General features: G+C 37.4%; 1 protein-coding gene and 2 pseudogenes across 11 annotated transcripts; 1 reads left to right on the plus strand and 2 right to left on the minus strand.

The window, feature by feature from the left end:
- Positions 1-6207: 6207 nt before the first annotated feature.
- LOC148852050 (putative aspartic proteinase GIP2 pseudogene) lies at positions 6208-7754 on the minus strand (annotated as a pseudogene). Its single transcript, XR_016099694.1, has one exon. The product of XR_016099694.1 is annotated as a putative aspartic proteinase GIP2 pseudogene (transcript).
- An 8800-nt stretch (positions 7755-16554) lies between these two features.
- LOC148852051 (ARM repeat superfamily protein) lies at positions 16555-108513 on the minus strand. Of its 10 annotated transcripts, none has more exons than XM_088946352.1 (32): positions 108163-108513; positions 104012-104209; positions 103724-103905; positions 98303-98423; positions 85997-86218; positions 85348-85564; positions 85108-85253; positions 84865-85022; positions 84380-84529; positions 84254-84302; positions 83625-83813; positions 76538-76717; positions 67648-67790; positions 62034-62160; positions 57232-57381; positions 57069-57137; positions 49664-49800; positions 47533-47650; positions 44120-44254; positions 43812-44017; positions 43581-43728; positions 43319-43459; positions 43142-43225; positions 42543-43046; positions 42383-42450; positions 42212-42263; positions 28191-28277; positions 28092-28120; positions 20260-20301; positions 20043-20176; positions 16916-16995; positions 16555-16823 (listed from the first exon to the last, which is right to left on the minus strand). In XM_088946352.1, exons 1-32 carry the CDS (start codon positions 108253-108255, stop codon positions 16791-16793), a joined length of 4392 nt encoding a protein of 1463 aa, XP_088802478.1. In that variant the 5' UTR covers positions 108256-108513; the 3' UTR covers positions 16555-16790. The 10 variants fall into 10 exon arrangements, 8 of the variants coding, with proteins under 8 accessions (XP_088802478.1, XP_088802479.1, XP_088802482.1 ...); XM_088946353.1 differs by having other exon boundaries at positions 57232-57378; positions 108163-108410; XR_016099548.1 differs by having other exon boundaries at positions 16676-16823; positions 42383-42453.
- Positions 108514-110819: 2306 nt separating this feature from the next.
- LOC148852052 (putative protein phosphatase 2C 52 pseudogene) lies at positions 110820-111755 on the plus strand (annotated as a pseudogene).
- The last annotated feature ends 14801 nt before the right edge of the window (positions 111756-126556 follow it).

The raw sequence follows: 126556 nt of genomic DNA on the forward strand, positions 1-126556 counted from the left end.
TTAACGTTTGTCTTCATTTTGGCATGCTACACCAGACTTAGATCGAATGTTTAACTTATAAAAGAGAGGATCCCTTCTCGTGTGCCGCTTTGCAATTAGTGTCACAACCCCATAGTAATTCAACCCAAGGTTTTTAAAACCGACTCGGAGAATAAATCAGTCAGGGATTCCTGAATTGAATATCGCCTGGGTCAGTGATTTGCTATCTAAAATCAATGGTTTTTGAGAAAAATTCGATTTTGAGGAAAAATGAAAGATCGGTTTTTGGTTTTTCTGATCCAACCATCTGATCTGGTCCAATTTTAAAAACCATGATTCAACCATTTCTCATCCAGTCCACTCCATGATTTATCCACCGCTTTAACCTCCGTTGTTTGGTCCCTGCAAGATATTAACATTAGTCATCATTTTTTGTTGTTTTGGGTAGTTCACCTACCAGATTTCTCAATGGTTGCCATATGTTCGATCAACTATTGCGTTCTTTCCATTGACAAAGGGGCACCCAAACACTTTTGATCTCTGTTACTTTGCAATTAGTGTTTAAAGATTTAACAGACCTTCTGCAAATCCAGTCTCAAATTGCAAAGACACCACGCATGCAGCAGAGTACTACAACTACTACTGTACATAAGGAATAATCCCACTAAATGACATCAACCACCAAAAATCCTAAATAGGTGGACCATATATATGAATAAATGATCCTGACATCACCTCACCTTTGATCATCATTAAAAAGTCAGGGTCTGGTTCTTAGGTCAAACAGTCTATCGTTTAAATCGAATGAATAGCCCGTTCTAACAAAAAATTAAAACAAATGGTCAAAACGGTTAGATGGTTTGAACGATTCAGCTACACAACCAACCACCTGACCGATTCCTAGTTTTTTTATCTGACCGTCTGGTCCAAAACGGTTTTGAAAACCATGATGTGTTCTTTGAACTTTTTGAAGTGACCAACCTCTGCCTATGATTTACTGTGGGTGAATATTGCCTGATTTCTCGAGTTGAAAAATGAAAAAGTTTCAAGAGTGGAAAGTGAAACAAAGAGAGGAGCAATAAAAGGGTAAAGTTATATTGGATTCCACACCTTAGCCGATAGTCTTAAGGGTAAACAAACAAATGAAAAATGTCAGCATTTTCCGTCCCACCAAGTAATGAAAGGGAGGTGACTATCTATTTATTCAAAACTATAAGGGACGTTTTTGTATTAATCAAAATACAGGGGAGATTTTTATTATTCTCAGAAAACCTAGGGGAGTTTTTTATATTTTACCCTAATTTTTATTAATTCTATTAATTAGTTATTAGTCCAAGATATTCAAATGGAGTTAAAATTAATCGAGTAATTTTAAAACTAATAATTTATTTACCATTTTTGTATTAATTTTAATTTTTTTATAATTTATAATTGTTTATCATTTTTAAGTTAAACTTGAATGTATTTTAATTTGTAACTTTTTATTAATAATAAAGTTTGATAGTTATTATAAGATTTGATAATTGATTATAATTATTATAAAATCGTATAATCCATTTTTATTATTTTATAAGTGGTATTTAAATGAATTTGAAATTAATAAAAGTTATTATTGTATTTGTAATTGTTACTTTTATTAATGTTTTTATTTTTACTGATTTAAATTAATTAAATTGTTTTTGTTCAAATATTAATAATTAATTTTATGAATAGACTAATTCTCATTATTTTTATTATTTGATTATTTCTAAATGGAATTTAGATGGATTTTAAGTTAATAAAAATACTTTATTAATTTTATTGTTTTATTATTTTTAAATACAATTTAAATTGGTCTTTTATTGTAACTATTTTTAGATTTAATAATTATAAAACTAATGTTTATTTTAAAATTAATTTTTTGGTTAACTATTTTAAAATTTAATATTAAGCCGGTATTTATCAAACTTAAACGACCCATATGTTATGGTCTTATGGAGGTACCATATATGGGATAAGTGATCAAGTTCTCGCATAGGTAGTACGAGTGATAAAAAATGGGTGGATTAAAATTGAGGTTCTATTCGACCCAAGAATAAGTTAATGATTGGCAAGTACAGAAAACGCAAAACATAGCACACCAAGCCCAGATCGACCCATCTCAAAATTTTATATGGTTGGGCTTGGATTCAAGGCTTTGTTTTTTTACCTTTTGGGCTGGGATTAGGCCTACCCTTTACGTAGCCCGACCATGGCCCAAGCCTAGCATGACCTTATTCAGAAACTGAACCCAATATGATTATACACATTCATACTTACATATATATATATATATATATACATTTGCATATTTCTATACATACATATATTTACATAATGTATACATGCATGTATAATTTTAAATGGGTTCAGTGACTAATCCAAACTTGACCTGGGCCTAAGTGGATAAAATTATAATTTGGCCTAGGATCAGGTTAGGAAAATCAGGTATGTTCTAGTCTTCGGCCTCAGGCTTACATTTTAGAGTTGGGCCTTGGTTGACCATAAAACCGATGCAACCTACCCTAAGAAGCAAATCTTGTAAGTCCTGTGAGATCTCGCTATGAGTCTAGACTTGTGAGATCAGTCTATGATGCCAGTCTACTACGATCTATGAGATCAATTCAATGCAACCTATGATATTAGGCCATTGCACGACCAAGTAACATGTGATTCCACCTAATGTGCATTGCGATGTCCAAGTGGCTTGCAACTCTACGTACTTGCGATGTTGCTTTTCTACAATTGCGATATCCAATCGCAACTAGCTAGCCCAATTGCGATTGTATTAGTGTTAAAAATCTTAAGGGTACACCCTCTGCTATCACCATAAATTGTTGGGGAAGATGGGGTCACTGTAACTTTGGAGAAAAAGTTCTGAGGCGCGTCTGAACACATTGTCTTTAGAACGTTATTTGCACCCACTCAGTTTTACTGAGTTTGTTGTTGGGTTACAGACAAATTCGTTCCCAAGATACAACAGAGCCTTGGGCGAGAATCTGCAACCAGCAAAGTTGAAGAGTCTCTAAAGAAACATTCTATGAGACTGTAGCAGACCGGACTGAGAGAGAGAGAGAGATAGTGAATTTCGAAATTGTGTGTTTTAGAGTTTGATTCATATTCCTTAAATAATTTGTGAAGAGGTATGAGGAAAAGGTAGGTGCTGGTTTAGAGAAGGCACCTTGAACAGTCACAATTTCAAACATTGTGACTGTTTAAAAAGTTTGAATTGTGCCTCTTGATCACACCTGATCGAATGGTGATCAACGCACCAAAACTAGAGTTGCCTCTAAAGCGCCTCATTGCGAGGTGCGTGCGCATTGCACGGTATCAAATCCCCATACTCTCCTCTACTAATTCTAAGGAGTGTAAATCAGCTCCTATTGAAATACTAAAAACATACATTGTAATTATCCAATGTGGGACAAGTTCAAAACTGAGTGTTTTTTTTTTTGTAAGAGAAAAACTGATTTTTCAACCAAGTGTGCAAGTGCAATTTCTCATGTAATTGACCAATCAAACCCATTGGATTTAATCTCTTATGAGATTAAAATCCAACATAAACCATTGAAATTTCGGAGAAGTACGGTTGTCCAATGTAGATTTTTGATTTATACTGCAGAGTTATAAACATTCAAAAGGATCACAACCCACACTTTATGCACCAACGTCATCAATTCCAAACTGGCACCTACCCCGACAGTACTTTGAGCCTACAAATTTTGACCCTAGGCTAATCGGTAATTCTCCCTTAAAATTTTGCCTTTAGTTTTTTTCAACTTTATTTGGATCATGTCAGGGAACAGATCACAATTGGAATTTGCACTATAATTATGGGGGCATTCTTTTTTTGGATATTGAGAAAAGGGAAAATTGGTCAATGGGATTTTGGTTCCCATTGACCAATAATACCATGTTCTTTTTTCATATTAATGTGGGGACAAGAAAAAGTTTATTTTCTTGGGTATCACTTACCCGGGTAAGTAACACCCATCTCCTAGGTGGATAAATAATTTTTCCATTGGGGGGAAAGATTTCAACACTTAAATGGGATAAAAAGCTCCCATTTAATAATAGATTTTTATGGCTAAAATGGTCACTTTCTTTTTTATTTGGAAAATAAAAGAACATGAATAAATACACTTACCTCATTAAGTGTTTCCCAAAAATAAATTACCTTAATAAACTAAATAACTTACCCAAAACCAAACGAGGAATATATGTTAGTAGTAAACCTGATTATGCTAAACCGTTCCCAAGGCTAACCATTCGAATGGGATTTGACCGGATGCTCTTCTCGTTCACTCTACGACCATTTTTTTTTTATTCATCCATAGTTGGTTAAACAACACTCCACCCATGAATCACACAATCATCTGTTTTCTTTTTTCTTTTTTTTTTTCTTTTTTTTCCTTTTTACTTTTTTTTGTTAGTTTTGCACCTTTTTGAGAGAGGACCATTTATGGAGAATAGTAATCGTTGTATGGAAAACTCAGTATTAAACTTCAAAGCGTAAAACTTGAGATGAGATGGTTTCCGCAACTTCAACATACCTGTTTTTTTTTTTTTTTTTTTTTTTCCTTTAAAATTCAAACGTGAAACAATTCCTGTGAGTGAAATGTGTTTTTTTCCTTCTTCAAACCTGTGAGTGAAATGTTTCAATAAACATGGATTCATCCCTTGACTTTTTCCCTTCTGTTGAGGTAAAGAGAGGTTTTTGGAACGGAGGCCGGATCTCCCCACAAAAAACCATTCCAAATTTTAAAAAAGAAAATCATTTTCTTTAAAAGCCATTTTACCCCAACTATCTAGGTCTTGCCGTTTTGGGGAGGGATTCCCCTATCCTTTGGCATTTTGTTACGTGCAAAGTTGCTAAACTCAGATTCCAACCAATGTTTTAATCCTTATCATCCCAGCGATACCAAAGAGCGGTAAGGTCTCTAGCTAATTGTAGCAGAAACCTAGAATCAAGTAGGGGTGGGTTTGAGTCCAGTCAAGCCAAATAGTTAGGTATTCAAGCTTGGTTCGCCAAAAGGTAATACGAGGCTTGAGCTCGAGCTCGGCTTTAGTCAAAAGCTCGTAAGCTCGAGCTCGACTTGAGAAAAACGTTTTATAAAAATAAAAAAAATTATTATAAAAATATTTTTTATTTGATATTTAAAAATTAATAATTATAATAATTAGTTATTATTATTATATATAAAAATAAAAATATAATATATTATACATTATTTTCTATAATTTTAATAATAATAATAATAATAATAATAATAATAATAATAATAATAATATGTATGTATGTATGTATGTATGTATGTATGTAGCTATTCTAATTCGACTCATGAACCTCACAAGCCAGACTGTATTAGACTCGGGCTTGACTCTATTAATAAACAAGCCTGTATATTGGACTCAAACTCAGCTCAAAGCTTGATTAAAACCGAACCGAATCGAACCGAATTTAAATAGCTCGTAAAGAGCTCGGCTAATGGCCACCCTAGAATAAGTCCTACTGCCCTCGTCTAGCTGAGAGCCTATTAAAAAAAGCTTATTAGGCCAAGATTTTACCATTAAACCATGTATTGGTCGTTGGTCATTTTCTCTACTAATATAATTAAAATATCAATGAAAAATCTTTGAAGCTCACCTGAACAATTTAGCTTTATCCCAATCCTTACACATCCCCTTTGGATGAAATATCAAGAATACCCTTATATGTTTGTTTTGATATATGAATCTGGTGTAATGCTAAAAATAATCATACTAAAGCTTATCCTCTAGATATGCCACCTTAAAAATTGGGCCCAGTTAGAGGTTGCCATGTAATCCAAAGTTCGATATCTTCTTTTACAAAATTTCAATGCATAGAAGTTATTGGCTGATATATTTGATTAGAAGGATTAGTTTTACTCATCTTTTAAGCTAAACCTAAGTGATTATTTCTTTTGACTTAAGAAATTTGTTCACAATAAGGGGCATTTTCATCCATTTGATTTAAAGTCAACTGGGATTTTAGAAGAATTTTAGTGTCATATGTAATGAGATGTTGACGGCAACAAACAGACAGGAGTAATAAGTGAAGGGTGGTGGTTTTTGTGTTGCCATGGGAGGTTAGTGACTTGGTGTCTTTTCAGAAAGGTGAGGGGGGGGGGTGCTTTAATAACTATAGGTCATATAATTATATAGGTCATATATAGAACTATAAATTACCAGAGATCTTGGTGTTCCATATCTACTATTGACTCATACAACATTGAATGTAGCTTGGCAAATAACACAAGCTGACTAGAAGAACTAGCTAATCACATACAGCATTTAAAAATGTGGGTTTTGTCCTGTGGAAATTCACATGACCAAGCAATGACACACACCAGAAAACATAAATGAAACATGTCACAGAATATGAGGACTTAAAGTTAATGCCAAGCAGCACTACGTGTGAAGTTCAAGCTAGAACACGTAGCAGCAGAGGAGAGCAATGAGCTAAACCCAAGCTTGGAGCCCCTGAGGTCGAATTGCAGAAGGTTGTCCTCCAACTGGTGCCCGCCGATAACAATGGAAGTTTCAGGCTTCAAACCTCCATCCAACATTCCCAAACACAACACACTCTCTCCAACCGTCACCATTGAGTTCCGTTGTTTGAACCTCCAGTACACACTCTCACTCTGCAGGACAAGATCAAGCTTAGGAACATGGTCATCAGGTCCAATCCCTGGAACATTTGCTCTGATGCACACCTCGAAAGGCGAAACGGGTGCCTCCCTGATGAATCCGGTGGAAGTAGCTTCAGTGAGAAAAGCGTCGGTTACAGCTTCATATATGGAGGTCTCCAGAGTGGTGTAGGGAACAACGGTGCTGATCCTTGTTCCCCCCAAACCCTTTTTGTCGATGGAAAGCAACGATGTGTTCAGAGCCACAGGCTTTCCATTGATTCGGATTGATGTCACTCCAATGTAGTAATCGGAGGATGGTTCCCAGACATTGAAAAAGGGTCCCATTCTGTTCACAGAATTGGTGATCAGAGGAGTGTAAACGAGCTTCGTCCCAGACACATACGGCCCATCACCGAAGATGACGACGCCATTCTCTTCCGTCGACGGCGATAGACAAAGAGCAAATTTTCTGTGGAACCCCAACTGGGATGGCAGAGCTAGAGGAGCCCAGCCAAGGCCTGCGATTCCTTTTGCACCGCCAGCAAGGTTTTTCAAGACGTAGATGTCTCTTGGAGCGCATATGAAAGCAAAGCTGCGGAAAGCTGTGGAGGGTCCAGGGGTGAAGCCATCTGTGGATTGGAGGGTGACGACATCTCTGGCTACCTCTCCAGCTGTTAACACTCCAGAAATTGGGTTGTACAGTATGTGATTGCAACTGTTTTCGTTGCAACCAGGACCAGGGACGCGGGTGCAACTGTAGCAGCGGGTAGTATTAGCAAGCAAGCATTGGGTTGAACCGCAACGAGCTGGGAAGTAGGAGGACGAAACGTAGTTGGACTCACAGTCGACCCATAAGGACGAGCCACCGAGATCGACGACAAGTTTTACGGGAACAGATGGAGTTCTCTGGTGAATGTAGGTGAGGTAGTGTGAGGTCCAGGCATCTTTTCTGACTGGAAGGACTAGTGAACGAGGTTTGGAAGAGCGAAGGGAGTGAGAGGGAGAGATGAGGAGGAGAAGAACAGAAGAAGAGAAGAGACGAAGAAGAGATGAAGCAGCCATTAACCGTTTGCAAAGGAAAGCAGAGTTGGGATTGGGATGATCAGAATGAGATAGATGTTGTGTGCTGATTCCTTTATAAATTGCTCACGGGATGTTTGCCAGATGGCAATGATAAGAATTAATAATTTGGACTTTTAACCGTTTGCATGACGAGATACGTGACCATTAACTACGAAAATAAAAGTGTTGTTTGGAATTTATTTGAAGTAAACAAAATGCATTAAAGCACTCAAACTATATGGAGATTAATTACCAGGGTAAAGATCCTTAATTAAAAAAATACAAGGATGGCTAGAGATCGAAAACCATTTTCATGGTTTCAAGTTGGCCATTGATGCAGTAAAAAATAGATAAAAGGTCGGGTTTCTTAGATGAAGAGATTACACCCCAAACCATTGTTCAAAAGGACAAAAACACCCCCATTATTTGTTTTCTTTTTCATTAGGGAGAAGCCCACAGTTGAGTGGCCAGTTAATCAATAATGGGATTTGCTAATTGCTCCAAACACTCCATGATTCTGAGGTGATGCATCATTTCATCTCTCTGCAAGGAAAATCAGTACATAACTACATACATCAAAGATTCTGAGACGATTTCCTCATTTAGGAATGTTCAGTAAGAAGCTTTGCATTTTATGCTCAGGTTCAATGCGGGTTCTCATTGTGTGAGTGAAGAAAAGCTGATGACAATTGGGGTGCTCATGAAGTGCAAGTGCAAGGCCGGGCCTTTCTGGACCAAAATTTCAAACCTTGTTTGTCCAGAGGTGGATTGGTCAAACCATTTTGTATTTAATTTTAGTGATTACTTTTCTATTGTTGTTGTCCGAATTATAATGATTGAAAGTGAAAATTGTTGCTTAGAAGGCAACAAGAAAAGATTAAAAAAAATGCAGAATGGGTAAAATATTGGATTGATTTAGGGAAAAAAATTCTGTAGTAAGTTGCATCAAGTAACGATGATCCATTTTTTGGTAAGGTGGAAGAAGCATGGGTTTGATTCCTGCTGCAGATAGCATGCAAAACCAAATTATTTTGGATGTCAGCCGGCCAATCGATTGAATAAAATAAAGGTTCGTAAAATATAAAAACCTTCTGTCAAGTTTTTGACAATCATAAAAATCTCTTATATAATTTTATTTTAACAAAAACCTCCACTAATTTTTTTAAAAATTCAACAAAAACCTCCTTTTGTTATTAACTTAGAAAAAAAATGTTAAACGGATGCAATTTTTTTTTTTCAAATACCCATTTTACTCTTTTGTAAAATAAAATGGGTACTAAATTAACGACAGAGGGCAATATATAAATAGGCACATGTTCAATCATATTGATTTGGTGGACCCATCCAACTAGGGCGGGGCCAATACAAATTTCACTTTTCTTCTTACTATGGCTGTTGGTCTCTGCAATACTCCTTGTACTCTGTTATAGGATTCCCAAATTGTTAAAGGAATTTCTTGAGATGACGCTGCTGTTATTATGGAAGACTTTCCCGTTGAAAGCCTCTCTTGCTTCTCCCTTGGCATCTCTTTGCAACTATATCTTGGTCAGAGATCCAGCGCTCAACTACATTTGCCCTGCAATATTTCTCCCATTTCATTATACAGGTCTCTCTCTCTCTCTCTTCTTTCTTTTTCTTGTTTTTGGTGTCACTGTCTTCCCAATGGTTTTAAATCAAGCAAGACCATGTTTGATGATTAAGTGGTTGTTAAAATAGCCACTTAAGGCTTTTTGGTGACCCACTTGTTAAACACTTATTTTGCTTTTAAGCACTTATTGGAGTTGGATGTTTGTTAAGTTATTTTTTCCATAAGTGCTTATATTGACACAAATGACAATTTTAATACTCACTTCACTCATACATATATATAATGCTTTTCATATATTATACTATACATTTCAATGAAAAAATGCCACATCATGACAACTGAGAGCTTACATGAATTGCCATGTGAACCCAATTAATAATAATAATAATAATAATAATAATAATAATAATAATAATAATAATAATAATAATAAAAATAATAATAATAATAACATTTGCCTTGCAATATTTCTGCCATTTCATTATATAGGTCTCTCTCTCTTTTTCTTTTTTTCTTTCTCTCTCTTTTCTTTCTTTTTCTTATTTCTGGTGTCACAAGTCTTCCCAATGGTTTTAAATCAAGCAAGAGGAAATAAAGAAAAAAAAAACAAAGAATGATACCTTGATAATCGAATGAAATAAATAATTCTTGCTGGCGAATTGGAGTTTTCTTTTTGCAATTTTCTTGGGATGAAAATTAAGGGAAAAAAGATGGATCCTGAAAGAAAATTTGGATTGATGTAAGACGAAGATAATGGAAGAGAACCAAGGAATTTTCATTTGGACCAAAGGCCCATGATTCTCTCTAGTGGAAACATGTAGTTAAAATCATAAAACAACTCAAAGCGGAAGTGATCTGGCTGATCAAGGATGGATCAAGTATTGATGCATTGCATGATCCATGGATTCCAACACTACCCGGAGGGATTCCCCAATTGTCAAATAATGGTTTGTAAGATCGAACTCACTTAAGATTTTTTGATTTGCTACTTTCAAATGGATCATGGAATCTACAAGCTCTCCAACAACACTTTATAGCATATTCGATCAACCATATAATTAAAATAAGGGTAAACTCACAACTAGAAGCAAATACCCTTGTTTGGAAAATGAACAACTCAGGTAGATACACTATCAAATCAGCATACATATCCTTCTCACAAGCCTCTCCCTCGTCTTCAAATCAAGTATTTGATTGGAAGCTATTATGGAAATAAAAAATCCCATACAGATCCCAAGTTTTCACGTGGAAGGCAATACGTAGGGGTACCAAAACAAAAGAAAAATGCAAGGCCTGGCTCTAAGAGCAAGACATGCTCTGTGCTATATGTTCACAAGAAATTGAATCTTTTCACCATTTGTTTTTTCACTACCCTCTAGCTAGAGCAATTTGGTGCCATGCTCAAATAGGAGTAAACCTAGAACACACCAGGGATAAACCATTTCATTAGTACCTTACAGAATGGTTCTACTCATTACCAGGACATCTCTCCAAAATGGAAAAAATCTACATGCTCTCCAAATTTTAGGTGATACTATACAAGTTATGGGAAGCATGGAACCAATGGATCTTTCAAAAGAAAAAAAAAATTCACCCCTTGAAAATCATTGAATCAGCTTGCAACATCCTTTAAGAATTCTCAGAAACTGCAAAAAAAGAGAATAAACACCCTGTCACAAGGTCGAATCCAGTCACTCCCTCATTTACCTTATTCATAGACGATTCATTTGAGGAAAAAACAAGTCAGGCCAGAACTGAATATGTAGTCAAGAATTCAGAATAAAAAACAACCCTAGAAGCGCAAGGAATAACATGCAAAGCAAATGGGAGCAATGATGTAGAAGATAGAGCTCTAATTCAAGTTTTGGAATCAGCAATCCGTCACACTTAGATACTAAAGGACTGGTCAAAAAACTCAAGAACCATTCCCTTGATTGCTCATGGGTGGATCAATTTCACTGGGGTACCATTCAAGCCAAGACCCAATACTTTCACACAATAGAATTTATGTATATCCCCCGTACAAAAAACAAATTAGCTCACCTCTTAGCGTACAAAGCTTGTTTTCATGGTGAATAAAAAAAACACCATGTTCTAGATCATTATGATGTAGCTTTGAATTGGTATTAGAACATGAATATTTTCCTACAACAAAAAAGAAAAAAAACTCGCATATTGTTGAAAAGCATATAAACTTTACAGAAAATTTCAGATTAATACTTCCTAGTTTGGGCATAGTGTCACTTTTGTCCTCAATCCATTACTTTAGTACAAAACTGTTAATCGCCATTAAGTAACATGTGAAAGGATAGAAATGCTCTTTTAAGTCTCATCTAATTTTCTTTATCAGCCATTGGAGAATGAACCAAAACTATAGAGAAGGGTTCTTTATCTGCACTAAGATGCCCTCGATCTTCAGTTTTATTCGGAGTTTCAAGCAGGAATAAAAAAGAAAGATGTCTTCGGTGGCAGAAGAAGCAATGTCTTCGATCCCTTCTCTCTGGACGTTTGGGATCCGTTCAAGAACTTCCCCTCAACCAGTGCTCTCTGTTTTCCTCAACTCTCAGACGAGACAGAGTCTTCGTCAATGCCCGTATCCATTGGAAGGAGACCCCGGATGCCCATGTCTTCAAAGTTGAAATACTGGTTGGAAATGAGCTTAAATTGGTGTCTTGATTGCACATTGCAGAGATGGTTTCAATTTCGTAAATTGCATAAAACATGTTTAATCAAATAATAAGTCAATCTTAGAATTGTAGAAAAAAAATTCTTTTTCTGTAAGTACTATGTAATTTTCTGATGAAATCATCTTCAGTGTTTTCCTAAACATAAAACGGAGAACAGAAATGTAATTCCAGTAAGTGGAATAACCAGTTTGATTATCCAGATTAACAGGTAAAGACAAATCATGCCAGAGCTGGTTATGGGTTACTCGGTGTAAATCCTAAGAATTGAATGATAAGTATCTCAGCTTAAGAATTTAGTGTCCACCCCATAGCTCCTGCGGCAACAAGGCTAAACTGATGGGGTGTGTGAACCAGACGGTGGAGTGCAGAAGCGGCGACGGAACAGGGGGTGTGTGAGCGGTACACCATACTGATACGTGGAAAATACAAGTATGGGACTGGTTGACTGTGACGAGATGTGTTGGAGCAACTGTTCTTGTGTTGCTTATGGCACATTGTATGACAACGCAATGGGATGCCGGCTTTGGACCATGGACGCCGGTTTTTGGGAAGACAACAATTGCCCCGGCGAAATCTACATTCCTCGATCCTTCTTTGATTAAAATAAAATCACACATGTCAGTGGGCCCATGTGACGAAATGTGCCATTTTGAATGGCAGTTTTGATATTTTAAAAATTTTAAACTGCACATGTCCTCACTTGATACATATATCTGATGATTGATGAACTACACAGGTGTTAAATTGGCATATTTTGGAAATTTACTAGATTGGCACATTTTAATGTTCGGGGACCAAAGTGACACTAGGCCCAAATTACATGGTATTAATCTATAATTTTTCTTAAGTTTTATGTATTAAGTATTGAATTTAATAATATTTTCAGTTTTATGTGAATGCTAATTAATAGTTAATGTATTTTTTACATATTTTAATTGAAAAATTTGTTGTTTGTTTGTGTTATTTTATTTATTTATTGCCTATATATAAAAAGAAATAATGAGAAATTAGATGTGGGTTCTAAAACCCAACCCACCCCTACCCTTGAATGCAGGGAGAGTAGGATTGGAAAGATTTGGATTCTCAAAATCCAACTTGCTATGGTTTTAGGGTAGGTACAGGTTGGAAGGCTTTTAGAGAGCAATAGGATCTAAAATTTATAAAACTCTCCATGAACCCATCCCATTGTCATCCCTAACTATGCTTGACAAATCAGTTACTCCATACATACTGACATGCCGAGAGATACCTGAAACTGGAGCCTAAGCATGTATTTGTTATCTTAGCCTTGCCCCTATTATATGGGGTCGGTTACATGAATACTGTATCTTCATTTCAATTTACTAAATATTTATTACAAAGAGACACAAATTGTTGTTAGATCAACGAGGTTGATATATCATTGACAGATCCATGTTATAATTTTTTCTTATTATAAAAATCATTAAAAATATATAAAATAAATTATTATTTTTAGAATTTACCTAAATTTAAGAAAAAATTCAATTTGGTGGCATAAATTATTATTTTAGCAATTAGTTTAATAGATTACTGATAGACCCATTGTATACTTATTTCCTACAATGAAAATCATTTAAAACATGTGATTATTTTTATAATTTTCATATTTTTCCAATAAAACATGCAGATTTAACAAGTTTGAACCGCTGGTGTAATTGGATATATGTCAACGATCCAAAACAATGTTGTAAGACTTGGACCGGACAAAAACTAGAATTCTCCATTGGTTACGGTTTTCCCAATTAATCGGGAAGTTAGTCCATTAGCTTGTGAAAACAGTCATTTAACCGAGAATAAAAAAGGGCACCGGTTCATAGTTTGCATGGTCCAACTATCTGGCTTGATCTGAGTATTGGAACACTGGTCCAAACCACCATAACCTATAAAAAACTGTCAAAATATTTGGATGAATATTGGATGGAAGTTCATTAACGTGTGCTGCCAATAAACTACTTTAGCAGGAGTCATGGAATTTATGACCATTGTCATAAGCTCCATTTTGGAAGAGTGAAAATGCCATTTCAGTGCATATATGCAACCTAGTTCAATTTTGCTAGTATTTGGTAAGTTTTTATGGCATGTATGCATCCAAAATGAGAAGGAATTTTACATAAAAAAAATCAATGTACATTTGTTCAATGTTCATCAAATGTTAAAAAAGGCATATTTCTGCTTAGGATTCATGTTTGCATCCCTTACAACTAAAGCTTGTTTGTCAAGAAAGTAGATTTATCACTGCAAAGCTAAAACAACTTTACATTTGTATATACCAGAATATACTCTATTATACTCAATACTTTTACTCTTTTGGCTGCATTTGGAAACGATGCAAATAAGTATTAATGCAAATATGTAGAGTGTAAAACAGTTCATATAAATTGCAAAATTGAATTAGTTTTGCATTGACAAGTTTACCTTATCAAACAGACTTTTAGCTGTAATGGACATATATATATATATATATATATATATATATATATATATATATATATATATATATATATATATATTATATCAAAAGTCCACTTGCATGCAAATTTACTTCTTTTTTATTGATGTACTTTTACATCTTATTAACAATGTAAATATGTATTGGTCTATCATTTGTCAATGTATAAATGCAATGTTGCCAAATACAGGAAAAAGTAAACCTGAGTGCAAATTTACCCTGAACCGGGATTTACACTCTATTTGCATTGTTTTCAAACACAGCCTTTAGAAGGGGAAGAGAAAATAGGTAAAGTGGCGTAAGGTTTGTCTTGAAGGAGACAAGATTGAATTCATTTTAACTTTTTTTTATGTGCAGAAAAGGAAAAAGCCGAAAAGTTCACACGCACGAATGGTTGCATGCTTGATGTCAGTCTGTTGCTAGACTCCATTAGAATTAGTAATTTTTATATGCCAATAGGATTTATAAAGAAAACAATTAAGTGAATAAGTGATAACTTGCACTAATTTAAGCTTGGATTCAATGTAATTGATGTGTTTTTAGGATCTTTTGAGTTTTTGGCTTTACTAGTCTAACACATGGTTTGCAAACCGTTATTGAACCGACTGATTAGACCAGTAAGCCGTTACCCAGCCATGAATCCAGACATGAATTATAACTTGTAACCCGTGACCCGTTGACTGGATCAAGTAGGTCACCTTGGAGGCTTGGATCATGAAAAGCTACCCAAAATGAACCTATGTTGGTTCAAGTGGGTCAGTTGCCAAATCAGTTGCTGATGTAGCAGATGTTTGTTTAGAGAAAAAATCATAAACATTGCCCAACACTCCCTTCGTTGCACAAAAAGCTAAATCTGGTGTCTGAATCATTATGGATAGATGATGCACCAAAAGATAAAGGACAGGTAAGTAATGGAAAGTTTGCTTTGCTCATCAAAATTAATTGTTTTTTTTTTTTTTTTCCAAATCTTAGAACTCCCCTGCTTTTCTGGGATTTTCTTGATTTTTCTACTTTTTCAATATCTCCAGCTCCAGGTAGGGACCGTCCCTAATAGGACCCATTTATCAAAACCCTATAGGGTTTGGGATTTTAGATTAAAACTATAGGGTTTGGGATGAGTTGGAATTTTGATTTTAGGGGTATCTACTACCTGATACTCAGGATGCATAAATATGAATCTATTATATTACATATCATCACAAATTTATAAATTTTAAGTACTAAGATAATTAATCTATTATTAATATTTTATTTGTATAAATTTCTTGGGATTAAAATCATCTTTTGATGTAAATTTGGATATGATAGATTGTTTATTTCATTTAGTTATAAAATGCTAATTTAAATATTATTTCTTTTAATTTTTAGTTGGATTTGTTACTCATACATGTATTGATTGTTTTGATGAACACAAAAGTAAATAAAATCTATTTTACTTTAATAAATAACACAAGGCAAGAGATTTGGCACTACTATTAATCGATCTGGGTTCAAGTCGCACTAAGCATTAAGAAATTGTTTTTTAGTAAAAAAACGTTTGGTCAAGGGGTTTAACGGGTGAAACGGGTTGGAATGGGTTTAATGGGTTTAAGACAAGGCAGGTTTGAGAAATTGAAAGAAAAAGTTAAAAGGATTTAGAATCAGGAATACATAGACAAGTTCAGAAATGGGTAAAGCAATTTGCACGGGTACCCTATCCGTTGCCATTCCTATACCATCCCTTGGGTCACTGTTAATGATCATGACCGAAGTGGTTCACATGCATCATTAATATTTTATTTAATGGCAAAGTTAACCCTGACACCAGTCAACCTTACAAACTAATTTTTCTATGTTAAAATTATGACTCCATTTCCGTTTACCTTCTCATTTGTTCAACAAATGAAATAGAAATAAACTTCAAGCTTTGGTTTTCTAGATCAAAGCAAATGATTATTGAGGACTATCTGGCAAGGGGGAGGGGGGGTGTTTGGAGACAGGAGGTATAACTCGGAGAATCCCAAAAAAGTGGAGAAATTTCGGATGAAAACCCATAAATAAAAGGATATGACAACGCACCATTAAAGAATGTAATTTAATGTAATAGCTAATAAGAACTTTACAGGAACCAGCTTCTATATAAAAAAAAACATTTATTTACAATATCCTCCACCTCAGGAAACTACAGACATACAGCAGATAACATAAAAAAAGAAAAACATATAAAGAAATTTACAGAGGCAGGTCAGAAGGAAAATTGTTCTATTTATGTAAGGGAGCTGTTTCAAAATTCAATACTAGTTGGTCATGGAAAAGAAAAATGAAGCGAAAAAAAAGAAAGACCTAAATATTACTCAAACTTTCCGGCTACGTGTCCTCCGAGCAATCTGCAAGTAGGACCAGATAAGCAAATAGGACTAGAGAAGATAAAATGTTAATAACCAAAATATACGTTAAAAGAGGTAATAGGACAGCTTACAGCATTCTCATTTGCATCAATTACTCTTGATGCCGGTGTATCAGCTGAAACTAGTAGTTTCTGACCCTTCTTTCTTTTCCCTGGCCCAATAATCAAATGGCATAGTTCATATAAACATACTAATAAAGAAAAGCATTGGAACCTCTATCCTATTACATCAGAAATACCAAGTAACTCTGCAAGTTCTGATGCCATGTTGCCTCTCTGATACATGAGTGCTCTATAATACCTATATTGAAAAGATGTTTGGTTTTAATGGAAACACAAATGTGATTGTTTTATTTCATTTTTTCATCAATGTTTTTTAGTGGGGGGATTCAATAGACCATTATTAGTTTGCACCTTAATTTTTTCTCTTAAAAGCAAACAGAAGTTATATTAAATTAATTGAAAACCTGAAGAGTATTTAACCACATCAGGCTCCAGTTTCAATGTTAAATGAGTAGAATTTTTTTTTCAGGTTCAAATATCTCAGCAATACCTTTGCCCCTGTTACAATGAAAAATTTGTTTTTCTTTCCATCGACAAGCCAAATCAAAAGAAATGGGTGTTTGCTATTTTTAGTAATTTTACGTACCTTTACAATAATTTAGCTTTGAAGGATTAATAATGCGTATTTAGTGGATATCAAGGTGTATCGGGTCGACACAGCGGACCGATACACCATGCCTTTTTATTAAAAACTGAAGTTAGACATTGGAGTGATTCGAACCTGAGTCTCCGAACACGCCCAATGCCTATATTTCAAATCAACTCCTAAACCATTAGACTAACTTAATCCTTGTGTTAATAATTGAAATGAAATAACTTTTATTAAATATAGTATCTACATACATGTAATTCAAATAAATAATTCATATTTATATTTAACAATTTCAACTAAAAATTAAAAAGAATAATATTCAAAATTCATATTTTATAAACTAATTGAATAAATTATCTATCAAATCCACATTAAAATGAAAGGATGATTTTAGTCTCAAGAAATTTATGCAACTAAAATATTAGTAATAGAATAATTATTTTAATACTTAATATATATATATATATATATATATATATTGTATGTATGTATATTAATTAATATTTTAATTTACATTACATTAAAAAACATCATATTAAATATTACAAAAATAAAAAATGTTTACAAAATATTTCAGAATGGACCTTCATTTTAATTAGATTGTTTAAAAGAGAAGTGAAAGATGAAATGGACCTTCATTTGAGCAAAATTAGCACGGTTGAATCAAATTTACACGCGAATACCATTTCCTGCACGTAAAAATGACCATGTTGCCCAGACCCCAACCCTTCCCGTTTTAGTATATATAATAGATAGAATCTATCAACTCCACTAATTAACATTTTTACCAAAAATGGTTTTTAATTTTAGAAAAACTATAGAAACAAAAATATTAATAATCTCATAATTATATTAGTAATTAAAAATTTGCGTATATATGTATCTTAGAAATTCTAACAGAATTCATATATTTTGAATTGAATATATATATATTTTAATAAATTATTAATTGATATTTTAATTTACATTTGAGAATTTAATATTTGGTTGAATTTTTTTGTTAATGTAAAAAAGCAAAAAAATAGTAAAATAGAAAATAATTACAATATAATATGTGCATATGTTATGTGTCTTGGACTCTTCATTCATGCATTATCATTAAAATTATATGATATTTATGCATCACACTATATTAATTGTAATATATTTTTTCATATATACCATTAAAATATCCATTTCCTACGTATTTATACATTATTTCAGGCTATTTGATTTTAATTTAGTGTTATTCATATATTTATGGAATTTGTATGTGTTTCCCTAGCGTATCGAAGTGTTTCTATATTTTTCGTCTGTAACCATGCATTTCCAAAGCATATCTTTATCTGTATTCAAGTTGTCCAATACAATACTTGATACCGATAGGGGTGTCGACGATATTCGAAAATCCGATTTCAAATTCAAGATTCAACATAAGCAAATCGAATTTGGATAATTTGAATATCGTAATCGGTCGAATTTGGATGTGACCTGATTTGATTGAGAAATATCCGAATTCGACCAATTATTTAATTCTTATATATAATATATAAAGTATTTAAGTGTTTTATATAATATATATAATATATATAATTAAATTATATAAATAATTTATATATTGATATACTTTATATAAATAAAATATTTATTTATATATTTATTAATTACCAAAAATAATTAATTGGTTGAATTTAAATTAAATCGAATATTTAATCTAATTTGAATTCGAATATTAATTTTCAATATCCATCGGATATCGAATCAAATTTGGATATTGCCTTATTCAATTCAAATTTGATCTGTTTGCACCCCTAGATACCAATACTTTGATCCTTGGTTCCAATGGGTTGGTTCCCTATAGGGTTGCCTAAGTTTTATAGTTAAAATTTGTTTTAGGTTTATTTCCTAATCAAAATTGGAGTCTATACATGAAGATCTAAGCCCTCATGTTTAATATCACGAAAAGTTTATTTGAGGTTGTCTACAGCAAGGTTCGAAATTCTGATACGTATAGGGCCGTATAGGCCGATACATATCATATCAAGGGCTTCCCAATATGCCCCTATAGGGGGTGTTTCAGGGTTCCAACCAGTTCAGGGGGTGGACGGACCTTAAACTGGCCACTCTGAACCAGATTTGGAAAAAAAACTAAAAAAAAAGCTATTGATACTGCCCGATACGCCTCTATCGGCGTATCGATATTTTAAACCTTGGTCTAGAGGTGAGAGTGTATCTTTCTCTACCTTTTCTCTCTCCTAAGAGCACAACTTTTATTCTCTTGCTATTTTCTATTCAAATCTGAATCTTTCTCTTATAATTCAGATCCTTAATTCAACCTCTTCTTCCCACCACATTCACCATAGTGAGACTTTCTCCATGTCCTACATCAATCCATCAATAAGATATTCTTCTTTCTCATGGAAGAACCTATCCTTGATTGGATAACAGTATGTCTCTCTTATGTAAGATGCACAAGGCAAGCTCAAAGTGTAATTTTATTTTTTTTGATAAAAGCTCAAAGTGTAATGTTAAATTACTATAAACAAGTAATGCTAGAAATAATACCTGCAGAAGAAGGAATTTTTCCATTATCAATGCTTTCCTTTCTCTCACTTGGTAAACTTGTCTTCCCAATAGTTTTATCACCAAAAGTATCAACAATTTCCTCAAGACTGATTGAAGAGTCTACTCCAGGATCACTGCAATAAGTCATCCAAAAGTTCATTTTAGAGTAGCATTACAAAAGCCAGAGTAACTGGACCAATCATTTCTAAATTCTAACCAATATGAAGCTTTTGCTTCACTACATCCTTCTAGGCATTTCCTGCAGAACAGAATGACAAGATTGAATTCTTCTGCCCAATGGCTGTCAATGTGAAAGGTAACTAAAATACTTTTCATTAACCTTCAGTAATATCATCTGTAATTTAAGAAATGAAGCTAGTCATCAAAACATCAGATCCTAGGACAAATATATTCAAATCAGTTATTGTACATTATTTATTTCACCTCTAAGTAAATACATTACATTAGGTCTATAAAGCCATGATGCATGAAGCTAGTCAAGTCATCAAAATATTAGATTCTAAGAACCACTGTATTCAACTCAGCTTTTGTACATTATTCCATCACCTCTAAGTAATTTAGTTTACACTTGGATAAATTTTAGGTAAATGTAAAGACATTAGGTTAGATCTATGAAACCATGAGTTATAAATTTAGGATATTAGGGTTAGACATTCAAAAAATTTGGGTTGTGTCAAGTTGACAGCTGGTCCCAAGCACAGATAAAGGAGGGTTGTATCAGGTTGGCAGCTAGCATTGAAAACCCTTATGATCATGGTGATATTAATTTTCTTTTCCATACCATTGATATCTTTTTTTATGAGCAGTCAAATAATTTTATTAATATAAAGAAAGAGGCAACAAAACCTCCAAATATAGACTTCAAATTGCACTACCCCCTTTACCTAAAGAAATAATCCATTTAAACATAAAATCCCTTCTTTTCAAGGTGCTGAATCCTTTCCTAACCATAACCCAATCCATTGAGAAGCCATAAGCATTTGTACAAGCTTCCAAGTCTCTGAATGTTGGAAATTCTATTTACTTGTGCTCATTTAAAACCACTCTCTTGTACCTTGTAAGCTTATCATCTGTGATTAGACTTTTCTATGCGGGGCATTTTTATACCATTATACTTATAATGTGACTGAAAGATCTTTAGGCAGGATTGTAGGGCAATAGATGTTGAGTAGGACTCAGTAAATCTAATGAACATATAATAGGGGATTAGGTCTTCTATTAGGAGTTGTACCCACTGGTCCAATCTAACCATTTGAACATACAATAGTACAATTTGAAACAATGACTGTTTGGGGCCACAACATTGCAGTATGACAGGACAATCAGAGACTTGTTCAAGGAGGATCAAGGAAAGAATGATCCATTTGGGAATGAAAAACAAAGAAAATGGTAGCACAAAATAATAGTTCTCAAGGTGGCAAGGCAAGACCAGGTGACAAGGTAACACTTTGTTACCTAAGCACTTTAAGTGGGTGCTGGTTAGGCAGTGTTTTTTGATAAATAAGCCCTATAATATATTGAATATGATCCATGCTGACATACATCATCATCATATTTCTATTTCATACTATTTTGTATTGAGAAATAGTAAAAGTCTAGTAGTATATATCAAGACAATTATATCAGATTCGGATTAGCTGAACGCAGATAGCTGTGGAGCGGGTTGTGGAACCAATTACAGGATTCCACGTTATATTTACATGTTCATGTCATCTTCCATGTGTGAGTTCTCCTTAATGACAATTGACAGGATATTATTGAAAATCCTTTTTTGTTTTTTTTTTTTTATTTCTAAATTCTTATTTTCTTTCTTTGTAAACCTTATCCCTTCTTCTCCCCTCTTTCCTTTTGCTTTCGTCTCTACCTCTCTGTCCCAGTCACAAGTCACATCAGGAGTCTCCCCCACCAATAACCCTCAATGTCCACCATTATCCTCTTCCCTCCTTTCTTGAGCACACAGTAGCCACACTCTATTAAAAGGTATTTCAAAATATAATGGAGCAACACTTATTAAACATCCATTAATGGCGGCCAAGAGAACATGGTGGAATGAGTCATTCACAGGAAAAAAAAATAACAAAATGAAAGAAATAAAAGAATAAAGAATTTAAAAAGAAAAAAAAATTTGAATACAACATCTCCCATCAGGTGTTTGTCACACTTGGGAACTTGCACACAAGAGATGGCATAGAGTAAATACGACGTGGAGGGCCATAATTGGTTCCACATCACACTCCATGTTAGTGTCGACTGTATAGGGGTAGTTTAGTCCTATTTAAATTTAAGCTGATGTGTAATGTTTATGTTAAGTGATGTGTCCCATACTTAAGTAGGGACATAATAGTCTTCTTGTTTTATTCAAATAGAAACATAAATATAACCTGGCCGACTAGAGAGAGGTATTTTTCTCCCTTGTTCAAACCAGTTTTCTTCACCTTTCTTTTCTTCTCTTCTTCCCTTCTTCTCTTCTTATCTCCTCTATCTCCTCTATTCTTCCTCTAATTTTAATGGAATTCTAGTGCAGGTCTGAACTTTATCATGGTATCAGAGCTACATCTGCCCAGAATTCTGTTCTCTTGCCATTCAGCCTAGGGTTTTACAGTTTTCCTTATTATCAGTTGGAGATAGGAAAAATGGCTGAAAAGGAGTGATCACCCTTTCCTTTTGGAGGTTTTCATGCCTCCTGTCAGTGGTTTAGTGGGTGTTTGTAGGAAACCCTCTAATCGATGGTACAAAGGGGGCTGTTTCAGGTGGTGCAGTGAACAGCTGAGTGTTAGGCTGTTTTTTTGGTGATCAAATAGGTGGGACATATGTGTGTTTCAGTATGGATTGGTGAGTTGCTAGTGCTATGATGTCACGGTCTAACACAGGCTTAGCCTTGCCTACGCTTGGCGGGCTTATGTTAAGGGACATCATTGTCATTTTTTCCAGTAAGATTATTGGGGAAACTCATGTCTTCTTTAGGTAGATCACCAAAAGCTTAACACACTCTTTGAGGAGGGGTGGTCAACCTCCTTGGGTGCCTGACCTTGGCACTCCTAGACCAACATTCCTTGTGGGTCGGCCCTGGTTAATGGCTAGCATGGCTATCAGGGTTCCTCATGGGTGCACACATGCTCATGGGGATAGTGCATAGACTGGCACTACGCCTCCGCTCACTGAAGGGAGGCTTGGTCTGTGGGTCTGGCTTAAGCATGTCCCTACACCTCGCCAGCCCTTGCCCAAGCTGATCGAGCTATCTCATTTCCCTTAACGCACGGGTGTGTTTCAGCCCAGCGGTTGCCTAGAACCATCAGCACATCAGGTGCCTACATCATCAGCATACAGGAGCCCCGACCATGCGAACTGAGGTATGATCCAGTGCTAATGAACTCGGTGGAGCCATCTCATCAGGCAACTCCTAGCCCCAAGCACACATTAGGCTTGTCCTGGCCTGCCTTGGCCTGGCCGCCGCACGGGTTTCTTCCGCTGTAAGACTACCCCCATGACAATGATGTGTATTCAGGTAGTTGTGTGGTAGTTTTGTGGTGCTGAAAGTAAAGAAATCAGCGACAGGCATTGCTGAAAATTGTGACTATAGGTGGTTCCACTAGTGTGCAATGTGTTGTGGTGTTGAAAGTGAAGAAATCAGTGAGTGGTATTGCTGGAAAAAAATGTTGTGAATGTAGGTGGTTCCACTAGTGTGGAGTGTGGTGAAAAGTGGTTTAGAAGCTTGATATACGAAAAAAAGGGGGACGAATTCAGATACGGGAGTTCAGCCTGGCCGTAGTGGTAGTAGTGGATGGATTCATGTATGGTTGTGGTGGTGGTGGACCCATGTATAGTCGTAATGATGGACGTGTTGGAGGCCGGGATTCAGGGGGAGCTCATGGTAGAGGATGCGGTAATGGTCCAAGGAGGTGTACTCATTGTGGTATGAAAAGGCACACCATTAACTTTTGTTATGATTTCCATGGCCCACCTTCAACTTGGGCAAATCATGCAGTGGCCAGTGATGGTAGTTCAAGACAAGATATCCAACAAGCTGATTAGATGCCCTTTACATCTATAGATGTCTCCGGGAAGGAGATGATAAATATCCCAGGTAATGAGTATGAGCGGTTTATCCAGGCCACCTCTCAACAGAATATAGCTACTCTTGCAGATTCAGGTATGGCTTGTCTGGCATCAAAACCCACCTCCTGGATTATCGACTCTGGAGCTTCCGATCATATGACTAGGACTCCGGGTGTGTTTTCTTCCCATTCATAGTGCTCCACATCATAGTCTATTACTCTTGCTAATGGTTCCACATCCTCCATTCGTGGTGTTGGTAATGTTGACATAGACCCTTTTTCTCTGTCCTCAGTTCTGTATGTTCCCAAATTCCATTTTAATTATATGTCTGTTAGTAAGCTAACCAAGTCTCTTAATTTCTCTATCACCTTTTACCCTTCTTCTTGTGTCTTTTAGAATCTCAAGGTGGGGAAGAAGATTGGTGGAGGGCATGAAGTTGGTGGACTATATTATCTTGATGGTGGTGGTGGTGGTTTGACAAAAACCCTTCAGACATCCCTTTCTCCTCTTTAGTGGAACTGTAGACTTGGTCATCCATCACTTAAAGCATTGAAGTCACTTATTCTATCGTTGAGTCATCTTTCTGTTCTAGATTGTGAGTCGTGTCAGTTGGGGAAACATTATCGTGTTCCCGTTAGTCCTAGGGTTGATGATCGTATGTCAAGCCATTTTCTTTAGTGCATTTAGATATTTGGGGTCCAAATAGAATAATGTCGTACAATGGCTACAGATACTTTGTTATTTTTGTTGATGATTATTCAAGAATGACGTAGCCTTACCTAATGAATCCATCTTCCAAAAATTTTATGCTGAAACTCGCAACCAATTTGGTGTACATATTAAGATTCTTCGTTCTGATAATGGTCGAGAGTACTTTTATACACCGTTTCAGGAGTATTTGGAACAACATGGCATTATCCATCAGACTTCATGTACCTACACCCTACAATAGAATGGGGTAGTTGAGACAAAGAACCGTCATCTTTTGGAAACTACCCGGTTCCTTATGCACCATATGAATGTACCTAAACATTTTTGGAGTGATGTTCTTACATCTTGCTTCCTAATTAACTGGATGCCCACACCCATCCTTGAAGGTCATTCTCCTTTCACCACCTTGTTCCCTACCTTGTCTCCATTTTCTCTTACTCCAAGGGTTTTCGGGTGTGTATGTTTTGTTCATAATCTTGGACTTGGAATGGACAAATTAGATGCACGATCCACTAAGTGTATCTTCCTTGGCTATTCCCGAACCCAGAAAGGGTACAAGTGTTATAACCCTAGTTCTCGACGTTCCTTTGTGTGTCCTGATGTTACTTTCTTTGAGTCTACTCCATTTTTTCTCTGGGTCAGGTGGTGTCCCTTCTTCTTCACCTCCTCCTCTTCCAGTTCCTGTTGAGGATTCCATTCCACTTGTTCCAGTTGTAACTAAGTTCTTGCCTCCGGTGCAACTTCCTGTTGAATGGCCGACCACCCATCCGTCAAGTGTATATGCATCAACATGTACCAACTCCTTTAGCTTCGTCATCGTTGAAAGATCCTACAATTGTTACCACAGCAGCCTCTCCTCCTATTTTTGACCATGACCTTCCTATAACCTTGTGGAAAGGAAAACGTGGTTGCACACTTCATCCCATTTCTAATTATGTTTTTGTCTCTCACCTTTCTGCTTCCCATCACTAGTTTGTTTCTCTGTTGCCTTCTATTTCTATCCCTACGGATGTCCAAGAAGCCCTTGCCTCTCTAGGGTGGTGCCATGCAATGAAAGAACTCTCTGCTTTAGCTCATAATCATACGTGGGATCTCACCACGCTTCCTCCTGGTAAGCATGCTGTAGGTTGTAAGTGGGTATACACTGTTAAGTAATTACATGATGGTAGTGTAGAGTAGTTGAAAGCTACATTGGTTGCCAAAGGATACTCTCAAACATATGGTATTGACTATACAAAGACCTTGCCTCCTATTGCTAAAATTGGTTCAATTCGTGTTATGATATCTCTAGCTACTATGTATGATTGGCCTCTATTTCAACTTCACATCGAGATTGCCTTTTTACATGGTGATCTTCTTGAGGAGGTCTGTATGGAACAACCACCAAGGTTTGTTGCTTAGGGGGAGGATGGTAAGGTGTGCAGACTAAAGAAGGCCATTTATGGACTTAAATAGTCCCCCCCATGCGTGGTTTGGTAGATTCATTGAAATGATAAAGAAGTTTGGTATGAAGCAGTGTCAAGCTGATCACTCAATGTTCAGCCATGATTCACATGCTGGGAAGATTTTACTGGTGGTATATGTAGATGACATTGTCATTACTAACAGTGATAGATTGGGGATTGATAGGCTGAAGACCTTTTTGCAATAGCACTTTCAAACAAAAGACCTTGGTAAATTAAAATACTTCTTGGGGATAGAAGTAGCATGGTCTAGGCATGGTATTAACTTATGCCAGAGGAAGTATGTTCTAGATTTGTTAGAAACAAGATTGTTAGGTGCCAAACTGGTTGAAACACCTATGAAACCAAATACCAAGTTGAGTAGTGACATGGGTGAGGAGTTTGAAGATCCTAGAAGGTACGGGCGGTTGGTGGGTAAGCTAAACTACCTAACCATTACTTGACCGGATATTTCATTTGCAGTTAGTGTGGTGAGTCGGTTTAGGTAGAAACCTCAGGTTCCACATTGTGATGCAGTTCTAAGGATTGTAAGGTATTTGAAGGGAGCTCCTAGTTGTGGCTTGATATACAAGAGTGGAGGAAATCTTGAAATAGAGGGATACACCGATGGTGATTGGGTTGGTTCTATATCTGACAGAAGGTCCACTACAGGTTATTGGACCTTTCTTGGGGGTAATTTGGTGACATGGAAAAGTAAGAAACAAGCAATTGTGGCAAGAAGTGCATAAGCTGAATACAAAGCCATGGCACATACCACTTGTGAATCGGTGTGGTTGAAGAGTCTTCTATAGGAGATGGGATATTCCATTGACACTCCAATGAAGCTTTATTGTGACAACCAATCTGCAGTCCACATCTCTTCTTAATCCAGTGTTTCATGAGAGAACAAAGCATATAGAAGTTGATTGTCACCTTGTGAGAGAGAAGGTGCTTAGTGGAGTGATAGATACTACATATGTTAACACAGAAAGTCAATGGGTAGACTTATTCACCAAACGATTAAGTCGGGGAAGAATGAACTACATATGTAACAAGCTGGAACTATATGATATATACTCACCATCTTGAGGGGGAGTGTTAGTGTCGACTGCATAGGGGTAATTTAGTCCTATTTATATTTAAGCTGATGTGTCCCATACTTAAGTAGGGACATAATAGTCTTTTTGTTTTATTCTAATAGAAACATAAATATAACCTGGCCGACTAGAGAGAGGTATTTTTCTCCCTTGTTCGAACCGGTTTTCTTCTTCACCTTCCTTTTCTTCTCTTCTTCTCTCCTCTATCTCCTCTAATCTTCCTCTAATTTTAACAGAAATCTAGTGCAGGTCTGAACTTTATCACTCCACAGCGATCTGCATTCAGCTAATCCACACTCAATTACGTCACAAGTTTCATATGGAAAGTTGGAAACATCACTTATGATCATAATTTTCATTATTCCATACACAATTAACCACTTAGAAATAAGCCAGAAATTTATTCAAGCAGGAGCAGAATTTGTCCATTTAACTTTAGTATGTAAATTCTCTCCTCATTATTTCTCTTTCCTTTGCAAAACACCATGGCCATTATTCAAACAAATGATATGGCACTGAACAGAATGGAACGGTGAAACAGGATTCATGTAGCCAACACATATAGCTTGGACAAGGCTTGGATGATGATGATGATTCAACACCATACAAACAGTAAGCAAATTCCATGAAGAACATCCAGTAGAATAACACGAGGATGGCAAGATATAGTAACATAACAATCAAAAACAACAAAAAAATATTAAGAGTATTAGCTGGCTTACCAATGCCTTAAATGAAACTTGTCCTTTTCCTGTGTTGATAAAATACCCTTGTAAGACAAATGCAAATATTCAAAAACAATCAGATTATCCTAAGCATACCTTCTCATGCAATGGAGAATTGCTTACTATCTCCCAACTCTCATTGGTCAAGTGCAACATTTCAATTTCCCCACTATCATAAGCAATCTTTCAAACACGTCAAAGTCAAAAGACATATTAGGCAAGGAGAACTGAAGCATATACACCAAACTAATAAAATAAAATAAAATAAAACCAACAAAGGATGTAAATCAAAACATCATAGCTAAGACCATAAAATCTCAAAAGAATTCACTTTTTATTAACAAAAAAATCCCAAATGAAGAGAATTATGTTTCTCGATCACAATGACTGGAAGGGGGCAAAATACAAATGACAATGCAAAATTTTGTGGGAAGAATAATTAAACAACAAAAAACTAATACCTCATTCAAAAAATTAAGAAAACTAATTTTTATATATTTTTCTGATGAAGTGCAAGAACAGTAAAGGTAATATATATTCATCATTGGAGGTATCAAAATAAAGGCAGCCATTTCAAGGAACTCTATTACTTTTGAATAAAGGGGTAACTCCTAAATATAGAAAGATGATAATATAGGTTATAATGCAGACCACTTCCTTATCATCACTTAAGTATAATCATGAAAACTGCAGTCTCAGAAAAGGGAGAAAAATTAGCCTCTAAAAGGGTAATAAGATGATAGAATCCAGGTCCAAGGCTTGACTCAGGATCAGTATATGGGCCACAATCAACTTCAGGCCCATGCTCAGGAAGCAGTCCATGAAGCACCTAACTCTTCAGTGCATGCACATCCTCCAGTTAAGTAACATTAGGAAGACCGTCAGCCTCACACCAAGAGCTAAGCATGTATTGTGTGAGCATTAATTCATTTAAACAATATATATAGCACACAGAAGAACTGGCAGGGGCATAAGGGTTTTTTTATCCAATTTCCTCTTCCCTTCTTCTCCTTCCCCCTTTTCATTCCTTCAGGAGGTTGGGTCTACCTTGAAGGGACCCTTGAGGTAAGTAGTATCTCATCAATTGGTATCAAAGCTCATCCACTAGTAATGGAAGCTCCGGTGGTTGAAGATGCTGAACACTTTATTGTCTGGAGTCGAGGGTAATATGGACAAGATCAAGACTGAGATGCATATGGTCCTCAGAAATCTAAAGGAGGTGATCTCAATGATGGCAACCAATTATGAGAAGATTGTCTCTTTCAGTTAAAAGGGAGGTGACTCAGAAGGTTCTAATCAGGGCAGCAATCATGATCTAACTTTGACTTCAGCAAACCACTGAAAGTATATTCCCTATTGTTTTTAAACGATGATCCCAGTTGAAAGATATTTTGAGATTCATGAAGTACCTGGCCACTGTTGTAAGGCTTATTTAATTGTTACTTTATAGCTGCTGTTAGTAGGCTGACTTCTTAGGATACTGTCAATTAGTTGTTTTTTTCTTATTATTTTAGTTCTAAGATGTGCAGCCAGGGGCATACTTGTAATTTCTGTTCCTTTATTAAGTTAATATAAATAGAAGACTGGCGACAGCCAGTAGCATCTTTTTTCTCTCAATCGTACCTCTCTCTCTCTCTCTCTCTCTCTCTCTCTCTCTCTCTCTCTCTCTCTCTCCCACTCTCCATAAATCATTACATGGTATCAGAACAGGTTTTCTGGGCTGTAAAAGACCTACAATCCCTCCTGTTTTGAGCAAGGTCTCCTTTAAAAGTTTTGGACGTGGAAGATAGGGAAACCCTAGTAGATTTCTAGTGGAAACCCTAGCAGTTTCTGGCGGCAGTTTCTGTGGTTTTTTTTTTCCTTGGTTGTAATACCAAGAAAATCCTAGTCGGAGAAGGGTGATGCTGGTACAGACTCCCTTCCTCCTCTGTTCGATGCTGTGAAGTCAAGTTCAGGTTAGCACCTTCATACAAGTGCTGAACAGGTGTGTTTGTTGTTTCAGTCTTCTTTGGCCGATGGTGTGTAGGGCTCATTCCTTGGTTATATAGGTATTTGTTTGGATGTTTGATGGTTAGACTGTATGAACTACAGTCAGACTGATAGTAATGTCTGTCTTGGTGGTGTTGAACTGATTACCGGGCTTGTTTAATGACTGGTTGTGTTGACTGAACCTTCTCGGAGTTGTTTTCAACAGTGTTTTTTGTTCTCTTGCTCACATCCTAGAAGTAAATTCCTTGAGGGTTGGTATTCTGATTGTGGCTGCAGTGTAGTTGGGTGGGGTTTGGATTGTTTTTCAGTAGTATCTAATGGCAAATTATGAATCAGCTTCATCGAGGGATACACCAACCCGCAGCACAGCGGGTATGGGAGGTGAAAACATGGTTTTTCCCATGCCAATTACCCCTTTAAACGGTCTGAACAACCTGGAGTGGGCTAAGAGCGTAAAACTCTATCTAACGGCAAGGGGTAAAGCTGGTTACATTAATTGAAGGGTGAAAGAACCCAAGGGTGAGACGGCTGAACATGATAGGTGGGACCAAGAAAACAGTATGGTGATGTCTTTGCTCCTCGCAGCCATGGAACCTGATGTGAAGAAGAACTTTATGTGGGCAGACACCACTAGTGATATCTGGGAACAAGCCAGAACTACCTATTCTGAGCAGAGGCATTATGCCAAGGTTTACCAGTTACAAGCTGAATCCTCAACATGTAAACAGGGAAACTGTAGTTTGTCTTCATATTATTCAGCCCTTATCTCCATATGGAAAGAATTGGATCATTATCAGGCTATAGAGTGGAAACATGATGATGATGCTAAGGCCTATAGGAAACTGGTCTCTCAGCAACGTGTGTTTGCTTTCTTGTTGGGACTGAACCCTGCATATGAACCGTTGAGGGTACAGATCCTAGGAAGCAAAGAGTTGTGTACAGTTCACGAGGTATACTCCCTTGTTCAATCGGAAGAAAGCATGCGGAATGTAATGGTTACAGCTGAGGGGGAGCAGCAAGTTGCTTTGGCTGCAATGAATAATAACTCCACGGGAAAGAAAAGTGACACTAAGAAGACTGATGATAAAGATAAGTTGTTCTGTACCCACTGTCGGCATTCACGACATACACGTGTGATGAGAATAAAAATTATCATATTTTTATCCCTCAATATTCAGTCTTTTATACTTAATTAGTACCTAATTGGACTCACTATTCTTGTATTTCGATTCAGGGCAAGCAAGAAGGCAACATGAGGGAAACAAGGCTAATCGGATGATTTTGCACAGTTTTGGCACCGTTCAGTAATCTGGGCATAACTCTCACATCTGGACTCCGATTGGGATGATTCAAGATGCACCGGAAAGATAAGGGAGAACTCCACAACTTTCATGTTCTGGGTTTTGACAGATTCGGTCTACATTGAGGTCAAAATCGGGCCCAAAGACGAAGCAAATTCGTAGAGAATCCCAATTCACAGAAAAGCCTTGTAGCAGCCCAATTTATTAAAGAAGCCCAACTCGAATTCAAGAATAAAGAGTCTTATCAAATTTAAATTTCAAATGTAATCCTAGAAAGATAAAGAAGATTGAGATTACTAGATAAGAGATAGGATAGGATTAGATCAAAACTAATTAGGACTTTTTTATTTTTGAGAATGAACTCCTAAAAGGAGTTGGAAACAACCCCTCCTCCTAAAGCTATATAAAGGGAGGGGGGGGGGGGGGGTTAGCTTTATGCATCGATCAATCAATCCATCTTGGAAGCAAAGCAAGAAGGAGAAAAAGAGGAAGGCGGCGGCAAGGAGATGACAACCATGAGTGGCTGAGCTTCTCTTTTCTGATTCAAGGGGAATTTTTGGTTCAATTGTGTCATCGTGAGGTTATGTGCTTAATTTAAATTCTTGCCTTTAATTCAAGTATTCGTTTATTTTTCTGCATATTTTTATGGAAGTTGATGTTGATTAATCTAACAAATTAATTAATATTAATCTTCCTACGGCTATCCATGATTCGGTGATCCGTAATTGTCATGAATAGTGGTACAAGTAGCAATTAGGTCAATATCTTTGTGGGTCAATTGTTCGTGACAGCCTTTGACCAATGTGTTGGCATGTTTTGACCTAAAGGGAATCAACGGAACAAAATTTAATAATTGCAGCTATCTCAATTATTTTTATTTTGTTTTAACTGCTTTCATAAAATGTATTGCTATCATTAATTGATATGGAACGCTATCGTGCCCAGTCGATTAATGATAAGTGTTGATTGAATGCTGGGTTTGGTCAACTAAACTAGGAAGGTATAAGGTTTATTATAGCTATCCTAATAAATCTAAAAGTTAAATGCTTGAATTGTAAGATCGCTATTTTTAGCCTAGGATCGGTGATCAATTGACTCAAATTGAACCCTTGGATTAGAGTTTGGTAAGGCTGAAATTTTCCTTGTTAATTGTTATTTGCTATTTTGTGTTAATTGTTTAGAAATTTAATTATTTGAAATTCCCACTCTTTAAATTGTGCACTTGGCTGAGAAATTAATTACTTGCTCCCTGTGAGATTCGACCTGGTACCACTGTTACTACAACTTTACTCGTAGAGTGGAACTAAAATTAAATCTGAGGGCTTCAACAACCCGTCAACGTGACACTTGTTGGGACATCCATGGTAAACCCAAGTGGGCAGCAAACAATCAAGAATAGGGTAAAGGTTAAGGTAAGAAGAAAATGAACACAACACGTGGCAACCCAAGATACTCAGGTCGCCGGTAGTACCCAGGACCACCCTAATAAGTCTAACCCCAAGGAAGATATAATGAATTCCTTCAGAGAGCACCTAGAATCTTATGGTAGGGCTTTGCGGCAAATGGACAGCTCAGTCACTGGTACTCCCTCTACTTCATTTGCATCTACTTCAGGTAATACGGCTTCTGCATTCCATGTCACTCCCACGGATTCCCCTTGGATCATTGACTCAAGGGCCTCCAACCACATGACCGGTAAGCCAAACTTGTTTCAATCTTATAGCCTTTTGTCAGGAAGGGATAGAGTGAGACTTGCAGATGGTTCTTTTTCCTCCATTGCAGGCCAAGGATCAATATCTCTTCCCAATGGCCTTAACCTGAATTGTGTATTGCATGTCCCTCAACTTCCTATAAATTTGCTTTCAATTAGTAGCATTACAAGCTCCTTGAACTGTAGCGTGACCTTTTTTGCTGACTCATGTGTTTTTCAGGACCTAACTTCTGGGAGGACGATTGGTAGAGGAAGCCTAGTGGATGCTCTACATTCTCGACAAAAAAGCTGGTCTCTCGGTGTCATCCTCAGAGTCACATAGTCAGTCAAATAAGAGTCAAATATTTTTTGTGGCATAGTCGTTTAGGTCTTGCTTCTTTTGAAATAATAAAGTCTTTGTTTCCAGTTTTATTTAAGTCATGTTTAGTGTCAGAGTTCATGTGTCAAACGTGTCAGTTGAGCAAACAGTGTAGAACAACTTTTCACTCAAGTAATAAAAGATCAAATGTTCATTTTCATGTTGTGTATTCTGATGTATGGGGGCCTACCAATGTAATCTCTGAGGACGGATATAAGTACTTTATCACATTGATCGATGATTACTCTCGCTATACATGGGTAATTCCTATGCGTAGTAGAGACGAAGTTCCAAAGATAGTGAAAGACTTCCAGAGGATGGTGTTTACGCAGTTCCATGTTGAAATACAGATCTTCCAATCTGATAATGCAAAGGAATACTTCCATGGGGAGCTCAATGAGTTCTTTGCCTCCCATGGATCTATTCATAGAAGCTCATGCGCCAGAACACCACAACAAAATGGTGTTGCAGAAAGGAAAAACAGACACCTTGAGGTAGGTCGCGGGATGATGTTACAGATGAATGTTCCAAAAAAGTTTTGGGTGGATGCTATATTTACAGCTGCTTATGTCATCAATCGCATGCCCTCCAAGGTGCTGAACTACATGGCCCCTCATTAGTTATTGTACCCTCAGTCTCCTTTATTTCCTTCCCCATGAGAGTCTTTGGTTGTCGTGCCTTTGTCCATGACTTGTCTCCATCCCGAGGTAAGTTAGACCCTCAGTCCATTCCTTGTGTCTTTTTGGGGTATCCCTCCTCTCAAAAAGGGTATCGGTGCTTTGATCCATTCCTTGTGTCTTTGAGTCTGAGCCATTCTTCCATTCTTCTCCTCAAGGGGAGAGTAGTAGTGTGGAAGACGAAAAGCAAGTTCAGGTATCTCTTCCTTCTATTCTGGACCTTACTCCCTTCCGTGTCTTCCAACATACACGACATAGAGATCAACGGTGTGATAGAGATAATGGAACAGCCAAACATTGAGCAACCGATACCATTAGACTCCCAGGAGTTAAGTCCACCCCCTAACCCTGCTCCTACTGTGGACGACCTTGACATTCCCATTGCCCAACGAAAGGGAGTCAGGTCATGCACTACCAAACACCCCATTGCCCATTTTGTCTCTTATGATCACATTTCCCCCTCATACCATGCCTTCCTATCTGCAATTGATTGCATCCCTGTTCCCAGAAATGTTGTAGAAGTCTTAAAATGCCCTGAATGGACAGATGCCATGAAGGAGGAGATTAATGCTCTTCACAAAAATCAGACTTGGGAATTGGTGGATCTTCCAAAGGGGAAAGACCCTGTGGGGTGTAAATGGGTGTTCACGGTTAAGCACAAGGCGGATGGAACAGTTGAAAGGTACAAAGCAAGATTAGTAGCCAAAGGGTACACACAAGTATACGAGGTTGACTATGATGAGACTTTTGCCCCAGTGGCTAAGATGAACTCAATTAGGGTTCTCATGTCCTTAGCTGCTAATCTTGACTGGGAATTGCATCAACTGGACATAAAGAATGCTTTTCTGAATGGTGACTTAGAGGAGGAAGTATACATGGTTCAACCCCCTGGATTCTGTGCTAAGGGGAGTGAAAATAAGGTGTGCAAGCTGCGAAAGTCTCTTTATGGCTTAAAACAGTCTCCCGGAGCATGGTTCAGTAAGTTTCACATGGCAATTCAATAGATGGGCTTCAAACAATGTCAGTCTGATCATACACTCTTTGTGAAGAGATGTTAGGAACAAATTGCTATATTGATAGTATATGTGGACGATATCACCATTATAGGAAGTTGGAGCTCAGAGATACAGAACTTGAAACAATTCCTTGCATCTAAATTTGAAGTGAAAGATCTAGGCCCCCTGAAGTATTTCCTTGGGATTGAAGTTGCTCGCTCAGAAAAGGGTATCTTTGTCTCTCAAAGGAAATACACCCTTGATCTATTACAGGATACATGCAAATTAGGTGCAAGGCCGGCAGATACTCTTATGCATGCAGACCACAAGTTAGGTGACTGTGTTGGTGAACCTCTGAAAGATGTGAAATAGTTCCAAAGGTTAGTGGGAAAGCTGATTTATTTGTCAATGACCCGTCCAGACATTGCCTATTCCGTTGAGGTCCTAAGCCAGTTCATGCACTCTTCTAAGAAACCACACATGGAGGCAGCAGAGAGAGTTCTTAGATACTTGAAGAAATATCCCAGAACAAGCCTACTATTCAGTAAACACAATCACCTAAAGGTGGAAGTCTTTACAGATGCTGATTGGACAGGAATGACAGAAAGTCCACTAGTGGGTATTGCACACTTGTGGGAGGAAATCTGGTGACCTGGAAAAGCAAGAAACAAAGTGTGGTAAGGCTTTGGCTAAAGACCTTTGGCTATGGCACATGGGGTGGCTGAAGTCCTTTGGCTAAAGAATCTTCTAGGGGAGCTTGGAGTTGTTGTTCATAGTCCTATGTCACTTTACTGTGACAACAAGGCTACAATAAACATCGCCAGCAACCCTGTCCTACATGAGAGGACCAAGCACATTGAGGTGGACAAACACTTCATAAGGGAAAAATTGGAGAAAAGGGAAATTTGCATTCCTTATGTCAACTCCAAGGAACAACTTGCTGATGTTCTCACAAAGGGGCTTCCATGCTCGCGGCACAATGAGTTATGTGACAAGCTGGGCATGATAGACATATTCAGCCCAACTTGAGGGGGAGTGTTGTAAGGCTTATTTAATTGTTACTTTATAGCTGCTGTTAGTAGGGTGACTTCTTAGGATACTGTCAGTTAGTTACTTGTTTTTTCTTATTACTTTTAGTTCTAAGATGTGCCGCCAGGGGCACACTTGTAATTTCTGTTCCTTTATTAAGTTAATATAAATAGAAGACTGGCGACAGCCAGTAGCATCTTTTTTCTCTCAATCGTACCTCTCTTTTTCTTCTCTTTCTCTTCTCATTCTCTCTCTCTCTCTCTCTCTCTCTCCCACTCTCCATAAATCATTACAGCCACCAACAAGTGCCACTAGCTTTTGTGTACCTTGAAGGAGAGGCCATTCTATGGTACCAATGTTACTGGGCACTCCCCACCTCAGATCAATTGTTCTGATTTCAACGGAGCTAATATACTCATGGTTTGGGCCATCCAGCTATGAAGACTTTGACAGGGCCTTGGCTAAGCGTAAACAGATGGGGTATGTGAAGGACTAACAAAACAAGTTCAAGAGACTTGCTTCTTGGGGTATGGGTGGCCTGAGAAGGCTCTTGTTGGTTGTTTTGTGGGAGGTTTGGGGGAAGACATTAGAATTGAAGTCACCATAGTCATGGCTGCAGCCAGTATCACTTGTCATGAGAAGAGGCTGAATTGGTTGAGGAGGTTTAACAGGCCAATTGGGCCAGTATTGAACCACCACTCCAAGTTTAGCCGCCCCCCAAATGGATTGGCCCAGGTCACTGCTGCAAAAACCCAAGATTGTATTTGTTGCAATCTAATGAGGCAAATGTTGAAGAAGATACATCTCCTAGAGCTGACGGAGAGGGACTTGATGGTGTTGGGAATGAGATACCAAAAATCTCATTACAAGCTCTAACTGGTTCAGTTCCCCCCCAGACCACAGGAATTTATGGGATGATCAAAGGGAGGTCCATTTCAATGCTAGTAGACAGTTGTAGTTCTTTAAACATTTCCACAAATATTTTGGCAAGCAACTCAGTCTACCAGTTAACCCCTGGAAACCTTCTTAGTCCATGCTACAAGCGGGCACAAATTGGTGTGAAGGGCTGTACAGAGCTGTTGAGCTCCAAGTCCAAGGAATTAAGCTAATGGTGGATCTCCATCCCTTGATTTTAGCAGAGCAGATATGATTTTGGATATACAATGGTTGTGGCAACTTGGGCTAAGTTGACTATGGCCTTTTCGCTAGACAGCCGCAATTACTAGATGAAAGGTTCCCTACAGGGAGCACTCCAACAAGAAGATTGTAAGACTGTACTTAAACTTTGCCAAAACATGGACTGCCCAATATTTGTACATGGGCCTGAAGCTCTCCAGCCCAGAATTACCGTCTAAGCAACTTCCCACCAACACCCCACCTGAGGAAGTAGTGTTACAACAACTTCTCTAGGATTATATAGATGTATTCCAAGAGATAGAAGGTTTACCACCTCCCCAAACCCAAGACCACCGAATATCTATCATGCTAGGTTCAAGCCTAGCCAATGTTAAACCTTATCCGTATATGCTCCTTTAGAAGGCAAAGATCAAAAGAATGGTGACTGATATGCTTGAGAAGGGCCTGATTCAGTCCAGTTCTACCCCATACTTGGCTCCCATTCTTGTCCGGAGAAAAGGATGGTACTTAGAGGTTTTGTATGGACTATAGGGCCCTAAATCAAATCACTATTAAAGAACATTTTCCAATCCTAGTGATAGATGAACTAAGAGCAGCCACTATGTTTTCTAATCTAGACTTATGGGCTAACAACCATAATTTCTGGGTACACCCAGAAGATGTCCATAAAACAGCAGTCGGGACACATGAGGGGCACTATGAGTTCCTAGTCATGCCATTTGGTCTGACCAATGCTCCCTCCACCTTCTAGTCCTTGATGAATGATGTGTTCCATCCTTTTTTTTTGCCATTTATCTTGGTGCTTTTTGATGACATATTGGAACATAGTAGTAATTGGCCTTCTCACTTGCAATATCTTAAGGTGACACCGGGTTTGTTGAGAACCAGGTACACTACTTGGGTCTTTTCAGGAAGACGTGTACACTACTTGGGTCACATTGTGTGTACTGGACAGGTGATGGCCAACCTAGAGAAGATTAAGCATGGTTAAATGGCCCAAGCCCAATTTTGTCAAAAGCCTTAGGGGCTTCTTGGGCTTAACAAGCTATTCATTCCCCATTATGGACCGTCTGCAGACCCTCTAACCCAAGTGCTTAATAAGAACTCCTTGTGGGGGGAGTAGGCTCAAAAGGCCTTTGAATCTCTCAAGAAGGTCATTTCCTCCCCTCACACACTCAGTTTACCAACTTCTCTAAAGAGTTCATCATATAATGTGATGCATTGAAGGACGGGAACAGAATTGTTCTTATGCAATAGGGAAGGCCCATCACCTATTTCAGCAAGGCCTTGGCTCCTCAAGCCTAGATAAAGTCTACTTATGACAGGGAACTTATGGTCATTGCTCTATCTATCATAAATGGTGATCTTACTTGTTGGGCCATCTTTTTGTCATCTGCACCATCCACCAAAGTTTGAAATATCTTCTGGAACAGCAGGCTCATAGTCTAGACCAACAATGTTGGCTATATAAGTTGCTGGATTTCGACTATAAGGTGGAGCATAAACCATGCCCAACAAACGAGTGGCTAATGCCCTCTCCAAGGCCCATGAATTGTCTTTGTTGCTCAAATCTAGGCTCATTTTTTCACTTGCTAAGAAGCTCAAAGAGGAAACCCGGAACCATAGTTCCTTGGCCCACATTAGATTGGAGTTTCAAGCTGACCCACCATTGCTCCAAGGTACACTCTAAAGAGCTCAAATCTGTTCCACAAGTGTTGCTTGGTGTTGGTGGCTGGATCTCTTCTCAAGGAAGTGTTGCACCTATTTTCATGAATCATCACTTAGTAGACATTTAGGGGTTCTGCAAACCTACAAATGCATTATGTAACACAATGTTCTATTTTCCAAAGAAATAAGGCCGACACTTAGGCAACTGCAAGTCTCCTTCAGCCCCTCCCCATCCTTGAACAGGTGTGGGATGAAATAACCATGGATATTACAATAGGCCTGCCGATTATAGCAGTAAAGTCCATTATCATGGTGGTGGTCAATAGACCAACCAAGTATGGTCATTTTGCTATTCTCTCTCATCTTTACTCCACAACTCAAGTAGCAAGAGTTTTTGTGCAAGAGATTACTGTACAGCAAGGCACGCCACCTTCTATTATCACAGATAGAGATTCGACCTTTATGAGCCATTTTTGGATTGAGTAATTCAAGGTTTAAGGTACCAAGATGGGCCACTCTAAGCTATCATCCCCAAACTGATGGGCAATCTAAGGTTGTGAACAGATGCTTGGAAACTTATTTGTGAAGCTTCACAGGAGAAAGACCCAAATGGTGGGTAGATTAGTTGTCATGGGCCAAGCTATGGTACGACATAATGAGCCCATTCAAGGCTTTATATGGATGAGACCCACCATCCATGTTCCCTTATGAAAACAGGTCAGCAATTATTGCTTAGGTGGAAGAGTAGCCTCTTTAGAGAGATGAAATGCTATAGTCCTTAAAGGATCATTTGAAGTGGGCAGATGAAGGTGGAATATGACCAGAAACACAGGTAGTCCTTACCAGGTGGGGACATGGTTTAACTCAAATTACAACTTTATTGTCAAGTCTTGGTAGCAAGGTGCAACAGGCCCAAATTGGCTCTTTGCTTTTTCAGCCCATTTCATATTATAAAGTGCATTGGTCCAGTAACTTACCATTTGGTTCTACCTCCTACTTTTCAACTACACCAGGTCTTCCATGAATCTTTACTGAAGCATAATGTGGGAAACAATACTCCCATCTTGATTACTCTCCCCAATTTCAATGCAAATGGGGATCTACAACCTCAACAACTAGAGATATTGCATTACCATTGGATCTATTGAGGGAGAAGGTTCACTAAAGTCTTGGTGGCTTAGAAGCATTTTCCTAAGGAGGACGCTACTTGGGAGGATTATATGGCCTTTGTTTGGTAGTAACCAACTACCAACTTTGAGGGCAAGGTCATAGTCGAGTCAAGGAGGGACGATTTGATAGAATAGAGGCCCATAGCTTGACTTATGATCAATATATGGGGCCAAAATCAACTTCAAGCCCAGGTTCAGGAAGCGATCCATGAAGCACCTAACTCTTTAGCACATGAACATCTGCCATTTAAGTATATGTACATAAGGAAGCCATGTTAGCCTCCCAAGAAGAGCTAAGCATGTATTGTGTGGATTTATGTAAACAATATAAATAGCATACAAAAGAATAGGTGGGGGCAGAAGAGTTATTTGATTCAATTTCCTCTTCCCCTTCCCCCTTTCACTCTTTTAGAAGGTTGGATCTTGCTTCAAGGGACCCTTGAGGTGAGTAGTATCTCACCAATTGGTATTAGAGCCCATCCACCAGCAATGAAAGCTCTGGTAGTTGAACATGCCTAACACTAGAATGTCCAGATTCAAGGGTCTTATGGACAAGTTGAAATCGAGATGCATAAGGTCCTCAACAATCTAAAGGATGTGATCTCAATGATGACAACTAATTATGAGAAGATCGTCCCGGTCAATTAAAGGAAGGTGACTCAAAAGGTTCCAGTCAAGGCAGTGCTTGCCAATCCAACTCCTGCCCCTTCTCCTTGTCCAAAGTTCCATCATATCTCACTACACAAGTCTCATGATCTCCACATCAATCTCTCCCCTCTTTGTCAAGACCTCTTTATCAGGATTATTGATTCTGATCTTGATAACAAGAAGTCCCAAACAAGCCATCAATACAAAAATCTTTCCTTTTTCTTTCTGCAAAATTTCATGTAGAAAATGAGATTTAAGAAGACATTTTTTTTGAAGAATAAAAATAAAAAATCATTAGAACAAGGAAAATAGAATACAATAGAAAGGTGATAAGACATCACCCGAAGAGGAAGCAAACCCAAGGAACCCAACAAAGATCTCAAGACTCCCATACTAAAACCCAAAACACCAATCTCAAGCAAAGGCCAAGGAAACAACCCAAAAAATATCCCCATGGGAGTGAATACATCCAACCCCACCCCTGAACAGAAACTTAGTCCCTCCTTGCTCCACGAACAAAACCTCAATCTTCCTCCATAAACTCATCCTCCCGGCAAGGTTCAAAAAATCGAAACGTATCGGCCAATACGTATTGTATCGGGAGCACCCCGATACGCCCCTACAGAGGGTGTATCAGGGTTTTGACAGGTTCAGGGGGTGGAGAAACCTTAAACCGGCCCCCCTGAACCGGATTTGAAAAAAAAAGTTAAAAAATAAAAAAGCAGTACCGATACGCCCCTACCGGTGTATCAGGTGTATTGATATTTAGAACCTTGCCTCTCGGCTTGAAACATCTTCATCCCAACACTTGTCACCTTCCCGATGAACTTTTTTGTTCACCTTCTCTTCCCTTTTCCTTCTTTCAACCTCCTCAAAGGCCCTTCTAGCAAACTCCTTACCACCCGAGAAAAACAAACCCAGACTCTTTCCAATCATTGACGTCTCTATCCACCAAATTCTGGAGAGTCCCACACCCTGTCCTGGTGTTAGGATTTTATCTGATAGTTTTATCTGTCAGGATTTAAATAGAACATAGAGAAAGGTAAAATACAGGATTTATCTAGTGTGTACTGCATTAAGGGTTCTGTAGTTGCTAGATACCTTACAAAGTCACAGGGATGTAAAGCTAGCAAGTCATGACAAAAAAGAGGGCAAAACAACTCAAGAAATGGTTTTAATCTATTAACTTTATTCAGATAAAAAGCACCGGAGAACAGAGAATTGAACAAAAGGGTTAAAAATTTTATGTTGGCAGTAAAGCATTGGTCATGAATCAAGAAAAAGAAACTCACTAAAGCAAACAGATTAGTTTTCTATAGCGACCAAATGTATTGTCACCATAGCAATTGAGATATTTCCAATGTTGTGAATGGTAACAAGAATCCAAAGCATTAAAGAACAAATAAAAATATTACCCATTATTGCAGTGAGTTACCTTGTGAGTACTGTTTTGACAATTGAACCCATTGACAGTGCCTAAATAGAAACTAGAAGAAATCCAACACAATAATTATGAGTATAGAAACTAGAATAATTCCAATACAACATTTAGAGTAGATTATTTAACATTAAAACAGAGTTGGCCCCTTCAGTAACTGATCCTCACCATTCATCAACTGGAGACCATATTTTGACTCGCTGTCCAATTAGCATCTCACCTTTACCTCTAATTCCCTACTTATTACATAAATTATTGTCCATTCAGAGATTAAATTATGCAGCAAAGGAACATTTACAATGATACTAAGGGCATGGGATTTGTATACCTTTGATGACAAATACTCCTGACTATTGATTTTTGAAATTTTAGAATGATCAGAAAGTACACCACTATTTTCCATCTCAGCTTCATCCAAAGAGTGGCAGTTTCTTAAACCTTTGTGGGCAGAGGCCTGTGACTCTGATAATGAATGCTCTGTAGCTAATGAGCAAGAAAAAGATGAAACTTGATGTTTCTTCCCCAATTTTTCTTCAGTGATTTCAGACCGTCCCTTCTTATTCTCACTAATAGAACTCTCACTAGTCATTCCCATTGATTTTGATTTATTTGGAGAATGTGCCTGTTTTATCTTTGTTCTAGTACTTTCCTGCCTGACAGTTTTATGGTGTTCTCCTCCTTGCACCTGAGATTTCTCTGTTATTTCTTTGTTCCTTGCCAAAGAATTAGGTTGTTTGTATGATGGCAAATTCATCATATTGCACTTTATCACATCCGCCTGCATGCTGTCGTCTTTAAATTTCCTACCACGTTTAGCAACAGGGCTAGCAGGCTGAAACATAAAAAAGAAACATACTATTAGAACATCAAACCTGTGAGGTATTTGTCTAAGCCATTTGCAAGTCAAAAAGGCCACTAACAAGCTACCCGAGTACGAGGTTCAAACATATGAAGGAGCCTGTCAATGAAATTTTTACCAAAAGAGCATTCACCAAGGCAACTTGACTTAGCCTGCAGATGACAAATAATACTAAGCCTTGGACAAAGACAGATGGCTGTTTTCTTTTTTCATAGAAATCAAATTTAATCTGCTAAATAACTTACATTCCCACATTTAACATTGATGCCAACTTTGTAGAAAGATGATGGCAACAAGACCACTGCTGAAGTTTGAGATGAGAACATGCAATTATGACTCAATGATTTTATAATGAAAAGACCTATGTCTGCCAGGATATGCAGCTTCTGTAATACAAAGAATGCAATTATTAGTAAATAGGAAGCAAAGCTCATGAAACAAAAGTTTTCCTATAGAAGATCTACAAAACATATCTTTCTTTTCAAAACATGGATCTAAAACACGTACAGGAGTCTTATGAATATCAACAGCATCTTCTGCCTTCTTAACAGCATGAAGAATACTTAGTAGGTATGAGACGGTATCGCTAACAACATTCTTACTGCTATCAATGGAGCTAGCATTGATTAATGCTTGCAAGAAGACAAATAAGGGGCTGCCCAAAAAATAGAAAAAAACATTATTATGGTTTAATATTCCTGAATTTATGTGCTGTAACCAGACAAATGCATTTACAACCTGCAAAACTGAGCAAAATTTTCTTCACTTTGATTGTTATCAGAAGGGAAACCATCATCATGAGCAAGAACATGGATAAGGAAGACCACCACGTATTCAGGATAAACTGTCATTGTTCTTCCTTTTAAATCCTGAACTGTAGAAGTTTGGCAGATCCTAGCCTCTTTACTGTAATCCTCGATAAATTCGGCTAGATACTTCAAAGACTAGGACAGGCAAAAAGCATATCAATTTTAGAAAACAGTCGTAACTATGAAGAAAAGCAGAATTAACAAAAGAGTAAATATACATCTAAAAGACAAACATACATCAGCTCGGATATCTTCAAGACAATCTGAAGCACCTAATGCTAAAGCACATGCATATCTGGTAGGAATAGCATGTTCCTTCAAAAGCTTATGTATTTTATCTAGAAATGATCTTCGTACAAGAGATGAGGGATCCTGAAATATCACAGAAGATAACAGGTTACAAAAGTAAGCAAGTTAAAAGTATCATATAAAGAAGTGTAACTTTCGTTTTTGGTAAAAATACAAAGTGTAGCTAGGTAAGGCAGAATGATTTGAAATTCAAACTGAATTAGGAAACAAACAACAACCAAGCAGAAAAACACAAAAATCATGGTTTTAAATGATAATGAATATTGAAAACAATAATCATTGCATACCTTTAATGCAAATTACATGAGAAAAATAATCAGATAATTAATAGATTGGCAATATGTGTATACATTTAGAAAGACACATGACTAAAAATGATGGAAAATATTAGCATACTCATGGAATGGGAAAATTTACTCTCTCCATAAAGCTAATAGACAATATTATTCCAGAGTTTCATTAGAGGGAAATTGAAGGAAAACCTCTACAGAAAGCTAAGTAGCTACCCTAGGATAGATGTTTTTAACTTAAAAAATCCATCACCTAGGCAGGTGCCAAAGTGACAAGGCACCCCCCTGTCACCTAGCCTCGCCTTGGAGCCTTCAAAACTATGCACCAGACAGTGGCACATTGTAAAACATTCATTGGCTAGCAGAGCACCCATGGCTGTGGAATGAACAGAGCCCAATTCTTATGTCATATAGTTAAATTTTAAGGGATATAGTATGGGCAATCTTGGAAACTCCAGTATAGCTAGGGTGTTCAGAAACAATAATCAAGTTTAAAATATTCCTAAATTTCCTAATATTTCCACAACATATTCCCATTTCCATGGGTAGCGAAACAAAATTTTATTGGAATGACATATTCCCCAGTGAATACTACCAACAATATGTGAAGTACAAGAGATTTACTGGAATCAACATGTTCCCCAATAAACACTACCAGCACTATGAGAAATACGAGAGACAGTATTATAAGTTGGTGACGATATTTTAAATATGTGGAGTATCAATGTTATTACTTGCCAAACTTACATGATCACCACTTGAGCCAGCTTGATATCCATTACAAACATGAAATTAAAGATTAATTTTTGTTTGTGTGATAGATTATTTGGTTGACCTATTAGAGCCATTTGCACTTTTTATGAGTTAAAAATTTGCTTTAGCTCATTCTATCACGTAATTTTGAATCTTAAGGTTTACAAGACAACTTCAAAACATATTCTTTGTCTATAACCTAGTTTCTTAGCTTTGTTTAATGATTTGGAATAAGATAATAATTTAAAAAGGTGTGCCTATGCTTCTTTTATCATTTCATAAGATATCATTCTACATTCTTCACATATTTTACAATGTTTCCACCATGTTTATAATTTTTACAATATTTCCAACATGTTTCCTATATTTGGACAACCAATATTTCCACCGAAACCAACATTTTAAACCTTGGCAGCAATGTCGATATACTAGTATTACTTGAGCAATATGGTGGTGGAATGTGACTCTAGGGTGGTTATGAGCTTGTTTAAGGGTAACAACCATGGTTCATGGCAGAACCAACATGCTTCAAGGAAGATAAGAGAGCTGTCAAGGGAAATGGGGCAGTTTTAATGTGGACTAAGCATGTCTTCCAATGGGTGGGATGATGCACTAGCAAAACAAGTAATGGCCAGCAATCAGCTATTTTGGGGAGTTACCTCCTACTGATTGTATGTAATATGTAAAAGAAAGGTTAGGTGGCAAATGCTGACCTAAAATCTGGGCTCTAGGCACTTCTATGATTATAAAATATTATTTTGATCATATTTAATAAATCTTTAAAGTTACCAATAAAAATGTTTCATCCATAAGTATGAGTTCAGAGTGTTTAAGAGTCCAGGACCTCTAGGTTAGCAAAGCCTATATAAGGTTCAGATCGTCATAAAAGAGAGTGACAAAATCAAGAATAACTTTGTTTTTTTCGTTGGAATCTTTACAAGGGTGAAATTCTGAAACATTTTTTCTTTGGTGTAACACCATTGAAGGCCTATGACCCCATACTTGACTAGGGATAAGGAACTCCTCTCACAAATTTCCTATGTAGCACTCCTCTTTTGATCATTATTTTTCATTTTTTAACCATTTCACATCATTCGAGAGATTTGGCCATCCCTAGGTTTGTTCTACATTAACCTTCTTGCAATGTTACTTTTTGGCAGGTTCTGTATCCCACACGATGGTACTTAGTTTCATACAAATTCTTGTTCTACAGCATGCCTTTGTCATATCAACATATCTACACTTTGAAAAAATCTCCATAGGTACTATAACAAAAAGGCATAAAAAATGTCTAAGAAGCAATTATTACTTCATTGTTCAACATCCAATGCAAATTAATATAGATATAATATCATCAAGAAATAGCCTTTGATAGTAGTCCATGCTTCAAAGGATCAATCAATTCCTCTACCTCTAACACAGTAAGAAGATAAACAGCTTTAACGATTCTAGAGTTTCCTATTCAATTTGACCAATTATAAAACATGAGTTATAAAAGATAACAGAATATAGGACAATTCCATTGCTTTACAATGCATGAAAAGGAGGGGTTTAGAAGGATTGACCATTTTACTATCAACATAGACAATCCATTGTAGAAATTGTCCATTGTACTACCAGGTACCAGCTTCTTGTTTTATAAAATGCACCAGCCAACAATTCCAGTTGAAAATGGAAGATTTAAAGGGCTTTACCATATCATCTTGATTTAAGGTGCATTAATAGCAAAATATAAGAAACTACAATTCCCGAAACCTTTTCCAAGATGATAAGCAATCTTGAAGATAGAATTCTACTTGTTTACATTATGTTTCAGAAAGGAACCAGTTTAACTACCTATTGTCATGGATTTTTAAATATTTACATATATTTATGGTTGAAAGTCTTATGCTTCAAGAGATCCATATGACCAAAGTCACCTAGACCCAAGAGAATTAAAATTCGGGATTCTGATGGCCACAGATATAAATAGCCCCTTACAAACCAAGTACCAAACAAATCTTACAAGCATCTGGCCTTTATAGGACTAAAGTAGCACATATGACACAAACACAATTTTCTATTGTTTTTGAACAATTTGGGAGCTGCCAAAAAGTAGAAAAATAGAAAGACCAAAAAAGTCTGGAGCTTTCAATATACATTTTGCAGGCAGGTCCAAACAACATGTAGAGTACCCATCTATTTCAAATGACTTGTGAACAGCAACCAATAAACCTTTCATATTTTAGTTTACTATTCTGATTACTAGACACATCATGTTATTTGTTTGTATGAACAACAGTACAGTGATATGCATACCATAGCTTTCAGAACAGTTACGTGAAAAATCTGAGGTGGTATATGAAAATCCAATCTTCTAGCAAGCCGGAGAACTGACATTGCAGCAGCTAGTCTGATATGAGCCTTGTCATTTTCACTGCATTGCATAATTTCCACAAAGAAATTAACCATACGAACAACCTGCCTCTACAATCTGATCAAATGGTTGCAGATTAGACATAACCAAATTGTGGAAATATTAATCAGTGAGTGCATAATTTGTATGCATGCATGTATGTAGGGGCGTCAATGGACCGGTTTTGAGTTGGACCCTGTCCAAACAAAAATCAATTTGGACGGACTGAACGGACCAACCAAACATATTGAATTGGACCAGTCCAGACTCAATGGTCCAAAGTATTTATTGGATTGGATTGGACCTGGCCCATCCATAATGAATTTACATTGGATCGGGTTGGATTGAGCCAATATCTGGTCCATTGATAGAAGATAAGAATATAGGTGTCAATAGACCAGATTTGGGTTGGAACCAGTCTAAATTAAAACAAATTTGAACAGATTGAATGGTCCAGACATTGAATTGGACGGTCCAAAATATTCATTGGATTGGAGTGGACCCGGTCCATTTGTAATGGACTCACATTGGACTGGATCAGATTAGACCAAATCCAGTCCAATTGACACCCCTACATGTATACATATGTATATATATATATATATATATATATATATATATATATATATTAGTAACACAAATATTATGAAAACTATTATAATAATTTTTCTACTTTTAAGATTTTTTTTTTTTAATTTATTACTTAATTTCGTTATTTTAAATATTTACAATTTAGTTATGTTAAATATTTCTTTATTTAAAATATTTAGTTATTTAAATATTTAAAATTTTCGTTATTTAAGCTTTACTTATTTTAGAGTCATTACATAATATTAAATATTTTGTAATATAATTATTTAGCCATTTTTAGTATTTCTTTTATTTAATATATTTAGTTGTTTAAATATTTCAATAACATTTTTTTTGCATTTTAATTTTTATTATTTAAATACATTTTAAATAATTTTTTAAAATATTATTCAGTTATTAAATTGAATAATTTGTAAAATTAGAATTTATGTTGTTATTACATAATTTCTTTATGAATTTCGTAAAAATATAAAATTATTAATAATACAAATATTATTAAATCTATTATAATTATTTTTTGTTTTTCATATATATTTTAAAGTTATTACATAATTTCGTTATAATATTTAAATAATTCTTAAATTCTTTAATTCAAACTTTCTTTAGATAAATACAGATGAGAAAGTGGGGGAGAGGAAAAATAGGAATTAGAGATAATTTAGGAGAGAATAATGGGTTTGTTGGGAAAGTGGAGAGAATAGAAGGGAATTGGAGTGGGACTCTAGTAAAGGGGATGGTGGTGCCACATGGCTAGACATAAGAAAATCTACTCTATCTTTCTTTATATCTATTGGTTGTCTGCAAAAAGTGGCATGGAATAATATAAAATAAAAAATTCAAGAAAAGGAAAAAAAAGATTAACTTCCTTGTTTTAGTATATATATATATTAGATAGATAGATTCCAAGCCTGGTTGGCCAGGCTAGGCCCGAAGTATTAGGCCCTGGGCTGGCCTGCAAATTTCTGGGCCGGAGCAGGTTTTACACAAAACCAAGGCGGCAAGGCCCAAGCCCGGAAATTTGCAGGCCAGGCCCAGCAAGGCTAGACAATCAGCCCTAGCATAATAACACAAAAAACTTTGGACTAATGTGCAAGTGCACACTAAAAGGGGCGCACTATATATGCAAATGTTGATTAAAATTATATATGAGCAAGAAGATTGAATGCATTCTTTCGGAAGTTTACCACCCAAGGTATTAAAGGAACTTTTAGAGATTCTAGCAATTGGTACAGGCACAACTGGAAATGGCAACTCCTCTAGTGCTAAACCTTTTTCTTTTGTTGTACAAGGGCTGAGATTGGCTGTAAATTTTGGGTTATTTTTCAATAAATTTGAAGCTTTACAATTGACAATGAAGAATAACAACAATAAATTGTTATGACAGTGAGCTGCTAACTTAAAAAGTTAAAGAATCCAACTTTGCATATTGATTAGATATCACACCTTAAGATGATATCACCCGAAATATCACCTTCAGGTAGCATCTTCAATAAAATATTCAGCAGTTCCCTAACTTCATATTTGACATGAGCTCCTTGATGTGGCAAAAAACTTTTCACAAGTGCTTTCAGTCCATAAATCTGTAAAGTGCATACCATTAAACCAGAAGGAACAAAATAAAGTATCACTTCAAAGCCAAAGTATAATTATAAATAGTCCATGATACCCAGATACCCATAATTGCTTAGCATACAGGTGTTGGAGACTATAATACTGCATGATACTTTTAAATGTACTCTATAGCATTAATACTTTTAAAATATGTAAAATGGTATGTAACAAATTATGCTATAAAAAATCTGCTCAACTTATTTTAATTAAATTAGGAATTACACAAGTCTTGATAAATGACATTTAGCTTCAAAAACAAGATGAAAGCGCATGATATGAGCAGGGTTCAAAGTATCGACACATATCGGCCCGTATCTGCCGATACTTATCGTGCCGATGGCTTCCCGATACACCCCTACAGGGGTTGTATCAGGTCAGACAATGTTCAGAGGGTCACCGGGACTTAAACCAGCCCCTCTGAACTGGTTTTGAAAAAAAAAAGAAATAAAACATAAAAAAAAAGCACCGCTACCTACCAGCGTATCGGCCTATGTCGATACTTTGAACCTTGGATATGAGTATATTAAAAAGGATACTTTTACCAGCATCTAAGTCCAAGATTTTAGGAAATGGGGAGTTGTGTCCCAATTTCCTGTCTCTGTGACCATGTCTGTATCCACATTTAGGCATTTATAGACCCATAGTTAATAGAAAGAAAAAAAATGAAAGGAGCTAAATATTCTAATTGACTCAAGATGAGAATGCATGGCTCCCTTGAATGTGTTGGAGGCTGAACCCAAAAGTTGAAGTACTATTAAGGCCACTAAACTACAACCTCAACAGGGGAGGCTTTAGACTCAACATGCAAGAATTATGCTCCTTCCGGATAGCCCAACAGATAGCAGGTGTATAGTTGTAAAGTGGGTTATGCCTAGCACGACCTAGTCACTATAACAAGCCAGTTGTGCCACCCCCCCCCCCCACAAACACATACATACATACATACATACATATATATATATATATAAATAATATATATATATATATATATATATATATATATAATTTTTCCAAAAGAATTGTGCCACTCATGGCCCATTAGGTTCAGGCCCGTATGCTAGCATGGCATAACCCACTACCATGCAAGCAGCCCGCAAAAGTGGGCTATTTCGGCCCAATATGACCCACATTACACCTCTAAGCAAGATGGGTAAGGCTCCAGAGTGTGTGGCCTTTCCAACTATAACCCACCGATCTCCGAGCAGATAACAACCCACCCCGACTATAATGCAACACCCATTTCCTTCTGAAAAGATGAAGAAAGCAGTGCCACAACCCAGTTGGAACATGACACTGAATGAAAAGATGACTTTCTCTCCTGGCATGCCACAGAGACAACAACCATCCACAACTACCCCTCTATGGGATAAGATTTCCCTTCTAAGGATCTTACTCTGAGCTGCTGCCCAAATGAAAAATTTAACCTTGGGTGGTGCTATTGTATTCTAAATCCAGGCCCTGCCAGCCGGGACTAGCCCATCTTCCACCATCCAATGATAATAAGATTTGATGAAGAAAACAAACAGTAAAAACTGCTTGTACATACTCTGTGATCAGCCATAGAAGGTTGGATACATGACCCAGTTAGGAGACCAACCATCCACAAAAAAAGCCTCCACCTCCCAATTATTAGTGTTGCACCTAAATTGAGGGCCCCACAAAATGGCAAGTTCTGAAACTTCATAACAATCTGAAAGGGTAGCATCCTTATTGGTGGAAATCGAGAACAAACTTGGGAACTTAGTGCAGAAGGCCACTCTTGTCATTACCATTTATCCCTCCAAAAGTAGGTATTTGCTCCATTTACAAGGGAAATTCTAATGAATCTGTTTAAGTGCTCACTAGCCGCCATGATACCCTTCCCAAGGGTAGAGCCAAATGATTGTGATAGGGGTAGATTATCCCTATCTAGAGAAGGCCTGACATATATACCACCATAACCTTACACTAGAGCTGATCTTTCTCAACACCAAATCTCCAGAGCCACTTACAAAGACAAGCTTTGTTCAGAGATCTAAGTCTTCAAAGATCCAAACAGCCTAGCTTTTTGGGATTGCCAATGGCATCCCATGCCACGAAATGGATCTTGTGTTCACCATTTCATTCCTCCCAGATGAAATACCATTGTACCTTCTCCAGAACATTAATCACCAGTGTCAGCAAAGAAAAGAGAAACAAGTAATAGGTGGTGGAATGTTAGACAGAGAACACTTCAAAAGTGTGAGCCTCCCCCCTTTAGATAGGTAACACCTATTCTGACCAACCAGCTTCCTTTGGACTCTCTCGATTATGGGATCACAAATGGCTTTGGACTTATAATTAGCCCCAAGTAGAGCACCCAATAATTTGCTTAATAAGTGCCCCACTCTGCTCCTGAATAGCAATAAGGCTCTCAATATTAGGAACTTTCCTAATAGGTATCAGCTCAATATTTTGGAAATTGATCTCAAGACCAAATGCCACTTCAAAATATGTTTACAGACATTGGAGAAAAAGCAGGTCTTAGATCCAGACTCTCAAGGATATGTTAAGTCATCTACGAACTGAAGAAAACTGAGTTGGGGAATCCCTCTTGACTCTTAAACCTTCCAACTCCACCGCCTTGCCAAGAATGGGGAGAGAAGGCTCCTTGACATAGCCACTTCTCCCTAGGAAAGTAGTCTTTAGAAGCCCCATTGATCAATATGGAATACATCAGCATGGAAATTTATATCCATATCCACTTCCTCCAATGATCGCCAAAGTCCATCCACCAGAGGCACTAGTCCATAAATTTCCATTGCATGTAACCATATGCCTTCTCAATATCAAGCCTATAAAATGATACCCAGATCTCCTAGACACTAATAGGAGTCCACACATTCGTTGGCAATAAGGGAAATGTCCAATATCCATCTGCTAGCCTGCTTCATCCTATTAGCAAGAATTTCTAAAATCACCTTGTATAGCTTGTTGATGAGTTTGATTGGACAATAATCTCGTAGAGAGGCAGTATCCAAGCACTTAGGAATCAGAGTATAAAACAAAAGTTTACTGACCTTGATAGGCACACACTATCAAAGAAATCTTGCATAACTGCCATGAAACTATCTTTGATGAAGAACACAAAACAGTGGTAGAAGACCATGGGGAAACCATCTAGTCCTAGGACTTTGTTCCCACCAAGTTCTTGGATCGCTCCTAAGACCTTAGCTTCGTGAAAAGGATGCTCCAACAAATTGTGTTCTAGACTAGGAATAGCATCAAAGCTGACCCCCTCTAGCTTGATCAGTAAACCTCTCATTAGAATATAAGGATTTATAAAACATCACAATACCATCTTTAATTTCATTAGTTATGATTGATATGCTGTTAGTTATTTGGGATTTTTGCTTCCAAGAGACCTCCACATACGGAAGTCTACAAAACTCTTCTCTAGCTGTGGATCCTCTACTACGATCATCTATAGATAGAACACCCGCCTCTTTTACATCCAACTCCTTGATGGTCACCAATATCATCTCCATTCTAACCTTGACACAATCCAAAACCTCTTTGTTCTAGATCTTAATTTTGACTTTCAAGAAATAAGATTCTTAGCAAAGCACTTGCAAGGTCCCTTGATGATGGCGCCTCTCCTCATCAATGCCACAGGTCTTGAACAAAGCCTGGCACCTCAAAGAGCATAAGCTCCACCTGAGGTGCCTTCAACAGGTTTCACTACCCAATGACAAGAATATAACCTTCAAAAATCCTACAATACTTTTTCAAACCACCTCTCCATCTCCTGTAACACCACAATTTTCAATTCCCATCTTTGAAGTATAGCCTTTATTGTGGGCCACTTTGGGGAGCACCTAAACCCCTAACATTCCAAGTCAAAATCTTCATCAGATTAGCATAGAGTTGACGCAAGCTCTTCTGGCCCCATATAACCCCTGCCATAGCTCCTACCACTACTCTCACAAGCTGAACCATCATTCATCATCCATTGAAGTTGATGTTGTTCTCTGGCCAGATTTGACTTCTCTCTTAAAAGAGCCTTAAGATCAATGTCCCCTCCACCCACATTCCTCTTCTCAATTGCCATGAAAAGGTCCACCACCTCCTGTTTGTCACCAGCAAAGTTTGCTTGGGGTTGATTAGTCGATCCACCTTCTATCTCATCTGCCCAAGAGATCCTAGGCACATCCACACTGTTCATGGTTCCACCATTGCTTATATCACCAACTGCTAAGGTGGTATTGACATAGCCTCCACATCTTCCACCCCCATCTCAAAGTAATCTTCATGGGAACCAGCATCTTTTCCTAACCACATGAAGAAGCTGATACTTGCTAAGGCTATTAAAGGACACAAGTTTTTTTTGCTAAGGCAATTTATGCTTCTCTATGCAAAGCTATTTCTTCCAATCTTAATATTTTCCTCAAACAGATATGATATGATGTGCAATGAGGTGACAAAACAAAGTTTTAGACTGATTTGTGGTGAAAGCAAACTCTTAGAGGAATATTTCCTAGCTTTTAATTATTAAGAGTCATTTACGAAAAGTAAATAAATAGGAGTTGGCTGTATCTCATTGTGTAGAAATCAGGGATTTGATTGGAACTTTGGTTTTAGAAGAGGGTTAAGGGAGAACGATATCTCCTAAGGATTGCAGAGTTGGGTCTGCTAGCACTTTGGGTCTCTTTTCTTGCGCCACTTCCAAGATACTATCATTAGAATCCAATTCTGTTTTTCTTTCTCAGTTAAGGCTGTTTGGAGTGGACAAATTCCACCAAAAATCAGGGCATTCTGTTGGCAGGTAATATATATGAAAATAAATGTTTATATCATCTTCAAAAGAAAAATATCTAATTGGTGTCGTTTCCACACTAGAGAAAGTTGTGAGACTACCTTCCATTTACTAATCTCTTGTCCAATTGTACCTGGCATTTGGGAGTAATTCTTTTTATTATTTGGATACACGTGCCTCATCCCACAAATTAATGTCAGACATCCTCCTTTTACTTGTCTATGAAGATGCAAGATCATGTGTCGACATACAAAGGCAGCGATCTTGTGGACAATATTTGAAACCATTATGATGAGAATGGTACATTCAGTAAGATCTAGACACATTTTTGCTCATATCTCTACTTATGGCATCATCAAATGTTGGAAGATCATTGTAGAGTCCACATTTAATGAGGTACCAAGGAATAGATAGACCTGTGCATGCTTTTATCAAGGTGAATTATTGGTCTTATAGGGGCTAAGGCTGAACAGCTCCCTTAACTACAAAAATGTAATGGTAGAGGGTGATTCAAAGGTAGTAGTGAGAAGGTTCAGGAACAACAATTTGGGTCTTTTGAAGTATATAAAGAAAAGCAGCATTACAAAGTATCAACCAGTAAACCCCAGAGATCATTTTTTTTTACAAACTTATCAAAATCTATTTTTAATCCATATCTACCATATATGTACTTGAAGCAATAGAATTTACCACTTCTACAATAAAAGTCTAAGATGATACAATTGAGTTAACCCACATACAATGGCTATAATATGATGGAAAATAATCTCAATATATGATCTTAACTATCATAATAAATTAATTCCTAAATAGGTTTTTAAAACAAGTTACCCTTGACAAAACGAAATATAAACAAAACAAAATGACAAAGTAGAGAACTCATTCTTAATTGAATTGATTTGAATCACAATAAATTGCAGGATTCAAACAAAATCGTAAGATTTTTGTAGAAAAGGATTCAGACAGAACATTCAAATTGAAACCCTTGGGATTCATGATTCAAATTGTGAACCGTGTCGTAAATCATAAGATTTTAACAATATTGCTCTTGACTTTACCACAAAGATTCTCAATTAGCAAGAAAAGTCTTCAAGAATTCAGCTGTTCCTTTCCCTCCAAATGCACCAACAGATTGCACAAGGAACTATTTCCAGAGAGCTTTCCCCCTTCTACGAAAATTTTGTACTCTCCATAAGCTGATGGGATGAGGATGGTCTGTAGGTTCTGAAGTTGAGATTAAGGATGCCGAAAGCTGAAGAGAGCTAAGGGAAGAGATCTGGGAAAAGTTGAGCAATAGAAGGGAATTACAAGCAAAAATGGCTAAGGGAAAAGGGTCCCTTCATCAGGGTCCTCACCTCCTATTTATAGAATCAAGGAGCCATGCTACATGCATGGCCTTGCATAATCCAAAATCTTCTTCCTCTAAAGGAACATGAAGGGAGCAAATCCACCTTTTTCTCCTCAATAGGCATGTGTCTTAGGGACCACGAGGTTGTCAGACACATTTTTAGGAGACACTGGAATAACATATGCCCATGCAGGCATGAAGTACAACCCATCATGGTTTCCTTATGCAATTATGTGTTTCCCCCCAAGTGCCTTCTTAGATACCCATTGCTCAGTATAGGTCCCTCGCAAGAACCCTTTAGCATGGAGTCATAGCGAGACTCCATCCAATGAGATCACCAACTAGTTCTAGGTGACAAGGGAGTGCCTTGTTGCCTAGTTACCTAGTTACCTAGTTACCTAAGGGAGAGGTAAACTCTCTTAACTCTCTCGAAAAAAGTACAAATTACAAACAAGCCCAAAATAGACAATTTCTTCCCACCCCATTGTAGAGTAACCTCCAATGGGGTTACAAACAAACCCAAAAAGTACAAATTACAAACAAGCCCAAAATAGACAATTTCTTCCTTTTGCAACCAGCTAATCGCCAACTTAAAGTCTCCCCCAATTGAAAGCTTGCAAATATCCAATTCCTTTGCTTTATGAATTCCTTCCACGACAGCAAAATTTTCAGCTCTTAAGGCAACACCCACCCCTATTGGACCAGAGAATAGAGCAACAATTTTTCCTTCCTCATTTCTGAATACTCCTCAAATACCTGAGGATCTGGATTATCTTCACTGCTACCATCAAAATTCAGATTTACAAAAGCCTCTTGTATGTGGGGACCAGTCTTGTCTATAGATCACCTTGAAAGGAGCAGAATCAACCACTTCCTCCTCAACTCACCAGCCACTTCCTTCCACTTGCTTTATTGTAACTCCTAGCTTTTCTTTATAAGTAATAAAATTCTATTCATCCAGTATGAACAAAAAAGAAATTAAAAGCATAAACTCCAAATGCATCCAAAAACCAAACATACATACAAGAGATATATGTTTGCACACACGGTAGAGGGAGAGAAAGAGAGAGAGAGAGAGAGAGAGAGAGAGAGAGAGAGATCTTCCTTCTATACACCTTTAGTTTGCAAGAAGCACTGCATCCAGAATCTTCATCCAACAAGGCTAGATCATCTGAGTCATGCAACTGTACAGCACATTCACATTGGTCATTTACATAGATTATAGGCTTCTAAGTACAAAACAAAAAATCTTCCTAATGATGTTCTGTTGTCACTTACATTGTTGTTGTGGAATAGCATGTCAACTATATATAGAGTAATTTCTTTCTCCCAAGCCTCAAATGTTGATACAGAATATTGTGCAATACAACCCAAAGACTGAAAAACAGTTGGTATATTCTGCCCAGTATGAAGAGAATCTACAAGCTTCTGGACATGCATTGTGCAAGTAAAATAATTAAATATTCGTCCAAAATCAGCATGTTTATACATTGTATCTATGTATGCACGCATGTATATGTGCATATGTAAATAAAACACATAAAAATCGCATCAATATATCACTGGTAAAGTTGCAAATCCCATTTCAGAATTAACAATTCACGTAAACTGCACAATGATAACATAAACAAAGTGTGTTTATCTCATATTCAAATGAATGTAATGCATTAAAAGAAATCAAAGCTATGGTGCACCCACTTCTCTTTTTAACATTTTATTATAATATTAAAATAAACACATTTGGAGGGTTTTCTTCCTTTGTATTATGTTAATATATAATGGGGAACACAATAAAATGGTTGTGCCAATTCTATTTATAACATTTCTATTATAAAAAAAATAGCTTAAAAGGTAAGAGAATTTGAGGCATACACCTATATAAAGCACAATAGATGCATATAGAGACACACACCTCAAGCATATGATTCCAATATGTGCCTCCATGCATTTTCTTAGCATCTTGCATGGAGTCAAGCCTCCAGAACCTTTTACAACAGTGGTATCTCTTAATCTCCGATCACTAAATTTACACTGCATACATTCTGTACAGTTCAACCTATCTTAAAACCTTTTGCTTGTACAGCATCACTTCATATACCTAAATTTGCATTTAATTCTACTCTAATTTAATCAATTAACACTGTCATCAGTAAACAACATACAAAAGAGGACCTCCTCTAAATATGCTCGGTCAATTCATCCATGATTAGTGCAAACAAATAAGGGCTAACTGCTAACCGTTGATGAAGTCCAAGTATAAGCCCACATGTTCTAAAAATGGTCATTGCACCACCATAGGTTCATGCATGTCTTTAATTAGGTCAATGTACCAATTCAATACCTTTTTCTTTTCCAAAATCCTCGTATTTTCCCTCTAGGGACTCTGTCATATGCTTTCTCTAAATCACTCATATAAAAATCTCTCTTCTCCTACAACTTTTATATTGATCACCTCAATAAAAGAAATACCTTGCATGGTTGATCTCCATGTCATAAAACGAAACAAGTTTTCCAAATTACTCATTATTTGTGATAGGCTTTGCACAATCACTCTCTCCCAAAGTGTCATAGAGTAGCTCACAAATTGCAAAATTACTCTTTCTCCACCCACATGGCATTTTCTATATTTCCATTATCTTAGTTGACCATAACAAGCCTACCTATCCCATATGTTTCTACATTTGTATCGGGATGACATCAATTCCTAAAGATTTTCCCTTCTTTTTATTTTTTAAAGAATCCTTCACCTCAAAAATTTCTAATTTTGCACATACCTATAATTTCAAGATATACCAGAATTACAAATCCTTCCACAGTTTACCCCCTCTATACGTTCTTCACTTAAAAAATTTTTAAAAGAGTTCAACCATCCTTTCTTGATTTCCTCATCTTTTACCAAAATTCCTTGATACTCATCTTTAATGTGTCAAACATGATCCATTTCTTCCTCACATCTTTGCAAATTTATAAATTCCATTTCTTCCTCTTTGGTGCATAGCTTATGATAAAATTCATAATATGCATTAAGCTTAGCTTCATGCATTGCCTTTTTTAGCACCCTCTTTTGCAACTTTCAATGCATTTTTAGTCTTTTGTCTAACTACATACCATGTTCATTTCACCCCAATTACATTTTTTTTATCAGTTACTATTGAGTTTTGGATTTGCCTTAGCTTTATTTTCAGGTCCTATTGGAAGTTGGTATCCACTAAGAGCAGAGCTGTTTGTTGTCTGTATTGATGATGACTCACAAAGATGATGAATTTCAGAAATATTGCAGTTGAAAGAGGCACCAAAGTAGTGGTTTGCTGGATAATGAACAACAGCAAAGAACTTTGGAAATACAGACCAATCACTGAAGAAACTAATGGCTGACAAGGCAGTAAGGCACACCTTTGCAATGGACGCAGAGATCTACAAATGCCATGGCTAATGCTTTTCTAAAGAAGGGGTATATATGGAAGAAATGTTTTTGGATCAGTTGTAATTTGATCAATTCTTGGGATAGACAGTAGTCTTCGCCTACATATATTAGGGCCTCAAAACATGTATTCACTATTCCTTCTTTTTAAATAGCAAGAAAAGGTTTTCTAACTATCAAAAAAAAAAATGTTAAACTTTTGCATCTACAAAGTGCCAGGCACCATTATTTGATAGCTAGCCACCACTTAAATTAGTCAATTACAACCCTCCCCCCACCCACCCTTGGGGAACTTGACACTAGTACATCTAACTTCTAGTTGCCCCTTCCCTTGCTAGTCCATCCTTTATGCTGTTGGCAGAACACAGTACCCACTTAAAATTTGTTTTCAGCTCTTTTTCCAACTCTTTAACCTCCCTTAGCATGCGTCTATGCCTCCATGAACCCACCCGGTTCCTTCTTATTCATCCAGTGGTAACAATGCTAGTCCTCTTCAAGCATGTTCCCATAGTATAGGGACTTGGCAATTCTTAATCATTGTAAGTTGTAATAGAGCCCAATTTCTTAAAAATCCTCCTACTGCAAAAGGACTTGAACTCCCTAGACTGCAGCCAACAAAGCACAATTTTGTAAAGTTTTGAGGTGGTAACTGTAAGATATGAATTGAATAGTTCTTGCCATAGAGGAAGAAGCCAATTGCTGCTGGTTATGAAAGACGTCATCAGTTGTCAAAGGTGCAAAAACTTCCATAATCTTCACCAAATGTGCAACCTTAACAGTGATGTTCTCAATAATGGCTTTTTCACTCCAAGCTTTCTCTTTGAATAGTCTTGCATTTCTCTCTTGGTAAACATAGAAAAATACAGCTGCCCCCATACATTCCTAATGACTTTACCTCTTTTTTTAAGAGAAAAGAAGGATGTGCTGAATAAGCTTTTGGGATCTCCAAGGAGAGTCCGCCTGCATCCAAATAAAGAGAACTCCCAGATGGCAGACACAAGTTGGCAAGAGATTAGTAGATGAAAAAGCATTCTCACCATTTTCTTCACACAAGATGCACACATAAGGCAAAAGATATAAGTAGGGTCCCCTTTGAAGATTCTCACAAGCATTTATTTTATCATGATAAACCTCCCAATTAAATGCTCTAATTTTAGGCAGCATAGGCCTCTACTAAATGTCACTCATATGACAAACTAATTGAGAATAGGGGTCTCAAGCCAATGCCATAAAAAAGTAACGATAAATGAAGGAGATCAAAGAGTTCAATGTGCAAATCCCACAATCAGGGCCAGAGGGTTGAAGGAAGACACCTTCCAAGGAATCAAGGAGTGGAAGAGCATCAAATGTCTCAAAGTCCCCCAGTCCTCTTATTAAAACAGATCCCAAGCTAAGCTTTGGTCAAAAAGTGAACCACAACATAAGACTGGTTTATGTTTACATGGAGAAATAGAATAAATGGAAGGAAACTTGTCCCTAGAAGGCAATTCCCTGCACAAAGATCTTCCCAGAATTTTGTTCCGTACCACCTACCAGATAAGACATCATATCTTATAAATTGGCCCCAATTACCTTTTTGTAACTCTTCATTCCATCACCTAGTTTCCTTAATGGCATGCCATTTCAATTTGATTTACTTAAACCTCTTTTGCTAATTTTTTCATATAAACCTCTTTTTCTATTGTCATACAGTTGGCCATTTCAAGCTACATATCATTGGTCAATTTATCCAAATTTTATGTCCTTTTATTATTAACTTATTCTTGTATTGTAATAATTTTTACTTTTAGATTCCACCAACTAATTCTTCATATATTTTCTTATCTCCTTTAACAGAAAATCTAAAACCATTAACCTACATTCTGTGTTTAAGTTTTCCCTTGTAGCAACTTCAGTAGTCCTTGTATATTTTACATTTTGTTCTCCTAGTAAGAAACAATATATTTCTCAATTTTGATCCACTTTTAAATATTACTAAATGTTCATTTCTCTCCCAAAACCTACAGCCTCCATGCACCCTATCATATTCCTTTCCTAATGTAACCATTAAGAGATCCTCTCCCATAGATTCTTTTTTTCTTTATCAATAGCACATTTCATTAATCAATCAGAAATATTAATTACAACGGAGGAGATAAACTTTCTTATCTCCTCAACTGAGGCTTGAGCCCCCATGAATAGAAGTTAGAGTTACAACTGAGCCCAGAACACTAATTAGCAATCCTATAGAAATTATCGAAATCCATTTGGAATTTTATTGAACTAATCCATCTATATTTTCCCAAAATTGGCATTTAGTATTTTCATTTAAACATATTTGATGTTCATAACACTAACTAGTAACTTCCTTACTAACTTCTTTACCTGTTTCCAAACAGGCTTGAGAACCCTTCCCCATTACAGCCACAATCAAATGTCAATGTTTTGCATTAGTTCCTGGTTCCATTTCTCACCAAGCTCAGGTTATAGGTGAGGAATAGATTATCATTCCATTAGCATAGAACTGTATTAGCAAGATGCATACTAGAAACCAAAAAGCATACAAAACACAGACCACACCTTGAAAAATTAAATCATGCACTGGAAGATAACAGTTGATGAGCCACAGAAAACAAACATAAATTATGGAAGATAACAGTTGACTTGGGCATAAATGTACCTTGCACAATTTAGGGAAAACTAATTGATCAGAAGGACCAGCTAATGACGCGATTGCAGCAATAGAAAATTTTGCCTGCACACGAGTACCTTCCAGACATAACCTCTCCAATGGATGATAAATATCACTGCAAAGACCAATGTGTTTATTATTGGCATTGAAACTGATTTGCTATATATACATACATGTGCAAAAGATAAAAGATAAACTGCAAATATGTATTATGTATAAGACACATGCCCTCGGTTACAAATATTTCAAAAAATAAAGCATCCAAGCAATATCTCCAAAGGCAAACAATCAAACATTTGAAGCTTTTTGCAATTAACCATGTCAACAAGCAAAGTGGAGCCCCAATTTATAAGTTCTATGTGCTAAACATTAATAAAAAGCATGCTCACTACCTTGCATATTAAATAATATTCACGCATTACCTACATCCTACAAAAGAAGGTAATAATTAACAAATTAACATCACCAATGCATATTTCTGTTCATATCATAACAATCAGGAAGAGATCTCTAGATTCAAAGAGAAGAGAAAAAAGAAGAAACGACAGGAAAAAGAGAGAATGTTTGGCGAAAATTGTGCATGGTGGCACCCAGACTGACTTGTTTAAAAGGTGTAAAAAATTACACAAGTACCCCTCAGGTTCAAACAAAATTACATAAGTACCCCTGATTACAATATATTAACATCAACAGTCCTAACAACACTCCCCTTAGAGTTGGGCTGTATATATCTATCATTCCCAACTTGGTACAAATGTTAGCATGCTGGGTACTTGCCACACCTTTGGTGAAAGCATCACCTAATTGATCAACAGAGTTAACATACAGAATGCAAACTTCACCCACTTCAATCTTCTCAAAATTGGAAGTGCTTGTCTACTTTAATATACTTTGTCCTCTCATGCATCATAGGATTGTAGGCTATACTAATCACTGCCTTGTTGTCACAATACAATGACATTGGATGCTGAACTTCCACTCCCAACACCGTTAGCGTACTCTTCAACCACCCCATGAGCCATGGCCCTATACTCAGCCTCTGCACTAGACCTAGAAACCATGGCTTGCTTCTTCTCCAAGTCACCAAATTAGCCCCCCAACAAAAGTACAATGGCCTGCGATAGATCATCTGTCATTGACTAAACCTATCCAATCAGCATCAATAAATGTCCCTACCCTCAACGGGCCATGCTTGGTGAAGAGAATACCTTTACCAGGGAACTTCTACAAGTACCTAAGGACTCTTTCTACTACAGCAAGATGAATGGTTCTGGAGCATGCATATACTGGCTTAACACACCGATTGCATAGGCTATATCCTTGCTGTACATAGACAAGTACAGAAATCTCCTAATAAGTCTTTAAAATTGTCACATGTTAGAGAGGGGGTCACCACCTTCTTCCCCAACTTTGTGATTAACATCAATTGGAGTATTTGCTGGTTTAACTCTGAGTTTACTAGTGTCTTGTAGGAAATCTAGGATGTACTTCCTCTGGAAAATAAAGATGCCCTTGTCTAACCTTGAAACTTCAATCCCACAAAAATACTTTAGGAGGCCTAGATCTTTAACTTCAAACTGAGATCCCAAAATATTCTTTAGTTTTTGTATCTTTGACTCCCAGTTCCCTGTAATAACAATGTCATCCACGTGCAAAATAAGTATATCTACTAAAACACCTTCTCTCTTAACAGAGTAAGGTCACTCTGGCACTATCTAAAGCCAACCTACTTGACTGTATTATTGAACCTACAAAACCAAACCCTGGGAGTTTATTTTGGACATACAACGACTTCTTGAGATGACATACTTTTCCCTCTACTTCCTTTGAAAAAAAAGTAACCCAAAGGTTAAACTATGTATACTTCCTCCTCGAGATCACCATCTGGGAAGGCATTCTTAACATCCAATTGATGTAACTACCAGTTAAATATAGTAGCGAGGGAGAGAAAAACACAAATAGAGTTCATCTGAGCAACTAGAGTGAACGCCTCCATGTAATCAATACCATATGTCTAGGAGAAGCCCTTAGCCACCAACCTGGTTTTATACCTTTCCACTAAACCATCAACATGATGCTTCACTACAAACACCACCTTGCACCCCACAAGTTTTTCCCTTCAAGAAGGTCAACCAAATCCCATGTGCAATTCTTACAAAGAGCATCAATTTCCTATAACATTGCATTCTTCCACTCAGGAGAGTTTAGGACCACTGCAACAGACTTAGGAACAAAATATAGAAGAAAGAAAGCAACAATGAGAAGGAGACAAGTTGCTACAAGTGGTGAAATGGCTAATAGGATGCTAAGTAGTGCACAATGTTTAAAATTTCAGTCGCCCAAATATAAGAAACATGTTGGAAATGTCAAAAATATCATATGGAAATATTGTAAAAAGTGTAGACGTGGTGAAAACATTGTAAATATGCAAAATATAGAATGATATTTTTATGAAATGATAAAAGAAGAATAGGTTTGTAAACAAAGCTAAGAAACTAAGTTTGTAAACAAAAGAATACGTTCAGAAGTTGCCTTGTAAACCTTAGGATTCAGAGCTTCATGATAGAATGAGTTAAAGAAAATTTTCAACTCACAAAAAATGTAAATGGTTGTAATAAATCAACCAAATAATCTATTAGACAAAGATAAACTAATATTTAACTTCATGCTTGAAATGAATATTAGCTAGCTCAAAGTGGTAATCATGTAAGCTAGGTGAACAATAACATTGTTACCCCACATATCTACAATATTATCACCAATTTATTTTATAATACTATCTCTTCCACTCTATATAGTGCTAGTAGTGTTCACTAGGGAATATGTATGTCATGGAAACTATCTCTTGTACTCCACATAGTGATAGTAGCGTTCATTGGGGAATATGCCAGTTCGAGTAAAATTTGGTGTTGCTACCCATGGAAATATTAGAAAATTAGGGACATTTTAAACCATGGTAGTGCATGAATGACTACCTTTACGAATAGCAATAGGGAGATCAAGATCACAATTATGGTGACTTAAGGAAACATTACCTAGTTCAACAGGGCATGCAATACTCTTCAGGTTTACCTCCTGAGAGTCCAATGGCTTAGGAGATGCAGTCTCAAGTACGTCTTCACCTAGTGATTTCTGTTGCTCCTACTAACAATGTGTAGGACGAGAACAAGATCTAGGCCGAGTGTAAACACATTGAACAAGGGCACAAACATGAGAATGATGAGAAGCAACAAAGGGAATAGGAGAAACAACAAATGGAACAGGAATAGAAAGAACAAGAACATTCTTCTCCTCCAGAGTACTATTATCCCCTTAAGAAACAAGAGAGAATGATTGAGACTCAACAAAGGATACATCCATAGAAATGAATGTACACCATGAAATGGAACACAGGTCAAGTTTACAACGAGATGTTGACAAATCCTAGATGAAACATCAGCAACCAAAAATATGAACAGGGATAGAGAACAATGGGGACTTGGGAAACAAAAGTTGATGTGGGGCCTTGAACTTAAGACTACGTGTGGGATTAGTGTTAGTTAATGGTTCCTGATAAGTAAATTTTTGTAAGGGAAGATGGAAAACTTCATGAAGACTAGGAGATGAAGACTAGTGGTGAAAGTAGAAGCCAAGACTCTATTGTTAGAAAGCTTCAGAACTCAAGGTAAGCTCACCTTGAAGGTAAGGAGGATGAATATGTCGATGGTGTTGCTAGTGGGAAAATAAGATATAGAATAGTTTTAGGGTTTGTGGGAGAAGCCTTATCTCAAAGAAGAAAAGTTACCTATAGGAGTACGAAGATTAAGAAAGAGAGTTTAAAGTTGAGAGAAAATCTAACGATAAAGATTCATGGAGAACCAGAGGAGGAAAGGGGAGGGATAGAAGGAGATACCAACAGTTCTTAGAGAGTTTTTAAAGTAGAACGGATAATAAGAAGCCCGAGTCTCTAATATAGAAAAAGGAACCATTCTAGCAAAGGACAAATATGGAGAACTAGATGAGGAAATGGAGATGCAGAAGGCCCACAAAGATGTTTCAATGATGATTGGAAAGGGTATTCAGAGATGTAGGATTATTGTTAACAAAGGTTTGGAGGAGTGGAAAAAGAAGTGAGTGGTTCAACATAAGCAGCAACCACTAGATTGGAAGCTAGTAGTAGAAGCAGTTTGAAGGAGTCAAACTTAAAAAGATCCATTATCTCCCTTTGAAAGATGTAAGGCGTTAATCGATTTACAGGATAATAAGAAAGACTTAGACATAGTAAGCATCAAATCTAGCTCTGGTTCTGTGACAATTTCAAAATGGTGCCCTATATCTAATTCAAAAGAGGCCGGTGTTGAAGATAACATTGGGCTACTGTTTCATTTGTGCAACAAAGAAATTTTTGAATCTTTGACATCCATATAAAATGCCCGGTTGGTCGGTGTTTTTTCTTGTGATCTTCATTTAGCTGCCTTAAAGCTCAATGGTGTGAAACCAGAAAAATACCCAGAAAGATGGAGCTTGTGTCAAATGGTTTCTCAGCACCCCTTCAGGCATAGGAATGGTGTGAGAAACAAAGAAGGGAGTATCGTTGCACTATTTTCTGGTCTTGTGGGATCAGTGATTTAAAAGACACACCTCAGGCGTGCCTAGGTGCACAGGCAAGGCACATTTTAAGGTAGGTGTCTCGCCTAGGTCTTAGGCGCATCCCTTTCAAAAGGCGCACACCTGGTGCGCCTAGGCATGCGCCTGGTACGCCTAGGTGTGCGCCTTGTACCACAACCCAGGCGTGCACCTTTTGAAAATTTGACGCTTTTTTGCTTTTTTTGAGTCTAGTGGCTGGGTCAGGGGCAGAGCCCCCAAACCCTAGTGCCACGACCCCCAAAGGAAGCCCAAACAAATCCATGTTAGGGTCTTAAATTCTTAGTTCTCACACAAACAACCCCCTATTTAGTAATGTTGTTTGTTCATTAGTCTTAATAAAATATCTTCTTAAAAAGCAATTAAAACTATAAAATCATTATTTCTTGTGTGAGAACTAAGAATTTAAGACCCTAGCATGGACTTGTTCGGGCGTACCTCAAGGGGCGTGGCACAAAAGCAGCTCGTAGAATCAGGAATGTAATATGTTTTACATCACATGAGCTAGTTGAAGTAATGCAATTCAGAAAAAAAAATAAGAGATTGTGGGTTTTACAAGCTTGAAAATGTTTTATATGTTTGATTTTATTTTTAAATTCTCCTTTGAATATGCTTTACAAGTAAACCCACATGAGCTTAAAGAATTTACAAGAAGGCCCTTATAGGCCAAAAGGATTACAAGAAAGCCCTTGTAGGGGCTGAAAGAAAAAAATAAAGTAATAAAAGATACAATGCAGCACAGGCTACAATATTAGCCTACACCAATACTCTCCACAGTTATCATCTAAAAACAGAAAAAAAAAACATATTAAATGAGACAATCTTAGGATGCTCATTAAAATCCACAACAGTAAAGCAGAATTATAGGAAACCAAAAGTATCTGGCACTGAACAGAGCAGAATGGCAGAACAGAGTTCATGTAGCCAGTAGCCAACAACATATAGTTAGGACAAGGCTTAGTTGAGTTGACTTGAGTACCTAAACTTGATAGAAATATGAGGGCCAGCCTTAGCTAAAACCTGAAGCAGCTTGTCCTGAAATGGGTTATCCTCTTCCAATAAAAATGCCTGAAACTGCTTCTCTGCTCCTCTTAGTAGTGATGGAAAAATGCTTAAAACAGTCTTCAGACAATGTGAAAGAACAAAGTAAGTGACAGAATTTTACAACTAAGAAATGTACTTATACAACAGCATTCACAGAAAAATGAAGCAACTGGTAAAAAATAGAAACTAAAATATAAATAGCTAGTTTCATTTTCAATTATAACAGTCAGTAGGGTGGAATAAAAGATAAGTCACATGGCACATTAGGTGGTTGTATGGCATTATATCCATTACCTTCTCTTCTAATTTAACTCTCTAAAAAAACAATAATCATGCCAAGTAGAACATTAAACATGATGCTATCTTTGGTGTCAATAATCCAAGCTTTCCCCTGCTTGTCTCAGGCTCATTTTTGCTAAGCTTGGCCTAAAATTGTTTCATTTACTCAAAACTTTTCATATTATGTCTATTAAAATATATAGTACTAACATCTTAAATATATACAAAGTTGCACCTTAGCCCAGTTTTACTTGTTCAAAGTTTTCATCATTGTGAATTGTGTTCAGTCCTTTCTAAACCATTTTTTCGTTTCAGTCTCTCTTTAGGCCGTGTTCTTTTCCATGTAAAATAGGTAGAAGACAAATTTTGGCTTTAAAAGAAGCAGATATATAATTAAAATTTCATATGTTGAAAACTTTTCAGATTATGTCATGGTGAAACAAACAAAACCATAATAGAAAAATATTAAAATTGGAAATCAGAAAACAATTACATGTAAATACCTAAGAAAAGCAGAGCATGTCAGAACAAATTTAAGCATCTAAGGAGGTGCAGGCTAAAGAAGGTGGTTGTTTGACATATGAGGAGGGAGATGGTAGTGAATGTATAGAAGGTAAGTAAACTGGAGTAGATTCTGAGCAGCTTTTATTTGGTTGATTGTACCCTATTCAAGCCCTAGGGAAGCAGAAAAAGGGAGATCAAGGCAGGAGTCGTAAAAGAAATCATAGGGAACAACAATGAAACATTGTTTGGGTGATGGTGAGAGCAGTGGAGGCTATTTCTCTTAACCAGAAACTGAACAGAGAATTTAGGTGATGCAAATAAAATTTACATGCCTACTCCCGGGTAAAGAGAAGCACAATTGAAAGAAGATTCCAGGTTGACTGTAGAGGAAGGTGCCAACTGGCTTTCTGGTAAGATCTCTAGATGGTTGTAGTGGAGACCTAGATTAGATTCCCACCTTCACCAGGGTTAGAGGGCGTTAGAGTTGGTCATGTAAGGGTAACTTAGTCTTTTCATTATAGTTTAAGTAGTGTAGTGATGTGGCAATTCTGTTTTGTTTTTTAATTGTTCTTGTCCCATACTTAAGTAGGGGTATACTTGACTTTGTATCCTTATTTTAATATAATAGGGATTATGGTCAGCTTTCTTCTTCTTCTTCTTCTTTCTCTTTGAACAGGACTTATCTGAACCATTAAAACATGGTATCAGAGCCCTAAATAAAAGAGAGGAAAGCTGTGATCTCAAGTTCCTGGACCTGCGATCTCTTCTATTATTCTTTTCTCCTTTTATCTGGGGTGCAATCTGAGTTACACAGATAGAAGGCTGCGGCAACCCTTTTTTGGCAGTCCAGGACAGCCGCAATCCCCATTACAGGTGTTAGGAAGATGCGGCAGCCCTAAGTAAGTAGTTCTCAGATTGCTGTCACCATGAGTGACAGCCCTAGTGGTTGTGTGGTGGTGTTTGTTGTGTTACAGACCCTCTACTGAGCAGTTTCAAGAGGGGTTTTTTCTGTCTTTGAATGGTGATGTGAGAAATAGTGCGGTTAACAGTAGTGGTGTGAGCAACCAGTTTTTTATATGAAGGAGATGGCTGAATGTGCCTGAGTGGTGGTATATGTTAGTGGTTTTTTTTTTTTTTTATGGTGGCTGGTTGAGAAAGTGCCATAAGGTGATGTGCAGATTGCAGCAGTGTTGATTGAATAGCAGAATTAGGTGTGCTGATGACATCAATTTAACTTAATGGTGAAAATTATGTGCCATGGGCCAAGTCGGTGGAGATTTTTCTCAAGGCCAATAGGAAGATGAAACATGTGAAGGAGGATAAACCATCAGTCGACTCTCTAGGGATTGATGATTGGGAACAATAAGATGCCCAAATTACGACATGGCTATGGAACAATATGGAACCCAAGATAAGTGTAAACTTTATGTTCTTAGATACAGCCAAGGAAATATGGGAACATGCCAGAAAGCTCTATTCAGGACAAGATAATACTACGAGAGTGTATCAACTCTATCAGGAGTATTTAATTTGCAGCAAGGAAATCAAACCCTTGAAGAGTATTATGCCAGTATGAGAAACCTCATAAATGAACTTAGTGTCTATCATCTCCTAACTTCAGATGTTAAAATTCAGCAACAACAAAGGGAGCAACTTGATGTAACAAGGTTCTTAGTGGGGCTGAAATCAGAATATGAACCGGCTAGAGCACAAATATTGGGAGGTTCTGTTCTTCCTACACTTGAGGAGGACTTTTCTCGACTTCGTAGGATTTCCTTGGGACCCACAGAGAGTACCACAATGTCTAACAAACAAGTGTTTGTTGTAGCGAGAAAAAGTGGACGTGGCAATAGAGGGGGAGGACATATATTTCAAGGAGGCCGTAGTAGTCCCATGTTTGGTCGTGGTGGTGGAAGTGGTGGAGGTCGTGACTCAGGGAGAAGCCATGGTAGAGGAAGAGAGCACACTATTAGAAAGTGTACAAATTGTGGAAAAGATGGACATACGATTAATTGCTGTTATGATCTACATGGCCCACCCTCTACATGGGCTAATCATGCAGTTACTGGTGGTGGTGATGTGAGTGATAACCAATAGACAGATCAAACACCTTCCACATCTACATCTGCTTCCGGGAAGGAGATGATGAGTGTACCACGAGACAATTATGAGAGATTCCTTCAGGCCACTTCACAACACAACACTGCTATTCTTGCACACTCAGGTATGGCCTGTCTTGCATCCAAACCTTCTCACTGGATTATTGATTCCAGAGCCTTTGATCACATGACCGGGACTCCATGTATGTTTTCTTCCCTCTCTAAAACTTCCACATCATAAACTGTTACCCTGGCCAATGGTTCTTCTTCCCCCATTTGTGGTGTTAGTAACGTTGACACCGCATCGCTTTCTTTATCATTTGTTCTATATGTGCCTAAATTTCCATTCAACCTCATGCCTATTAGTAAATTAACTAACGCCCTTAATTGCTCTATCACTTTTTACCCTTCATCTTGTGTTTTTCAGGATCTCAAGACAGGGAAGAAGATTCGTGAAGGGCATGAAGCCAGTGGATTGCATTATCTTGACAGTGGTGGATCTTCAGTTGCACTTCAAACTTCCTTTGACTCCTCTCCAATGGCATTGTCGGTTGGGACATCCATCTCTCAAGGTTCTCAAGCTACTAGTTACTTCTTTGAGTCGTTTATCTTCTTTGCAATGTGAGTCGTGCCAGTATGGGAAACACCATCGAGTTTCCTTCAGTCTTGGGGTTGATAGTCATATGTTGAGTCCTTTTGCTTTACTCCATTCAGATGTTTGGGGACCAATTAAAGTTGAGTCATATAACGGTTACAAGTATTTTGTCATTTTTATTGATGATTGTTCAAGGATGACATGGATTTATTTAATGAAAGAAATGAGTGAGTTGTTTTCTAATTTTCAAAAATTCCATGCTGAAATATGTATGCAATTGGTGTTCCAATAAAAGTTCTTCGTTCTGATAATGGTCGTGAATAATTTCTTACTTCCTTTCAACAATATTTGGAACACGGCATCATTCATCAGACTTTGTGTGCATCCACCCCTCAACAAAATGGGGTGGTTGAATGAAAGAACCATCATCTTCTTGAGACTACTTGGTCTATCCTTCATCATATGAACATTCCTAAACGTTTTTGGAGTGACGCAATGCTTACAGCTTGTTTCTCATTAATCGGATGCCCTCTTTCATTCTTCATGGTCGTTCTCCCTTTTCTATTTTGTTTCCCACTTTGTCTCCCTTTCCATTAACTCCCAGGGTCTTTGGGTGTGTGTGCTTTGTTCATAATCTGGGCCCTAGTTTAGACGAGCAGGATGCACACTCTATCAAGTGTATCTTTCTTAGCTATTCTTGGACCTAGAAAGGGTACAAGTGTTTACAATCCTATGGCTCAGAAGTCATTTGTTAGGCCTAATGTCATCTTTTTTGAGTTTGTGTCATTCTTGGGCCCTGATGTACCGTCCTCTTCACCATTGATCCCTCTTCCTCTTCCAGTTGGTGATCCCATCCCAGTTGTTCCTGTTATGCCTAACCCTTCACCTCCTCCAATGCAGATTCCTACTGAACGACCACCGATCCGGCATGTGTATACTCATCGATAGACACCAGCACCTCCTCTAACTTCTACGTCGTCTGCGGATCTTGTAGTTGCTCCTGTCCCGGAGTTGCCTACCTCTTCAGAACTTGATCTCCCCATTGCATTATGGAAAGGTATATGTAGTTGTACCGTCCATCCCATTTCCAATTATGTTTTTGTCTCACCTTTCCACTTCACATCACCAGTTTGATTATTTGTTGTCCTCTATATCTATACCCAAGGATGTCCAGGAGGCTCTTACTTCACCGGGGTGGCATCAAGCAATGGAAGAGGAAATTCTCTACTCTTCAACAGAATCACACATGGGAGCTCACCACTCTTCCTCCTACTAAGCATGTTGTAGGTTGTAAATGGGTGTATACTGTTAAATATTTACCAGATGGTAGTGTGGAATGGTTGAAGGCTCAACCAGTTGTTGAAGGTTATTCTCAGTTATATGGGGTGGATTATATGGAAACCTTCTTCCATGTGGCTAAGATTGGTTCAGTTCGTGTCTTGATTTCCTTAGCAGTTATGTTTGATTGGCCTTTGTCTCAGCTTGACATTAAAAACACCTTCCCCCGCGGTGACCTTTTGGAGGAGGTCTATATGGAGCAACCACCAGGGTTTGTTGCTCAGGGGGAGGATGGTAAAGTGTGTAGGCTCAAGAAGGCAATTTATGGGCTGAAACAGTCTCCTCGTGCTTGGTTTGGGAAGTTAGTGAAGTGGTGAAAATTTTTGGAATGAAACAATGTCAAGTCCACCACTGAGTGTTCAACTATGATTTTGAAGCCGGAAAGATTTTATTAGTGGTTTATGTGGATGATATAGTCATAACTGGTAGTGACAAATTAGGGATTGACAGACTAAAGGCCTTTCTGCGAGAACATTTCCAAACAAAAGATCTTAGGAAGTACTTCTTGGGTATAGAAGTTGCCAGGTCAAAACAAGGTATAAATTTGTGCCAAAGAAAATATGTTCTTGATCTAATGAAAGAAACAGGATTGTTAGGTGTGAAACCAGCTAAAAATCCATGGAACCAAATGCTAAGTTGAGCAATGATGCAGGTGAAATATTTGATGATCCTAGAAGATATAGACGGTTAGTGGGGAAGCTAAACTACCTAACCATTACCAGACCAAACATCTCCTTTGTTGTTAGTGTGGTGAGCCAATTTATGCAAAACCCCCCAAGTACCTCACTGGGATGCAATTCTTAGAATTGTACGGTACTTGAAGAGAGCTCCAAGTCGCGGGTTGTTGTACAAACCAGGGGGAAGACTTGAGATAATTGGGTATACAGATGCAGATTGGGCATGCTCAGTGTCTAAAAGGAGATCCACTACAGGTTATTACACATTTATTGGAGAAAACTTGATGACGTGGAAGAGTAAGAAGTAAACTGTTGTGGCAAGGAGTAGTGATGAAGCTGAAAACAAGGACACGGCACACACCACATGTGAATTAGTATGATTAAAATATCTTCTACAAGAAGTTGGATTCTCAATGAGCAAAGCTATGAAATTGTACTGTGACAACCAAGCTGCAATCCACATATCATCTATTCCGGTTTTCCATTAAAGGACAAAACACGTAGAGGTTGATTGCCATTTTGTGAGGGAAAAAGTCCTTGGTGGAGAGATAAGAACAAAACAAGTGAGTTCAGGTGATCAATGGGCAGACTTATTCACAAAAGGTTTGATTCAAGGGGAGTGAACCATATATGTAACAAGCTGGGATTATGACATATATTATCCAGCTTGAGGGGGAGTGTTAGAGTTGATCGAGTAAGGGTAACTTAGTCTTTTCATTATAGTTTAGGTAGTGTAGTGACGTGGCAAGTCTGTTTTGTTTGTTTATTTTTCTTGTCCCATACTTAAGTAGGGGTATATTTGACTTTGCACCCTTATTTTAATATAATAGAGATTATGCTCAACTAGGAGGGTTTAGACTCTCTAATTCAACAGCTTTCTCTTTCTCTCTCTTTGAACAGGACTTGGGGGTTTGGAGAGATACCCCACTGGATAGCCCATTTTCCTATTTTTGAAAACAACAAAAAAAAAAAAAAATTGTAGCTTGACTGGGTTTTCAGTAATAACCAGTTTCAGATGTTGGGATCTATTCAGCATCTCATATATGTTCATCTGAGTGGAAGATAGACCTCGACTTTGGATATGTGATGGTTCTATAAGTCTTCCAAGTGCTACCCATGTTTATACAATATACACTTAGAACAACCATAGAAAAGCATCATCTGATAAATGGATAGAAGCCAGTTTCTGCTTCTGCAACTGAAAATAAGTGACCTTTTTCTGAGAGCGAGTGAGTGAGAGAGAGAGAGAGAGAAGAGACTAAACTAAACTGATCATACCAGTGGGGACCACTAGAACATGGACCAAGGGGCCAAGCCAAGGGAGTTTACTGTTATTTTTTATTTAAATTAAGAGGGATCAAATAAGGTCCAAGAGATGTCTCTGTGGAGATAAGGTCAGTTTAGGAAATTCATAGAATTACAGATTTTGGGGCTATTTCAGCATTTGAACGTAAGGTCCAGTCCACTAGAGTGTAAGCTTTAAAGGTACAAATAGGAGTTTTACATCTGTTTTCTGTTTTGTAGGGCCTTTGAGAATTTTATATGTAGAGATGTGAATAATGACATGAAAAGCAATTTTGGCATTGAATTCTATTTTCTTCTTAGAGAGAAACTTATATGATCTTGTAAGATTTGAGCAACCCTAAGTCAATTATCTATTTTAGTTTTTTTCTCCTCTTCTTGCTGCTTGACCAGTTGTAGCTGCTTACTTTCTTTTGTTTTAATTCTTCTGTGGTTTTCCCAATGTTATTAAGACAGGAGGAAAAAGCATATGACAAATGAAAAACAAAATTCTAAATTCTAAAGAAACAATAAAGCTAGACATTGATAGTCTAGCTTACACCCCAAATGTAACCTAAAAAACTAAATTGAGCTTCCTTCTTGGTTTTGTTGGTGTTGTTTCTGAGGCCTATGGTTTATGGAATGGTTGGTTTTTTAGTTGGTGAGATTCTTGGGATTTCTAGTTGGAATTTCTGCAATCGGTCTGAATAGGTCTAAGAGTACTCCGTCCTATATCTTTGTATGGATTATTATTCTTTAGATGTCACCCTTTGTTGTTCTCTTCCCTTTTGCTTTTTTCCTTTTTGCATCTTCTAACCTTTCTCGATGGTTAACAAAAATGTAAAATGATTCTACCCAAAAAACAAATACTGCATACACATCCTAACCAACAATTTTGCAGGTTCAGTGACCTGGTCAGGACCCACCTTAAGGCCAGGCAGCCCAATCCCCCACCCCCACCAAATAGAAACACACCAAAAAATGTTAAGCCCAGGCCAGAATTGGTAGGTTTAATCAATGTTTTAAAATATGGGACATGACATGAGGCATAGTTCAGAATGCAAGAGGCGTAGGAGGAGGAGGAAGAAGAAGAAGAAGAAGAAGAAGAAGAAGAAGAAGAAGAAGAATGAAGATGCATAATGCTATCTGAAAGGGAGGTTCTATTGAAGCAGAGGTGAGCAAGTGAATTTCTTTCCCTTTCTTTCTTTACTTTCTTTCTGTATGAACTATGAAGCGTGCATGAGGTGCATGAGGCACACCAGAGACATACACCACATGCAAAAGGCATTTGAGGCATACGCCTCAGAGGCATCAATGCCTCTTAGCATACGCCTCAAGGCATTTTGAGGGTGCCTCACCTGGAGGCACACCTTTTAAAACATTGGCTTAGTGTAACCACTTATTTATGTAAACAAAATGTCAGCTTCTTTATCAAGGACAAAATCACATATTCTCCAAAAGAAATTAAGTACGCTTTTTCAGTTGTCTAATCATCACCATCATCATCCAAGCCTTATCTCAACTATATGGGATCGGCTACAAGAATCCTGTTTCGCCAATCCACTCTATTTAAAATCATATCCACCATTAAATTATTAGTGCTTAAATCATTTCTTACTACATTTACCCATGTCCTCTTTGACCTACCCCTAGCTCTTCTAGCCCGTTCCACTTGTAACTTTCAGTTGTCTATGAAATCTATCAAATAACAAAGTTGACATGTAGAAATTTGACAAATTTGAACCCCACTTAAATAGAAGGTTATTCATTCAAAAAAACAAACTTTAGACCAGTTATGAGAACCCACTCATTCTCAATAACAAATACTCAATTTAAAAGTTAAAATAAAAATTGAAACCTTCACAACAATTAAAAGATGATGAATAACAAAAAGAAAAAAACATGTGGTGAGAGACATTATCAGCATTACTGTGGAATTGTCACATTTCTATACATTATGTACACATGCAACACTATAAACTGGTAATAATTATCAATTATTTGCTTTGTATGTGAATCATATCATGCATGCTAAGTAACTAATGCTCTTACCATGAGAAGGTTGACTGAAGATGCCTCCAAATGTTTATTTCCAACATCTTTCCTGGCAAGACAATCCAGAATACAATGTATATGGTCCGAGCTAAATATATTATGCAAGCATTTTGCAGAGAGCATTCTCAAGAATTCATTATGCAACTGTTTATCACCCATCAATTTGAGAAACTTATCCTGAAAAGCAAGTTAGTAGCACCATTAGAAATTGACACAAACAATTGGCAGTGAGGGGAGGAAGAGAGTGAGAGAAGGGTTCTTAAAATTCTATGGACCAGGAATAAGCAAGATAAATCTCAGTGTCAATACATACAAAAAGATGATACTACAAAAGGTTTATAATCCTATTATCCTATTTAAAAAAGATCATATTAACCATATCAAGAACACAACCTCCAGAAGTGAGATTGCTTATGTGTAGGAGAAATAGCACTCAATCACAGCCACAGAAAAAAAGGAGCATGTATGCAAAAAAATTTTATTGATTGGTGGCTCTTTGTGGAGCTTCAAAATGGCTTCAAGGGGCCTTTGACTACAGCCTAAAGTTGGTCCTTAATTGACCATTGTTGGGGCACAGAAATCAAAGTTCAGAGTGTCAGGGATAAGTCGTACAAGAGATAAAACAGATTTCATGGGTGTGTCTAATGATGACTAGCTCATGTCATTGCTTTAGTAAGGAGGTCGGCTAGTGGAGTCCAGAAGAGAAATTTGGAAAAGTTGTGTGGCCAGCAATGTATTGATCTCTAATAAAATGACAATTAGCTTCTATGTGCTTGGTCAACTCACGGAAAAACTGGATTTGTAGCAATCTTTATTGCACTCAAATTGCCAGCAAAGAGGGGCACCGGAGATAGATGATCTCTTCCCAACTCCTGAAGTAAGGCCTTAAGCCATATAATTTCATGGCAAACAGAAAGTATGGCTTGATACTCAGCTTCAGTAGAGGATTTGGAAACAGTCTATTGTTTCTTGCACATCAAGGAAAGAATGAATCACCAAATAGCACACCACAATCTATCAAAGAAAACCAAGAGAAAGAGAGGAATGAAGAGAAGAGAAGAAGAAAAGACAGAAATTAGAAGAATAACGTCTTATGTCAGTGGCGGATACCTCTGATCCTTTTATATTAAAATATTGAATACTATAGAGAGATCCCTGAAAATAAGAAAATTAAAGGAAAGCCCCTACACCTAAAACATACAATAAAACCCACCTTACAACACTCGCCCTCAAGTTGAGTTGTAGATATCAAGCATACCCAACTTGTTACATAACTCTTCATGACACAAGGAAGTCAGACCTTATGTAAAAACATCAGCCACTTGCTCCTTTCATTCAACAGTATACAGATTTCACTCATTTCCACTCTTCACAGATGAAGTGTCAATCTCAATGTGTTTGGTGAGCTCATGGAGAACAGGATTGTGAGCAATGCTGATTGCCACCTTATTGTCATAATATAATGACATGGGACCTGAATTCCACAAACTACTCGAAAAGAAGATTTTTTAACCACAACAGTTCAGCAACTCCTTGAGACATAACCCTAAACTCAACTTCTGCACTTGACTTTGCTACCGCAAACTGCTTCTTAATCCACCAAGAGACCAAATTTCCTCCTACAAAGGTGCAGTAACCAATGATAGACCATCTTTCATCGATAGAACTGGCCCAGTTAGCATCAGCATAGCCTTCCACATTGGTATGGTCATGTTTAGTAATGAAAAGACATCTACCCAAGTACCTTTTTAAGTAGGTAGAACCCTCTTGACGGCCTTGAAGTGAGAGGTGAGTGCATGTACTGAATCAGTACAATCACAGCAGTTATTTAAAAGGCGTGCCTAGGCGCACAGGCGAGGCGCATTTTAGGGTATGCGCCTCGCCTAGGTCCTAGGTGCAGCCCTTTCAAAAGGCACATGCCTTGTGCCTCAGCCCCAGCCCAGGTGTGCGCCTTTTGAAAATTTGATGCTTTTTTCTTTTTCTGAACATAGCGGTTGGGCCGGGGGCTCTGCCCCCGGTCTCCCGTGCCACACCCACAGGAGCTCCAAGAACCCCCAATTTGTTAATTTCTTAAAAAGAAATTAAAACTATAAATCATTATTTTTTGTATGAAAACTAAGAATTTAAGACCTAACGTGGACTTGTTTGAGCTTGCCTCGAGGGGCGTGGCACAAAGGCAGCTCATGGAATCAGGAATGTAATATGTTTTACATTACATTAGCTACTTGAAGTAAAGCAATTGAGTGAAAAAAGACATTAGAGGTTTTACATGCTTGAAAATGTTTTATAAATTTGATTTTATTTTTAAATTCTCATTTGAATATGCTTCACATCTAATGTTTATGTATTTTAATTTTAGATAATAGGTTTTTGAAACATTTATTTTAAAATTTTAAGTTTATATTTTTTATTAATATTATGTTTAATAGTTTTTTTATTTTTTTTTATTTTTGCCATTTTTTTGGAATTTTCTGACTTTTTATTATTTTTTTAGCATTTTTTTTTATTTTTGCACCTTGCTTCAAAAAGGCGCGTGCCTCGCCTTGCGCCTCAAGTGCAAATTGACCCCTGTGCCTTGCACTTTTAAAACACCGAATCACAGCAAACACAATGTTAGGTATAGTCATGGAAAGATATAAAAGCTTCCCAATAAGTCTATGATACTGATGAACATTTGAGACAGTCTCACCTTCACAGTTCCCAAGATTATGACTTGGATTTATAGGAGTTTTGGCTGCTTTATATCCCAATTTCCCAATGTCCTGCAACCAGTCAAAAATATATTTCCTTTGGGAAATAAAGATACCTTTGTCAGATTAAGCAACTTCAATGCCAAAGTATTTCAAAGGGCCAAGATCTTTAACTTCAAACTGTAAGACAAGAAGCATAGTTGTTAAAGCAATGCCTAGGCGATTAGGCAGTTTCCTAGGTTTGCCTCTACCAGTCGACTATACAATTTATCATAAGGTGCCCACCCAGAGTACTAGGCAGGTGCCTATCTTTAATAAGTATTTTTTCAGTCCGCCCTCTGCCCAAACTCTAGCATCCAAGTCCAAAGGACTAGACAAACCGAACTACCCAAAGGCAAAAGTCCAGATTTTTTTCTTCTCTTCAATTTCAAATGCAAAAATAAGGGTTCCTCCCCGTTTGTTTTGATCCATTTATATTTTTTTCTCTTCATTCTTTTCTTTTTATTTACTTATTCTTCCTTTCTTTCAAACCTCTTCATCTTCTTATTCGAACAAAAAACAAGGGCTTCATCCCTTGTTTTTCTTTAAATTTTTCGGTGAAAAAATAGGAGCTCCACCCCCTGTTTTTCTTCACCTGTTTTGTAAACAAAAGACTGTAATCTGTATTAATTTCTTTACTAGCAAGTAGTAAAAATTAAGTAAATGGACAACGACTTGCTTGTGGGACTGGATCATAATCATTCCCCTCTATTCATTATGTTTTCATGTTTTTTTTCTTGCATGTATTCTATTTGTCCACTGAATTTGCACTTATATTATATGTTGTTCAATTTAGGTTCCAAAATAAATGAGTTGGTATTGCCATTTTTTTGTTATTGCTTTATTCATTACTTGATTTGGTTCCTACGTAGTTCCTACTAAATGTCTAAATATCAAACTTTCAATCAAGGTATGTGTTTGATTCCTTTAGGCCTTGAGGGTTTGATTGGTTGAAATTTAATTATTATTGGATAATTTGGACATTTTATTCTTTGTTCATTTGTTGTAAATTTTTAATGTTTGTCCTATTTGTTTAATTTATTAGGGACTTTTCTTTTTTGTTTTGTTAAAGGCAAAGCTATGAGAGAATGGATGGCACTCAAGGAGGACAATACTCAACATTCACCTCAAAGGTATGAATATGTGAACTTAAAATAATTATAGTACTTATTAGTTTATTCTTTTAGTGTAGTTGGTTTTGACTCCTTTTTTTTTAAAATAATATATTTAAATGTTGAACATGAATACATGATAAATTGATAATAATTTATGCTTTTACAATTTTATATAAAATTTAAACGCATTTGAATGATTCTAGTGTTAATAGTTAGTGTACATGCTTTCTACTTAGGATAGAAAACCAATGAAGTAGTTTTAAAAAGTGTAGGAAAGTAAAAATTTAATAAAACTAATATGTTCAAATTCCATCACCGAGGTGTCACCTAGGTACTTGGGTGCCCTGTGGCTTTTGCCTAGCCTTGCTTAGACACATAGTTGTCAAGGGGAGCGCCAGGTGACAAGGCATCCTTGTCGCTTGCCTCACCTAATTTCCAAGTAGTTTTGTATGTCTTTTTTTTAAGGATAAAGAAAAAATTATTAAAATAAAAAGGAAATGAAATACATTAGAGGTGAAAAGATATCACCAAAGAGCAATCACACCCTCATACACCCAAAATGGCCGAAAATCGCACAGCTTACAAACATAAAAACCCAACCAAATCTGAGCACAATACCCTGAACATACCCAAAACAGATCCCCATTGAAACAAGGACCACCAGCCCATTAACTGACCCAAATCAAAAACCCATTCCTGAATCGCCATTCTTCAATCTTCATCCTTGAGAATATCCTCCTCGGCTGAGACATCCTCATCCCATCCCTCCCTTGCTTCCTTCCGGATGGACTTTTTTCTTCAGTTTCTCTTCCTTTTTCCTTTTTTTCAAATTCCTCAAAGGCCCTCCTAGCAAACCCCTCACCCCCCAAGAAAAACAGATCCAAACTTTTCCCAATCATAACCTCTCTCTCCACTAATTTCTAGGGAACAACACCACCTGAATCTTCATCAGTAATATCACTACTCTACGGCAACCTGTTTGCACCATAGTCATACCCGACCCCACTCAGCTTGCTTTCCTGGTGTTCATCTGAAGAGGGACCAAAGACTGAACTTGCTCCATTGCCTCCCTTTGATCAGTACCAAATGTCCCATTGCCTCTCACTCTTTTCCTCCTGTACACCCATTTGTATTTTTTGTAGGTCCTGCCCCCACCAAGCCCATTTTTAGCCTTGAGAAAATCTCAGTCACATTTACGATGTTATGGTTTCTCAGACTACGTAATTTCTTGTAGACTATCCTGTTAGTTTGTTCCTCCTCCTCAATTTTGCTCCCTTGGCCCAAATCAACACCCAACCTTCCACCCTTTACCTCCTCGTAAAGCCGGCAGTCCTCTAGAAAGTTTTCACCCTGTCCTTCAGGGGATTCTCCACCAGCTAAAACTTCCTTTCCTGTAACCTCACCTTCATTTTCCAGCTCACCATCAGCACTAACATTCCTTTTCTGAACGGCCTGCTCCCCCCCTTTCAGCCTCTCTAATTCCACATAGACAAGCTTTCCTGGTGTCGTTGAATCTAATTTTCTAGTCTCACACCGAATATACCCCGGGCTTGGAGGAACCACTAATCCCATCAAGATCCCTACCGACCTAAGAAAAATGTCCGGCATCACTAGTCATGGAAGGATATGTGTAGTCGACGAAAGTCGCTCCTGTTCCACCTACTATCCTCTTCCTACCATTTTTGTCAAACTCGGTGATCACCCAAATCCATATTCCTCCTTTTCTTTCCTTGACCATAGTCGAGATTCTCCTTATTATTGCACTCCTTTTAAAATTTGGTCTATTAAGCCTCGGATACTTTCTCTTGCCGACTCTCCTTCTCCTGAACTAATTTTCCTTCCTGCCACTGTGTTCTTCGGTGTTGCAAACTTGAACTTCAAAATTTCTTTTGGGCGAGACAAGTTATGTTGTGTTATAGAATACTTTTATATTCTTAATTTTCGAGATTATAATTATAAAATAGGTATTATTAAACTAAAATATTCATCTTTTGTGTTTATATAATAATTTCTTTTTACTATTTTCTAATTTGTTAGGGTTTAGTCAACACAGACATTGCTTGTATTTTTTTTAATCAATAATTGTTGTATTGAACCCCCAAAGACTTCGAAACCTGAACCAATAAGGAAGAAGTTAAAGTTTTGTCTAATCAACACGTTTTCTTCTTTCACATCTTCTTCTTATTTTTCTTCCACCTTTTCTTTTCTTCTTTTTCTTATAACAAAAATAGGAGTTCAACTCCTACATTTTTTGAACTTTCTTTCCTTCCTTCTTTTTCTTCTAATGAATATGCCGATTTTCTATACTTTAACATGAAGTTTATATTTTTCTTATGAAAATTATGGATAATTATTAAGGAAATATGGTTACAAAACCTAGGGAACTACCCTAGGATATATGTTTTTCACTTAAAAAAAATCCATCACCTTGGCGACATCTAGGTACCCACCTAGGCAACTAGGCAAGAAGGCACCCCCTATTGCCTAGCCTCATATATTTTAAATTATCTATATTATAAATATATATTTATAATATATAATATATTATTTACTATTTATAATATAATATATTATATAGTATTTACATTATTTATTTATAATTTATATTATAAATATCAGAAAAACAAAAAACCAAAGACATGAACCAATCAACCAGTTAACTGATTGGTTTTGGTTCAGTTTCATTCATGGTTTTCCAAAAACCAGTGCTACCAGTTCAGTTCAGAAAATAAGCCCACGGTTCAGTTAAACAAACTATGAGCACCCCTACTATTTTATATCTGGAAAGAGGTGGGGTCATCAAGGTCTTTTGTGGTGGCTCACCCCCACCCCTTTTGTGTTTTCTTGTGTATTCGTTTTTCCCCTCTTGTATTTGTTACCTCTTCTCAAGAGTTGGTCAATTTCACCATTAATGGAGAGAGGAGACGGGCAAACAATGGAAATTTCAATGACAAATACAATACAAAACCTGTGTAAAGGGGTGGGGTCATTGAGATCTTTTGTGTTGGCACCCCATCCATCATTTTTATTTGTTTTTCTACTCTTGTATTTGTCAACCTTTCTCAATAGTGAATAAATAGCACTACTTACTAAATGAGAGAGAGAGAGAGAACCATACAAGGGAAATTTAATTGATAAATACAATTATTAAGTTCCAGATATGATCCCAAATAATCCAATCCAGATATGAAATTTCAATGAGCATAAAGAGAGCACAAATGCATTCAAATACCAACTCACTCTAGTGAATTTTGCAGTTAAAATTGATCCTCCATCCAACAACTGCTGCAATGATGTAAAAATGTTATTGTCTTTCACTGTGTGCAGTTTTTGAAAGCATTCTTCTGCTTTAGTTGGATCAGCAAAGGATGCAGACATTTTCACAAATGAGTTTCTAATTCTCTTCTGCATTTCTTCCAAATCATTCTCCTGAAACATCCATTAATGCATGCTGTCAAATTAATATACATATAAGAAATACATAGATTACATGGATATGCATTTATTCATATCAAATCTACCTCTATCATATGCATAAGTACCCTTCCAACAAGATACAAAAGAACAGTACAAGAAAGGGGTTGCAATGCTGCTCAACTTAGACAATATGAACAAAAAAGAAATGTTTAATGCATACCCAAAACAAAGCCCTCATGGGATGTATAAAACCATGATGAAAATAACTCAGAATTCAAGAACAAAACCAAAAGAATAAATTCCTTATATGAAGTCCATACCATAAATGGTTATCCCTATTAAGCAGAGGCTTTAGGAAATAAATTCATGCATATATAATATTTCAGACAGAAATGCATTCTTAAGCATTTCTTTGTCTACCTTCTACCAATTGGAAAAGCACTATGATATACCTTTTCTTGTTTTCGGAGGGTCAAATAAACTTGCATCTCTATCTGCAACCTGGAATGAGGAAATAAATATGCATGAAGAAAAAGCACTTTGCACGACTATTTAGAGCCCCAGTTGAGTATCAATACCTCCTCTTCTGAGACAAAATGGAGTTTAATGCCTTTATATGAGGAGGTGCAAAATGTGAGAACAAAGAGATCCAATGTCTTGTCCTCTCCTCAATGGAAAGGGAAGCTGGAAATAGATCCTCAGCAAGCACAAGCTCCATGCTTTGAGGCCTGAGAAAATTGTTAAAACAAATTATGACTCCAACTACGAGAATGTCAGTAGGTTTAAGCAAGAACTAAAATACTGATATGATACACCCCATATAGGTTTAACCAAGGATTAAAATATCAAAACAATACGCCTGATACAGGGTGTATCGTATAGGTGTTGGTGTACCTAGATGTGCTTGGATACACCGATACAAAGGTTTTTTAAAAACTTTAAAACATTAAAGAATGATGGGTGGGACCCTCTAATACATATAAAATAAAAAAGAAAAAACAAGGAGCATCGGCCATTTTTTAATCCTTGGATTTAACCAGACAAAATGTGTAGACAACCATACCGGAACTCCTTACAATCTTTATCATAGCAGAGCATCAAAACTTTGCATGGAATCTGTTCAAACTGTTCACTGAGTGTGAAGAGACCTTCTGAACACTTGCTACAGTAATATCGATAAAGTTCTAGCAACTTCTGCATGGCAATCTTTCTAACAGAAACCTAATGGCAAAAGAGATAACTTGAAATCAATACAAAAATTCCAATTAACAACCTAGAGAAGAAATGGTTAGGAGACCAAATTCACCTTCTTGTCCCTAAGTCTCTCTGCAGCCCGTGAAATAAGCTCAGTAGGAATGAGTTTCAGGTTTGATTTCGCCATATCACAGACTACAATAACTGCTTGAATCCTCACTTTATCATCAAAATCCAAGAGTCGTCCTTCAAGGGCAGCTGCAACAAGTCACAACATGTGAAGCATGTTTTAGAAATGCCTCCCTCATTTAATTGCACCATAAAAAAGCAAAGTTAGTGCACGATTGCTTACTGAGGACTTCAAGTGATTCTGTCCCAGAGGAATTAGCCATGTAGCAAGCTTTAGCACATTGTAGGGCAGCAATTCTAACTTCAGAAGACTTGTCAGAAAATCTTTTCAAAAACTCAAAAAAGAGTTGACGATATTGTTGTGCAACATGATGCTCAGGCAGTGCAAAAAGCTTTCCAAGCAAATTGACAGATTTTATACGGACATCAACCTGATCAGTCTGCCAATAAACCACAGTCACTAAAGGAACTGGCAATAAAAGAAACAACTAAAGACATGCATTTCAGAACAAAATTTCTGCAAAAGAATCAAGGGGGTGTTTGGTAAATGGTGTTGTGTTGCTGTTGCATTTTGGGTTGAAAACATTTTGAGTTGATCGATAAAATTGCTATTTCTACATAAAAGGTCAAATTTGATGTTTCTCACACATTTTTTTATCTGAAGTAACACTCATGTATGGCATGGCAACACACATTTCTTACAAATTTGTATTGATCAACCCAAAATGCACAGCAACGCAACGCCACTGCACCAAACACCCCCAAGAAGAGTCCATTACATCCACTCTTACAATTTCTTAGAAAAATGGACCATATGTCGGTAAGTGATATTAGTTAATGGCTTCACCAAATATTAAAGAGTGACAACATACTAATAGTTCATGCGTCAAGTTTGGGATAACAGCAAGAAGCATCTGAGGAGCACATTGGAAAATTTCAAAGATAATTTCATGATAAAAATCTTTAAGATCACTCCCTACAGCATCTCTGTCCAGAATGCAAGATGTTAAGAAACCTCTAACAAAGGGCTCTAGCTTGTCAGTGCATTGTTGAATGACAGAAACAGCAAGCCTAAAGGAAGCAATAGGTGCAGCCTGCAAATAATAAACCTACTTGTTAGAAAGCATCCTCGAATATAACATAGAGCAATCCTATTCATGACAGCATTAAGATACCCGCATTTCCTTGAAGTTGCACTTAAAGAAATATTAGTTAAATTGGTGGCAATTCAATATGAACTTGACCAAAGAAATGTAACATAACAAACAAACAGAAATAACCATAGAAGGAAAGAAAGCAGATTTATTAGAGAGTAAGAAAAACAAAACAGCAGCCATATATTGGCTAGTTAAGGTTAATGTTATTTGGAAACTACAATCATAGAAGAATCAGACAAGAATATGGACTAAGAAAGCAATCCTTAATGAAGCACCATTCCAACTAAAAACTCTGATATATGCAAGGTGTTCCAACACCGATCATTGCTCCATCACACATGTCCGTGGTTACTCTATATATCTTCAAGGTAATCAATTTTCCCATAGTTGTCAAGGCAACACCTAGGCAATAAGACACCCATGGAGGGTCACCTCACTTGAACACATATTTTGTACAGTGCACTATGAAATTTTTCTTATATTCCTTTTTTTTTTAGATTATAATAATAATATGCATATTATTAAATTAAAGTATTCATTTTGTGAGTTTATATCCCTCTTCTTTTCCTAGGACAAAAACAGGGGTCAGCCCCTATATTTTCCGCATTTTCTTTTCTTCTTTTTTATTCCCACAAATATGTTATTTTCTTCTATATTTGAGTATGAAGGTTATACTTTTTTATGAAGATTATAGATAATTAATAGTGAAAGATGGCTGTCGGTTGCTGCCCCCCTGTCCCCTAGCCTCACCTTGATGGCTTGAAAAAGAAGAAAATAAAACAGCAATAAAAGGTGGATTAATCAAAAAAATGAGGAAGATCAGACCAAGAGAGAAGAGAAGGTGGAAGAAGAGAGAAATGTAGCTCTCTCCAGTCCCCAAATCGTTATTTGGTTCCTTTTACTAAAAAGAATGTTAATTTACAAAAAAAAAAGAAAAAAAAAATACCCTTAGTAGGGCAGCAGCTTGGTAAATATAAAGACGCGTAGCTAATAGGCACATATGAATAAGATACAATAACAAAACATATATATAAAAAAGAAAGAATACAAAGAACAGGTGGTTGGCCCATCATCTCTACACTCCCCCTTAAGCTGAGTATAGATGTCAATCATGCCCATCTTGCTTACATACTGTTGTAACTTGGCCTTGGGAACTCCTTCAGTCAAAACATCAGCTAACTATTCTTCAGAGGCATTAAACGGTAGGCAAACATCTCCAGATGCAACTCTTTCCCATATGAAATGTCTATCCACTTCAATATGGTAAATAGAAATTTCATTAAACTAAAAAAGGAGTACATCTCATATCAGATGGTTGTCAATTTGACAAACCAAATGCAAACTAGTGATCAAACTGAAAATGAATAATCATTACAAGGATGCAATTCAAGAGTACTCCAAAAATTCTCCAACAAGATTTGTCCACTTGTTCGAAATCTGGAAGCCTAAGGACCTAATCTGAAATCAGGTTGCCCACTGCTGCTACCAGATATTCAATGCTTTTCGACTTGTCCTCAAACACCTTTCTGGTTCTCTCTTTCCATATAGACCAGCATACTGCTGATGGAATACATCTCCATAGTATTCTATCTTTCTTACTTCCTTTGAGTTTTGGCCACTTGGAATTGGAAAAGATCTTTGCTGGAGACAAAGATTGGAAGACACTCAATCCGAATAAGAAGGAGAAGAACTTCTGAATGAAGTTTTCTATACTGCATGAAAAGAACAAGTGAAGGACTGTTTCTTCCTCCATGTTGCATAAGTAACAGCAGCTTGCTAACTGCAATCCCCTAGACTTCAGGTGGTCAGTGGTAAGGGTTCTGTCATGTGCTACCAACCAAGTGAAGGATTCTACCCTTGGGGGTACTGGGTTACCCCAGACACCTTTTATCTGGTTTGACTCCATACCTTGACTTGTTAATGCATTGTAGAATGACTTCACAGAGAACCTTCCTTCTCTGCAATCTTTCCACCATAGGCCATCTTCAGTGAACCTAGAGATGCTGGTACCATCCAATTTTTCCAGTAGCAAGATACATTCTTCCACTTCTTGGTCAAGTAAAGGTCTTCTGAATTTTGGATTCCAAATCAGCTGCTCCCCTCTCCACTCATAACACTGATCCATTGTGATTTGTTGTTCTGTCAGCCAGTATAATCTTCCCAAAACCTAACTCTAGAGCCATCTCCCACTTTGAGCCTGACCAAACTCCTAAATTCCTGATTAAAGCCCGTGATTCCTTTCCAAACACTTACCCCATAAGAACTTCTTACTTCCCTTGGTTCTTACCCAAGCCTTGTCACTCAATATTTTCCCACCACCACCCTCCTCCATAAAGCCTCCCTCTCTCTCTCTCTTGCCCAAATCTCCACAACCATTTCCCTAGCAGAGGAACTAGGTTGGTAAATTGAAAAGAATAGCCCTAATCAAAGTAATACGCCCTCCCAAAGAGATGTAGTTCTACTTCTACAAAGCTAATCTCTTCTAAAAGTTTTCTACCACTAGGATCCAAAACCTACTCTCCCTAGGGTTTGCTACAAACAGAAAGGCCCAGGTACTTCAAAGGCTAATCAAAGATAGAACACTCTAAGAAAGCCGCAAAAGCCTCAATTTCCCTATCCTCCATATTAACCCCTACTATATAGGTTTTGTCCGAGTAAATTTTTCATACTTGAAAGCCTTTAAAACCTCCTTATTAGCTCTTTTAGATTCCTTACCTTTTTCATATCAGCCCCTTCACAAAAAGTAATTAAATTATCTGCAAACTGAAGGTATGTAACTGGAAACTCATTACTTCCCAAGCTCTAACCTCTTATCAAGTTCTCCCTATCAACAGTCGAGATCATCCTACCAAACACATCTACAAATAGAGTGAATATAAATGGGGAAAGGGGGTCACCCTACCTAAAACCACTAGAAGTTGGAAAGAGGTCCTACACCACCCCATTCACCATAATAAAATTGTGAAAAGAGCTAATGCAACCAAACACCCAATTACACCAACTTTCCCCAAAGCCACAACTTCTCAACACCTAATAAAAACTCCTAGTCCACCCAATCATAAGCTTTTTCAAGGTCCAATTACATAGAAAGTCCTTTTGCCTAGATCTCCTCATCTCCTCCACATTCATTAGCAACCAAAATCTAATCAGTTGTTTGTCTTCCATGTATGAAAGCACCTTGCGTTTGACTAATGAGAAAAGGGAGGACCTTTTTATTCTGCTGAAGTTTGGTGGAACTAACTACAGAATGTGGAAGTTCCATTCTGAAACAGTTTTTATTGCTCAAGGGAGTAAGAAATCTGGTGGAAAGGATATGTCTAAGACCCAATGTTATGAACGCAAAGGTTTTGGGCATATTGCTTCACACTGCAAGAAGAAAAATGTTTGCACTGTAAGCAACTTGGTCATATCATTCCAGATTGTCCTGTTCGTCCCTCCAAAGGTAGTGTGAAGAAGAATCAGCCACAGGCTGACTAGTTATCTGAAGGACAGACGACTGATGTTCCTAGTGTCAAAAGTGAATCTTCTACTCCTATGAACAGGGAAGAGATACAAGAACTGGTATCCTCTGCTATCTCATCTGCATTTTATGCTATTGGCTTATTTGGTGAGTTCTTTGGTTATTATTCCTCTTCCTCTCATGCTTGGATAATTGATTATGAGGCTACCAATCATATGACAGGAGCTTACCCTCAACCATCAAATAAATCTTCAAAGACCCATCATAAGCATATTGTTACTACTTACTACCAATGGTAAGAAACTAATTATCATTGGGAGTAATGATTTGTGTTTGAAGCTCTCACCCTCAACTTCCCTTTCCCTTACAAAAACTTTCTTTGTTCTCAAACTTACCTCTAACATTATTTCAGTTGGTCAATTGGTTGATGAAGGTCACATTCTAACCTTTTCTTTTGATGGTTGTTTGATTCAAGACCGGTGCACTGGAAGGTGAAAGGGAAGGCGTGTAGACTGGGCTGCTTGTTTGTGAAAGAATGGTAGGATCCATCTAATGGACACCATAAAGGTTGTGGAATGGGTGGGCGAATTTCAAACATTTCCTACCTTCTCCCAACTAGGAATCATATTCCCAAAATTTAGAATACAATATTCAAGGATCCTACTTGAACCATAATCAAACCAGATCTGTACCAAAAGATAAATGGGAGGAATATACCTGATCCGGAGAAGCAGTATCTCCCAAAGTTGGTGTTCACGCCCAAAGAATGCTCCAAGATCCGTTCCTGCTGAAGATGACACAGCTGTGAATGGAACAGAACCAGCAGGGTGCGTCCTACACACTGGATCCTTCACAAGAATCCTCTGGAAGTACTAAACACTGAATCTTTTTCAGTCTTTCTTGCAAGACTGATGTCAAGAACAGGTTTCTTGACTTTCTTTTCTGCAAAGATCTAATCTTGCAATGGAAGATGGCGGCGGCAGGAGGAGATCTCCAAAACGAAAAAGGCTGAACTGCTTTTTCTCTTTTTTTGGAGAGTATGAGATCTGATCTAAATTCGCAGGAACCTTTCTTGCGATTTTTCTTGGTTCGAAATCTCCTCCTTTCTTCTTGATTAAGAAACCTCCTTTTTAGGAGTTATCCCAATCCAAATCAGTATTTGGATAGGGGATAATCTTAATCATTTCTGCAGATAGAGTTAGCTTACTCCTGATCTTATCAGGAGGTTACCAGATTCAAATCTAATTTGAATTTGGTCTCTAAGAGTGGATAAGGCTAAAGGCTCAATCCTTTTACTAACTTTAATCTCAAATTCGCCCCATGGATGGGTGATCATATCAGCCCACCTCGAAATGGGCCTCAGTGTCTAATTACTTTCCAATCTGCTGCCCAGTTGGGCTTCTTTGTATGGCGTGGGACCCAAGCATTGATCTACACACCAGCCACATGGGTTCGGCCCAGCCTCTAAAACAAGGCCCAGCCAAATTCACTGAAAAACTCAATGAACCCCTTGAGTCCATCATATGGACCCTATGGGCCCAACACTTACATTAAGTGGTCCCTGGGCCAAGCCATCTTATAAAAACCCAGGGACTGTGGGCAGGTGCAAGATTAGCCCATCAGGTATTATCCTCAATGGTCTTACACTTAACCTCTCAGCCCTTAATGATCAAGCACTGCCCGACAAGAGAGGACCTCTCCCTCGGCTGCAAGGAACAGTGCCGCACTCTCCTCTCACATGGATCCCGGGAATTAAAACCATTTGCAAACAATTTGAAACCGCACACATATATATATATAAATATATTAATTTTGCAAAACAAAATTCCAACGATTGAAATCAACTGCCGGCAGTTTGGTTTCCATCAGAGAGAGTGCATTCCCGATCATTACCCTTTGTCCGACAAAGTGGCTGATTCTGTCACTATGATCACCCACTCAGATGAATTCTCAAATTGCCCCAACATACCCAGGTTTTGATCCCCGCTAAGGATCTCACTGAATGGCATATCAAAGGCAGCCTGATCCAACACCTAGTGAAATGTCATAATCGAGTCTAGGGGTCAGGTGTAACTTTTCAGTTTTGCCCATCTATCTCTAAGGTGCAGGGCAATACTGGAAATCTGGTCCGGTTCAAGGATTCAAGTAATCCCATACTGCATGTGCCTCGGGTCTTACCCTGGTGGCTGAGACAGGCCATCCCAACACTTGGTGGCACATCAACATCAGCCTTGGCAGGATAAATCTCCCCAGACTTATCCAACGGCTGTGAACATTTAAAACTAACATGAGTCTCTATAAATGTCCAGTTTTAGGGTTTTACACAGAATTAAACCAAACAACATGAATCAAACATGCACTTTATTTATTTCCACTAAATAACAAAAGTACATCAAATCAGATTGAAGTTAAGGGCATACAAAAAACTGTCTAACAGTTTGCACTAGAATTCAAGGGAATCTTAATCAGCAAATCAGCTGCTTATTTTAGTTCTACTTCATTGAATTCTAATTTGGATCAAAGAAATAACATTTGGGATTTATGGCATAAATGTTTGGGTCGCCCAAACTCTAAAAAACTTAAATTTTTGGTTGATTTTGGTTTCATGAAAAATAAAATCCCATCCTTGCAATCTTTTGATACATCTTGTGTTACTTGTTTTTTGAGTAAGAGTTAGACTTTGTCATTTCCTCACAAAGCAGAACATGCTACTTCATCTTTTGAAATTATACATAGTGATGTATAGACTTCCTCTGTTGTTTCACGACTAGGATATAAGTATTTTATACTGTTCATTGATGATTGGCTGTACTAGGTACACTTGGATCTACTTCCTCAAACACAAGTCAAAAGTTTTTCCAACCTTTCAGTTGTTTCATGCTATGGTCTGAGTTCAGTTTCAATCCAATGTCCGTATCCTATGCTCGGACTCAAGGGGAGAATACAATGATGGTGAATTTCTGTCCTACTTGAGAAATCTTGGAATACAAGTTCAACGGTGTTGTCCATACACTCCTCAGCAAAATGGTTAGGCAGAACGCAAGAATGGGCACATCCTCAGTGTTGTGAGAACTCTTCTTCAAGAGTCACATGCACCATCTTTATTTTGGGTGGAGGCAGCTAGTACAGCTGTGCATCTAATTAATTGTGTTCATTCATCTGTTCCGGATAACTTATCTCCTCATCAAAAACTATTTGGTTGTCCTCCCAATCTCTCCAACCTTCATGTTTTTGGGTGCTTATATTATGTATATCTTCCCTCTTAGGAACGTTATAAACTCTTAGCTCTGTCAGTTATGAGTGCCTTTGTGGGGTATAGTCCCAACCACAAAGGATTTCTTTGCTACAATCCTTCTATGCATCGCCTCCATATTTCTCGGAATGTCATTTTTCTTGAGCATATTTCCTTTTTTTCAAGAGTAACCAAGTTATTTGCACCTTCTGTTTCTGTTTTGTATAACTTTGATTCACAAGATGCTCTACCTTCAACGGCTATGAAGAATCTTCCCGTCCTCTCTCGCAAGTGAGTTTGTGATTCAGCACCTACACCTACGAACCCCCCTTCCTCCCCGTCCACATCCTCAGCCCGCAACCGATAACCCCGTAAGTGAAATTTTCAGTTATTTTGGTTAAAACCGAATTTTAATAATATATACTTTGTTATATATACTATAACATATAATATATTATATATTATGAAATCAAATTTCATTTTATTATATATTAATGTATAAATATATAATATATTATATATTATATATTATATAAAATAATAGAAAGTTCGGTTAATTTGGTTAACCGAATTTCTAATTCTAAAACCCAAAACTGAAAACCAAATTAGTCGAACCGATTTAACCAAATAAACGAAAAAATCGAAACCAAAATTTTTGGTTTCTAGACCACCCGAAAAAATCGCCCCTATCTATTGTTCCATCTATTCCTTTGCAACATTCTACTCGTGTTTCTAGACCACCCGATCGCTATCTTCAAATCAAAAAACCTTACATGAGAATGACACTTGGGACCTTGTCCCAGTTCCTTCTAATGGCTCTCTTATTAGGAGCAAGTGGGTTTATTCTATCAAGTTGAAATCCGATGGCTCCTTAGATCGATACAAAGCCAGTCTTATGGCTCAAGGTTATACACAAGAGTATGGCTTGATTATGAGGAAACATTTGCTCTGGTTGCCAAGATCACTACAATTCGTGTTCTTTTATCCCTCTCTGTGGTGCACTCTTGGCTTATCAATTAGATGTGAAAAATGCCTTTCTACACGGGCATTTAAAGGAAACGGTGTACACGAAATCCCTTCTGGGGTACTGTAGTGATCCATCTCTTGTTTGTCACTTGAAGAAATCTCTCTATGGGCTGAAGTAGGCCTCTTAGGCATGGTTTGAGAAATTCATAGATGTCGTTGTGGATGTTGGGTATAATCAGAGTGATCCTAATCATTCTCTCTTTGTTTGGAAAAGGCCTCAGGGTATTACAGTTCTCCTCTTGTATGTGGATGGCACGTTGTTGACTAGAGATGGTATAGAAGGAATTCAAGACCTCAAGTCTCTTCTTCACAAATCCTTTCACATGAAAGACTTGGGTTCTCTCACCTATTTCTTAAGACTTGAAGTCCAAAGAAATCATAGGGAATATTTCATTTGCCTACACAAATATGCTTCGGATATTGTCAAGTTGGCCGGCCTTACTGATAATAAGCAGGTTGATACTCCCCTGGAGCTGAATGTTAAATTATCCAAATCAGAAGGTCCCTTACTCACTGATGCCTCCATCTATTGTCAACTTATGGGGTCCCTTATCTATCTTACTATGACTCGACTTGACATCTCTCATGCGGTCCAGGTCGTCAGTCAGTTTTCAGGTTGTCAGTAAGTTTGTCTCTACTCCAAGTCAACCCCATCTGGTTGTTGTACATCGGCTTATCCATTATGTTTGTGGCTCTTTATCACAAGGACTATTCTTTTCTTCATCTTTTCCTATCCATTTTAGGGTCTATGCTGATGCTGATTGGGCAAGCTATCCCGAAACTCGTTGCTCCACTACTAGGTGGTGTGTTTTTATGGGTGATTCTCTTCATCTCATGGAAATGCAAAAAACAACAAACTGTCTCCCAGTCCTCCACAGAAGCTAAATACAGGGCAATGTCGTCAGTGTGCAATGAAATTGCTTGGCTTAAATCACTACTTAAAGACCTTGGTGATGTGGGTGCCGGCAGCAGCAGCAGTAATTTAGTGTTCTCAGCAGCAGCAATTTAGTGTTCTCATCCTATCTTATCTATTCAGTATTCTTACCTTATCTACTTTCAGTAGCAGGGATTATCAGGAGCCTTTATCTATTCAGTGTTCTTATCTTATCAGTTCAGTAGTATGGATTAGTAGGGAGTCTTATCTTATCTTATCAGTTCAGTAGGATAGATTAAGTCTTATCTTATCTTATCTTATCTTATCAGTTCAGTAGGATAGATTAAGGAAGTCTTATCTTATCTTATCATTTCAGTCTTATCTTATCAGTTTAATAGGATAGAGTAGTAGATTAGCAAGGAGTCCTCCTAAAAGTAGGATTCTACCACTTGTAATCTCCTATTTAAGGAGCTGATATTATTCAATAAAGGTATCGAAAATTTTAGGCAAGAAAGAGAGCAAAGGAGAGTGGGTGATCTCTTGAACAAATCACCTTTACGGCGGCAAGATAGGTTCTTCAAGGAAAGGGAGAACAAGGGAAAACAGGAGGTTTTCCCCGTGGACCGACCCGTGACAAGATCCTATTCGCGGGCCCATAACACTTGGTCATCCTATCTCTACACATATCCCTCTGCATGTACACAACAACCGTGCTATAAAGATTCTTGCTACCTCTATCTCTCTTCTCATGTGGCCTCAAAAAATATAGATTGTTGACATAGCCACCAAGGCCATGACGAGATCCATGCATCTATTTCTTATGGGCAAACTGATGCTAATGCACTCACATCAATTTAAGGGGGAGTGCAAAGAATCCTGATGTTGCACCTTATTACTATAGTCCTTGTTGTACACTATCTTGTAAATTCTCTCTCTTATTTTCTCTTCTTTGCCCCACAAGAGCCTTTCTATAAATATACATATTTCATATAAATATATTCTGACTCTCTAGGGTGGGATCGATTGATTCTGTTTTCACCCTAAACTTGTTGAGCTCTCTTGTATGAACTGACTGTGTGACAAGAAGTTGGGTTTATATGTTTTAGGAGGGGAAGATAACACAAGAAGATCGTTTCAGGAATTAGAACTGAAGTACCCGATAAATAATGAAAGTTCTATCACAGATTGGTGAATGATAGAGGGTTTTGTTTTACAGTTGTGTTCTATTGGGTTTAGGAGTCTTTTGGTTGGTTGAGGGGAGTATGCAATGGAAGCAAGTGGTGGGTTGGGTATTTTTGTCTTTTTTGTTCCTCATTATCTCTTTTCTTATTCAATAAAATTCCTTTTTTACTTATTACAAAAAAAAAAGACTTTATGATCTGGCTTTATAAAATTGTTAAAGCTACAACTACTTACCAAGAAATTAAAATTTATTTAGCCAAGGGGAGGGGGAAGGAGGAATCAGCAGGATTTCACTGCCCTCCTTTATCATTCCATTGACCTGAAATCTTGTATTTAGTAGAGCAAGAATACACAACATGACCCCTCTTTAGGCCCCATTCATTTTTTCAGGAAATAGGAGGGGGAAGTTGGTCAATGGAAAAGTGGTTCCTGTTTACCAACTTTACTGTGTTCTTTTTTTCAGTAAGCTGTGTGCCCCACGATAGAGTTAATTTTCCCTAGGTATCACTTACCACCCATCTCCAAGGTGGGTAAGTAACTCTCCCACTAGGGGGAAAAGTTTACAAAACATAATGGGACAAATTTGCCCTTTCTAACAACAGATTTGTATGGATAAAAAAGTCATTGTATAACTTACCTAGGAATCAAAAGAACATGGGTAAGTGCAATTAGCCCGGGTAAGTGGCCTCTTAAAAAACAACAGGGCCTTAAGAAAAATATACAAAAAAAATACACAACATGATACCTCTTTAAGACTTAAGTATCTACCCAAGACCACAGAAGTAAGCACATCTAACGGTTTCTACACCAATTACCAAGTAATGCAATTGCATAAAATAAGCTCACCGCTTCAACATTTTGATCAAGCATGTTTATAAGAAACCAGGAGTAACATATCATACACAATAGCAGAAAGGAAAGTAAGACAGCAACATAGATTTGGACTATCAAGGAAGAAAGGAATGCAAGATTTTTTTAGAGGAGAGAAGTAAGGAAGCTGTGAAGGAAAATGTGGTGGAAATAAGCTCTTCTAAAAAGGTAAGGACAAATTAAGTGTGGATGCCTCGTGAAGGATACATGAAATTGAACCTTGATGGGAATAGTCAAGGCAACCTAGGTACCTCTGGAATAGGAGGGTTCTGACTTCTGAGAGATAACAAAGGACATGTCATTGTGTTGTTCTCGGATCCAATGGGAGTGCAGGACTCTATTAGAGCTGAACGGCTTGCTGCAATACAAGGAATATAGACTGCGAATGAACAGAATCTGGAAAATTTGATGATTGAAGGTGACTCAAAGCTGGTGGTGGGATGGCTGAAGAAACCGGAGTTTATAATTTTGGAGATACAGGGATGAAATTAACAAGTTAATCTTTTTTTTTTTTTTTGAAAGGTAAAATGGTTAACAAGAAACATGACTTTGATGATACAATGGGGGAGGAGGTAAGCTAATGGAATGGCTGAAACAATACCTAAGCAAGGAGTGAATAAGGATCAATTGTATTGGGCTCAGTTGTAATTCATACTTTCTTATTATGATGGGAGAGGTTGCATCCCATGCCTCTAAGTGATGCTTGTGTTGTTTGAATTTATTGAATTCTATTAATAAAATTTCACTACTTATCCAAAAAAAAAAAATACATCAAAAAGCTTCTTCTAAAAATCTTGCTAAAAAGAAATGTTCAGCATGATAAATTTTAAAACAGCAAGGAAAGCCAGACAACAGTTTCTAAGTGAATGTATAAAAAAAAAACAAAATTCTAGGGCTGCCGATGGGTCGAGTCTGGGTCAGGTCCAGGTAGAACTAGAACCGACCTGACAGAAACACTAAGAACCCAGAACCGAACCAGACCCGATAGGATCTGTAATTTTAGACCCAGAACCGAACCAATTGGTTCTGGGGACAATTGGGTCCTGACCCAATGGACCCAATTATAATAAACCTGTTGAAAATATTATATATATATACATATATTATTAATTTATGTCATATACTATACATTTAATATATAATATAGCGCGGGTCGGGTCTGAATCGGTTCAGAACTGGGTAGAAGCGGTTCCAAACCAACAATAATCGGAACAATATATCAGGACTGACCCAATCGGTTTGGGTCCACCAAGTCGGACCCAACCTATTGACAGCCCTAAACATTTCTAATAGATAGATCATAAATAAGTTTCTGTTTCAAAGATCAAGAATCTAAAGCAGGATGTGAATAACAAAAATATGCCACTAAATGGATACCTTTTCATCCTTCAGAAGACTTTGCAGAATCACATCCAAAAGAGGTTGGGAAACTTTCTCCTCCAAAATAAGTGTCATTATAGATAACATAGCTTCAGATACACTCTGTTGATGATGTTCTCTGTTCAACAATTATTCAACCATTACTAACATAGCTTCAGATGCACAGGGTTGTAAACAAGAGGGCTTCTCCTTCAAACAAATGGTTAGAATCCCACTCATAAAAGGGTGAATAAATTTTAACTCAGACTCTCCTTTAACCAGCTGGGGACCAGCAGTGTAAGAAAAATTAACAATGGCAGAGTAGGGATAAAGCTTTGATGATGATGATCTTTAAAACAAAAGTCAAGTCTAATTTAGTTTCCTAATTAAAATTAAAAAAACAGCACAAAGACTTTCAATGCATTATATTGGTGTAGGTCCCATTCTTTTAAATAAAGCATGCTGTTAATTACAAATCAAACCTAATTTGGTCTCTTAAATCAAATAAAAAAACAGCATAAATTTACCGCATGGATTATGGGTCCCAAACAAAATATGTAGGTATAGCTGCTCTGTACTGAGCACAGGGTGGTAATCAACTAGTACAGTACAAATGCTAATGCTTGGGCGACAGGCCCTAAGCTCTCTTTTCTCACCAATTTCTCTCATTCTATGTTTCTCCCATCTCTCTTTCTCTCTTCTTTCTCTTTTCTTATCATATTTGAACTAATTCAATAGAAAAAAAAAATGAAGAATAAGATAAAAATTCACTAGAAAAAAGAAAATAGAATACAATAGGAAGGTGATAAGAAATAAGACATCACCCAAAGAAACCATCAAAGATCTTAAGAGTTCCATACAAAAACCCATAAAACCAAAACCGACAAAACTTGAAAGCTTTTCTCAAAACAATCTCAAGCACAAACCAAGAAAACAAACCAAAAAATCCCCATGAGAGCAAAAGCATCCAACCCACCCCTACACAGAAACTTAAATCCTCCTTGCTCCACAACCAAAACCTCAATCTTCCACCACAAACTCATCCTCCTGGCTTGAAACATCTTCGTCCCAACACTTGTCACCTTCCTGATGAATTTTTTTGTTCATCTTCTCTTCCCTTTTCCTTCTTTCAAACTCCTCAAAGGCCCTTCTAGCAAACTCCTCACTACCCCAAAAAAATAAACCCAAGCTCTTTCCAATCGTGACCTCTCTACCCACCAGATTCTGGTGAGTCCTACACCCTGTCTTGTTATCAATGCCATCGTTGTTTTTCATTGTCCCACTCTTACCAAAAGCAGAGTCATCAACACTCAATCTGTCCTTCTGTTGCTCCTTTCTTGAATGGGGGGACACAGGCTGGCATTGCATCGTTGTCCCCCTGTTCTTAGTGTCAGATGACCTACTGCCTCCTCTTGATCTTTTCCTCTTATAAACCCATTTGTAGTTTTTCGAACTACCAATGTACTGCGTTAAAATTTTTTGAACTACATAATTTATTGTTGATCGCCTCCTTATCTGGTTCTCTTCCTTTTCATCAAGCTTGCTCCTATGAACCAGATCAACACCCAATCTTCCTATCGTCACCTCCTTGGATTGAAAGCCATCCTCATTACAGCTCCCCTCCAGACTCCCCACACCTTCTCCATCACCTGTTTCCCCTTTCCCCTTATTCTTACAATCTCTCTTATGTGCATCACCTGCAGAGACACATCCTTCCCCAATCTCCTCCCCCCCCCCCCGCTCTTCCAGCCTCTGTAAACCCACATGGAGATCCACTCCTGATGTCAAAACAGTAGACTTTCTAGAGTCCTGCCTGCTCCCATCTGAAACTTCGGACACAGCAGAGTTGCAAAAAACCTCGGCACCTCTGCCGCCCAGGGTACAACTATCAGGCTCTTTATTCGCTAAATTAGTTGGGCTGCTCGCATATAATTCGTGCCTATTTCACCAATGAGACTCTTCTTGCCGCTTGTCATATTTGGTGGTCACCCAAATCCACATTTCTCTCTTACTTTTTCTGCTCTCATTCGGAGCACTTCTCATCATCGACCCAATTCTATTAAACTTTGGTCTGTGAATATCAAAGGCCTTTCTCCTGTAATCTTTTTAACTTTCTCCTCTGATTTTTCTTCTTTCCCTTAACCATTTCACCATTACGATCCTCATCTTCATCTGGAACTGCATTTGTCCATGACGCAAGCTTCAAACTGATCCCCTGGACAGTGTAGGCGATGATAGACAAGGCAACCCGTCTCCCATCGAGCCGCTGATAGGCCCTTCCCCTCGAGTCACATGACTACTCAAGTAATCACATTACCTACTATTGCTGACCTGACCAGGACCTGCATCCAGTCCCGATTTTTTAGTTCAAACCGGTTCTGGCCATCTTCCAGAATACTTAAAACTATGTGGTCCAGAAACTTTTGGTGACATGGCACTGGCGCATTGCCCATAATAGCCTCAACATAAGACTTTTCGCCTAAATTAAATTTGAACTGCAGACTTTATTAGGCGTTTCCTTCCTGTCAGGCCCGTGTGCAATTGCTACAACTTCCTTCTAACTTCGGTCAATAGTCTTTGAACCATTGTCTGTCATATCCCCTCCACGTAACCCATACCTCTAGCAAGTCATTGTCTTCAACCTTAGAGCATTTCACCCATAGACACGTTTTGGCTTCCAACAAAACTCAGACCTTCAACCAGAGGTCATCTGCAAGCAGACTAATGCATCTAGGAACGTCTTCAGGCTTCAATCCTGCAATTCTGAGTCTCGCAGCGTGCAGATCTTGAAAATTATAAGCAATCAACGCTCCACCCAGAATCTGTATCAATCTTTCAATGGTTTCCATGTTCCAAGGATTAAAGGGGAGACCCACAAGCTTAATCTCAAGATTTTCTACAGAGATGGGTATCTGATTACAGGATATATGTCAGACCTCCGCATTTACCAAGCCATCTGGAGAGTCCACAATTTCAGTAGTGGGAATCTCAACGTCTTCGTCAAGTCCAAATAACACAGCCTTCAAATCATCGAAGGGCTTGACACTCACATGGCCCTTTAGTCTAAAGCTCTACACAATCGTCTCCAAGATCCTTCCCCAATCAGTAATTCTTTTGTCAGATGATAAAATCACATTTTTCTCCCAGGCTCCTTTCTCCAATGACATCCTCTGATTTCTGATATTGTTACAGACAATAGCTTTTGGGATTCCTTTTTTTTATTTTTCCTCCTTCAGCTGTTTCCTGAAGCTTTGCTCGTCAGAGACCACTGGAACGTTGCAAATTATTGGAGTTTGTCTTTCTTCCAGAATGAACAAGAACTCCTGCAACAAATCTGCAAACAGGCGCCACCATGTTCTCTTTCTTCCCTCCAGTACACACAAAACTGTCTTCTGTTATCACCAAATGTTTCCACAATCGCCACAAACCAACCTTTCACATTCCTCCTTATTTCCGCTTCAAATTTATTATCAGCTACTCCCATTGAACTTTTCCATCCTTGTTTTTTGATGGAGAATACTGCTCCATCCATAAAGTCCTTCAACCATCCAATCGCCTCTTCAACTACTAAAATGGTAGCTCTCTTTCCTCCCTAATTTTTAAAATCCACCTTCCATCGATTTTGTCTTCTCCAACAGAATTTCTTAGCTTCGATATCCATTTATCTCCTCCATTTCACTGTTGAGGAGAGCTCTTCTTCCATTTCTCTCCTCCATCTAATAGAATCACCTACACAAAGAAATCTCTTGATCCTTCTCTGCTGATTGAACAACAGGCAAGGCTTGGTGATGTCATTGGGCATATATGCGAATAGACGGCTTTCTACCACTAAGAAGACTATATTATGATCAAGGAAAATATTAGAGTTTTTTTCTTTTGGAAACATTGAATTATACTAATTAATGAAAAGATGATAATTATGATCACAACACGCCAAGCATTCCAAACTTATGGGTGAGACCCTGCTAGATTTTAGACTTTTTTGTAATAATTTGAAAGGCAATTGAATCTTTTGGGTGCTTTTTTTTAGAATTTTTTATAGGAAAATATGAGAAAATCCGGTCTGCAATTCCTACAAAGCAACCACAGGAGTAGAATTAAAGCCTCTTCTTGCCCTATCCTTTTAACCTTCTAAACTTACCAACTTGCCCTTATCCCTTCCTGATCTTTCATCGTCATCCCTGACTTCCCTCCTCCCTCAACTCGCCTCAACCTGTCCTTCTTCCCCACCCCCCTGTATCCTCTAATCTTCAATTAAAGAAACTCTAATAGCTCTCTCTTCCCCTAGTGATTTTGTGAAGGGAAACATAGGGTCTGTTCCTTGAGGCACAACCCTCAATTCAAAATGCTTTCCTGCATGAGATAAGTCAATTCTTGCAGTGATCAGACTGAGGTCTTCAACTTCAATCAGTATTCTTGCAAACTGAACCTGAAACCCAAAAACATTTATCCAAACAAATGATTTTCTTTTGAAGACTTCACTTGCCCAACCTCTGGCACCTATCTATCAAGGGGAGGCCTGGATACCTTACTAGCCACTGCTTCAACAAACAACCCAAATATGTGTGTGCATGTCCCAGCATACCAAAATAAATCAAACTATGATAGATAAATCCCACTACAACTCAGCCCACCAAACCCCACCAACCTATCAGTCATATAAACCAAGAAAATCCATAAGAACAAGTTGTTTCACTCCAGGAGTCAAGGGTGTCAAGGCCTTAGCCTCTCCAATATGATGCCTCAACTGCCAAGGGCTGAAATACTTTTTTCTTATCAGTAAAAAGAAATTTTACTAATGAAGCTAGAAGATTACAGAAGTGTCTTAAAGCCCCTTGGTTTGCTAGAGTATCTGCCATTCCATTTGCTGTTCTTCTTACCCATTTCAAAGACACATTTAAGCTCTCAATCTCTCAAAATTTGTATCAGAAAACCCAAGGGATTTGGGTATTGCATCTTGTCCAGGAAATGACCACCTGAGAATCCCCTTCCACTTCTAGATTGTGGAACCCAAATTGTTTGGCAAGTTTTAATCCCTGCAATAAGCTTCCCATTTCTGCTGTCAGTGCGTCCCCATGCTCCAAAGGACCTGAATACAAGGCCACCACTCTTCCTTCTCAATTCCTGAAGACTCCCCCTATTCCAGCCAATCCCGTGTTTCCAATGAAGCTCCCATCAAAGTTGAGCTTTATGAAGTTAGATGTCTCTTCGGAGACATCAGATAAATTGCATTACTATTTTTCTGTCCAAAAGTTAGTTGAGGCTGTTCTCCTAGGTTTCTATTCAAGTTATGAAAAAATATTCACCTTATAGGTGTTTTGCTATAAACCAAACATCAAAGAATATGAATTGTCCTTCAAATAAATCCTCCAATTTGACAGAAAACCAAATAATGCATTTTTTTCCTCTGTACTTGGATGCCAGAAGTTCAAGCCATACCTCACAACGGAGAAAAAAATATTAAATATCTCCAAAACTAAATCCTCACAACCAATATCCAACATTAACACACAACATTTGAGTGCAGCAACAGTCTCCAATATTCTGACCCTCCTTGTGAAATATGGGCTTGCGGTATCTGATAGCTCCACAAACGTACTGACAATAAGCTTAAAAATGTCCTGAATCAAAACCAAAAACATTGTGTAAATATATCTTGGGATACACAACAAGAATAGATTAGAAGAAGGTTAAGCAAGCAGCATGAATCAAAATATGACCCATTACCCTTAATGTTTCATCACTATAATGTGGATCAGGAGCCAAGACACGAATAATTTCACTGAAACATGTGGCTACAAGAAGTCTAATGTCTCTATCCTTATGCTGAAGCAGGCTCTTCTGGACAAGAAAATCACTTAAAGGCTCTATTGCCTGCTGCAGTGACGAAGACTGACTTAATTCTGATAAAGCACTCGCAGCTTGCTACAAAAAAATAAATAAATAAAGTAATTAGAATAAGTAATAGACAACCTGTTAACAACATCAATGCAGCCTCTTAAAACATCAAGCAACAGTTCTAATCATATACAACACCATACTCATTTTTGCGTACTTCATTCACACAAACTTTAAGAACCAAGCATGTGAAGCCTACTATGTATGTGTCAAGACAGTAGTGGAATAACAGTGACTTCTGTTCCTGGTGACCACAAATATTCACAAGGAGATTTCATAGTTTTCTCCCCATAAGAAATGCTTGGAGTCATAACGACTAAAACCAAACATAAGCTTCCAATTTTCCCGTTTTCAGTAATTCTGGATTGATTTGTGCAAATTAGTAAAAAGCCCATCATCTGCCAGTTGGTTTGGAAAAGACCTACCATCATGTGGAATGAAATTTTCTGGAAGGCATGTTGAGCAGAGTAACATCAAAGGACTGTAAATTCATCCGCACACGCAAAAAAGAAAGAAAGAAAGAACATAACATTCAAGAAGAAGCAGAATAGCAAGAGAAGCAAGAGAAGACTGACTGCAAATAACTTCATAAAACCCCATATATACACTCTCTAGGGAGATTCTAGACATACATTACTGTTGTGTTTCTTAGGTCCAGATGCATTCTTTAGTAGCTAAGTATTACCTTGGAAACATCACAAAACTCATTCAAAGAATTGGAAGATGACTACATCTTCTAAGTCATTAATCATATATGAGACTTACAGATTTATTCTGCTTTCTAGACCTGACCCTTGACCCAACAAACTTCTTTAAAGGTTTAGAAGGCATACATGCTAAGACATGCATTAAGTGATCTGGCTTGAGTCTTAAATGATGTCAAAAGACAAAACACCCTTTTAAATGATTTGCATCAATCCCTCCTTAGAACTCAAGCTTGAGTTTTAATGATCTTAAGCATCAAGATTTAGTTTGACTGTCTCAGACCTCTTTTTCCTCAATTCAACCATCCTGCCTCTACTAGTTGCTTGAATGTTGATATTCTATCACCTTAATATGCATGTAAGATCACTTCAAACTTCATAATGCCCTCCCATCTAAGAATAAAATTTCTTTGGAGGTTGAATTGAACATTTGGACATGTAATCCGTAATGTTTTCAGAATACAATCTCATCACTCTAGGTTCTGGTAGTAGCTTTTGCAATTAGAAATACTCCCATGAAAATCAATAAAAATGATCAACATTATCTTTGAAAAATCCTTTGGGAACTTCTATAAGAAAGGATCTTCATAGGCTTCTTGTTTTAAAAGCGCAAGGCGCAAAAAAAGCACAAGGGCCAATTTGCGCCTGAGGCGCATGCCTTTTTAAGCTAGATGCGAAATTACAAAAAAAATAAATAAATAAATAAAATAAATCAAAAATCAAAAAAAAGTCAGAAATTTCAAAAGAAATGCCAAAAAATTTTAAAAATTCAAAAAATATTAAACATAATGTTAATAAAAAATAATAAACTTAAATTTTAAAATAAATGTTTAAAAAAACCTATTATCTAAGATTAATATACATAAACATAACATGTAAAACGTATTCAAATGAAAATTTAAAAATAAAAGCAAACATATAAAGCATTTTCAAGCATGTAAAACCTACAATCTCTTTTTTTCCTTAATTGCATTGCTTCAAGTAGCTAATGTGATGTAAAACATATTGCATTCTTGATTCTATATGAGTCGCCTTTGTACCACGCCCCTCGAGGCAAGCCCAAACAAGTCTATGTTAGGGTCTGAAATTCTTATTTCTCACATAAAAAATAATGATTTTATAACTTTCATTGCCTTTTAAGAAGATATTTTATTGCAATGAATGAATGAACAACATTGGCAAATAGGGGGTTCTCGGAGCTTCGGTGAGCGAGCGAACCGGAGCGGAGTAGAACCCCTATTTGCCAATGTTGTTCATTCATTCATTGCAATAAAATATCTTCTTAAAAGGTAATGAAAGTTATAAAATCATTATTTTTTATGTGAGAAATAAGAATTTCAGACCCTAACATAGACTTGTTCGGGCTTGCCTCGAGAGGCATGGTCGGGGGTCCCTCGCCCAGTCGTTAGACTCAAAAAAAAAAAAAAAAAAAAGCAAAAAGCGCAAAATTTTAAAAAGGCGCATGCCTGGGCTGAGGAACAAGGCGCATCAGGCGCATGCCTAGGCGCAGCAGACGTGCACCTTTTGAAAGGGGTGCGCCTAGGACCTGGGCGAGGTGCATACCCCAAAATGTGCCTCGCATGTGCACCTAGGTGTGCCTTTTAAATCACTAGGTGATCACCCTTGCCAGTTGCTTTGCTTGTCTCAAAATGCGCATGCCTAGGCACACCAGACGTGCACCTTTTGAAAGGGGTGCGCCTAGGACCTAGGCAAGGTGCATACCCCAAAATGCGCCTCACCTGTGCACCTAGGCGAGCCTTTTAAATCACTGGGTGGTCGCCCTTGCCAGTACTATGTTTCAGCCGTCACACCACTGTTTTAAAGTCACCTTCTACCATTTGGAATTTTATTTTACAAGTAAAAACAAAAAACTTTTGCAGTTTTCAACAGAACTCTTGCTGAATAATTCAAGGGTAATCATTATCATGGTTTTTAAACCGTCGTTGACTTGGATGGTCAGACCATTCGGCCCGGGAACCATCCAAGAAACCCTTTCTGTTTTACCCCAAACCCGGTCCCTGGCCAAAAACCATTGAAAAACTCAACAACCCGTTGACCCAGGCAGTCGAACCGTCAACCCATCGACCCGTTCAACAATTTTTTGCCATTTTTATTTCTAATTGTTTTTTATTCTTTTAATTCTTTTGTCAGAACGGGCCATCCATTTGAACTGGACAGTCGGACCATCAACTCGAAAACCGGTGGCCAGAACGGTTCCGTTTTCGGGTCGTTTTTTAAAACCATGATTATTATACCTTTCTATCACCAACTTTTTTCTGTGAACTTTGCAATTTCATCCATGAGTGGATCTCTATGATGGTTTACTCCCAACTTCACCCTAGGCTGTTATTCTTCACAATAAAGTTTGATCATTTTGTCTAAGAAGACATCCAAGTGTTGCTTATACCTATCCATAACATGTACTCTTGGCTCTTTATCCACTAATAATTGCATATGATGGACCAAAGATCCCAGATAGTTGATACTTCTTAACCAATGTGTGTACTCTCTAGTAAGTAAATTGATAGATGAGAGGATGCCATCTAACCCACCCCCCTCGAAGTCACATCAAAAAGACAAGAGAAGCAATATTGAAAACACCATACATTTTGGAGGGGACTCACAAGTTGACACGTGCCCAAGAGCCAACTTGTATCCAACTCTCCAAAATGCATGTGGAACTACATTATGAATCAGGTGGATTTACCAAAGTGCGCACTGCATCAACTCTCCAAAATTACAAATCATCACTTTGAACGCCTCTATGCAACAGTTGTTCAACCATTTGAACTTCCCAAAAGGGGACTCTGATATTTTATTATTCCAATTTAGACATAATACTGTGACCCATTGTTTATTGGATCTGTTCCAGTTAGCAAGTAGGCAAAGGCTGTCAGTCCAACACATATTACTGTGACAAGTCAAGCACATAGAGAGACATTTGATTCCAAGAAATCTAGCAATATATATTACTAATTAGAAACACAAAATACAGACTCCATTAATACAATGGCACAGAATAAAAGGTAACAATTAAGAGAGATGCAACAAAAAAAGATAGGGCGTTCTTAGATCAAGTTCCTTGGTTAAATTGACAAAAACCCATTGGAAAACATGAAAAATCAACGAACACGTCCCCAGAACAACCATATTCATCAAGAGCCATGATAATATCATCGACGTGGTGCCGTTTTCGAGTCAGAAACAAAGTTTAACCAAGAAATTGATACAATTAAACAATAGTACTGAAAGGTAACGGAGAGAAATTTCACTTACTCTGAGCAATTTCACCAGAAAATCTTTATTCGGGCGAGTCTGCTGAGCAAGGCGCTTGCCAATATCAGATACAACCTTCTCTGCAGAAACCATTGCTAAGCACACTTAGGTTTCTCTTGCCATGTAAACATCGGAATAGGGTTCTATTTAGATTGTTCGAAGTTCGACTACTTTGGAGTGGAGCTGCTTCTGTGAGAGAAACTAAAGTTACTCAAACAGCACCAGAAGAGAGAGAAAGAGAGAAAGGGGGGAGGGGTTAAAGCGGTAGGTTTCCCGCCTGTAGATTGTAGTTGGAGGCTTGGAACGCGCGGGCACGCGCAACACCTCTCTCTCTCTCTCTGACTCTGACTCTCTCTCACGTGACAGGAGATGCCCGTTTGAAGAAACTTGGAACGTTGTAGGGCTGTTCAATGGAATCCGACATTCCGGATCCCCAATCCGATATCCTATCCAATTATTTTACATTCGGATGATCCATTTATATATGTATATATATATATACCAAATTTGTAATTAATAAATCCAATATATCATATCATCTAAATTTATTTTTTACAAGTCCGACCATATTCAAATCTAATCCGAACTCCTAGATCAGATTTCAGTCTTCAAATTCGGATTCGAGTTTTTACTGGCTGGATCTGTCGGATATGGCTATTATGATCTGAACCGACTTGGTTGCAGCCTTGTTAACTCGCCAGGTGGTAGGGGTGTCAATTGGACTGGATTTGGTCCAATCCGATTCAGTTCAATGTGAGTTCATTATAAATGGATTAGGTCTAATCCAATCCAATGAATGTTTTGGACCAATTGGACTGGTCCAATTCAATGTCTAGACCGTCCAATCTGTTTAAATTCATTTTGATTTAGATTGATTTCAACCCAAATCCGATTCATTGACACATATATTCTTATCTTATATTAATGGACTAGATATTGGCTTAACCCAATCCAATCCAATATAAATTTGTTATGGATAGACCAGGTCCAATCCAATATGTCTTGTTGGTCCGTCCAATCCATCCAAATTGATTTTGGATTGGATAGGGTCCAATCCAAAATCGGTCCATTGACACCCTTACCAAGTGGTGCATATAAGGGATGAGCAAATGGATAGGTTCTACTCATAATCAAATGGAACCAATCTTCGTTGGTCTTGATGGAATCGATTTGGGTGGAACCTACCTTATAACCGAATTTGTCTTGAAATAAACCCTAAAATACTTTTGGGGATGTGAAAATATAATCCAAACACTCATGGTTACAAAGGTCATGGTCTCACTGGATCATTGAGTTACTTAAATTATATGATCATTTCTTTTCATTTTAATATTTGAATGTGTACAATAAGTAATGTAAAATGTAATATTTACAAAATTTAAATTTAAATCATAAGTTTTAAAATATACAATGACAATCTACATATTAAATTATTCAATTTAATCAATAAAGATAATATAAGTTTTAAACTATATATTATATTTATTGAAAATCAAGTTTTCAAATAACATGTCAAGGAAAGAACATGTTCCACGGGTAGACCTTGGAACCAGCCCCAGAACCACCAAGGCCAAACCAACCATCACATGATAGATTCCAGTCCCAAAAACATAGAACCAAACTCTATAGGGTAGATTCCAAATTTTGCCATGGAACCCAATTGAAACGACCCATGCTTACCCCTAGAACATATTGCATGACAAAAGAATTCATTGTCCACATAAAATTATGCAAAGTATGAGAACATGGGAAGTTTAAGTTAAAATCGAGGATGAAATAAACACGCCACACCACCCCATGCATAGCGTGGTCGTTTCATCCTAATACACGCTTGGTATGGATGAATGCTATTAAGCATTGTAGGAAAATTTATATTTGAATCATAAATCCAGATTCAGCACTCACATAATTTGTACTCACACCATCCTCACAACACTTATAGCCCTGCATTGGGAAATCCCATGTATGAAAAATGCAAGTAGATGTTCCAAATACACTGCTATATAAGTGTTGTGCAAACTGTGTGAGTGCAAATTTTGTGAGGATTGACTCCCATCCCCCTGAATCATGTCTGTAACTTGCCATGTAATAAGCTGATTAAACATCACATTTTCAGCTTATTTAAGGAATGATTCCATCATAATCCATGCACATGTGATATCACCTGATATATAAATTTTTTTAAAATCCAATATTATCCTTTTATAGTTAATTTGCTCTCTATTATTCTTCAAATTTTCAAAACGAAACTTAACATCCTTATATAAGCATGATGCACATCAGATGGTGTGTTTGTGATTCACAACCATGAAACGCAAAGCTGTGAAATGCCGGTGCCGTTGTCAAACAGTAGAGAGGCATGGGTATGACCGCTTTCTGCCCCTTCTTCTTCCACAAGTCTCCAAACATTCGGATCCCAAAACACTTCATCTTCCCACTTCCAAATCCATCATTTGAATCATCTGCCAGCATTAGAGACCCCACAAATCCAGTGTACCCACCAGCTGTTTCAAGCCCACCATCACCGAGATACTTTTCCATGGAGCTAGCCATATTCAAATGTAATTAAATCAGAACAAAAGCTAGCGTTTTAATTTTCACAGCAATATTCTCTAATAAAAACTTAAACATACAGTAGCAGTTAGCTGCTAGCGTGGATGAAAATGCTTATCAGACAGGCCCTTCAAGTTCATGGCAAAGATTTAAATGCCAACTGCTAATCAAATGCTCTGACTTGTAATATGCTCAACCTCCTTATCCAGTTACCCTTTTATCAATTCTCACATACTGATTTGATTCAGATCCATAAAAATCTTTAGCCTCTAGGATTAGAGTTTATATATTAACAATAACTTCGCTAAGTTTATTTTTTTTTTCCCTCTAAGAAGGTTGAGTCGTTGATAGTTGGTTATAATTAGGATTTGTATTATGTGTTAACTACTAGAAGAGTGGTTCAGATTTCTGAGACGTGGTACCCATATGAAGGGTTGATACTGAGACCCAAAATTGAAGAAGAAACAGAGACAAGTAGTTGAGTTGTGGCTATTCAAGTTTTAGGGGGAAGAGAGCTAGAATGAAGGACTTGTATGATGTTAAAATGTCAAAGATTGGTGGGAAAACAAATTGTTTGCTTGGGATATTTGATCGTCATGGTGGTTCTCATGCTGTTGAGTTTTTGAAGGAACGCCTTTTTGAGAATCTCATGAGGCATCTACAATTAATAACTAATACCAAATTGACTAGTGAAACATATCAAAAGACTGATATAGACTTGTTGGAAGCTCAAAGCAATATTTGCAAGGATGATAGTTATACAACCTCAGCATCGGTTTTGGTTGGCAGCCATTTATATGTTGAAAATGTTGGAGATTCACGAGCAGTTGCATCAAAAGAAGGAAAAGATATACCTTAAACCAAATTGAATTGATGAGCAGAAGGGAATTGAAAGTACTGGAGGGCTTGTTATGTGGGCAAGAACATGGAGAGTTGGAGGGGTGTTGGCAATGTCCCAAGCTTTTGGTGACCTCTCATTGAAGCAGTTTGTAGTGGTAGAACTGGAGATTCAGGAACAAGAGATAGATGATGAATTTTAACGAAGAGCAGTTGCAGTGATTGAAATCGCTTAGGCTCAGTTTCGAAGGAGTATAAATACAAATATGTAGAGTACAAGACCTTGTATTTTGTATTATTTTCTATCTATTTGTACTCTGCATATTTGTATTTATACTCCTTCCAAATGGAGCCTTAATCATCACTTTGGACTCTTGCATATCTGAATTCGGAGAGTTTGTTTTTCTGGTTTAAAATTTGAACCCTTGCAAACTTGAAAGTTTGTATATATATATGGGGAATCAATGGATGAATGACGATGACATGGTGGCCTCCCTCCCCAACTCCTCCTATTCCATTGATGTTTAATACTAATAAATATAAGTTAATGTTTGAACTGTATTTTATTAATTTCTGGAAATGTTTTATTTTGAAAATTTAAAGAAGAATAATGGGTAAAATAGTCTTTTCCATCTTTTCGTTAATAAATGTTAACAGTAAGAGGGTTTAGTCAATTGTCATAAAACTTAGGGGTACTTTAAGTCAATTTCCAAACAATTAGAGTGAACATGGGTTGATTAATTTTGGTTCAAATGCATAACTTAAAACCTACCCTGTAGCTGTAGGGGTTGGTTACAGGTTTTTGGAACCAAAACCTGCCCTGTCAAGATTAGTTAAATAAAAAAAAAAAAAAAAACTATTCTTTAAAAAACATCTAACAACATTAAGAATCACATTTTAGATAGCCATATATGTTATCGGGTTTAATAGATTTCTTTTTGTAAAGTATATAGTACTATATGTCAAGTAACACTTTTTAGTGTAAATTACAAAAAAAAAAAAAAAAAAAAAAAAAAACCCTCTTGTACTATGGGATTAGAGACAATTACATCCTTAAACTTTCACTTTGCGAGAAGTGCCCCCTACCCATTACCCATTAACACAGATGATAAACTACATTAAATTTCCAAAATACCCACCTAAACTTTTCTTACTTCTTTTCCTTGCCCATTTTCTCTTAAACCTTAGTTGACACAAAAAGATCTCCATGTTCTCTAAATGCGACCAGGTAAAATAATAAGAATCATTTCATTGACATAGGAAAACATGTTTACTTAAATATGTTTCTTTTTAGATACATGGAGAAAATTACTAGAAAAAACTCAAAATATATGGATTAAAATGCACCTCCTCTATGTTAATCCACTAAGACCCTTAGAAACTCAAGTTCATTTCACAAAACTGCAACAATAATTTTAGTTCTGAGTTCATCATAATTCAAAAATCCAACAAAAACAATCCACTCAAACTTGAAATGAATATCTCTCTCCATCTTAAAACATAGAAATGATCCACTCTTTTCTCCAATAAATCAAGAAAACCAAATGAAACCTTAAATTTCTATCTATTGTAACTAATTGTTGGCCCTATACGTTTTGATGATAACAAATTCATTGAGAGTACTAACAATGTGGAAAAATAAGTGTGTAGTTGCAGAAAATGAATCATTACTTGAACTCAAATAACATGATGAAACAAATGATAACTTGAGGCATAAATGAGCAACTAAAGCGAAATGATGGATTGAACACTCTCCAAGTCATAAAAAAAAAAAAGAAATAAATGCTATAATGATAACAAGAAGAAGAATAAGATATCAAGCTCTAGTGGTTTCCATTTGTTTTATTTAATTAGGACTTGATGCAATCATTTGCAATATACACAATATTGAGCTTAGCTATGACTAACCTCAAAATTACTATGACCTTAGAGACCAATGGTAAAATTAGTTTTAGGTGGTTAGGCTTTCCCGAAGCTTTATCTAAGCTAATTGAAATTTCTAACAGTAAAGGCCTAATGATTTCTAGACTTTAGGTGTCACAACTAAAGTGCCCGCAATGCAGTATCTACGATAGTTGAGACTAGTGTTGCTAAGTAGTTGACTATTCATGGAGTAGTAGTCAATTACCAATGATAACTGAGCCTAGTGTGTCATACCTAGGTAGTAATCAACTACCCATGACAGTTGAGCCTAGTGTGTCACACCTGGCTAGTAGTCATCTAATGAAGAATGGATATGCAACTATCCATGACAACCAAGAACTTAAGTGCACCAAGTAGTCAATTATTGAAGAGAAAAGATTCTCTCTTGTGATTAGTAGTTGGTTTCCTGATTCACTCTTGTGAGTAGTAGTTGACTACCTAAAGCCATTAGTCGACTATAACTCCTAGAAAGGTTGTAGCAGTCAACTACCGAGAGGTAGTAGTTGACTACCAGAGAGAAAATATTCTTTCTTGTGGGTAGTAGTTGACTACCCAAAGCTATTAGTCGACAACTAACTCCTAAAAAGGTTGAAACATTCGACTATTAGTTCAAGCCAGTTAACCACTTTATGAAATACAATAAGTTTTTTAACTATTTGAAGGCTCAATGGCTCTTTCCTCTTTTAGTAAGAATGGATTAATCTCTTCTAAATGGATCTATAATAACCATATTCTCTTTAAGCATGATTCATGCTAAGTAGATGTGTTTGAGATGAAAATCTTAAGGAAGTAGATTGTGATGAAGAGTAAAAAGTTCATAGAGGGCAATAAAAAGAGAGCATTCTTAAGTAAAGAAATTATGAGCTAAGAAAATCATCCTTAGAGATTTAGAGAAAACTTGTAAAAGCTAGTTGTATTTCATTGATTATCTCTAAGAGTCATTTAAGGCCATGTTTGGTTTAATTCTCACTCTTTCTCATTCTTATCCAAGATGAAATTCTAAAATGGACAAGAATGGATAAAAATAGGCAGAATGAGAAAATATTGCTACGAACCAAACACTTTTTTCCTAAAAATGAATTCTTTTCAGACTAACAAGTGTCATATTGCTCATTTTCATTCTTCAAAAAAAAAAAAAAAATTTGTCCCGGTATTCACAAACCGCCAGCCTAGGTCTCCAACAATCAATGTTTACCAGTTGGCATAGATGTTTTGTAAAATTACTTCCGTAAAGTGCTTCCATAAAAGAGCTTTCGTAAAAGTACTTCCATAAAAGTGCTTCTGTAGTAGTACTTCCGTAGAAGTCCTTTTATAAAAGTGCTTTCCTAAAAGTACTTCTTTAAAAGTATTTTCGTAAAAATACTTTCATAAAAGTGTTTTCATAAAAGTATTTTCATAAAAGTACTTTTGTAAAAGTGTTTTTATAAAAGTACTTTCATAAAAGTTCTTTTGTAAAAGTGCTTTAGTAAAGTGCTTTTATAAAAGTACTTTTGTAATAGTGCTTCCATAAGTGTTTTTATAAAGGTACTTTCATAAAAGTGCTTTTGTAAAAGTGTTTTCATAAAAGTGATTTTATAAAAGTGCTTTTATAAAAGTACTTTCATGAAAGTGCTTTCCTAAAAGTTCTTTAGTAAAGTACTTTTATAAAAGTGCTTTCATAAAAATGCTTTTATAGAAGTACTTTTGTAAAAGTGCTTTTGTGAAAGTACTTCCATAAAATTACTTTTGTAAAAGTGCTTTCATGTAAAAATACTTTTATAAAAGTGTTTTCATGAAAGTACTTTTGTAAAAGTGCTTTCGCAAAAGTAAACATCTATGGCAACAGTTTTGTAGGCAGAATTTCCTCAAAGAATGAAATGAGCAAGATGGGGCATGATTATTTTTTATGCTGTAGGCTACTCAATTTTTGTGCTATATGGAGCTAATTTTTTATTCTAAAAAAAATGTGGCCCTTGGTAAGAATTTTGTAACCAAACACTCTAATGTTATTTATTCTTGTCTAGAATGAGCAAGAATTTAGAGAATGAGGCCCAGAGCAGTGAACCAAACATGGCCTTAATCTCTTACGGTTCAATGCCCCATTAGTGTTTGTGCTTTTTCTTACATTTGAATAGTTTGTACTATATTTGTATACCTACCTTTGGAGAGGCTTTATAATATGATTTCATTGTTTATATATGCATTATATTTGCAATTGAGTGTTTTGTGATCGAACATTGTACTGGTTGAGTCTGTTCAGGAAATTCTTGTTAGCACCCATGTGAAGTCCAACTATTGTAAACATCTTATTGCACCTAGGAATTCCAATTGGTTGTAAATATTTTGTTGGCACCGTGAAGTCCAATTGGTTACCTAAGCTATGAAGAACCTCTACCATTTCATCTAAATATTGAATCCATCTAGAAATTTACAAGGATCTATTAAAGCAGCTGAGAGGCCTTCAATATTATATTTAGAAAATTAACCAAAGCATAAATTATTTAAATAAACAAGAAAATGGTATTTTGAGGATTTAAATAACTTTAAATAGATAAATGGGAATCACTACAAGAAGAATGACTTTTAGCGGTAGTCAAAACTGCCCTAAAGGTTCCTAAAACTGCCACTAGAGATTACCAGCAGCCGGCAAACAACCATTAAAAGAACTATCACTAAAAGTTCTAGCGGCAGTTTTTAAGGCTATCGGTACAAATTTGTGACTACCGCTAAAAATAAACTGACTGCCGCTATTCTGATGTGTATTTTTAGCGATAGTCAAGAACATCTTTAGCGGCAATCACAACTACTGCTAAAAACATATTTTTTTTCATATAACTTTTTTTTTAATTTTTTCTAATTTGCTTCAAATAACCTATTTTCTCTATATTCACTTAAATTGAAATGAAATAAAAAATAAAAAACCAATTATAAATAAAATTTAAAAACCCATTTCAAAATATTTGAATCATAAATTCATCTTAATTTCAATTTGATAAATTCTTGGTTTGTCCAAGAAATGTTTTCTTCACAATGATTTTGACCTTGTTTTCTCTCACTTTTACATCTGGGTCGTACGTATTCTTTTTCTGTGCATTACACCTTGATGGACTCAGATTTTTCGCCCACTGTACCACCTTTTTGTTTCTGAAACTGGATGCAGTGCAGGCTGTTGGAACAGAAAGCATTTGTAGATGGATTTGGTGTTGTTGTGTCACTTTGCATCTCAGTTTTTATTAACTTAACCCGGTCCTGGATTGCTGCACTAGAAATTTGCGGATTGACCTTTTTAAAGAAGTAGAGGTACCTGAAATAACATAAGAGCAGGATTATTACCAAGTCCATTATAACAGAACAAGCAAAATATATTAAAAGTGACGCAACGTGGAAGCAATGAGAACCGGAGCTGGCTATGCAAGCATTGGGCGTTCGCTAGCACCTAGCGAATAACACCGATTTCTTTGGGAGAGAGAAAATGTGGCGAAAACTCAAAGAAGAGAACTCAAGAAAATCTGAAAATCTGAAGTATGAATTGATGAATAACTTTGGGAAAATAGCGGTATTTATAATACATTTGGAAATTGTAAAAGAAATAGGAAATAATAACTAGGATAGATCTAAATATCTAATTTGATAGGATCGAACTCTCCTTGGTTGATCTCCACCGTCCGATCTCCCTAGATGCATGGATCTTGGATTATCTTGCTAATCTTGATGTTTCTTGGAGTCTTTCTTGATAATCTTGGAAGAGTCTTGCATTATCCTGCTAATCTTGGAAGAGTCATGTTAATTTTGGATTCTTGGATCCTTTGCTTATCTTGAATTCTTGGATCTTAGTTAACTTATCTTTATCCTAGGAGCTGCTGCCCCTAGAGATGAGATGGGCCTTGTGATGGGCCTCCATCATTCTCCCCCACTTGGAGAGAACTCGACCCCGAGTCGTGACTAGGGTAGGCGAGTGTTATTTCCGGCAGGTACCGATGAAGGTCAGCAACGTTGAAGGTCCTGGACATACCCATATGATCTGGCAAATCTACTACATAAGCATTGTCATTAATCTTCTTCACGATCTTATATGGACCATACTTTCGAGGCTTCAACTTGTTGTAAGTACCTACGAGAATCATTTCCTTCCTTAAGAAGACCATAACCTCATCACCTACATCAAACACTTGAGGTCGGCGGTGCTTGTCTGCGGCCATCTTGTACTTGGCGTTGGATTGCTCTAGCTTCTGCTTCACGGCTTCTTGGACGGACTGGATTTGTTTTGCCATCTGTTATGCTGAGATATTTGCGCTGGGTACTCTGGGTAGCTTCACTAAGTCCAGTGCATGGTTAGGGACCTTCATGTATACGATGGAGAATGGGGATCAGCCTGTAGAACTGTGCACTGCATTGTTATAGGCGAACTCAGCCTAGGCAATGGCGAAGTCCCATTGTTTTGGCCTTTCCCGGCATATGCCGCGGATTAAATTCCCTAAGGTCCGGTTTACCGCTTCTGTTTGTCCATCTGTCTGCGGATGGGCTGTACTACTGAAATTAAGTGATGAATCAAACATCCTCCATAGGGTCATCCAAAAGTGACTGAGGAACCGTGTGTCACGATCTGAAGTGATGGTCTTGGGTACCCCATGTAAGTGAACAATCTCGCTGAAAAATAATTTGGCTGTTGCGGATGCATCTGCTGTTTTCTTGCATGGGAGGAAGTGAGGCATTTTTGAGAACCTATCAACCACCACGAAGACGGAGTCCATGTTCCTCTGGGTCTTTGGCAAGCGTAGCACAAAATCCATGGACAAGTCTTCCCATATATCAGTAGGAATGGGTAGGGGCATGTAGAGACCTGTGTTCTGGGTTTGTCCCTTAGTTGTCTGACAAACATAGCACCTGCTTACGATGGTAGACACGTCCCTTCTTAATTTCGGCCAGTAATATCGCCCCTTAACGGCTTCTACTGTTTTGTCCCTTCCCAAGTGTCCTGCTAATCCACCCCCATGCAAATTCTTGATGATCTTTTCGCGGAGGGAGGTGCGGGGGATACACAGTTGTTCCCCTTTCATAAGGAACCCATCATAAATAAAGAAGTCTTCTGCTGATTGCTTATTCACACATTTCTCCCATACCTGTTGGAAGTCTCCGTCTTGGGCATATAAGTCTTTTAGGCACTCAAAACCCACAATCTCAACGCTGAGGGTCTTGATGAGAGCTACACGCCTGCTAAGTGCATCAGTCACCTTATTTTGCTGTCCTGTCTTATACACAATTTTATATGGGAACTTGTCTAGGAAAGCAGACCATCTGGCATGTAAATCACTTCTTAATTGCTTTTGCCCACTAAGATATTTTAGGGCTTGATGGTCAGTGTAGAGAACAAATTCTTTTGCAATTAAATAGTGTTTCCATGTTTTCAGGGCTCTAACCACAGCATAAAACTCCTTGTCGTAAGTAGACCACTTTCTCCTGGCTTCACATAAATTTTCACTAAAGAAAGCAATGGGTCTTTTCTCTTGGGACAATACGGCCCCTATGCCAACTCCACTGGCATCACATTCAACTTCAAATAATTTATTAAAATCTGGCAAGGCAAGAACATGAGCAGTACATAACTTTTCTTTTATGAGAGAAAAACTTTGCTCTTGTTCTTCTCCCCAATGAAATTTACCCTTTTTCAAGCATTCAGTAATGGGAGCCATGATACTACTGAAATTCTTAATAAAACGCCTATAGAAGGTTGCCAACCCATGAAATCGTCTGACATCTGTGACAGTGGATGGGGTCGGCCACTCCCTAATGGCTTTCACATTTTCCTCATCTACTCCATCATTGCTTATAATAAATCACAGGAATAATAAATTATCATTCATAAAGATGCATTTCTTCAAATTAGCATATAATTTATTTTCCCTCAATGTTTTTCAGGACCTCCCTAATATGTCCCACATGCTCAGTGATAGATTTGCTGTATATCAAAATATCATCAAAATAGACTACCACAAACTTACCAATGAAGGGGTGCAATACCTAGTTCATTAGCCTCATGAAAGTGCTGGGTGTGTTGGTTAGTCCAAAGGGCATGACTAACCACTCGAACAAGCCATCCCCAGTCTTGAAGGCTGTCTTCCATTCATCTCCGGGACGGATCCTGATTTGATGATATCCACTCCTGAGATCTATTTTTGAGAAGACTACAGCTCCGCTTAGTTGGTCCAGCATGTCGTCCAGCATAGGAATGGGAAATTTGTATCCAATGGTGATCTTGTTAATGGCCCTGCTGTCGACACACATTCTCCAATTGCCATCCTTCTTAGGTGTTAATAAGGCAGGTATTACACAAGGACTCATGCTGATTTGAATGTGTCCCTTTTTCAATAATTCTTCTACCTTTTCCCGTAAAATTTCATTATCCTTAGGATTCATCCTGTAATGTGGGAGGTTAGGTAGACTAGCACCTGGAACAAAATCAATATGGTACTGTATATCTCTCATGGGAGGGAGTTCATTTGGTAACTCCTCTGGAACTACATCATTAAATTCATCCAATAGTCCCTGTACTTCAGCTGGAATTGTATTTTCATCATTAACATCTTCTCCTTTTACTACTAACAAATGTATCTCATGAGTATCCTTACATTCTTTAACAAATTCAGCATGATGATGGGTGATGGTAAGGAAATTCTTCTCATGCGCCTTTGGGGTATTTGTAATACTTTTTTTTGCTATGGGTAACAAAGTATAACGTGTACCTTCTTTTTCAAGTTGGTAGGTATTCTTTCTACCCATGTGCCTTGCATCTATATCAAATTGCCAAGGCCTCCCTAACAAAATATGGCAAGCATCCATATCTACAATATCACAATATGCTTCATCATGGTACTTACCAATTGAAAAAGGTACCTTGCAGCGTTCTTCCCCTCGTACGTCGCCTCTTTCCTTGATCCACCCAATTGTGTATGGGTTGGGATGTTTTTCAGGAATCAGCTGTAATTGTTGGATGACATCCCTGCAAATAATATTTTCCTAACTACCACTGTCAATAATTAAATTAAATAAATTTCCCTTGATAGTACATCTGGTACGAAATAATCTATGCCTTTGAGAAGTATCCTTATTTTTCTGGGACAACATTAATTTTTTTACCACACAAGTATACTCCTCATGTTCATATGGACCCTCTTCATCCTACCCATCAGGCCCACAATATACTTCTTCCTCAATATCTTCTTCCTCCTCTCTTTCTACCATATTAACTGCCTTTCTCCTGGGACAGTCACTGGATCTATGTCCAACCTCATTACATTTAAAACATTTAATAGGAGTAAGCCTTGCATAAGGGTTATTGGGTTTAGGAGGATTGGAAGGATTACCTCGAGTATGTCCTCTTGTAGTAGCCTTACTGGCGTTACTTGTACTTGCCGGGTGAGAAGGTTGTGCTGCCGGGACTAATTTGTTCCTGTCGACAGTTGCCGGTCTGTTGTCGCCCCCGCTGTATCGACGATAATTATCACTGCGTGCCTTGTCCTAGAACATTAATTCTGCCTTCAAGGCTAAGTTCCTTGCTTCCTGCACACTAAGAACCATTTGTACACCAATTTTGTCTTTGATGGACGGTCTCAAACCGCTTAGATAACGGGCTGTCTGCTGGTTATCATTTTCAGATAATTGGTTTCTTTCAGCTAATCTCAAAAATTCAGATGTATACTCGTTAACACTACGAGAACCCTGCGCACACCTTTGATAAGATTCAAACATGTACTGTTCATAATCTGGGGGTAAAAATTTACCTCTTATAAGTTGTTTCATGCGCCTCCAAGTTCGAATAGGACCCCTTCCTTCTCTCATCCGGGTTTCTCTCATCCGTTCCCACCAAACAGATGCGCCTCTCTTTAATCGGAAAGCTACCAGTTTTACCCTTCATTCCTCAGGTATCTCCATGTAATCAAAGAACCTATCGACTTCTGTGGTCCAATCTAGAAGTCCCTCTATACCAAGATCTCCACTAAAAGTAGGAATATCTACCTTGAGTTTAAATTCATCATACGAGGATTGAAATTACCTTGGTTGTGCCAATTTCTACTGTTTCTGTCGTTATCGGGAAGAACTGGAACCCCACCAAATTTGAAATCATCATCACTGTCGTCGTCAAGAACTGGACGTCGGGACGCAGTAGCGACGGGTGGTCTGTCGTGGTTGTCTCCTTCGATCTGCTATGGATTTTCCTGGTTCCGTGGGACAACCTCCCGTAACAAGGTTCGCAGTTGTTCAGCCATCTCTGCCAATTGCTGCTCGATGTTACGTGTGGCTATCGCTGTTCTTCGATTGTTCTCCAAACAGCTGGAAACCCCTGATCTCCGTCACGGGGTGAGTTGCGACTGCTACCGTCTGGGTTGGACATGACTGGGCGAATTCCCTACTCTGATACCACCTGACGCAACGTGGAAGCAATGAGAACCGGAGCTGGCTATGCAAGCACCGGGCGTTCGCTAGCACCTAGCGAATAACACCGATTTCTCTGGGAGAGAGAAAATGTGGCGAAAACTCGAAGAAGAGAACTCAAGAAAATATGAAAATCTGAAGTATGAATTGATGAATAACTTTGGGAAAATAGCAGTATTTATAATACATTTGGAAATTGTAAAAGAAATAGGAAATAATAACTAGGATAGATCTAAATATCTAATTTGATAGGATCGAACTCTCCCTGGTTGATCTCCACCGTCTGATCTCCCTAGATGCATGGATCTTGGATTATCTTGCTAATCTTGATGTTTCTTGGAGTCTTTCTTGCTAATCTTGGAAGAGTCTTGCATTATCCTGCTAATCTTGGAAGAGTCATGCTAATTTTGGATTTTTGGATCCTTTGCTTATCTTGAATTCTTGGATCTTAGTTAACTTATCTTTATCCTAGGAGCTGCCGCCCCTAGGGATGAGATGGGCCTTGTGATGGGCCTCCATCAAAAAGAATAACAAGATTCTTCTTGGTCGCATTTTACTTTGCACGCTTTAAGCAAAGTATGACTCTGGGGTAGGGAAAAAACGATTAAAGAGAGAGAATTAAAACATCAATCACTTTATGCAATTGTTTTGAGTAATGGTAAAACCTCAGGCTTACAGGCTCGAGGACACAGGTTTGAGCTTGGGAACTGTCATTTTGCACAAAAATAAAAAGAATAAATAAAAGAAGGCTTGGTCAGTATCCCATCATGCATGCAGATATAGTACCATCTAAAGCTGTTTCGTCCAACAAAAGCATATCAAACATGCAGCCTGCACAAGGTTTTCAGCTCAAAATTGGTTTGGCCAGATCATCAACCCAGAAGAGATGTGAGCATGCATAAACCGCTCTGCACTGATCAGGCTTCTTCAAAAGCTTTACTGAATACTGCCCATGCAGTAATATCATTGGATTTTGTTAATATGATAACAAACCTCGAGAAACAGATGAATGCTCAAATTTTTACCCCTGTGGCCTTATGTGTTAAAGTATCCCTGTTCTCTACACCAAGTATATTCATTCTATGAAGGGTCCCTATTATTAGGTGTATTGCAGTCACCTGTGCTTTAGAATCCTAGGAAAGAAAAGGGAAATAACATGTGAACAAAGCTGGATGCATCTAATAGAAGAAATAAAAATTCAAGGGTCAATTTCTAGAGAAAGGGCATAGTTCCCAGCTTGAGTGAAGAATTCATATGCAGCAGGTTCAAGATCGCAGTCATTGGCCGCTTGAATACCAAGGATAGAACCAATATAAATAAGCAAGACATAGGGTCCAACCAATAATCTTAATGCTAGTTCAGGAGTTGGAACAGATGAGAGAGCTTCAATTGTCTGAAATATAAATGTTGATCGCATTAAATAAAGCAAAGATAAAAGAGAATTTGTCCCATCTACAAGCCAAATGCAAGCTAAAAGATAACATATAGCAGAACAAGATACCCTTAAGAGGAAAGACACAAAGCTAGAACATAACAAAAGACGGTAGGGAAATGTTAAGCCACAACCTACAGCAAATGTACTTAGTCATAATGTCTGACAATAATACCAAGAAATGAAAAGTGGGGCACTTAGCCACAACCCACCTAGTATGGGCCCTGATGGCTTAATAATGCAGAAAATAAATGCCATAAAGGTGAGCTTGACTTCTTTGTTCGCTTCTTGATCAGGTTCAAGTATCCCACATTTGATGGCGATATCTCTTGCAGTGAAAATATTGTCTCCAATGACCATCTTGATGTTCACTCCAGCATCTCTACAAGCTTTTTACAACTGTTTTCACCTCTGGTCGACAAGGGCCCTTCATGCCCACTAGGCCCAACAAGGTGATTCAAATCTTTACATCTTCAAAATATTTTTGGGATTTATTTTAAGCCAAGTTCAATTAATAGATATTGTGTAAAGGATGACTTTCTAAACTTGACTGTGAAGTGTCATGGCTCGATGTTCTGGAAAGGTTTGTGCAAGGTTAAGGGGATCCTGAGAGTGGGTTGCTGTTTACGAGTAGGCAATGGAAGGAAGATTCACATATGGAAAGACCCATGGTGTAAGATCCAAGAAGAATCAATGGAGCACCTCTTTTGGCTCTACTCAATTTCAAGAACTATTTTGTTTGGAGTACTTGTAGGCTGAAGATCTGAAAGTGTTCAATCTTGGACTAGATCCATGAACTAATCCGGACGTGTAACATTTTAGATGAATGAAGATGGTTTCAATCTATTATAGATCTAGTGTATCTACTTGTAATAATGCCCTTTTCAATGGTGCAAATGCATCACCTTGAGCTATCATTCACCGAATTAAGTCTCTGGTGGATAAGATGACCAGTTGGGTGAAACTTGTGGCACAATTACCTGTTAATGAGATCATAAGAGAAAATGTGGAACCAAGAAGAGCCCCCCTTATCTTCGATCACGATCTATTTCAATGGGGCATGCAAAGATGGACAGGGGCTACAACCTGTGTTTAGGTTGATACTTGATACTTAGGTTGTGTTTGGTTTGAAGGAAAAAAGTAGGGAAAGGAAGGGAAAGGTAGGGAAACCTTTACAAAACTTGTATAGGTTTCCCTACCTTTCCCTACTTTTTCCCTCAAACCAAACATAACCTTAAGAAAACTTCCTCAGAGCAAGATCAACGATTATGGTTGAGCAAATCCAGAAGGCTCAGAACTACACAACTTGCTCTAGACGGTGGAACTTGTTTCTTAGTCTGCGGAGGATAGAATTATTATCAAAGGGAACTATCGAGCTGCAATAGTCAATATGAGTGACGAGAAGATGATCCCTCCGTGGAGGTGGAGACATTTGGGTGATGTTTGGTAATTTTTGAAAATTACCAAAAATTATTGTTTGGTATCATTTATGCCATGTAAACAATTTATTTGGTATGAATGAGTGATTATTTTTCCTTGGAATCATCCTTTTTTTGGAGACATGTTGGATGCCATGTCATCCTCCAAAATTATAATCACCTAAAAATTGGGGACACATCAAATAGGCCCATACTCTAGCTATGTGGAGCCTTCGTTATAATTCATTTGATGATTGGGTGCGTGTTGGCCACTTGGCCCAAACTGTATTAGACATTTTTACATTCCTAAATAAATCTGAAGTTCTAGTGAAAAAGTGTAAATTACAAAGAGCTCCTATACTATGGGGTCAGTGACAAAGACCCCTTATACTTTAATTTGTAACAAAGACCCCCTAAACTTTTATGTTGCAACAAATACACCCTCAATTGTTAAGTCAGATGGAAGAAAGCATTAAATTATCAAAATATTCCAATAAACTTTCTCTATTTTCTTTTTCTTGCCCATTTCCTCTTAAAACCCAATCGATCCAAAAATACCCCCATTGCTTCTCATTAGGAAATACTTCAGTTATCTCATTAGTGATTATCGCCAAAAAAGGAAGTCTTCGGCAAGTTAATTTAAAAAGGGGTACTTATATATATATATATATATATATATATATATATATTTATAATTAAGTGATTTAACTTTACTAATTTTGATGGGAAATACATCAAAGTGTCATATAATAGGAAAGGGAAATGAGTGGAATTTGCAGCAATGACTGCAATTTGACAGACCTTTCTAAGGCCTATGATAAATTAGAATGAGGTTTTTTTATTAAAGTACTCCAACTTAGAGGTTTTTCGGACCAACTTTGCGATCTTGTTGTCTGCTGTATGTCTCTAGTGTCCTCTATTCTAGTTAATTGTCATACTTCAACCTCTTTTATTCCACATAGAGGACTAAGGCAAGGATGCCCATTATCCCTTATCTCTTTATTTTGGCCATAGATGTTATATCACATAAGCTTCATAGTAAGTTAGATGCTCATGATCTCTATGGGATCCGTTTCAGCAATGATAGCTTTAAAATGAATCATTTGTTCACCAATGATACTCTCCTTTTTGGCTATGGTGATACTTGTGAAATTTCTTAATCATTGTATATTCTCACAAATTTGTCTTATGGTCCGGACAGATGGTTAACTTTGAAAAGTCTTTCATCCTATTCAGTAACAATACTTACAACGTATCCTACGTTTATTAAATGTACATTTGATGCCACCACATGAAAAATACCTTGGCTGCTATCTATAAGAATCCAAAGGCCTCAAGGCTGAATGTGAATTATTGATAGATAAAATTAAAAACCGCCTTTTGGGGTGAAAAGGTGGATACCTCTCATGCAGGAAGAACAGTCACGTTGAAGAGCATAGTTTCAATAATTCCCAATTACCTTAAGTCTATAAGACTATGTTCTTCTAAATGTTGCAAAGAGATCAGTTCAATGGGAAAGCGATTTTTGGTGGGTGCCCAGGATAACAAAAAGTATATACATGCGAATGGAAACGTTGTCGTGTATTTAGAACATTTCCCAATGATAATACCAGGAATGATGATGTCATGTTCTTAATACACGGCAGGGATGTGCCATGGGACATTGTGGGGGGCTGATTTGAACTCCATTGAATGGCCCATGACCATCCATGGGAATCTCGTGAGCACCTTCAACTTCAAACATCATCTTTATAGTTTATACATAGAACCAACAGGAAAAAATAACAGAGAACAAAAAAGAATCAAACCGGAGAAAATATAA

The sequence above is a fragment of the Nelumbo lutea genome, chromosome 5, assembly GCF_056320005.1.
Source record: "Nelumbo lutea isolate HS-2025 chromosome 5, American lotus-T2T, whole genome shotgun sequence".
NCBI lineage: Eukaryota > Viridiplantae > Streptophyta > Magnoliopsida > Proteales > Nelumbonaceae > Nelumbo > Nelumbo lutea.

Excerpts from the sequence above, each read along its gene's own strand:
- LOC148852051 (XM_088946352.1), bottom strand. The coding sequence starts at position 108,255 with ATGGTTTCTGCAGAGAAGGTTGTATCTGATATTGGCAAGCGCCTTGCT. Across the intron at positions 83,814-84,253 it reads CCCTCCGAAAACAAGAAAAG|GAGAATGATTTGGAAGAAAT; the intron begins GTATATCATAGT and ends TGGATGTTTCAG. Across the intron at positions 28,278-42,211 it reads GTCAAAACAGTACTCACAAG|ATTGCTTATGATAGTGGGGA; the intron begins GTAACTCACTGC and ends CGTGTTTGAAAG.